The following is a 144179-nucleotide window of genomic DNA, read 5'->3' on the forward strand; positions in this document are numbered from 1 at the left end:
TAGGTTGATTCTCCTTGCACCCACCTCTACTCCCACTAGGAAAGTGCCTTTTAGGGGAAAGCGTGTGCTGTGAGACAGCATGAGATACAAAGCCTTCACTTTCCACAGATAGGAGGAAGACACATTTTACAGGTGACAAGTTTATATAATGCTTGGGAACATAAAACAATGTGCCAGGCATTCAAAGATCCCGGGGACAGAGTGATGAGTAGGACAGATAAGGGGCATCCTGGAACATCTGGCACATAGTAGGTGTTTAATAAACAGCTGCTGAATGAATCGATTCATTTTTGTCCATAGAAATCACAGCTGATGAACGAAAGACAACAGAAACATTCTAAAGATTCTTCTAGTGTTCTTGTATTACCAATTTCTGAGGAAAAGTACACAATTAGTGGATATGGATGTGGACACACTAAAGGTATCCGGTAACCAGGAAACTGAGAGAGTACTGACACGTATATACCTGTGCATGTTATCACTTTGTGCTATGGTTCTATGTTTCCAAACATTCCATAAAGGGTGTGTTTGCACCTGAATTTCTGATTTAGCTGTAAGATATAAAAATTCTACAGAGACAACTTGCTTTAGTTCTATCAGAAGTGACTTAAAAGCAATAATAGCATTCCAGTCATCCCTTGATGTTGGCATCCCTAGGATGAAAAGAACTATCTGGAAGTGAATTCCTATGAAAAAGGCAGAAGAAATGTGAATAGGACAGTATCTGTCCTGGGAAGTTCAGATTCAAAATGTGTTTCTTAAGGTAGGAACTATATGGGAATCCGTCCCAAAATAACATCTCCATTTGTTATAGAAGATAGAAAATGGTTTCATAGACTTTGTATAAATAGATCTTCAATATCTGATGGCTTTCTCTTACAAGGATAGCTTTTTATTAACTTTGCTCCCTGAGAACTGTGTTTTCTGAGCCACCAACTTTTTCCCCAGGCTTCATTAATTCTTTCTCCCCTTACCCCTCCCACTTTAGGTCGGACTAATGGATACACTGGAGAAATGAGTAACTGAGGCAAACATCTTTTATTTGTGGTTAGGCTGACATAGTTCCAAAAAGTAAACACAATCAATGAAACACCAACAAGTACCAGAGGAGGTACTCTGGCATCAGTAGAAGGCACTGAAAGCTTGACGTGGATCTTCATGTACAGATGCCTGTTCAATCCTGTCAAATGAATCCGCCATATTGGGAGTATGACAATTGGGAGGCCAGAGCAGGAAGAACCAAAGCCTCTTTTCCACTGGGTCAGGCAGCCAGGCTCCCCGGGGGGTACTGATCACAGATAACAGGAAGGTGACTGTGACGATAGCAAGGACAGCCATCCCAGCTCTGACAACGATGCTGATGTCACCACCAGTCTGACAGGATCTATAGACCCTTGGGGTGCTTCTCAAACATCTGCTCGTCCCCAATCCAGTCCTTGGACAGGCCACCACATCCACTTTCACAAAAATGAATCTAATGCATTCGGTCACCACCGAAAACACACCAGTTCTGGTTTTTGCTAATTTGGAAACCAGTAAAAAATACTATTGCATCATTTTGGAAATGAGTCCAAGCTAAGCTACAAGAAAATGTATTGTTAAAAAACACACATGGGTACTTTTAGTGGTATGGCTTTAAAACCCTGTGCTTGGCCATAAAAAGCCTTACAAGCAAAGTTAATGAATAGCAATTTTTTTTTTTTTTTTTAAAAGAGGAAAGTATTTTACTAGACCGAAATTAGTTTAAGACATATCAAAATCAAATTTTATGCAAATGCTCTCAGAAAAACTGAATTACATAATTAAAATGTTAACATACAGAGTACTTTTTACAAATTAATAATGAATGTGTTAAATTACTAGATACTAAAGATATGATTTGAAAACTAGAGCTGTTTCAAAATACTATATTCAAATCTCATTTTGTAAGAACCCAGGGAAATTACTAAATCACCATGGTGCCTTTCCACTAGGGTTCCACGGTACACTGGGGGGGGGGGGGGGGGGGGGTCTATTATGAGCCAGGAGAGAGTCGTTAAGTAACATTCAAAGAAAAATAAGAGTAAAACATCAGGTACAAATTAATTTAATTCACTTCCTGAGACTTCCACAGAGCTCACAGACTTGAATAAAGCCCGACAACGTTGTTTTTAAATATTGAGAACACTATTCTCTGGCGGAATCCAACACACTTTTGTGTTACAAGTAGGTCATAAAGATAGGGCTTCGGGGAGAAATAGAACAGAGATGAACCTCTAAAGAAAGAGAAAGCTCTAGCAGAAGACTTCTTATTCTCTTTTTATGAGGCACCAACAGAAAAACAGATAAAACATAACAACCCTGATTACAGACTACGGGGGACTTCGTATCTCGACTTTTATGATGTTTGATGAATATTTAATACAGCATTATTCCTACTGAATAACCAGAAAATAATTTTCATCATTAATAATATGGTTAAAAAGTTCACATCATGGTAATACCCATGTCAACGGATGTTGCCTCTTATATATATATATATATATATATATACACACACACACACACACACACACTGTAGAGTGGGTGTGTGTGTGTGTATGTATATATATATATATATATACACACACACAGTCATGTCTTGCCAGTCTCATGCCCATCTGACACTTTATAATGAAGAGAGAAAACAGGAAGGAGACTTCTGGTACCATTTATTTTTCTGTGACAGTAATAAAGCTGCTGTATCACAGCTTGAAAAATACACAGTAATCACTGTATATTACAATAACCGCATAATGCAAAAAGCAAGTGATTTTTCCCAGAAAAAAAAAATCTGTTTCCCCTACGACTCTGTTTCCTCCCCCCCCTTCAAAAAATACCATATACATAATTTCCACCTAAAGTCAGAGTCTCCCAATGCCATGTGGCACATGGAAGCAATGTGGTCACAGCTCGCAGGACGATGCCAGCCTCCACTCCGGTCTCGTAACCAAACTGTGCTCATAGGCCAGCACGCTTTATAACTCTTCCTTAAAGCCTTTCTGTGTCTCCTGCCTGGCTTTGTCTTCCTCACTGGGTGCCAACCACGTGAAATATACCTTTACCGGATCGATGTTCCAGTGTTTATGAAAAGATATGGGAATTTGGTGAGAAAGGTAGTCCCTAGGATAATCCACGGGCCGGGCCTGCGAGAAGAGGAACAGAGGTTTATGCTCTCTTAGCACCGAAAACAATTTTGCTTCAGAATAGCATTTGAATTCATGAAGTGACTGCTTTTCTTCAATATTTGATATTGGCTATGAGAATCTAAAAGCAAGCAAGAAAATCTTTTCCACCACCCTCCCTCTGACTCCAGGCTCCCTGCTTTTGTATCTCCGATTACTTAAATATTCCAAATGCACCACTTTTTGCTTCTGTGTTCCACAGACCTCTAGGAGATCCCTCAACCATGATAAATATAAAAAGCTTTCCTTGGTAAGTCATTTAAGTCACTATTATAACGTGAAAAAAAAAAAAAAAAAAAAGCAGAAAAACTGCTATTTCCCAGGCCTCTCGAAAGAAATTCTGGCTATATGTGGTGTGTGTGTGTGTGCTTGTGTGTGTGTGTGTGTGTGTGTGTGTGTGTGTGTGTGTGTGTGGTAGGGCAGGGTGAAGAGTTCTCAGGGTTCCCCTGGCCTGTCCACTGACCTGATGTGTAATTAGGCATAAGTCTCTCAGAGTAGGAAAATGTGGAGCTCATCAGGGAATCAGGGAGAAGGATAAAGTATCTCAATGCTCTCTTCCTATCTAGATGTCTCGTCTGACTGCAGAAATGTGAAGAGACACATTGAATAACTGGAAACAGTTTGCAAGAGAGCCAAAAAAACTTTTTGCATTGTCATCATTTCAATATCCTCTAGAACTTAACAAAATGATGTTTAGGCAGAATCAGACATAGCCTAGAATGACTGAGATTGAAGTAACCTAGCAGCTACGGAAGGAAACTGAAACCAGATACTATTTCGTTTTCTCTAAACAAAGTATGCACCTGCTCTCAAGGCTTGTTTACAGATTTATATCGCCCATCTGTGTTATACAGTCACTCACTGGGTTATCAATACTGAAACAGTCTTGGCTTTATTAAACCCAGATAGGATACACTTTTAAAATGTTTCATTTTTTTATTTTTGAGAGAGCACAGCAAGAGGGGTGGGGTAGAGGCTGCGGGGGGGGGGGGGGGGCGGGGGGGGCGGGGGGGGGGGCGGGCAGAGGATCTGAAGCAGGCTCTGCACTGACAGCAGAGAGTCTCATGCTGGGCTCCAACTCACGGACTGTGAGATCACGACCTGAGCCAAAGTCAGATACTCAACCAACTAAGCCACCCAGAGGTGCCCCTAAGATACATTTTAAAAACAAGTCTTCTCTAGGCTAAAATTTTATTATATTCTGCTTAAAATGCCTGATATGAATACTTAAATAAACTCTCTTAAATGGTTTACAGAATACCCTCATTAAATTTTATCTCATTCATTCAACCCTTGAGACAACCTTGTGAGATGATCAGGGATTTGTCACCAATTTATAGATGAGAAAACAGAGCTCACAGAGATTGTAACTTTCTTAGGGTAACATGACAAGCCAGGAACGGAACGGGGGAGCAGGTCCCTGGCTCAGATCCTAGTCCAGCATCCTCCCAGGGCAGTGTGGCTGGTCCTCATTCCATTGTGCCACAGGCTGGGCACATCAACAGTGCCTTTACTGCCCTGGCCTCCTTGGGAGGCTTTATCCAGGAATGGCACAAATATTCCACTCACGTGAGGGTTCAAACAATAGTATCTGCAAAGAAGCCTTCGAAATAATGTGAAGGGGGAGGGGCGCCTGGGTGGCTCAGTCGGTTGAGCGTCCGACTTCAGCTCAGGTCACGATCTCGCGGTCCGTGAGTTCGAGCCCCGCGTCGGGCTCTGGGCTGATGGCTCGGAGCCTGGAGCCTGCTTCCGATTCTGTGTCTCCCTCTCTCTCTGCCCCTCCCCCGTTCATGCTCTGTCTCTCTCTGTCTCAAAAATAAATAAACGTTAAAAAAAAACAAAATAATGTACGGGGAGAACTTCCATACCAGCCATTTATTGTGCTTTAAAAATTCTAAGTGCTCATGGTTTTAAAAATCTAAGAAGGAAATTTTAAAGGAAGAGGGAAAACAAAGACCAAATATACATACTGGAATAAAGTCTAACAGAGGTGAGAAAGTTTTGAATATTAGCTGAGGGGATTCATATATGATGTTTACTTGCAAGGCCTTCTGAGAGTTTACTGGCGTGGAAGAAAACTCAGGAAAAACATACTCTCAGTTCAATTCTCAGATAACTCCACAGTTGTTGATGGTCCCAGAAGAAAGAAAGAAAAACAGTGGAAACAACTCTTGGCTCGTTTTTCACATTTAAAAATGAACTGTTAGAGACACAAATGCATCTCATAGGAAAAAAAAATTAATCCATAATATCTTTCCCTGTATTCATGCAGATTCCAGAAGTGATTGCATTTGTATCTTAGGGGCCATGGCTACGAGTGAAGGGCTGGCTTACAAAGTTATTAGAATGGGCTAATCATTTCTGGAAAATGCAGTTATGAAAAACAACAAAACAAAACTAGAAAAGTGAAAAGAGGCATCTGCAACACCAAGAAGTCTAGATGGACTCTGAGAATCACATCTCGTTGCTCAAAATGCCAAAAGGAAGTACCAAACAGTCAGGGTCAGGAGTGTGGGAGGAGGCCTTAAGAACAGACATGGAACATGACGGGAAGCTGTGCACAGGGAGAGAGATGGCTTAAACTGCATGAGAAGGACAAACTTTGGGTGAAATCAAAATTTAATCTGTAAATATTAGAGCACACTGAACAGCAATAAATGGAGATTAAAATTGTATTTCTTCAGACAAACACATTTTTATGGCTATATTGACATATGATTTACATATCCTACAATTCATGCACAGTAACAGTAGCTTGAAAATTTTTAGTTAACGTCCATATTTAGGCAACCACAAATCCAGTTTTAGAAGGCTACAGTCATTCTCCCAAATTCCCTGGCATTCATTTTAAGTCAATCCTCACCCCTACTGGCAGCCGCAAGAAACCACTGATTTGCTTTTTCTTTATAGTACTGCCTTTTCTAGAAATTTCTTATCAGTGGAATCATATACCACGAATGTGTTGGGCCTGGCTTCCTTCACTTAGCACTGCTGCATGTATCATAGTTCATTACTTTTATTGTGAGCAATAGTACATTGAGTGGATATACCACACAACCACACAAACAACATGCAGTGATTATCACACAGCTTTCATGGGTCAGGAGTCTGGGCACAGCTTAGCTGGGACCTCTGCTTCATGGGCTGTCACAAGATTGTAATCAGGATGCCAGCCCAGGCTCTACGATCTCATCGGAAGCCTCGACTAGGAGAAGATCCACTCCCAAGCTCACTCTGGGGTTGCTAGTCACGTTCAGTTCCTTCTGGACTAGTGAACTGAGGGCTTCACTGCCACGCCCAGCCCCCTGCAGCTTGCTGCAACAAAACTTGCAAGCCAAGAAGGAAGTAGGGAGAGTCCACAAGAAAGTTGGAGGTCACAATCCCTTGTAACCGAATTACAGAAGAGACCCCCCATCACCTTTTCCATACGCAATGGGCCCACACGCCAGAGAGGGGAATACACGGCGTATGAATGCCAGCAGGAGGGGACCAGTGAGACTGTATGTCATAAATTGCCTACCACATATATGTTTAACTTTTTAAAGACCATCAAGACGTTTCCAAAATGAGTGTATTTTATATTCCCAGTAGAGGTCCAGCTTTTCCACAGCCCCACCAACACCGGGAAGAGTCTGTCGTTCGGCTTAGGGCCATTCTAGGCGATGTGATTTTAGTCTGCATTTCCCTCGTGACTAACAAGGTTGAGCATCTTTCCACGTGCTTATTAGCCATTCATGTATCTTCGTTAGTGAAATGTCTGTTCAATCACTGGCCCATCTTAAACTCAGCAGTTTATTTTCTTGTTGACTTGCAAAAGATGATTATATAATTCTGGATTCAAGTCCTTTACCAGATACGTAATTTAGAAACATTTCTCTCAGTTATGATTTTTTTTCTTTCTCTTCATGATATCTTTTAAAGAGCAAAGGTTGTTTTTTTTTAAGTTTCATAAAGTCCAATTTATGAATTTTTCCTTCTGTGGAGCATGCTTTCGATGCCATATATCCTTGCCTAAATTAGGGTCACAAAGAATTACCCCTACGTTTTTTCCCAGCAGTTTACAGTTTTAGCTCTTATATTTTGTACTGTGATACATTTGAGTTAATTTTTGCGTGAGGTATGAGGGAAAGTTCCAAGTTCATTTTTCGTGGGTGGAAATATCTAATTGGTCCAGCACGACTGGTTCCACGTCCCCACTGAAGTGCCTTGGCATCTTTGTGAAAAATTAGTTTACCATAAATGAGAGGGTTTATTTCTAGAATCTCTATCCTGTTCTTTGATATATTTTATATATATATATTTTTTTTTCATTGATATTTATATATATATATTCATTGATATTTATATATATATATTATATATAATTACATATAAAATATTTATACAACTTGTACCTTGTGTCATAGCTTTATAGTGAGTTATGAAATCGTTGAAGGGTAAATTCTCCAATTTTGATCTCCTTAAGAATTGTTCTGTATTTCCATATACATTTTAGGATCAGCTTGTCAATTTTTTACAAAAGAAGACTGCTATGATTTTGATATGGATCACACTGAATTTATAGACGAATTTGGGGAATGTGGGGCAATAAAATTTCCCTGAATTTCTGTGCTCCTGCAAAAAAGCCCCAAGAAACATCTCACAGTCCATTTGTCTAGTCAACTGCTCTGATCCCAAAGGAAAGTAAAACTTCCCTTATATTTTTTTTTAATTTTTTTTTACTGTTTATTTTTTATTTTTGAGACAGAGACAGAGCATGAACAGGAGAGGGGCAGAGAGATAGGAGACACAGAATCCGAAACGGGCTCCAGGCTCTGAGCTGTCAGCACAGAGCCCGACGTGGGGCTCAAACCCGCGAACTGTGAGATCATGACCTGAGCCGAAGTCGGACGCTCAACCGACTGAGCCACCCAGGCTCCCCAAAACTTCCCTTATCTCTTGAGAAGACCAACGGTTATATCCCTGAACTAGGTCTAGAGGGTAAGCCCCGAAGTGCCAGGAAAACCTGTACGCTTTCACTCTGGGATACATTTACATTTCAAGGACAAATGAGGTATTTGCACACCAAAATGCTGACGTAAAGGAAGGGTTCCTCTTTAGAAGCAGAGAAAACAATTTTTTCTTTGTAACTTGCCCGTGGGGTATCGGGCCACTCATGTGGGACAACTGAGCTGGCCCTTCGCGCAGTGCCCTGGAGGTGAAACTAGGTCAAAGAGGCAGTGGAGATGGGGTGGGGGTGGGCACAAGATAGGCTCTTATTTACTGTGACTTGTTTAATCTAAAAATCTCTCTCTGATCCAGAACACTTCATTTAGGCATTCAGAATAAGTTAATTTTAAGTAAGATGAAATAATAAAATTTAAGTATTAAAACATCAGCAGAGTAAATTGCCATCATACTAGGTATTGAGTCTTCCAATCCATAAATATGGTCTCTGTCTCTTCGCTTAACTAGATCTTAATTTTTCTCAGAATTTTGTTGTACAGTATACAATGTAACTTCCTCGAAGGTTTATGCCTGAGTATTTTTATTCATTTGGATGTTATTGTGAATGACATTGTTTTCTTCATTTTTGGATTTTTTGTTGCCAAAACAGTACAAATGCTTTTGTACATTGGCCTCGTAGCCTGCAACGTTGCTAAACTCATCTATTGGTTCTAGAAGTTTGGCCCCGCCTCCGCCCTCCACCGCCACCTTTGGTGGACAGGTGGATAGGGAGGCTTTTCCACATACAAGATCATATGGTCTATGGATACAGACAGTTTTACTTCCTCCCTTCCAATCTGTATCCTTACATGTATATTTTGCACCTTATTGCACTGGTTAGAACCTCTGAGTATAGTGCTGAATAAAAGCGGTGAGACAGACATCCCTGCCTTGTTCCCAGTTTTGGTACGTTATAGATTCACTTTATCAGATTGAGGCTTTCTCTTCTAGTTTGTTGAGAAGGCTTTCTTTTCTATTTGTTTTTCACTTTTCTATTTTTTTAATATGAAATTTATTATCAAATTGGTTTTCATACAACACCCAGTGCTCATCCCAACAGGTGCCCCCCTCAATGCCCTACACCCACTTTCCCCTCCCTCCCACCCCCCATCAACCCTCAGTCTATTCTCAGTTTTTAAGAGTCTCTTCTGGTTTTCCTCCCTCCCTCTCTAACTTTTTTTTTTCCCTTTCCCCTCCGCCATGGTCTTCTGGTAAGTTTCTCAGGATCCACATAAGAGTGAAAACATACGGTATCTGTCTTTCTCTGTATGACTTACTTCACTTAGCATCACACTCTCCAGTTCCATCCACGTTACTGCAAATGGCCAGATTTCATTCTTCTCATTGCCAAGTAGTATTCTATTGTGTATATAAACCACAATTTCTTTATCCATTCGTCAGTTGATGGACATTTAGGCTCTTTCCATAATTTGGCTATTGTTGAGAGTGCTGCTATAAACATTGGGGTACAAGTGCCCCTAAGCATCAGCACTCCTGTATCCCTTGGGTCAATTCCTAGCAGTGTTATTATTGGGTCATAGGGTAGATCTATTTTTAATTTTTTGAGGAACCTCCACACTGTTTTCCAGAGTGGCTGCACCAATTTGCATTCCCACCAACAGTGCAAGAGGGTTTCCATTTCTCCACATCCTCTCCAGCATCTATAGTCTCCTGATTTGTTCATTTTGGCCACTCTGACTGGCATGAGGTGATATCTGTGTGGTTTTGATTTGTATTCCCCTGATGAGGAGTGACATTGAGCATCTTTTCATGTGCTGTTGGCCATCTGGATGTCTTCTTTGGAAAAGTGTCTATTCACGTCTTCTGCCCATTTCTTCACTGGATTATTTGTTTTTTTGGGTGTGGATTTTGGTGAGGTCTTTATAGATTTTGGATACTAGCCCTTTGTCCGATATGTCATCTGCAAATATCTTTTCCCATTCCGTTGGTTGCCTTTTAGTTTTGTTGATTGTTTCCTTTGCAGTGGGGAGGGTTTTTATCTTCATGAGGTCCCAATAGTTCATTTTTGCTTTTAATTCCCTTGCCTTTGGAGATGTGTCAAGTAAGAAATTGCTGCAGCTGAGGTCAGAGAGGTTTTTGCCTGCTTTCTCCTCTAGAGTTTTGATGGTTTCCTGTCTCACATTCAGGTCCTTCATCCATTTTGAGTTTATTTTTGTGAATGGTGTAAGAAAGTGGTCTAGTTTTATTCTTCTGCCTGTTGCTGTCCAGTTCTCCCAGCACCATTTATTACAAAGACTGTCTTTTTTCCATTGGATATTCTTTCCTGCTTTGTCAAAGATTAGTTGGCCATACTTTTGTGGGTCCAGTTCTGGAGTCTCTATTCTATTCCATTGGTCTATGTGTCTGTTTTTTGTGCCAATACCATTCTGTCTTGATGATTACAGCTTTGTAGTAGAGGCTACAGTCTGGGATTGTGATGCCTCCTGCTTTGGTCTTCTTCTTCAATATTACTTTGGCTATTTGGGGTCTTTTGTGGTTCCATACAAATTTTAGGATTGCTTGTTCTAGCTTCGAGAAGAATGTTGCTGCAATTTTGATTGGGATTGCATTGAATGTGTAGATTGCTTTGGGTATTATTGACATTTTAACAATATTTATTCTTCCAATCCATGAGCATGGAATGTTTTTCCATTTCTTTGTATCTTCTTCAGTTTCCTTCATAAGCTTCCTATAGTTCTCAGCATACAGATCTTGTACATCTTTGGTTAGGTTTATTCCTAAGTATTTCATGATTCTTGGTGCAATTGTGAATGGGATCAGTTTCTTTATTTGTCTTTCTTTCTGTTGCTTCATTCTTAGTGTATAAGAATGCACCTGATTTCTGTACGTTAATTTTGTATCCTGTGACTTTGCTGAATTCATGTATCAGTTCTAGCAGACTTTTGGTGGAGTCTATCGGGTTTTCCATGTATCATATCAGGTCATCTGCAAAAAGTGAAAGCTTGACTTCATCTTTGCCAATTTGGATACCTTTGATTGCCTTGTGTTGTCTGATTGCTGATGCTGGCACTTCCAACACTATGGTAAACAACAGTGGTGAGAGTGGACACCCCTGTAGTATTCCTGACCTCAGGGGGAAAGCTTTCAGTTTTTCCCCATTGAGGATGATATTAGCTGTGGGCTTTTCATAAATGGCTTTTATGATGTTTAAGTACATTCCTTCTATCCCGACTTTCTCGAGGGTTTTTCTTAAGAAAGGATGCTGAATTTTGTCAAATGCTTTTTCTGCATCGATTGACAGGATCATATGGTCCTTATCTTTTCTTTTATTAGTGTGATGTATCACATTGATCGATTTACGAATATTGAACCAGCCCTGCATCCCAGGAATGAATCCCACTTGATCATGGTGAATAATTCTTTTTACATGCTGTTGAATTCGATTTGCTAGTATCTTGTTGAGAATTTTTGCATCCATATTCATCAGGGATATTGGCCTGTAGTTCTCTTTCTTTGCTGGGTCTCTGTCTGGTTTGGGAATCAAAGTAATGCTGGCTTCATAGGATGAGTCTGGAAGTTTTCCTTCCCTTTCTATTTTTTGGAACAGCTTGAGAAGGATAGGTATTATCTCTGCTTTAAATGTCTGGTAGAATTCCCCAGGGAAGCCATCTGGTCCTGGACTCTTATTTGTTGGGAGATTTTTGATAACCGATTCAATTTCTTCGCTGGGTATGGGTCTGTTCAAATTTTCTATTTCTTCCTGTTTGAGTTTTGGAAATGTGTGGGTGCTTAGGAATGTGTCCATTTCTTCCAGGTTGTCCAGTTTGTTGACATATAGTTTTTCATCGTATTCCCTAATAATTGCTTGTATTTATGAGGGATTCGTTGTAATAATTCCATTTTCATTCATGATTTTATCTGTTTGGGTCATCTCCTTTTTCTTTTTGAGAAGCCTGGCTAGAGGTTTATCAATTTTGTTTATTTTTTCAAAAAAAACCAACTGTTGGTTTCACTGATCTGCTCTACAGTTTTTTTAGATTCTATATTGTTTACTTCTGCTCTGATCTTTATTATTTCTCTTCTTCTGCTGGGTTTGGGATGTCTTTGCTGTTCTACTTCTGTTTCCTTTAGGTGTGCTGTTAGATTTTGTATTCGAGATTTTTCTTGTTTTTTGAGATAGGCTTGGATTGCAATGTATTTAATCATGAAGGGGTGTTAGATTTTGTCAAATATTTTTCGGTGTCTAATCAGAGGATCATGTGGCTTTTATTCATTATTCTATTCATATGGTATGTAAAAATAATTGATTTTGGATGGTAAACCAAGCTTTCATTCCTGTGGTAAATCCCACTGGGCCATGGCATATAATCCCATTTATATATTGCTGGATTCAGTTTGCTAATATTTTGTTAAGGATTTTTCTATCTATGCTCCAGAGTAATATTGGCTTGCCGTTTCTTTTTGTGATATACCATTTTAATCCCCTTGTTTATTTTTGGAGTGATCTTCTAAGTGCTTGCTCGAAGGATAACAATATGCATCTTTGACGTACTAGGTTAATATTGGCCTCATAAAATGAATCAGAAAGTATTCTCACTCCTTTAATTCCATCAATGTATGTAGGTTCAAATACTTTCTCTGTTTCTTTTTAAGCCAGTTTGGCTAATGAGTGTGATTCTAGAAATTTCTCCCCTTTCACTCAAATTGTCTAACTTGTTGGCACAATTTTGGTAGGGTTTGTAATGATGTCCCCTCTTTAATTCCTTTTGGTAATCTCTGTCTTCTTTTTCTCTTGGGCAACCTAGCTAAAGGTTTACCAAATCAGCTGATCTTTCCAATATAACTAATTTTTTCTGCTGTTTTTCTGTTGATTTTGCTCTAACCTTTAATATCTCTCCCCCCAAAACCAAGTCCACCCCCTCTGACAGCAAAGCTGCTGTTTTTTTCCAGCTAGGCCCATACTGGTCAAACCGTTCTTGCTCTCTCCAACCAAGGTGGGGTGCATGGGGAGGTGGAGGCTGAGGGGTCTTCAGGCAGAAAGGCCTCAGAAGGCCTCATATTCCGTTGGTCTTACTGAAGCCATCACAATTTTTCAGGAATGAATGCTTCCCACTGCTTTTGTTTGTTTGATTTCCAGAGTCCTGAAATGAGTATTTTGACAATTTTGCGCAGAGGTTTCACTGGCTGGCCACTGCATGCTGCCATACCCATTGGTGGCATATAATTTTAGAAGAACAAAAAACCATATGCTCTAGACCCTTTGTTTTTAATAAAAGGATATACTACATATTCCTTGAAGCCCCCTTCTAAGCCTATGATTTCACAATAAACTGACTAAAAAGAGAAGGAGAGTGGCCCAGGCTACTTTGTCTCTGAGACTATTTTCCTAAAGCCCACTCTATCTCTAACTCATCAGGAATCTTAGATTTTTATCTCTGTGCCTCCTATGTGTTTCTCAGTATGAACCAATGCACTGTTTCGATCAGTATTCAAGCATTATAAACGTGAAATAATTTCCAAATCATAGCAAACTCTCTAAAAGAGGCTTAAGAATTAGAAGATACAGTGGTATCTGTTGGGGAGGATAGGCTTTAAGCATATTTTACACTTTTGGAAAGATTTACCGTTTATTATGTGGATTAGAGAAATCAAGAGTCCTAAAGTCTGGGAAATGACAATTTTTTTTTATTTTTAATTATCTTCAAAGGATTTTTTGCTTAAGGATTATTTTCCTTCTTTCTTTTCTCTTTATCATTTTCTTTACTAGCATATTCCTCCCTTGGTGCTATAAAAACCCAAGACTGTCCTATTAACGGTGACAAATTATTCCCCTTAAACCAACAGTTTTAATTACCCTTCCTTTTCTAGAAGTGAAACACTATGACACGGGGTGAGAGAAAGAGCAAGAGAAAATAATTTGCTTCTCTAGGTCACCCCATAACACAATACATAGGCTTAAAATGGGTAAGGGCTCTCAAGGTTTTAAAAGATTGGAGAAGTACTGACTGGTACCAAGAAAGAGATTTCTCATACATTTCTTATTACGAAAGGTCTATTTCTATTCTCCATTGCGGTCCTCAAGGATGCCAAAATGGATTCTGCCTTTCTTGATAATGCAAACATTTTCTTTGCCTTGTTCAAGTTATTTCCTATAGTGCTATTTCTGTCATGTTCAATTTTCTATATTGGTATGATAGCATTTGCTATTGGTTACTAAATATGACAACATTTGTATTATTACACCATCAGAACATTCGCTGACCTGATTCCTGAAAAAAACAAAAAACAAAAAACAAAAAAAACTACCAAACATAATGCAGATTCCCTTCTCCCAACCCAAATTGCAGTATGGTGAAGCCACTATAGCACCAACTATCCTTGGCAAACATCATCGCAGACAACAAAAATATATACCCCCAGTATATATGCTTATTGAGATACTATGCTGAAGTGTAACAGAGTTTAGCCACTCAGCTTAAGAGCAATGAAAGGAGAAAGCCCAATAAAAAAGCAGCTGGTGGACAGCGTAAAACCTGAGGACAGGACAGATTTACATTCACTTGGTGGCATACACACAGCAGAAATATTAGGTCGTCCGTGCGTATTTCTAGATAGCATTTAATAATTTTAAATGCCACCAATGTTTTAACTCAAAAACAGAGGGGGAAAAAAGAGTAGCTTTTCCCTCGTTCTATATTCAAGGACACTGGTCAAACACCATTCTGTTTTCCAGAGCTTTCTGTTTTCCATTTTCCTGCCATAGATGGAACAGCATCAGCCCTCTGGACAGAGAGATCCGGAGCCCATCCACAGTTCTTAAGACTGTCTCCAAAAGAATATAGGAAGGGAATGAAGTAGGATCCTTAAGTGAGAAGAAAATCCCCCTCTCTCCCTCTGAGGTAGAAATAAAAATGTTGTTCTCACCTGATGGAAGAGAGGGCTGTGTGTCACAGGGATTCCCAACCCACTAAAGCACATTCCCAGGACCATATCATCGGGGGCATCATTGCTGTAGCAGCGACACTTACTGGCGAGAAGTCTCCTGATTGCTTCTCTGCTGAAGACCATTCTAGTGGGAAGCCAGAGCAGACAGAGAAAGGGGTTAGAGCAGCTCCTGGAGACCATTAATCTAAATAAAGAAATATAGTTGAGAGGCCACACTCTTAAAAAGACGCAGACCTCAGCAGTGTTTTATATCTAATAGTTGTTCTGGGGGAAATGTTTGGTGCTTTCTACAAAAGGAAATTTTACTTTGAAGAGGTGTTTACCTATCTAATAGGCAACTGTATGTCTTCATAGATTTCTTGAAAACAAACACTATACAATGGTTTTTTCTTAATATGCCATTGGAAATTAGAGTAGTTCTTTAGTTGGAACACTCTGAGTGAGATCAGTAACAAAATCCACCAACATTCCCAGCAAGTAGATGGGCCCAAGCACCTTACTCGTACAGGTGCTGACTGACAATAATATCAAATCTACCTGGAACAACCATGCATTGTCCAAGTGATTCCAAGTCTGCAGAAGCGTCCTTAAGGTGATTTTGAGAAAGAGAAGGAACAGAGAGAGAGAGAGAGAGAGATTTGCCCCAAATAGTGCCAGGATGCTACTTGACCCGGTACGTTGGGTGCTTTCCAGTGGAACTCATGCCCAGTCCTGCCTTTCTGTGCCCTCCTCAGATGTTGCGTAAGGCTAGAAACTGTAAAACAACATTTTCCAGTTTCCCTTGCCATCTAAGACCCGGCTCCAACCTGACAATGAGGGGCACAATCCTAAGGGGATGTGGGGGAGCCGGGGGCATCTGCTTCTGGCTCCGGCCAGCCCTGTGACGGACGCAGGTGTTGGTGGGCAGCTACAGGCTCCAGCAGAGCAGGCCCAGGGCAGCAGAGTGGTGATTGTGGTCCCACAGCAACAGCGGGGGGCCAGGCCCGGGACTGGCTCAGATGTAGTGTTGTGACCCAACAGCAGGGCCGGCCACAGCACCCCACAAGAACAGGCTCCAGAAGACAGCCTTTGCTTTGTTCCTTTAGCCTTTGGGGCAGTAGCAGCTTTCTGTAGTTACCAAGCTCTAGGTAAGGCCACCTCCTCTGTTTTCTCCCTCCAGCCCTTTCCAGCACATCTGTAACAAGTTCCTGCAATAAATCCTCCTCTTTTTAAAACATAGATTGGTCCCCAAATATAGGACCACCTGGTCCTACAGTAGTAATGAATTTTCTCATATTATGAATAATCCAATAGCTGATAGGGCTGAAGGGGCTAATATGGTTCACAAATTCATTCCCAAGAGGCAATGACTTCCTTGAAGGCAAAACTGTCTCAAACTTATCCATATATTCCCAGAGCCCAAACACAGGGCGTCGCACACAGTTAAGCATTCAGCAAAATCGGACGTGTCAAACAAGTGGGAACGAAGCTGCCTTTACAAAGACCTTTTTCCCAGGGAGGAGGGAGCTCTGTGGACCAGTCTAGTAGGAAGGAAAACAGGACAAAGACCTTGAAAACAATCCCTGATGCGAAACTCAGCTGGGCTCAGTCCAATGCAGCTTAACACCAGTGACCATGTGCTGGCAATGCAACGGCACACAGGACATTCTCTCTGCCCCGGCGAAGAGGCCAGAAGGCACGATGAGACAAGACCAGACAAGAGGAAAAAGCAGCTCTTTAATGAAGATGATACAAGGAAATCGGACTACACAACTAGAAGAAACAGTTCTGGGGGCGCCTGCGGGGCTCAGTCGGTTAAATGTCCAACTAGGGCTCAGGTCACGATCTCATGGTTTGTGAGTTTGAGCCCCGCGTCAGGCTCTGTGCTGACAGCTCAGAGCCTGGAACCTGTGTCTGTCTCTCTCTCTCTCTCTGCCTCTCCCCTGCTCATGCTCTGTCTCTCCCTCTCAAAAATGATTAAACATTTAAAAAGAAGAAGAAACGCAGTTCTGGGGCTCAGTCAGGTAAGCGTCAGACTCTTGATTTCAGCTCGGGTCACGATCTCACAAGTTTGTGAGTCGGAGCCCCACATGGGGCTCTGTGCTGACAGTGCAGAGCCTGCTTGGGATTCTCTCTAGTTCCCTCCCTTTCTGCCCCTCCCCTGCTCTCTTTCTCTCAAAATAAATAAACTTAAGAAACAAAAAAGAAGAAGACACACAGTTCTTGTGAACTGTACCAAAAGGAAAACTGTACATATAAAAACTCACCAGAAGTCCTCTTTCTCTCAGAGTCCAGTGCCCCCCAGTGACTGGGGTAGCATCTACATGCTAAGTCAATCTCCCGCTCACCTACCTGACCCCAGGAAAAGGGTCTATGTGAGGGAACATGCATCAGCTATAAACAAACACTTCCTTAAAACATCTATCTGATGCTATGTCAAAGGGAATTTCCTAAGTAAACTGCACTTGGCTTTGGACAATGCAGTGTTTGGGGGCCAGTCCCATGTCCAGGTTAAACTCTGATGATAACTTTTGACTCCCCCCAAAAGTTACCTACTAATAGCCTAGTATTGACCAGAACCCTTACTGATAACATGAACAATAAACACAGTGTATATGTGTTATACATTGTTTTCTTACAACAAAGTAAGCTATGGAAAAGAAAATGTCATTAAGAAAATCATAACGGGGTGCCTGGGTGGCTCAGTCGGTTGAGCCTCTGACTTCGGCTCAGGTCACGATCTCACGATTCGTGAGTTCGAGCCCCACGTCGGGCTCTGTGCTGATAGCTCAGAGCCTGGAGCCTGCTTCAGATTCTGTGTCTCCCTCTCTCTCTGTGCCCCTCCCCTGCTCGTGCTCGGTCTCTCTCTGTCTCAAAAATAAATAAAACATTTAAAAAAATTTAAAAAAAAGAAAATCATAAGGAAGAGAAAATACATTTATAGCACTGTACTGTATTTATCGGGAAAAAAAATCACATACAAGGGAACATGCCCAATTCAAACCCATATTGTTTAAAAGCCAATTGTACTTGTATCCCAATCCTAGCTATAATCGTGTGTATCTTAAACCCAATTTAAGTCAAAACACTTTATTTTTTTCTTTTCCCAGCATCTAGTAGAACGAGAAAGAAAAGGGAAACCCACTCTTTTCTCCTGGCCTACTCTCTGAAAAATCTGTATTAGTATTTTTTTTTCTATGTTTCCCTACTCACACAGAACAGTCTTACATTAATTAGTCATATAAAGTAAGTACACATGAGTCCTTAATTACACTTGTTTATTAGCATGCTGATGGGTTATTTCAAAAAGAAGTTGCCCCCCAAAATGGAAAACTACCAAACATATCATGGTATATCTGCTCTATCCTCCAACTTTTAAATATTAAAAAGATGTGATTTCTTTTCATATAGAGCATACCAATTTTAAGCATAAGGAAAACTGAAATGGGAGGCAAGGGCTTGCAGAAGGCCGTGCATGCAAATCAAGAGCACATACAGAAGATAAAGTGCATCAGAAACGTGCCCACCCCTCCTGCTCTTCTAGCAGACGGACGGGTCAGGGCTATCTCTGGGTAACACTGGCCCTCAGCCCCTTTCCAGTATGGCTGCCAAAGAGAATGGTGACATCCTGATCACAGCTTCCTACCCAAACAGAGGTAAGTATTTCAAAAAAGAAAATGGTTGCTTATTGAATAAACTGTCTCCAGATACCTGAATGTTCAAGGAGTAAGCAACAAAGTGAAAACCAGACACTTGGATTCAAAGAGTGCAAAGGTCTCATTTTGCAAATACACAATACCTCCACACCAATCACTGGAGTCCACACTCCTGATTCAGCTCTGCTTTGTGGGGCTTAACAGAGACAGTTGAAGGCAAGGGTTTTCACAGACTTACTGACTGTAAACCAATGAGAAAACAAGAAACGCTTTTCATACTACAACCATTTATATGTGTTGTGGGTGCACAAAACGAAAAACAAAATTTCACAAGACAATACCTGCCCTTACTACGTGTGATAGACTATGATATTTCAATTTTATTCTATTCCATTTTATATTACACTGTTTTTAAATGACGACTATGGTCCATTCATTGGTGTTTCAAGCCCTTAACTGATCCTGACTTGCTATTTAAGAAAAATCATGTTGGTTCTTAAGCTCGATCATCAGAAAGTCTACTGAGAAATCATTTAACATTCTGTCTGCAGCTTTTTTCAAAGGTTGATACGAGACAGTCTTGTGATGAATGCTTCTGTATCTTTGTAAAAGTACCATTAGAAACAGAGTATTATACCAGTCGTTAGTTATATAAAGATCAAGGCTCAGTGTTCATGCATTTGTTTACTCATTTATTCACTGTACCTTGTAAAAAATGAGTCCCTCTGCTAGGAAGTAAAGATATAATGAGAAATGAGACACAGGTGCTGCCTTCAAACAATTCATCATTTAGGTGGAAAACAGAAAGGTAAATAGGCAATTAAATGATAATGGGTTGCATAATATGCTATGAAAGTACATTTGAAAGGCATCAAACCCAGATTTGAGAGGCCAGACTAGGCCAAAGGCTTCCAGGAATAAATTATAGCTATATCATGTCCAAAGAAATGAGAAGGATGAGCCGGGGGACAAAGACAGAAAGCTGGGGAGGGGAAACAGTGCTGTGTGGAGACCAGCAGACGCCAGTCTGGGGGAAGAGGAAAGAAAAAAGGCCTCTGAGGACTTGAAATAAGTCCAGGAATTCTTTAAGATGACAGTGCAGGTGAAGGAGCCTAGAACAGCAAAACAGCATCTGCCAAGATCATGAGAGGCCAGGTAAGCCTTGACCAGGAATTTCGACTTTATCCTAAAGGTCACCGGAGGTTATAAAGGAGCGCAAAGACTTTCATTCTCATGGTAATGAAAAAAAAAAACTCCAAATAAAATTAAAATCACAGTAACCTATGGCACTGTTGCAGAGATGGGGGGTATGAAGCGCAGATGAACTCATTTCTAGAGACAGGAATCCTTCCCAGACAGATGGCAAGCTGGGGGGCAGGAGGCGGGGAGAAAAGACCAGCTAGAGACATTAGCCCCAAGTCAGTGGCCTCAGCAGCACCCACGGAGGCTGTGGACCCGGAAAACTGAAGGTGATTAAAACGAGGCCTAATCCCAGACCAGCCTGACTCCTGTCGGCATCTGAACGACCGTCTCCTAGTCTTAGATGCCAAAGGTAGGGAAGGGCTCGCGCTCTTGGGGAAGAATAAAAGCCAGAGAAGCATGTGAAGGCCTCTGAGCAGGAGGGCACCAGGATCAGATGTGGTTGTAGAAAGGTCTCTGTGGCTACAGGGTGGTCAACAGCAAGGAGTGGAGGAGATGGGGAGCCATGGCAGCAGCACGCACGTGGGAGATGGTGTGACCTAGATCAGAACTGGGGAGGTGGAGACAAGTGATATTTAGGACACAGAAATGACACGACTCGGTGACCGGGTCAGCTGCAAAGTCCTGGGGAACGAGGAAGAGAAAGGGCAAAGCAGACTCAGAGGTCTCTGGGGCAGGAACTCACTCATGCCACGTCTTCCCTGAGGGAACACCACTGGGAAAACACTAAAGCAGGGGCCAGGGTCAGAGGCAAGGTCAGGATGGCAGTGCTGGGTCTCATGTCCTGGGAATCACGCCAGTGGACAGGGCCTCCAGTGGGTGGATGTAGCAATCGGGAGGTCTGGGGAGAGTTGCAGGCTGGGGATAGAGCTTCGGGTGTTTTCAGCACAGCCACGGGGGTGGATAAAATCACCAAGGAGAATACAGAGTGAGAAGAGGACACCAGAAAAGATGCCCGGAGAACACAGCCACTGAAGGAACAGGAAGAAGGAACTGAGAAGGAATGATCAGAAAGGCAGGAACACACAACGACAGGACACTGTTCCGGAAAGCAAGAGAAAGGAGCATTTCAAGGAGTAAGCGGTCACCTTTGTCAAAGTCGGCTAAGAGGTCAAACAAGAGGAAGATCGGGAGTCCGCCCCTGGATTTGGCTACGTGGATGCTGCCAGAAACCTCGGCAAGACAGCTGAGGTGGGAAGCCAAGCGTGGCAGTCACACGGAAGTAGGAGCTGGAGAGCAGAGATCATGAGTCCTGGGTTCTTACGATGACTTGAAGGGGAAAAGAGGGAGGGTGCAGTGGCAGGAAGGAGTTTTAAGATGGCAAAACTGGAGGTGGTAGGAAGTCCACAGTAAGAAGGTAGACGCTGAACACGTTAAGAGTTAACAGTGCCGTCCTGGTGGTTACAGTGCCCGCCATGAGCCTGGGAAGGGGAGCGGTGACACCCATGCAGTGTAGATGCCAGTCTGGCACTGCCCTGTGAGCTCCTGTAGGGAAGGAACTGTGGCTTCCGTTTGCATCCCCAGTGCCTATGCCCACCAGGCTTGCGGAGTGAATGAGCAACCAGCTGGAGCAACGAAAGGCCACACTGGCTAGGTGAGGTCAAGTGCCATTTCAGGCTTCAAGGGCCAGTCTCAGAGATAACAGTGAAATCCAACAGGCAAAGAAGGAAACCAAATAGTGTTCTTGGCCATCACTTCTGTGTTAAAAGTATGTTAGCCCACATGTGCCACAAAATATAGAAACCCATATGCAAATAATAAGACCCCGTTCAAAGGCAGAAAGTTCTGACTCAAGGGATACCATACCCTGGTCCTTCACTGGCTTCACCACCTCACCCAGAAAACTAAATGCATTACTATAAAGCTTCAAATAGCTTGAGCCTTTTTTTTTTTTTTTTTAATTAAGAAGTCAACAGTCGTTGGCCTTTACCCTTTGGCGTCTTTTCCAAGGCCTACCTGGACCCCCATCTCCTGTTGCTAATGACCTCAGGTGGAAGCATGCCACTGCCCAACGAAGATCAGTACTCCTGCCCAGGCCCAGTAGATAGTCTTTATCACAAGGCGGGTTGAGCAGTGGCTGGGGTCATTTTTTCCATCTTGAATCCATTCAACATAATACCATTTCCTCCAGTATTACACAGTCCTAATACCCAAGCTGCCGCCCCTTATGCTCATGACTCACAGAGCTTTATAAACCAGTGCCAAGAATGTTGCCAAGCACATAGTGGACATTCAACAAATACCTGTTGAATGAATTTAAATCACTGTATTTCACAACGAGTTCAGATTCTCCCGAAATCGATCAATAGCAAAAACTGTGGAAATAATAGACTAACTGCCCAAGTGACGTAGCCATATAAATCAAATCAGAATCGTCCCCTGTAAGAGATCCGGCATAGGCAGATGCTTCATTTAAAAACACTGACTTTGGGGGCGCCTGGGTGGCTCAGTTGGTTAAGCGTCTGACTTCAGCTCAGGTCACGATCTCGCAGTCCGTGAGTTCGAGCCTCGCGTCGAGCTCTGGGCTGATGGCTCAGAGCCTGGAGCCTGCTTCCGATTCTGTGTCTCCCTCTCTCTCTGCCCCTCCCCCGTTCATGCTCTGTCTCTCTCTGTCTCAAAAATAAATAAACATTAAAAAAATAAAAAAATAAATAAAAACACTGACTTTGGGGGCACCTGGGTGGCTCAGTCAGTTGATCCGACTCTTGGTTTCGGCTCAGGTCATGACGTCACAGTTTGTGAATTCGAGCCCCATGTCAGTGCCTTGGGATTTCTCTCTCCCTGTCCCTGTCCCTCCCCGGCTTGCTCTCTCTCATTCTCTCTCTCAAAAAATAAATAAACATGAAAAACGTTAACTTTTCACTGTCATTTAAAATCTATAAATCCGACACAAATATCACTTAACTGCTTAAGTGATATTCTATACTACTCTTTTCCTAAATGTGATTTATTAGCAATAGATAATTTAAAAGTCTGGTGACTTATTTCTGTACTACTCTTTTCCTAAATGTGATTTATTAGCAATAGATCATTTAAAAGTCTAGTGACTTGTTTTCTGGAATAAAATCTATATCCAAATTTCTTTCTCATTAAAACAAGCAAAGCTAATTGTCTACCTAGAGGCAATCATTCCTCTAGGGAAATTTCTACCAAGTCCCTCAACATCCATTTATATTTCTCCAAGGGGTAAAATATTCTTTGTGGTGAACCGTTCTCGTATTTAGAACGGTTTACTTTCCTATTACAGTCACAGCTACCATTTACAGAGCACGTATGTATCAGGATTGGTCCCGCTGCCACATGCCCAGCCCTGGATCACAGAAACAGAAGTGAGTGCTGAGAGTATTTGCAGAAAGCTCTGTTCATAGTTACCCTCCTCCTCCCGTGACGTAGCTGTAGCCTCCAGTGCCCAGGCCGTAGCCGTAACGCTCTCCCAGAAACAGCGGTTCGCTGGAGTCATAACAGCTAAGCAAGTGCTGGAGCCTGGAGATGCTAAGATTCCAAAGAGAACATAAGCAATAATTACTTAACTCAAATGGGTTTCCACGGTAAAAAGTTGACGATTCTTACATCCCACCGGTCACGTTATATGCTACTGTACGGAAATCGCTTAGAGATGAAATTCAAGTGATTTACGGAAGAAATTCACTTAAAAAGAAGAAGAAAAAAATGGACACTGTAGATCCCTGGAAACAGAAGAGAAACTAAAAAACAAGGGGCTTACTCCCCGGTTTTAATAAGCCCCTGCCAGAACATGGCTGCCTCCCCTGGGTGGGTAGGGTGGCAGGTTAACGAAGTTGAGGTGGCCAGTGTACTGTTTAGCTCACGTCTACCAGTCCTGTTTCCCAGTGAGCGTGAACTCTCACATCTCTTCAGATGTACTTGGCATAGGAGCGCTGACAACACTGACTCCATCTTGGCCCTCCATCTTGTCCTTGCCTCTGGCGCACTGAATGCGCCACTTTAGATAATAGCAGAGAGCCTCTGCCCAGGTGGTGCCACTTTAGATAGCTACCCTGTGAGGGCACCCCCATGCCCCTAGCTCCATAAAACCTGGAGAGTGGCAGAGAATAGCTGCATATTACCGTCCTGGCTGATAGACTGACCATCAGTAAGTTTCCCTGAATAAAACCGTAAACAGCTTGGACTGGCTTGCTTCCTTTTTCAGCATTAAAGTGCCTTCTCAGTCTGGAGGATCCATTACTGACCCTCCTCCAGCTTCTAATACTTGGCGTAGCGGACAGGAGACTGAAAATGAAACAAGCCAGGGAGGGGTAAAGGGGGCGATGCCAGGAGAAGCCCACAGTCCACGCAGGGAAAGCCTGTGGTCCCTTGGGGGAAATCCCAAGCTTGCTAGCCAGGAGATTCGGCCAGGTCTCGTGAGCGTTTCAGACCGGCGTGTGAGTACAGAAACGCCCTAACCGACACGAGTCTGAAATGGTGGTGAAGCAAAAGGGCCAAGAAGGGGTGGCAGCTTGGGTCTTAGGACTGTGGAGGAGATGGTATTATGCTGAATGGATTTGAGATGAAAACGTGGCCTCAGCCACTGCTGAACCTGCCTGGTGATGAAAGATTATATACGGCAGGCGTGGTCGAGAACTGCAGGCACTTTGCTAAGCTGACTGATTGGATAAATGCTAGCATTAAGAAAACCTGGCCTAACAAGGAGGCTGTTCCCTCCCTTCTGTTGCAGCAGACCTCTGTGGAAGAACTAGGGACGAAGTGTGCTATTTACACGCATTTTGGTGGCCCAAATGAAGAATGACTTTCCTCTTGTATGAATGACCGTATCTCAGCCCCAGGAGCATGGTATGGGATTTTAGAGGTTGTTCTTGCCCCTGTGGCTAAATGGCCCATTGCTACGGTAGCTACTATGGTGGCAGACTTAAGTGAAATTCAGAGAATCCCTTATGAGGGAAATAGATTTAAAAAGAGGGAAAAACGATCCCACTGATGAGAAAATGGCAGAAAGGGGGCCTATCAAGATTTGTAAACAATGGTAGCAATACCGAATATTATCTGGGACCCCGAGAGAAAATATAGACAACCCAAGTTGGTCTTGCTGAGCCTCCAGAAGGCATCGCCTGATGGAAAGCAGTTTACTTCCTTGAAGGCAGGCTAAAAAAGCTGGGTGTGTTGCCCAGTGCCCCTCTGCTAATGGAAAAATTTCGGGGTGGACACAGACTATTCCTAGAAACTAAGGGTTAGGCCAGCGTTTCCCTCTAGTGCATGCAAGAGTGGACAACTGGAGGCCCCATTATTAACTATTTGTCTTTCACTAACCATCAGACTGTGCTAGCTCTAATATTCACTGGCTATATGCACATTTATCTATGGAAATGCCTCAAAATTTGGAGCGGGGGGAGAAATAAAGGCAAAAATGGTAGTAAAATAACTAGGCCTCGGGGGTATTAATGCCAGGTGTTAGTGGTGAATTGGATGTAAGTGCACATCCAGAAGGGTTTGGCTGGGGCTTGTGGTAACAATAAAATGGCAAATCAATTACGGTTATTTGCATAAGTTCAATAATAATATGTTCTTATAACAGGACACCACTGGAAACCTTGATTACCAAGGCTTTGACTGGAATGTCACATTTGAAAGAGACACGTATAGACTCAAATATGGCCAAACAGCCGTAAGGAACTAAGGTTGACTTTATAGAGCCAAGGAAATTCCTTGGGGAAAAAATGGCCTGCTACCTTGCTTACAGGTTCCTGAGAGCCCTACCGTGCAAGTCAGGAAGGTCACTTGGGGACCTCAAGAAGACAGGAATTAATTCAAATTAAAGGTATTGCAGGTGGGTCTGATGGCAAGTATTTGACTTGGCTTCTGGCCTCCAAAGGCTGTAAAAGGCTCAAACTGAAATTCCCTATGAGAAGTTCCAGAAAAGCAGACTTAAAAGAACCCAAATGGCCCATCACCATTCTTGTTGCACGCATGTAAATATTTAGGCCAAGTTTGTTAAAAGTGGACTTGTTTCACAAACAACTTAGTCTTAATTTGACTACCTTTGATAGAAATGAGGGTGATTTTAGAAAAAAATATTTCAGTAACACACTTTTATGGGTGTTAGATTCTATTTCTGGTTGAATGTTTATTGTTTACCTATAAAACCAGGGGCTAGATCCCGAATTCCTCTGGCTTCTGTGCATATGTGACTCACTTACTACCTGACTGCTTGCACTCTACAAACCTGACTTTGAAATCACATTGGCAGGACCACCTCCTGAAAAGAGACCACTGTTTGAATGGACCTAACTGACCTTGTTATAAAATGTAGAATGAGATGCTAAGACTATATACAAGACTTCCAAAACAGTGGTTACAAAGGATGGGAGCTCAGCTGAGCTCTAGGGAATATCTGCAGTGGGATGCAATGGCAACTTAATTCGTGAAATCCTGCTCTACACCCTTTTCCAGCAGGAAGCAGCTAGAGGGGTCGTTACCCCTACCCCTCAAGAATGAGGAATGGTTCAGGGCGCCTGGGTGGCCCAGTGGGTTAAGCATCTGACTCTTGACTTTGGCTCAGGCCACGATCTCACGGTTCATGGGATGGAGCCCTGAGTCAGGCTCTGCACTGACAGCATAGAGCCTGCTTAGGAGTCTTTCTGTCTCTCTCTGCCCGCCCCCCCCCCCCTTGCATGTGCACTCTCTCTCTCTCTCTCTTAAATACACATTAAAAAAAAAAAAAAAAAGAATGAGGAATGGTGAAAAACCAGGGGTGGTACTGGTTCAACGCGCGTTGCTATTTATACTGCTGCTGTGGCAGGGGGGTACAAGTCCCTTCCTGACATCTGGCTCTAAGGCCATTGTGAAAGAATGGCGGGCAAAGATGCAACGGGCTAAAAAGATGCCAGAGGTGGAATGTGGGAGTGCTAACAACATTGACTCCATCTGTGGGACGCCATCTTGCACAGGTGGCACCACTTTGGATAACTGACAGCTATCGGGTGCACAGATGGTGCCACTTAAGATAACTACCCATGACCTCCCCACCACGCCCCTCACTCCATAAGAGCTGGGGGAAGGTCCAGATAAAGGCTGGGAATAGGGGCGGAGATTAAGAGCATATTACCGCCTGAATCTTCTGTCCGTTGGCCCACCCGACTGCCTGTCGGTAAGTTACCCTGAAGAAAACACTGCGAACGGTATAGAACAGCTTTGCTTCATGTTTCGGTATTAATGTACCTTCCTGGTTTGGAGGATACATTATAAACCTCCGCCCCTTTCTAACACTTAGTACTTTTGAAATTTTAATGGCCCCCAAACAGAATTTTCGAGATACAAATGAGGTCCATGTCAGGCGCGTGGCTGGCAGGTGGGCAAATGGATTTTCTTAGACGTTCCAGGAAACCCTTCAATTATGGTGCACAACCACACATCTGTTTCCCCCGAGTAAGGCCACATAAGTTGTCTTTTTACGTCTACTTATGTATACCTTCTGGCACCTGTATTTCTTTGTCCTATGTCTACAAGATAGCTTTAAAAGGGCAGTGAGAATATTCAGGAGCTGGTCAGAGAAATGCCTGTAGCTATAGCTGCCATGAGGGTGAAGAAAAAGATTTCATAGGAAAATAAAATCTAGAAGTAACCTTTCAAAGGTGAGACAAAGGCTAATATTAAGAAGGGCTAGTTTTCCCATGTTTTAAGAACTCATACCGCTTACAAACGCCTTCTAAAGTCCTTCCACTATTTGTTCTAAACTAGAGCTTTCTGGGTCACACACCACCAAATCCTAGGTTCTCTCGTGATATTAATCAGTGTTCCCCCCAAAAAAGATGTTCCGTGATCAGTTTTGGATTAAAATTTTTTTTTAAATTTTTTTTTTCAACGTTTTTTATTTATTTTTGGGACAGAGAGAGACAGAGCATGAACGGGGGAGGGGCAGAGAGAGAGGGAGACACAGAATTGGAAACAGGCTCCAGGCTCCGAGCCATCAGCCCAGAGCCTGACGCGGGGCTCGAACTCACGGACCGCGAGATCGTGACCTGGCTGAAGTCGGACGCTTAACCGACTGCGCCACCCAGGCGCCCCTGGATTAAAATTTTTTAATTAGCTAAGTAAATTCCAATGTTTCTCAAGCCTGATGAGCATGGTGTATCTCCAAGAGGGAGATAGGATATCGAGGACTTCTCTACGTTATTGATCATAAATTCTTACAAAGAAGTATTTTTTTTTTAATTTTTTTTTTAATGTTTTTTATTTATTTTTGGGACAGAGAGAGACAGAGCATGAACGGGGGAGGGGCAGAGAGAGAGGGAGACACAGAATCGGAAACAGGCTCCAGGCTCTGAGCCATCAGCCCAGAGCCCGACGCGGGGCTCGAACTCACGGACCGCGAGATCGTGACCTGAAGTCGGAGGCTTAACCGACTGCGCCACCCAGGTGCCCCAAGAAGTATTAACATCTAGAACACTAGTGTTCTAGGATTTCACTTTTCTTCTTTTGGGGGACAGGTGGGGTCTTAAACCCAAGTGGAGATGCACAAAGTGGAAAGAAGGACATCGCTTCAATCCACACTCGTGCATCTTACACAAATACCCCAGCCAATAAACCTAAAGCTGAAAGCGAAGAAAACCAATTTAATGTATGAAAAAATTGCCTTAAAATGTGGTGCTAAGAGTTGACCAGTTTGCTGATCATGTTTATATGTGTCTGCAGGTCAAGGCCTCTGACAATACTGACAGTTTCTGAGTGGCCAGAAAACGTTATCCTTAAAACTATCCTGTTTTGGGCACACAAGGTAAACATTCTGGGCACCCAGTTTGGAATCCATCCTTAGGAAATCAGCTAATAACTCTGCGGAGAAAGGTAAGTAAATATGCAGATACCTAGTAAGACGCCATTTGGTTATAGAGAATTTATTCTTATAGCTCTCTAAGGAAACTGTGGCCTTTGGCTGGTAAAAGTTTGTGTTTAAAAAAAACAAAACACCAACAAAAAAACAAACAAAACTTGAAAGACCTCTAGGGAAAATTTATATCTACTTCTTGACCTAAGAAGAAACGTATTTCTCTTTCTCCTGCATATTATAAAAATACCAATTCAGTCCACAACTTGTAATTTCTTTGGTTAAAATAACTGGAATTTAACATCTCATCTGGGTTTCTTATTACCTCAACCCTTTCCCTACTCACAATATCATTTTAAAGCTGAGGAGTCATAAACGGAGTCTGACAACCCTCATATACTTTATTTTGCTAAAAACTGTAAATGTGGCTAAAACAGACAGATATCTAATTCTATCCAAATGGATTGGCTATTAATCCAGGAAAAGAACTTTATTCACAATCTGTTACCATTTCAGGCAATTCTGAGGCACAGAAATGAAGAAAAATAGTACAGCAACACTTTAGGTTACGTGCTATCAAATTTATATGAACACAGTGGCTGCATATAGACTTTAACAGCATAATACTGATTCTGCATATACTGGACACACAATACTACCAAAGTTTCAGGTGTACAACTTAGTGATTTGACAAGTTTATACATTATGTTATGCTCACCCCAAGTATTGCTACCATCTGTCCCATTACATTGCTGTTACATTTACTGTATTCCTCATGCTCTGTTTTTCATTCCCATGACTGACTCATTCCATAACTGGAGGTCTGTATCTCCCCTACCCTTCACACATTTTGCCCAGCGCCCCACTCTGGCAACCATCAGCTCTCTGTATTTATAGTTCTGATTCTACTTTTTATCTTTTTGCATTATGCTTATTAGTGGAATCATAAGTCAGCCTGAGAAAGACGAATACCTTATTTCACTTCATACCCTCTAGGTCCACCCATGTTGTCCTAATTGCAAGATAGATCTTTTTTTATGGCTGAGTAATATTCCACTATAGATATATACACCACATGTTTATCCATTCACCTATCGATGGACACTTGGGTTGCTTCCATGTCTGGGCTTTTGTAAATAATACTGTAATAAACATAGGGGTGCATATATCTTTTCAAATTAGTGTTTTCCTTTTTCCCGCATAAATACCCAATAATAGAATTATCAGATCATATGGTATTACTATTTTTAACTTTGTGAGGAACCTCCATACTGTTTTCCACAGTGGCTGCACCAGTTTGCATTTGCACCAGCAGGGCAAAAGGGTTCCTTTTTCTCTACATCTTTGTCAACACTTGTTTCTTGTGTTTGATTTTAGCCATTCTGACAGTTGTGCAATGATATCTCATTGTGGTTTTTATTTGAAGTGCCTTCAAAATTATTGATATTGAGCATCTTTTCATGTGTCTGTTGGCCACCTGTAGGTCGTCTTTGGAGAAATATCTATTCAGGTCCTCTGCCCATTTTTTATTTTTTTTTAATTTTTTAATGTTTTTATTTATATTTGAGAGAGAGAGACAGAGAGAGCAAGTAAAGGAGGGACAGAGAGAGCTGGAGACAGAATCCGAAGCAGGCTCCAGGCTCCGAGCTGTCAGCACAGAGCCCAACACAGGGCTAGGACACACAAGCTGTGAGATCATGACCTGAGCTGAAGTCGGATGCTTAACCGACTAAGCCACCCAGGCACTCCTCCTCTGCCCATTTTTTAACTGGATTTTTTTTTTTTTTTTTGGTGTTGAGTTGTAGGAGTTCTTTATATATTTTGGATATTAACCCCTTATTCGATATCATTTCCAAATATCTTCTCCTCCCATTAAGTAGGTTGTCTTTTTTCACCTCTTTGGTTAAGTTTATTTGTAGGTGTTTTATTTTTTTTTTGGTACAATTGTAAACGCTATGTTCTTAATTTCTGTGACTTTGTTGTTAGTGTATAGAAACACTACCGATTTCTGGGCATAAATTTTGAATCTTGCAACTTTAGTGAATTCATTTATTACCTCTAGTAGTTTTTTGGTGGAATCTTTAAGATTTTCAAGTATAGTATCATGTCATCTACAAATAGTGACAGTTAAACTTCTTCTTTACCAGTATGAATGCCTCTTATTTCTTGTTAGACTACCACGGCTAGGACTTCTAGTACTATGTTGAATATAGCGGTGAGAGAAGACCTCATTTTTTTTTGAGTAGACTCCACGCCCAGTGTGGAACCCAATGCAGAGTTTGAACTCATGACCTGAGATCAAGGGTCAAATGCTTAGCTGACTGAGCCACCCAGACACCCCATCTTTTTTCCAATCATAGGGGAAAAGTTCTGTTTTTCATCACTGAGGATGATCTTGGCTATCGGTTTTTCACATATGGACTTTATTATGTTTGGTTTAGTGGGAACACACCACTTTTGTTGAGAGTTTTTATCCTAAATGGATGTTGAATCTTGTCAAGTGCTTTTCACACATCTATTGAGATGATCATATGATTTTTATGCTTCATTTTGTTAGCTGCTATCCGATTTTTTGGAATCCAGATAATATTCCACTCTAACCTATTATGGCTTTTATTTTTTAACATTTTATTTGGAAAAACTTCAAGATTACAGAAGAATTCCAAGGGTAGTACAGTGGAAAGAACTCTTTTATATATCCTTTACCTAAATTAGCCAGTGGTTAGCTCTACCCCATTTGCTTTATCGTTCTCTCTCAATCTTTGTAGACAGATATTCATCTGTGTATATATACATGTAGGCATGTGTGTATACATGTGCATTATGTGTGTACGTGTGTGTGTATATATAGATAGATTTTCTCTTTTCTAAAGTATTTGGGAGTAAACCTCATACATTATGCCCCTTTCCCCCTAAGAACATGAAATACATCATTGTGTATTTCCTTAAAATGGGAAAAATTAAGAGTTCAAAAACTTTAACATTCATTCAGTAAATTTCTTAAAAAGTTAAAACATATAGCTACTATATGTCCCAGGCATTCCACTCATAGGTATTTAGCCAAGATAAATAAACAGGTATCTATACAAAGATATGTACACAAAGGTTCACAGCTGCCTTAATTAGAATTCCAAACCTGAAAACAAATGCTTTCATCTAAGCTACCACCCATATTCCAAGGTTATCACTTGACCCGGTGTTCATTGTGGCACATTTTCCCTCCAGTACAGGATGAACCCCAGGATCCCTTATTGCATTTATCATATCCCTTTATTCCCCCTTCATCTATAATAGTTATTCAGCTTCTCTTTGTCTTTCATGACACTGGTATTTTTAATAATAAATGCACCTCCCCTATTTTTAACAGAATGATCCTCATATTGGGTTTGTCTGGTGTTCCCTCATGACAAAGTCTAGCATATATGTTCCCAGTCACAGTATTATGTATGTCTGACACTGTGTCTGGCCCTTCTGTTCTTCACTGGTGATATTCCAGTCAAGTTGTTATCTCACTTCTCCACCGGACAGTTACTTTTTCCATTGCTATTTTTTTAACCCCAGTATAATTAATGTACAGTGTCCTATTAGTTTTAGGCATATGATATAGTGATGGAACAATCCTATACATTACTCAGTGCTTATCATCTGTTTCATCCATTCCCCTTCCCAATCCCACCAGTTTAGTTCTACCCAAACCACCAGTTTATATTCTAGATTTAAGAGTCTGGGGGTTTTGTCTATTTTTCTTTGTTCATTCTGTTTCTTAAATTCCACACAGGAGTGAAAGTATATGGTATTTGTCATTCTCTGATTTATTTCACTTAGCATTTTACCCTTTAGATCCATGCATGTTATTGCACATGGCAAGATTGCATTCTTTTTTATGGTTAATATTCCTGTGTGTGTGTGTGTGTGTGTGTGTGTGTACACACTACCTCTTTATCCATTCATTTATCAGTGGACACAATGGATACTGAGGTTGCTTTCATATTTGGGCTCTTGTAAATACTTTCAAGAAACACAGGAGTGCACATATGTATTTGAAATAATGTTTTCATATTCTTTGGGTAAAAAACCCAGTAGTGGAACTACTCGATCATATAGCAATTCTATTTTTAATTTTTTAAGGAACCTCCACAGTGTTATCCACAAAAGCTGCACCAGTTTGCACTCCCACCAACAGTGTATGATTGTTCCTTTTTTTCTAAATCATCACCAATACTTGTTGCTTCTTGTATGTTGGATTCTAGCCATTCTGACACATATAAGGTAATAACTCACTGTGGTTTTGATTTGCATGTCTCTGATTAGTGACATTGAACACCTTTTCAACGTGTCTGCTGGCCATCTGTCTTCTTTGGAGAAATGTCTGTTCATGTCTTCTGCCCAGTTTTTAACTGGATTACTTGTGGTTTTGGTTTTAAGTTGTAAAACTTCTCTACATGTTTTGGATACTACGCCTTTTTAGATACGTCATTTGCACATACCTTCCCCCATTCAGTAGGTTGTCTTTTCATTTTGTTGATTGTTCCTTTGCTAGGCAGAAGCTTTTAATTTTGATATAAAGTCGCCAATAGTTTGTTTGCTTTCGTCTCCCTTGCCTCAGGAGACCTATCTAGAAAAATGTTGCAATAGCCAATGTCATAAAAGTTACTACCTATGCTCTCTTCTAGGATTTTTATGGTTTCAGGTCTTTCATTTAGGCCTTTAATTTAGAGTTTATTTTTGTGTATGGCGTAAGACAGTGGTTCAGCTTCATTATTTTTGCATTATTTCATTATTAGCATTATTTTAACTGTTCAGTTTTCCTAGCATCGTTTTTTGAAGAGACTTTTTCCCATTGCATATTCTTGCCTTTGTTGTAGATTAATGGACCATATAATTGTGGGTTTCTTTCTGGGCTCTCTCATCTGTTGATCTTTGTGTCTATTTTTGTGCCAGTACCTTACAGGTTTTAATTGTTATGGCTTTGCAGTATATCTTAACCTGGGATTGTGATAGCTCTAGTTTCCTCTTAGGATTGCTTTGGCTATTAGGGGTATTTTGTGGTTCCATACAAATTTTAGGATTATTTGTTCTAGTTCTGTGAAAACTGCTGTTGGTATTTTGATAGGGATTGCACTGGATCTATAAATTGCTTTGAGTAGTATGGACCTTTAAATAATATTTGTTCCCCCAATCCCTGAGCATGTAATATCTTTCTATTTGTTTGTGTCCTCAATTTCTTTCATCAGTGGTTTATGGTTTTCAGAGTTCAGGTCTTTCACCTCTTTGGTTAAGTTCATTCCAAGGGGTTTGTTTTTTTGTTGTTGTTTTTGGTGCAATTATAAATGGCATTAATTTCTACTTCATCATTAATGTCTAGAAATGCAACTGATTTCTGTACATTGATTTTTGTAACCTGTGACCTCACTGAATTCATTTATCAGTTCTAGTAGTTTTTTCTTGGGAGTCTTAGGGTTTTCTATATAGGGTATTATGTCCTCTACATATAGTGGAAGTTCTACTTCTTCCTCACCAATATGAATGCCTTTTATTTCTTGTCTGATTTCTGTGGTTAGAACTTCCAGTACTATGTTAAATAAAAGTGGCAAGAGTAGACATCCTTGTCTTATTTCTGATCCTATAGGAAAAGCTGTTTTGCATCATTGAGTATGATGTTGTGGATTTTTCATATATGGCCTTTATTATGCTGAGATATGGTCCCTCTAAACCTATGTTGTTGAGGGTTTTTATCGTGAGTGGATGTTGTACTTTGTCAAATGGTTTTTCTGCATCTATTGAAATGATCATATGGTTTTTATCCTTTCCCTTAATGTGATATATCCTACCAATTTGCAAATACAAACCACTCTTGCATCCTGGGAATAAATCCCACTTGATCGTGGTGAATGATTTTAATGTATTGTTGGATTCAGTCTGCTAATATTTTATTGACAATTTTTGCATCTATGTTCATCAGGATATTGGCTTGTAGTTCTCCTTTTTTCTAGCATGTTTATCTGTTTTGGTATCAGGGTAATGCTGGCCTCATAGAATGAATTTGGAAGCTTTTCTTCCTCTTCTATTTTTTGGAATAGTTTGAGAAGAATAGGTGTTAACTTTTCTTTAAATGTTTGGTAGAATTCAGCATTTGGGTCTGGACTTTTGTTTGTTGGGATTCAATTTCCTTGCCGGTAATCACTTTGTTCAAATTTTCGATTTCTTTCCAATTCAGTTCTGGGAGGTTGTATGTTTCTAGGAATTTATTTCTTCTAGGTTGTTCAGCATGGCATATGGTTTTTCATAATAGTCTCTTATAATACTTTGTATTTCTATAGTCTGTTATTTCTCTTTCATTTTTGATTTTGAGTCTGATTTTTTGTTTGTTTCCATGTGTCTGGCTAAAGGTTTATCAATTTTATTCTTTTCAAAGAACCATCTCCTGGGTTTCATTGATAATCTGCTCTATGTTTTTAGTTTCTATTTTGTTAATTTCTGATCTAATTTTTATTATTTCCTTCTACCAATTTGGGGTTTAATTTTGCTTTTTCTTGCCCCTTTAGCTATAAGGTTAGATTGTTTGAGATTCTTCTTCTTGAGTTAGGCCAATATAGCTATAAATTTCCCTCTTAGAACAGCTTTTGTATGCATCCCAAAGATTTTGGACCACCATTTTCTTTTTTTTTTTTTAAATGTTTGTTTATTTTTGAGAGAGAGAGAGAGAGAGAGCACGAGTGGGGGAGGGACAGAGAAAAAGAGAGAGAGAGACAGAATCCGAAGCAGGCTCCAGGCTCTGAGCTGTCAGCACAGAACCTGACACAGGGCTTGAACTCATGGACTGAGATCATGACCTGAGCCAAAGTCGGATGCTTAACCAACCAAGCCACCCAGGTACCCCAACCATTTTCGTTTTCAATGGTCTCCATGTATATTTTTACTTTTTTTGTTGTTGTTAACCTGTTTATTGTTTAGTAGCATGTTATTTGACCTCCATGTATTTGTGTTCTTTCCAGATTTTGTTTTCTTGTGGTTGACTTCTAGTTTCATAGTGTTATGGTTGGAAAAGATGAATAGGATTAGAATCTTTGTGAACTTGTTGAGGCTTATTTTCTGGCCTAACGTGAGCTATCCTGGAGAATGTTCCATCTACACTTGGAGAATGCATATTCCACTGGTTTAGGATAGTATGTTGTAAATATATCAGTTCCATCTGGTCCATGTGTCATTCAAAGCCACTGATTACTTACTGACTTTCTGTTGGGATGGTCTACCCACTGATGTAAGTGGGGTGTTTAAGTCCTTATTATCATTGTATTGCTATCAATTACTTCCTTTGTTACTAGGTGTTTTATATATTTGAGTGCTCCCATGTTAGATGCATAACTATTGACAACTGTTACATCTTCTTGTTGGATTGTTCCCTTTATGATCATGTAGTATCCTTCTTGGTCTCTTGTTACAGTCCTTGTTTCAAAGTCTTTTTTTCTGACATAAATATTGCTACCATGGCTTTCTTTTCACTTCCATTTTCATGATAAATGCTTTTCCAGCCCTTCCCTATGAATCTGCATGTATCTTTAGGTCTGAAATGAGTCTCCTGTAGGCAGCAGATCAGTGGGTGTGTTTTTTTATCCATTCTGTCACCCTGTGTCTTTTGATTGGAGCATTTAGTCCATTTACATTCAAAGTAATTATTGATATATACTTCCTGCCATTTTGTTTTATAGTTGTTTTTGTAGTTCTTCTCTGTTCCTTTCTTGTACTCTTCTATCATTTTGCTAGCTTTCTTTAGTGATACACCTGGATTCCTTTTATTTTTTGCATATCCATTACTAATTTATTTGATTAGGTTTATGTATAACATTTTATGCATATAACAGTCTATATTGAGGGTCACTTAAGTTTGAACACATTCTAGAAGCACTAAATCTTTACTCCCCCCCTCCCCAATTTCAGGCCTATAGTATAATACTTAATATCCATTTTTGTTGTTGTTGTTAATCTCTTGACTTTTTCTTTTTAATATACACTTAATTTTACTACTTTTGTGTTTCCTACTTTTCTTACTCCTGCTTATGGTCTTTGCTTCCTACTCAGAATCCCCTTTAACACTTCTTATAGGGCTGGTTTAATGGTGATGAATTCATTTAACTTTTGTCTGGGAAACTCTTTATCTGTCCTTCTATTCTGAAAGATAGCCATGCTGGATAGAGTATTCTTGGCTGAAGGTTTGTTGTTGTTGTTTTCTTGTAACACTTTGCAGGCCAGAAGGGAGTGGCATGATATAGTCACTCTTTTCTCTTCCTCTTAAAATTCTCTTTTTTGCCATTTTAATTTCTACGTGTCTTGGTGTGGACCTCCTTGGGCTGACTTTGGGGGGGGCTCTCTGCACCTCTGGATTTGTTTCCTAGATTACGGAAGTTTTCAGCTATTCTTTCTTCAAATAAATTTTCTGCCCTCTTTACTCTCTTCTCCCTCTGGGATCCCTATAATGTGAATATTACACTTGATGGTGTCACTGAGCTACCTTCATTTATTTTATTATTTTTTCCTCTCTCCTCTTCAACTTGTTGGTTTCCGTTACTCTGTCCTCCAGGTTGCTGATCCATTCTTCTGCTTCCTCTAGTCTACTATTCCATTTAGTGTATTGTCACTTTGTTATTGAATTCTTCATCTCTGGTTCTTTGTTTTCTTTCTGTGGATGGTCTTGGTGGGCTCCTCCATTCTTTTCTCTAGTCCGGTGGATATATTTATGGCCATTACTTTAAATTCTCTAGGCATATTACTTATCTCCATTTTATTTAGCTCTCTTGCTAGGATTTTGTTCTTTGGTTTGGGAGATATTCCTGTGTCATTTTGTCTAACTCTCTGTGTCGATCTCTGTGTACTAGGAAATAGTTATATCTCCTGATCTTCAAAGTAGTTGCCTTATGAAGACTAGGTCCTGTGGCACCCTGTAGTGCAGTGCCCCTATTCAGCAGAACCTTGAACTTCAGGGCTGTCTCTTCTGTGTGTTGTATGCACCGTATTGTTGTGGCTGAGCTGCTTTTGCCTTCAGCCCAGTTGTCTGTTTGTTGTGGGCAGGGTTTGGTCCCTCAGTTGTTAATGGGCTAGTTAATGGGCTAGTTAATGGGCTGCCTTAGGCATGACTTGGGTCAGACCAGGGATTTGCCAGAGATGCAGTAGCACTGAGCTACAGGGCACTCTCCCTGTATCATCCCCTGGGAAGCTGTTGGTGGGTGGGGCCCACAGTCAGACCGTTTGTCTGTCCCCAGGCCACTGCTGGGACCACAGAACTGGTGTGTTTTTATCTTACCCTCTCCCAGGGGCGGGAGTCACCTTGGAGTGGTGCCGGCCCCCACTGGGGCTGCTCGCACACTTCCAGGCTTGTGGCACCACTTTGGATGGACTTACCGTGGGCTGGGTGGAGGGGGTGCGTCTACACTGCTAGCAAGGTCTACTCCAGTTTGCTATGGGAGGAGACCTGGTGCTGTTTTAGAGAACTCCTGCCAAGGCCTGGTTGGAGGGACAGTCTGCACAAAAGCACAGGGCTGGCAGATGGTTAGCAAACTACACAGAGAGTGTTAGCACTGTGCTGGTTTCTGCACACGTCCATGGGTCTAGGCTGGTGGGATGGGGGGCGGGGAGGGATATGGTGACTGCCAACTCTTTTGTTCTTAGAGAAGTCTCCTAAAGATCCCTGCCCCTCCAGCACACATCCTGAGATTAATAAATCTCTCTCTCCCAGGTGTTTTTCACACTGCTGCTTCTATGCTGTATCTCAGTGGGGCTGCTATGCTGTCTCTTAAGGGTGGGGACTCCAGCTCTCCCAGGGCTGAGCCTCTGAAATTTAAAGGGCCAGGTGTTAAGCCCCATTGACTGTAAAGACAGGCGATGTCAATCCCTTCTAGTCTTCAAAGCTAAGTGTTCTGGGGATTCATCTTCCCAGTGCAGGTAGTTTCATACTGGGGTGCCCAGGGTGGGGTCCGTTCCTCTCCCTTCTCCATGCTTGTAGTGGCCCTCCCATGGACAGCCCCATTGGTCAGCTTGGGTCCTGACTGCATCTCTGCCCTTCCGACCATTTTTGTTGTGGCCTCTTTATGTTTAGTGTGAAGATTCTGTTCTGTCAGCCGTTGGGTCCTTTTCTGGGTTATTTACATGGACGTGGGTGGTATCTAGGTGTATCCATGCGACAAGGTGAGCTGGGGGTCCTATGTCATCCGCACATCTTACGCTTTTCCATTGCTATTTCCGAGAGTCTCCGGGCAGACGCTTTAACACCAGCAAATATCCTGTCCTCATTAAAATGTACCCGTCGTTCAGCGTCAATTAATGATTGTTACTTTAATCTTTACTATGATGGTTACAAAGTGAGGGCTTTTCCCACCCCATCACGACCTCCACATTTACGAGTCACAACTCTTCATTATCCTGCAAGCAAGAGCCCACCTGCTAGGCATGGAATTGTGCCCACACCAAATTTGTATGTTGAAGCCAGAGCCCCCAGTGTGGTTATATTTGGAAATGGGACCTCTAAGGAGGTAATTAAAGTTAAATAAGGTCCTAAGGGTAGGACTCTGATCCAATAGAATTAATGTCCTTGTAAGAAGAGACGCTGGAGAGCTCTCTCTCCGTGGGGCACAAAGAAGAGGTCATGTGAGGACACAGAGACCCAAGAGAAGAGGCCTCAGACACCTACCTTGCCAGTATCTTGATCTTGGACCCTCCCCGCATCCACAACTGTGAGAAATAGATTTCTATTGTTTTAAGCTACCCAGCCTATGGTATTCTGTTATGGTGCCCACTCTAAGATACCATCTTTCTCCCCAATTTATTTTTACCTATTTACCTATTTTCTATTTCTTATAAGCATGAACTCATGGATTCCTAATTTTAATGGTTCATAATTTATTATTGTCCTTAATTATATGATGCTTATCCAAAATTTGGCCAATGGGAAACCACTCTAGCCTGCTTCTTTGTCCTCCTAAAACGCACTTTTCTTTTTATACCAGAAAGTAAGGGCGGGGGGTGAAGAATGTTCCAAATGTTCTTGCCTCAGCATTAGAATCCACACTTTCTCTGGGAAGGCCTGGTTCCTTTCAGTGGGGCAGACGGCACCACAGTGCCCCCTAGTTGGTCAGTGCTACTGGGATATCTGCTTCTAGTCTTCTTTTCTAGAAAGAACTAGGAAGCTCACATGTACACATACGTTAGAAATCATGGGTCTGACAAAACTTATGAGTTGTGAGAAATGTCTCCACTTGCAATCTCCTTTCATAGACCTCCTGACCTGCCTGATTCCATATCCATATTTTCTTTCTTGCACAATTTCCTTCTCGCACAACCCTAGGTTCCAACACCATTTGCTCAATCCTCCAGCGTACCTAAAATAACTGCAGAATTGCTTTACCACACCACTACAAAAATCAGACTAACTGCAAATTCAGGATTTGCCTGCCATTCCTCACCTCTTCCCACACGTAAGGTACGCTTATAAATATGGTCTTCCACTGTTACTTGCATCAGTCATAGTTTTCCTTCAGTGGGATTATGTTTTCATTCGAAACACAGTCGGGTCCATTTGTTTCAGCTTGCTCTCCGTCCTTACTGACTTTAATCCTGTCCTTACTGATTTATTTTCAAATTTGTAAAATATGAGCATGCTTTCCCAATCAACTAAAGTAAAAGATAAATTCAGTAGGGTCATACCCTCCCCTACTCCATCTATCCTCTTCTTCCACCCAGTCCTTTTAGAAACCAACCTCATGGTTCAACCATCCCTCATTTTGTTTATGGAAAGATAAGGAGACACAGGCATGTTTATTTCCCCTTTGTTCCTAAATATATTCTTGTGCACTTTGATTTCCAGGCGATAGATACCATTAAATGAGAAAAGCATTCAATACAATTTTTTCAAAGAAACAAAATTCTCATTCATTAATTTGGTCTTTTTCTCTACCTCATCATTTCCACATGTATCTTTCTTATTTCCCTCCATATGCTTTTTTGGGTTGGCTTTTTTATTCTTTTCTCGTTTTTTTTGAGTTGAGAATTGAATTTTTTTAATTCTCATTGGCTTGGCAGTTCTTTATCCATCCCTTTTACACTTTTGAAGGACTGTTTTATGTATGTCTTTTCTATAAAAGTATAGAGTTGGGGTTTGTTTTATGAACCAATCTGAAAGTTCTTAGGTGAGTTAAACCCATTCACATTTAGTGACACAACTCATAATATTTGGTCTCTACACTGAAATTACTTTGGGTTTGAATTATACATATACTATTTACTGTGTTTCTTTACTTTTTGCTTTAAAAAATATTCTTGGTGTTGGAAGTTTTCCCCCCATTATATTGTGTTTAACTTTTTATGCCTATTGTGTTTTTCCTATTTAATAGTATTAAGATCTGTCAGTTTTACACGGTATCCTTTGAATCCCATCTACTAGCTATACAATAAGCCATGATCTTATCCTACTTTCCTTTTTCTTTCCATTTTTTTAAAGTTACATACTTTCTACTTTGTCAAAACATATTATATTTATATACCATTCCCCTACCTATATACCTATTCCCCAACCCTGTTTTAACTTTACAGTTAAATATATGAAATATTCACCATCAGTCCTCTTGCCCAAATTTCATCTCTCTTGTCTGCATGAAGTTCTTTCTCTAATACATTCCCCACAAAGGATGCATGTGCACACTACTCATTTAGTTGGTGGACATTAAGAAATTTCCTACTGATACTGAAGAGCATCTTAGCTGTATATAAAATTTATGATTCACCATTTTTTGAGTTTAACATGTTCCTCTACTGTTTCCGATGCCAGGCTTACTTTCTTGCTCTTTCATCATTTTGCCACAAGACTCAGAGGACGTTATCAAAATCTATTGGATTTGTCAAGCTATGGGAAGAGGTGGATGATCCCAGGTCAATTTTCCATGGCACCCACCAGGTAGGCCCTTTTAATATATACATTAAGGTCCTCTTTTATTCTGGTAATTTAAGTGTTATTTCTATGTTTTATTTTCTTCAATCAGGAACTGCAATTATACAGGTGTTGGACTTCAGTACGTGTTCATTTTAACCACTTTTTTTCTCACCCTTTTAACTAACAGACCCCATTTTCATTTTCTAGAAGGCTTTCCTAGTTTTTATCCATGTCTCATTAAATTCTCATTTGAATTTGTTTACTTCTGGATATTTTGGTCATAACTTCAGAGATGAATTTGCCTTTTTCTTTCTTGCCTGAGTCTAAAATTCTAGTTTTGCTTTTTCCCTTTCTTGTCCTCTTCTTTTTTTTTTTTTTTTTTTTTTTTTTTTTTTTAAGTTTTTGAATTTTTGACCTCTCAGTCTTATAATTATTCAGCTTCATGACTTAGGAGAAGCCAGAAGAGTTCATGCAACTGAGGATGATTTGAGAGTCTCGCAAGGAAAAGGTGACAAGCTCAAACTAAAACATGTTTAAGACCTCACTAGGCAATTAGATATTATTGCTGGTAAAGATGAACAAAAAAAGAAACTCTAAATGAACATGTGGCAAAACATGACTGTACTGAGGACTGATGACACAAGTGAAGTAGAGATTTAACAAATGCTACACACGATGTTACTGAAAGAGTCCATTCTTGGAGGTGATTGTGCTCCATTTGGACACTCACAGTAGTGTCTGGGGTTCACGGATCTGGAATCAGTGTCTGGATCAGTTGGTTTATAGTTTTCATCAAATTTGAAAATCTTTCTTTAAATATTTGTCAGATGCCCCTTCTGGGGACTCCAAATTGCATACATACAAAGCCACCTGACGTTGTCCCACACCGCAGTGATGTTCTGTTCACTGGTTTTGAATTATTTATCTTTGTGTTTCCCGTGGACAGTTACCATCGCAATATCTACAAGTTCACCGATACGTTCTTCTCCAAGTTCTAATTAGCTGTTAATCTTATCCAATGGATTTTTCACCTCAGACAAAGTAGTTTTCATCTCTAGAAGTTCAGTTTGGTTATACCTTCCATGTCCCTTTTTGAATAAATGTAAGAGTTACTAAGCTGTAACTAACAGAACTTGTAGTTATAAATAACTAGTTAACACTGTCATTTCTGGGGTAATTTCAATCAACTGATTTTTCTCAGCATGGGTACGTTTTCCTGCTGCTTTCCATGTCTGGGAACTTTTGATTGAATGCCAAGCATTGTGATTCCTTGTTGGGTGATGGATATTTTGGTACTTCTCTAAATCTTGAGCTTTGTTCTTGGATGCAGACTAGTTACCTGGAAACAGTTTGGTCTTTTAAGATCTCTTAGGCAGGACTGAGGCAGTACTTAGCTATTTCCCACTATTAAAGCAAGATACTTCTATATCTATCTACTCTACCCAACACCCTATGAGTCCAGGGTCTCCCAGTCTGGCTGGTGGAAATAGGTACCCTACTCAGCCCTGTGTGAGTGTTGGGCGCCATCCCCTCTCATCATCTTGGCTGGTTCTCTCCCCAGCGTCCAGTAGTTTCCTCACATGTATGCACTGATCAATACTCAACTGAATATTTGAGGGGAGCCCCCACAGATCTCCAGTGTTCTTTCTGTGCAGCTCTCCCTCTCCAGTGCTCTGTCCTGCAAGCTAATGGGTCTCGGTCACCCCAGGCTCTCAGCATCATCTCTTCAACTCAAGGAGTTGGCCACGTTCCAACTGGGTTCCCTTCCCTCAGCAGCTATTTACATTCTCTTAAGGCAGTTAGCTGGGGCTGTCATAGAACTTACTTCATACATCTCATATGTCTCATGGGTTACTGTCCTTTGTTGCCTAATGTCCAGGGTCTTAAAACCCCTCGTTTCATATATTTTGTCCTTTTTGGGGCATTGTTTCAAACGTGAGGGTAAATCTAGTCCCTGTTACTCCATCTTGGCCAGAAGCAGAAGTACCCATCCTAGCTTCTGAATATATGTAGAATATAAAGCCACCCTAGGATGATGAGGGCTCCTTACCTTATTAACGTGTCATCATCCACAATGACTAACCATGCTATTTTGTCATGGCTGTGATTCAAAAATCTTTCCAAAATGGCAAATGTCTTTCCACAATGACCTAGGAAAGGCAAAAAGAGAACTTACAATGTAATATTTTCTTTAAAATACATATAGAACTCATTTTAAACATGTTTATAGTTTCAAGGTTTTAAAAGTAAAAGCTTAACTGCTGACATACACAGGAATAATTAGAAACTTAAAAAATTAGCTTTCTGTAATTTGCATAGGCCTCGTGAACCATTGTGGGAGCTTTAGAGATCATGAAGTCTAAGCCATGTACTTCACACATGGGAAATCAGGGGACCCAGAGACAGGAATAACACAAGGTCACTGAGCCGATCGGAGGCGGGGCCAGTTATCTCCACTCCAGACAAAGTTGTAAGCCTCATGTAAGCCTCATGTGGCAGGTTCTGCCCTAAAAGTACAGTGTGGACTAAGTTACAGTTCTTCAGATGCCAACAGACAAACGTCACTGCTTTAATGGAAAATGCTGGGGCCCAAGCTAAGAATAAAATGCTTGGGAAGAGAACTCAAATCAGTAAACAGCAATCTACCCCAGATTGCAACAAAATATTTGGTGACACAAGAGAGAACAAGCTAATGTTACCTAATAGTAAACCACTCAATGTGACCTTTGTTTTCATTTTTCTTAGTCGCTTAATGTATTTTTAACCGTTATTTGAAGGCCATCTCAAATTCCTTTTGGAGCAAGACAAAATAGGAATAGCAATAATAATGTCAGACTAAACACAAAAGAAGAAATCGAGTAAGAAATACACGAGTAAGTGAATATTAAAGGCAACCTAAATTGCAATCTAAAAAGCAAGCTTAACCAAAAAAAACCTCAGTCTAAAATCATTTTTCTGAAACAAAGCAACAGATAGACTCAGTAATATATGTAACCTTGTCAGAAGAATTGATAACTACAGGAATGGCTTATCTGATTCTACTCTGTGCATTATCAATCAAGGCATTATGAGAGACATGACCATGAAATAATCCAGATAAATTACTCTTTAGAACAAGAAAATCAACTTACTACTTCTTTTTCTACTCCTAAAAGGGTATGGGGAACCAGAAACTGAAGAAAAGAGTGTGACAGGAACACTAGATAAAAAGTGAGATGAACAAAGAGCATCTGCAGGTAAAGTGGCCAGCTTTCTACTTGCATTTTTTTGAAATAAAAAATGTTTTTAATTTGAAGCCAGAATCTGAAGAGAAAAACCGGTGCACTACCAATCATCACTAATTAAAATATTAACAAAATACATGAATATCACAGAGCTTACGCCACACAGAACCAGTGCAAAACGTGGGTAAACACTACGCGACAATTACACACAAAACGTGAGCTAGACCATAAGCTTCATGAGGACAGAAACCATCGGCTTCGTTCCTATTCTCCCAGCTTCTGGGGCTGGCAAATAGCAGGCATAGAACAATCCTGGCGGGTTAAGCTGCTAAATTCAATGCGGAGAAGCTTTGTGTGGAAAGATGATAAATTAACTGGGGACACTCCATTATGGTCACAATGAATTATGAAGGTATAAAAAAAAATCTGTTAAGTAATCCTAATTGTCATGTGCTCTGTATTGATATGGCCCAACAACTTCCAACCTTTCTTAGTACTTATAAAGCAGCTCCTAATCTGAGAGAATTGGTCCATATCCCTGGGCAAAGACGTTGGGAGGGAAGGAAGTGAAACTTATGTAAGGCAAAAATCATAGTAATTCTAAGATATTTCATTTTCATCCTAATTTACTCTCTTTCCAGAATGGACATTCTGAATAAGAGTACTGAGAATTAAGGACTCACCTCTATCTGTATTAGGAATCCCCAGATCTACCGTAGGAATAGAACTTTCTGCGTGATCACTGTAGTATTCAATGAGACTTGCCTGTCCTGCCCAGGTCTGCTTTACAATGGGGACTGAAATGAGAGGAGTGACAGTCACTGGCACAGTTACATAAGGAAGCTTAGAATCTCAGAAGGGCAGCATTACCACCTATAAAGGAAGAGAACCATTATTTGTTGTTCTTCAGGTATTCTAACGTGCTTGCTTTTCCCACCCTGAGAAATATCAGGTTGTTTGTCAAGGGCAGCAGGTGGATAGAACCCTCTTCTTGAGACATTTTTAGTGTACCTTAGAGCCCAATACTTCTCACTCCTGGTGACTCCACATTTCTCACGTCCATGTAATGATACATTTTCTAGTCTGATAATACTGTTGTGTTTAATTTTCCTCTTTTCCCCATAGGCTATTTCATTTACTATTCACAACTGGATTTTTAAAATGCTTCTCAGAGGGGCAGAGGGGTGAGGAATAAAATTACCTCTACGGGATGGGAATATTCTTTGTTTCTGGCTGAGATGCAAAGCTCTCTCCCTTACAATGAGGGTAGGAGGCTTCTCAAACTACACACTAACAGAACCACGCAATCCAATGGAGGGCACGACCCTACCACTGAGAGTCACTGCACTGAATAGCCAACAGGCTTGTGTTGCACTTTTGAAAAGTGCGGAAGAAGTAATATTGAGAACCACTACTGTATTTTTGACCTCTATCATTAACAGATAAATTTCTAATAAAATTTTTAAAAGAACACAGAAAACTTTCCAGGTTGTCTGTAATTCAGAGCGAACTTTAATCATCTCCTGTCTCCACCCTTGATGGAATTCTGCCTGATTATGTGACATTAATTCACTTGGCCCAATATATAAGTAATTATTTTCTTAGATACTTGTGTTTTAGTTACTGGCTGTGCATCTTTAAATTTTGAGAAGAGGTTTCTGTTTTTTTAATAGAAAAAAAATCATCATATCTAGATTTTAAACCCTGGTAATTTATTAAGACTCTCCACCGCAAAGAATTTAAATCTTCAGGTCAGTATTTTGAGACTTTTATCAGATCATTTCTCTTTTTCCTTTTTCCCAGCCCAAATAAAAACATATGCAAAAACTCCCAACGCAATGCCAAATCTAAGTGTCTGGCTATGCGTGTCAACAAACTCAAACTCAGACAGCCGTTGTATATAAAATACCAAAGCACGCCATTTTATTCATTATTCGCCAGCTTTTAAGAAAGACCTGTGAATTCTGGACATTTGTTATAACCTCTAAATTACCTATTGCAACCCACTAAATAACTTTTAGATCTTAAAATGTAATTCTTCTGCAATCAGAAAGGCAGAGATTTGTTCCTGTCAAAATAGACAACGATGCATAAATAATAGATAACATAATAATAGAGAAGATGCATAATAATAGATGCGGCTGCTTGGGTGGAGGGGGGCGGGTAGAAAAAAATCCTCTTCCGTTCTACTTTCAAGTTCCAGCACAATAAGAATCTTCACCTTGGCACTGCAGTGGCAGTTTGCATGTCACAAGCAGAGGACTTACCCCGGAAAAGGGCTCCCTGCAGCTTGCAGCCGCTAAATGTTCACGCTTGGGTAAAATGTCCTCCCTTGCATGACTCTGGAAGAAGCTGTGAGGAAAGGTCAAGAATTTTCCTCAGTCCCCAGCACTCAGTGCTGCAAGCTGTGCAAAGTCTGCTTTCACGGTCCTCAGCCTTTAGCCCTCGGCTCCTGTCTGCTCCAGTGGCTTTATTAAACAGCACAGGTGTTTCTTCTTGGCTGATTTAAAGGCTATTCAAATCAAGAGCGAGTCCTTTGCTGCACCCAACTACCTGCTTTCAGGTTTTGTTAGAAACTGCTGGAACAGAAATTTCACTGAAGGTAAGAATTACCTCACTCTCCAACACCTAGCACGGTGGCCGGGATGTAGCAGGTGCTCGATAAATAGTTGAATGAGGACTGAATTTTGTAGACGTTCCAACAAAAGGCTTAGGGCCATTTGTGGAACTAGTGTTAAAGGAAGGTTTCACTCAAAAAGGCAAGGCATCATTTGGCACAAGACTGTTGCCACCATTTTAACACAGTAAGGTGTTACGGTTCTATTATCCCTAAAGCATTCAACAATTGTTATCGCCTGTCCCCTGATCATTATAACTCCTGAGGCATTTGTCGTATCTGGTAAAGAATTTAAAACTAAGGCTAAGTCTCCTGCAACCGCAGGTAAAGCCTTTATTTTCAACTGGGGCTGATTCCGAATTACCTAAAACTTCTAAAATACTGCTCTATTCTAAAATATTGGGCATTGTTTGAATTCTAGGTTGAATTCGTTCTATTTATAAGATATTCTATTTTGAGGTGCTATATTCCTAAAGACGTTGAACTTAGAGAAAATAGTTGAATATAGTCACGTGATCCATTATCTCGTTTCCGATACAGAGAAGCCTGCTTTCTACCACCTAATAAAACACTAGTGAATGCCTCTTTCAAGAAGGTTTGCCACAAGATAACTTAAAATTGGAGCAAAGTAAAACTTTACTATTAAAAAAAACCCCACTGCACAGATGGCATAAATCTTCCACATGGCTTTACAGACTCGAAGCAGGAGGAGATGTGTCTCGCTACGAGGCACAGAACACACATTTTTACCCCCGGTGAATTTACTTGCAAAACTCCGATCCCGAGTGAAAAATGAACGAGACACTGAAACCCCGTGCGAGAACTACCACACAATCAAACGTGAAGGACTCCTGATTTTAGGAAATCTGCTAGTTTCAACGGACAAATGGACCTTTCTTCTCTGTATGCACGTCCATGACAAGACCCTGACTGCTCCTCTCTCCTCAGGGGAGGGCTAGAGACACACCCCCCAAGGGTGTGTTATCATTCTTGCTTTGAAAGAGGAGATACACGCAGAACTGAAAAGCAAGCCTCCCGGCTGCTCTCAAACAACAACATCTAAAACAGCCCAGAACCTCGCTATCTGTTCAACAGCCAGGGGGAGGGCCGGGGGAGGGGGAGGGCAGCACCTGACTCCCGTCCTCTCTTTCATAATTAATCGAATCACATCATTCGGCGCGGCGTAGCCTTCTGTCTGGCTGCATTTTCATTCAAGCCTCGTGTTTTAAATGAGCAGAGGGTACCGCAGTACCCGGAAGCCTCTCTACTCGCAACGGCCAGCTACCATACGCTCCTTTCGATAAGTTTGTTCAGACTCGCCTCTTCTAGACAAGATGACTGCAGTAAAGATAATAGGGTGGGTGGCTGTTTTGTGTTTTCTGGTCTGAAAGGAAAAAAGTTTATTTTGAGGTGCTCACGAAGCTGTGCAAAGGAACTAAAGGCTGAGCAAATAGCAATTTTACCTCTTTAATCAGAGGAGGCTGCAGGAGGAGAGCATCTCACGACCCACCACCTGATGAACAAAACAGTGGCTGCCACGAGACACTCAAGACACGCACAGGAACGGCAGGGCCAAATGGTGCAAAGAAAGTTCCTTGCGTTTTCTGACAGCTCACGTCACCCAGTGGAAACACACATAACCCAAGAGGAAGTGAACAAGCAGAATATTAAAACTCCAGAGACCTTTTCCTTGCTCAAACATAATTTTACAGGCTATGCCTAATTTGCTTTATATAATACTTTTAAAGTTTCTTTCAAACCCCACTAACTGCGTGCGTCTCAAGAGCGTGTTGCTATTTCGATGGTGTCAATATGTATTTCTTTCTTAAGCCAAAAGATAGAATATATTTTTTGCTGTGTCCTAAGAATGCTTTATTTCATTTAAATCAAAATCCAGGCACAAAGCAGTTACATAAACGTTGGTTTCACTGTTAGGCCAAAAAGGTACAAGATGTAAAATAATTTCTTTTTAATTTTGGGACTTGCCTTTATTATCCATTCTCCATTGAGAATATAAAAAATGAGTTCAGTGTATATTTCCCTTGCCTTGACTGGAGCCTTGAAGAGAAAGTTCCATCCCTCATCCTGGATGTGGCCAACGTTATAAGAAGCTGGGGTGGGGGGGCGTCGCTAGGGTCTGCTGCATCCAGGGGCAGGGCACCCACAAGTGAGAACCGGCCACCAGATACGTCACTAACAGTATAGCCGACTCTCAGCTTTCCAAAGATAAATACACAGTCTTATCTATGTTTTTCTTCCCCTTGTCGTTTGGCCTTTGTAACTTCACTGTTTCTACCACAAAGTGCACAGGGAAAGAAAAAAGAAAAAAACCCACCCCAGTCTATATATTCTGCTTTACTGTAGACTCTCATCCCTGTCTGAGCAGCTTGGTTTATCTTTGAGATCGTCTGTGGATTTCAGTTCCTGGCTATCCCCGTTGCTACTGAAAATAAAAAGCCTACTTTCCCACCTTCTGGCCAAGTCAAAAATGACCTTGGGCCTAGCAGAATGTCAAAATGAATATCAAATACTATTTATCAAGTGTTAAGACTGTAATACCTCCAAGGAGATTACACTATAGCTGTGCTCTGGCAGAAAGAATTTGGGATTTGGAGCCAGAAAACCCGAGTCCCAGCTCTCCTACTCAATAGTCTACAAGAACGTGGGCCAGTTGCGTCTTGTCCCACACTCTGATTTCTCTACGGTATCAAAGGAATAACAACATTAATTACCACATCATGTGGAATTGTCAATATGAACGCAGACGATAGAACATACGTAAAAAACACGTCAGAAAATGCAGAAGAGGTCAGCAGAAGCAGCTACTATGGTGTTCTCAATGTAACTAATACGATTACTGCATAATTCTCTGGACCCACTGGTGGCTAGACTAGCCGCCCAAAAGAAGGAAAGGAGCCCCGTGGCCTAGCAGGCTCACTTCCATCAGGCAATATGGACATCAAAGTCCCTAGAATCCTGCTGCCTTAGACCACCTTTTCAAACAAACATCCAAGTTTAAAGATGGCTTGCCACGGAAAGCCAACTGTGAAAGCCTCATGCAACCTTTTAAGTCTCAGGCTGCAGTGTCCTCGGATCCAAATTCATAGCAGCCAATCAACGCATCCAGCTTTAGGAGGTTTGGTTTCAACGCTCCTAACAGGCTTTGAAGACTTGTCATTTTTAAAGACCTTTGACTTGGGGCGCCTGGGTGGCGCAGTCGGTTAAGCGTCCGACTTCAGCCAGGTCACGATCTCGCGGTCCGTGAGTTCGAGCCCCGCGTCAGGCTCTGGGCTGATGGCTCGGAGCCTGGAGCCTGTTTCCGATTCTGTGTCTCCCTCTCTCTCTGCCCCTTCCCCGTTCATGCTCTGTCTCTCTCTGTCCCAAAAATAAATAAAAAACGTTAAAAAAAAAAAAAAAAAAAAAAAAAAAAAAAAAATAAAGACCTTTGACTTAAAATTCAAACATAAAAGCGTTTGACGGAGACCTGAAAAGATGACCTCAAGCTTATGCCAACAAGAAGGCAATAAACTAGATTATTCAAAACTATTAAGTTAGCACACTTTTTTTTTTCATTTCTGTAGAATATGAAAACTACAACAGGGATGGTCCCTAATTTTACTGCTTTACTGTCCGTTGAAAAATGTCTCAAAAGAGACTATGCCACCGTCCTTAACATCAATATTATGAAAGCAGTCACTACTCCCAAGTGCAGCTTCAAGATCAAATAATATCAATTTGAACATTTCTGCTGGCTTAAAAAAAATAAATAAACAAAGCAGTCGCCTCATTCATTTCCTTTGATAATTTTTTGTAAGATATGTCAAAAATTGTCCCCAAAAGCCCTTCCTGATTTTCAAAAAGGAAAAAGGGTATTAAATCTAGGTTAAATTTGTGAATCATGACAATGTTGACACTATGTTGATTTTTAATAGCCTTTAGGACTCCTTGCATAATGAGTGCATATATTAGGCCGATTTAATAGGACCTGGCACTTTATGTGGCTATTTTAGGTAAACACGAATGTTTATACTTATGTACTTTTAAGAAACTGTTCATCATAACCAGATTTTAATTAATGTCAATATCTTAAACAATACTTGAATTCCAAATAATAATATTCTTTTATTTGGGAAATGTTCCCCTTTAAAACATAATTTGTAAGAATCATATTATCAAATAAATTATATAAATGAACTTCCCCCATCGCTCCAATCCCATGAAAACGACAGCTGGTTTAGAAATCTCTTCTACATAAATATCACACTCTTCATGAAATCGACAGTCTTTTCATGGAAAAAAATTAAAATATATGCTAAAATTAGAAAATGCAAAAGACTGTCTAATTTTCAATTTCAGAAAAGTGCAGCTTGAAATAAGGCGAAAAAAGAAAAAAATTATGTCTACTTATATTTAGGGTGGGCTTTTTCTTTTACATTATCACCATAACTTAGTAGAATTCTGTAATGACACCAAAAACTTGAATAAAAACAACATTCGTCTGCATGCCAAGATTTCCTTAAGAAGGGACCACTGTGTATAAGCCACCTGCTGTCTTTTCCGTAACATAATCTTCTCGTGAGCACATACGTATCTTACTTTGAAAGTTCCAATGTGTGCATCCAACAGAAATGTAAAAAGAAGGATTAGTCTCCAAGAAAACATCCTTCACTGGCATTCTCTCACCTTGAAGTCCCCTCTAACATTCTTCGTACAGTTCATAGACGGTGCATGGACAAAATAGGACGTTGTTCTGCAAAATGGATTGTTATTCACACATTGTGTCCGAGATTACCACAGCTGAGATTTCCCATTTCCAATTTAAAACACTGCTCTGAACAGTATTCAGAAGGGCTAGGGACACTCATGTTTCAATACAAAACTATCCTTTCTAATTGATCTTGGTGACTGAAATGGTATGATGAGGAGTACTAATTAAATAACTGCTTTTCACTTCAATATATGTGTTCATTCTCCCTTTCTTGAGTTTGTATCTGGTCTGTACTTTTTTTTTAAAGGCAGCTTGGATTTTAAAAGTTCAATAAAAATGAATGACACAAAACCTACTTCTATCACCATGAAATTTCTTGCATGTTTTTACTGCGAAAAATATATCCTCTTTCTTCACTGGATGTCCCTAAAAGACAAGAAAACATACATGCACATATGAGTCTATGTTATATGAACATCCACATTCACACCCATGTCAGATATCACATGCTATGGAGGTGAAATTCACCGACGTCAAGGATATCAAACCTGTTTCCAGGGTTCAGTTTTAGGGAAAACCAGGAACTGTAGTTGAGCTGACAAGGCCTCTGACGTCAGCCAGACCTGGGCCCAAATCCCAGACTGCCCTCTACACACTGTGTCACCCAGACAACAGCCTTCAGCTCTCAACTCAGTCGGCTCATTTAGAAAATGGTCAGAATAGCTACCAGTCAAGCTGCTTTTATGACTCCATTTATTAAGCACATTATAGCTGCCCAATAAATGTTAGTCACCTTCCCTTTCCTCTTCCCAGCTGGTGAAGATTTTGACAAAGGGAGAGAAGCAGGAGGATGTGTTAGTGTAAAATAGGAGCTGACTCCCTTCTGTGGGCTGGTCTTACTTTGATGTTGGAAGTATTTTTATGGGCCCTGTATTATCCACCCAAGTCTAGGCTACAGCAACATCCTGTCCTCTGCCAAAGGCAGGACTACTTCAAACACTTGGGGGGGGGGGGGGGGGGAAGGGCAATAACAGAGCCCTGAGCTGGCCCAGCCCAAGCTGACCACTCAAATGAAAGGGAGCACACAGGCAGACTGTGGCCAGCCTACACTCAAGGCCAGGGACTGCTTCGTGGGGGTCTTCTGAGCCCTTTATTATCTCTCTTAGGCCTTTAATAATATTCAGCCATGACTCAAACATCATTTGAGGGTTTAGAGTGACATCTAAGCACAGCTTTGGCATGTCACTCAAGGCACTAGGAGGCTGACCCCACCAAATTACCTAAAAGAGCATTAAAGAACAAGCAAACATCATGTCTAGAAAGATAGGCTTTCCCCCTCAGGGACTGCACAAACATTACAGATTCTTCCCCATTACTGCAGTGTGTGTGTGTGTGTGTGTGTACCTATAAGTCATCTTTGAAAATGTAACACACAGACTTCCATATGACTGACTTGGGAAGAACAGACAACAATTGAGGATGATGCATATATTTTCCTTTATGAGGAAGAATTCAACAACCTAGTGAATTTCAGGGGTCTTCAGGCTCATCCTGGGGACTGAACCAAGGGTATGTCCATAACAAGTCAGTTCATTCTGAAAGTTCTGAACAGTCTCAGGTGAGATCAAATCAAGGTCTCCAGCCGAGAGGAGATGGGCTTGAGGAAAAGGCTTAGGTATTAACAGGAAATGTTGGAAATCACCCTTCTAGGAATATTCTAGCGGATATTCCAGTAGACACATGCTGTATCATCAAGAGAAATGACTCCAGGCGCACTAACTCGAAAGAGCCGTGGCAGGCAGTTCTGCACAAAGGCTCCGGAATGAGTCCGTGCGGTCACAGTTCCCACTCCCCCTCCCCAAGACGCGCTGCGTGACCTTGAACAAGTACTTCTCAGTACGTTTCTCTTCTCGTGCGTAAAACAGGGTAACAACAGTGCTTACCTTACAGGGCTGTTATTAGTAGAAACATGATATGTAGTTTTTACCTGGCACATAACAAATGTTGGGGTTTTTTCAATACACAGGTAAAGTGCTAGACAACATCACGCACAGCATGTAGATTTTCCTTTGATATGCAAGAAAGTCTTTCTTCTATTACTTACACAAAGTGGTAGGAAAGAATGGAATGTGGTAGCACAGTAGGCATTCACAGCATCTGTACAAAACTCAGGCACTGAAGTGAGGGGACGCCCATCCCCTTTGTCCCAGATGTAGAGGGCAATCTGTCAGGACAGGAGACAGCAATGAATGAAGGAACTCCGCGAACACCACGACTGTTAGCACGAAATCTCTCAAGGGAAAGCAGACCACCTCTTCTACAGAGCATTTAGACTGAACCATATCAATCCGTCAATATTCAACAGATTTCTTTTTTTTTACTTATAAAAATAGTAATCTCAGGTGGGCCAATCTAATCTTTTATTGACAGGAATCCATACTCTGACCACCAAACAATGCCAAAGTCGTCATACGCAACTGCAGGGAAGCTATTTTAGGGTCTGTGAAATACTGCCGTGAAAGATGAAAGAAAATATAACCGGGAGTCTGTTTTTCTACAGTATGGTAATTATATACCTTCACTAACCAACTTGTTGAAAACATCTAAAACTGTTGGATAAGGTATCTTCAAAATGATTTTAAATGGATTGCTAAATTGCCACAAAAGTATGGAACTTGTGAGGACAAACATGCAAAAGGAAGAGCTTGGGGATAAGGACAAGAAGGGTAATTTTCCTCAGTAGGTAGAGGACTCCGGTGATGCTGTTTCTGGTAGGAGTTAAAAAAATAAAGACTATGATGCAGCTAAGGTGGGAGGTATCTGAGAGCAAACCCCACTATAAAGCTAGGACTTTGGAGCTAGATGGAGGGGAAAAACCATTTCCAGATCTCCTTTGAGATCCTGTCATCAAATCCCAAGCTTCCTTAATTTGTGCCACCAGTGTGGGCCAAAACACTTCAAACAGTAATTTACAGCGGTCAGTAGAACCCTCTAGCAGCAGGAAAAGCAAATGCAAATGCTTCCCGGGGAACCCACACCCTTAACGTAGGACTCCAAGGATTACCACAGATACGGTTCCAAGCAAGACTGCTCAGAGGAAAATCATAAAAAGCACAAAGACATGAGCTGATGACCCAGAGCCAGGAGACAAACCTTAATCAGACCAAAAAGAGTGCAAGTCTTGGAATTATCAAACATAGATTACAAAATTACTGTGTTGAATATATTTTCATAAGGAAGTAAAAACTTTCACACGTCAGCAAAAAATGTGTTTAACGATCATATAAAATAAGCAAATTTGAAAAAGAAAGGACTAAAACTTTTAAAAATAAAAAAACAATTGAAAAGAAAGATGTAATGGTTAGGATAAGTAGTATATTAAACACAGGTGAATAAAAAAATTAGGGAATTAGGGGCACCTGGGTGGCTCAGTAAGTTAAGCATAGGCCTTTGGCTCGGGTCATGACCTCGCGGCTCGTGTGTTCGAACTTGGCATCGGGCTCTGTGCTGACGGTGCAGAGCCTGCTTGGGATTCTCTGTTTCTCTCCTCTCTGCCCCTACCCTGCTTGTGCTCTCTCTCTCAAAATAAATTTTAAAAAATTAAGGAACTAAAAGATTAAGGTCCCCAAATTATCTGAAATAGCACAGCAGAAACAGAGGGGGGGGGGGGGGGGAGGGGGAACATAAGACAAAAGTTCAGAGAGCTAGCCCAGATCCAGGAGGAGACAGCAGACAGAATGAGGATAAGAACACACTTGAAAAGACAATGGCTACGAATCTCCAAAATTACGTAAGGGTGAAAGAATCCCAAGCGAAATTTTTTTTTTTTTTTTTTAAGTCTACATCTAGACATCTCATAATGAAACTGCAGAACGCCAAAGACAAAGAAACAATCTTAAAAGCAGGCAAGACAAAGGCAGATTACCTACAAAGAAGCCACATGAGACTGATGTTTATTTCCCACAGCAATTGCCACAGCAATAACAGAAAAGCCAGAACATAGTGCAGTGACCCCACTGTGACGACAGAAAACGACAGACAACCTACGACGGCAAACACAAGGTAACTATGTTTCAAGAACAAAGCTGACATAAACGTTTCGTTCATTTGTTGTTAGGTAGGCTTCAAACCCAGCGTGGAGCCCAACGCAGGGCTTGAACTCACAACCCTGGGATCAAGACCTGAGCTGAGATCAAGAGTCAGATGCCAACTGAACCGCCCAGGTGCCCCAATGGAAGTGTTTTTAAGGGAAGAAAAATGAGAATTTATGACCTCACTATTAGAAATTCTGAAGGACATGCCTCAGCAAGAATAAAAATGATCCCAGCAAATACATAATTAAGCTCATACAAATGTTAACTATGTAAAGATAATATTTGAGGGGTTAAGAAGATGCTAGACAACAAAACGCATATAAATCGTGGGGGGGGATAATCAGAGTTCAATTATTCTAAGTCCCCTGAATTTTTTTTTAGGTGATCAATTAACTAGCCATTAAGAATGCATGTTAAAATATTTAAATGAAGGTACAGTAAGGCAAGGTAAGTACCAGTAAGGTACAGATACAGAGACTGAACTTCCAAAATAGCAGAGAAGGACAAAATGGGAAAAGAAACAACAAAAAACAGACATTTTAATTTTTTTAATGTTTATTTTTGAGAGAGAGAGCACAAGCAAGTGAAGGGCAGGGAGAGGGGGGGCACAGAGGATCTGAAGCAGGCTCTGTGCTGACAGCATAGAGCCCGACGCGGGGTTCGAACTCACGAACTGTGAGAACGTGACCTGAAGTCGGAAACAACTGACTGAGCCAGCCAGGTGCCCCAGAAAGTAAGGAAGTTTTTAAAATGAGCCAGATAAAATGAGGGGCAAGGGATAAAACGAAGTGTTGGGAATCAATTCAAATATAATGGTAATCATGTTCAGTGTAAATGTAAATTTGCTACCTGGTTTAAAGACAAAGACTGGCAAACTGGAAGAGAGGAAAAAGAAAAAAAGATATGTCCTTTTTAAGAAAAAGAAAAAGACATCTATGCTGAGCATAGAGCCTGCTTAACATTCTCTCTCTCTCCCTCTGCCCCTTTTCAGCTCACATGTGCACATGCTCTGTCTCTCTCAATCAATCAATAAGGACATAAAGGGGCTGTAAGAAAAAGATGAGAGAATTATGAACCACACACCAAAAGAAAGCTGGTAAAGAAATATTCATAACATTAAATACACATTTAATTCACATTAGGGCAAAGAGCATCACAAGAGATAAAGGTAAATTCGTAAGAAGACATAATGATTGTAAGCCTGTATGCATTGAGTTAACAGACTCTCAGAATATAAAAGGCAAAAGCTGGCAGTTACAAGAGGAGACACTGGCAAATCCACCATTATTATGGAAGATTTTCTCATTCCTCCCTTAATAAATGACAGATCAAGCAGAGAAAAGTAGAAAGAAGGAAAGGAGGAAGGAAGATTAACCTATTAGATTAAACCTACTTCTCCTTTAATCTAATAAAGAGAATATTACACCCCCCCCCAAATTATAGCATATACACCTTTTACTTCACTTACGAAAAGGAAACATGAACTAGGCCATAAAGCAAACCTAAAAATATTTCTATAGACCACAACAATACCACGTTAGAGATCAGTAACAAGACACAATAACAACACACACTGATATGTTGGGTCACAATGAACAATGTATTTTTTAAAGTGGGTCACAGTCAAAAAAAAAAAAAAAATAGTTAAAAGGCCTCTGACCTAGAGAAACACCTGCAGAGGATTGTCCTGACACACATCCAAAATGCTCATAGAAGTAATGATTATAGTAGCAGAAAAGTCATGGCAATCCAGAAGCCCACCACCAGGAGAATGGATAAGTAAACTGATAGAGTCATAGGAGAGACTACTGCAGGAAGTGAAAATAAGTTCAGTAGGGCTGTATGCAGCAACACGGATGAGTTTCAAGTCAGAACAATACTCATGGTGCAATTCTGTTTACACGAAGTCCAGAAGGATACAAAACTGCATGATATGGGGGCACCCGGGTGGCTCAGTCAGTTAAGCGCCCGACTTCAGCTCAGGTCACGATCTCCCAGTTCTTGAGTTCAAGCCCCGCATCAGGCCTTGTGCTGACAGCTCAGAGCCTGGAACCTGCTTGGGATTCTGGGTCTCCCTCTCTCTCTGCTCCTCCCTCTCTCACACTCCATCTCTCTCTCTCTCTCTCTCTCTCTCTCTCTCTCTCTCTCTCTCTCAAAAATAAACATTAAAAAAACTGCATAATATGTTATTCAGAGATACAGTCATATGATGAAAACTATGAAGAAAAGGAAGAGAGAATTCAAGAAAGTGTTTAACTAGTGAGAATGAAGGGGACACAGGAAAGCTGCATTCAGGTAGTCTCAAAGCGACTGATGATGGGCTAGCTCTTAAGCCAGGTGGTGGGCTTTTAGATATTGTGACTGATCTTCATACCTTTCACATGGGTTAGACATATCTGTGTGTACTTAATTTTTAATAGATTCCTGAACCTGGGTATCTATACCAAAGTTGACTTTTCATTAAAAATATCTAGGCAGGCCTGCACTTTCAATTAATCGTTCTTTCCTTTCTATGGGAGAGAAGAATGATTTTTTACATGTATGTTTCTCCTCAAATAGGCTATTTCATCACATTCCAACACCTGAGAAGGTAAGGTGCTGCGAGTGCCCTTATTTGCTCCTGGCAGCTTGCCAGTAGCACATGTCAAGGTTGACCCCACCGTCCCAAGTACAGATTCCTGCAGAGAGAAAGGTGGGGCCGTTTTAGGCAGTGAGATGCGCCTGTGAATGAAACCCACAAAGAAACCTTCTTAACAATGATTCAGGAATGATTCATGATGGGACCCCTGCATCTAGGACGACGGGTCACAGATGTCCACTAGATGCCAGGGGTGCTGGGGTCCATCCAGGCTGGCATGCCGCAGCTGCCTACTTAGGGCCAACTGCCTCAGTTCTGCCCCAGAGGGCCAAGGACAGGGACACGACCGAGGCATATGTACGACCAAAGCACCGAATAAGACCAAAGGTACTTTTGCGACATTTGTGCATGTTTTTAGAAATCCGCCTCTGCACTCATCCACCTAGCTTTAAAAAAAAAAAAAAAAAAAATCAAGAATCACAGATGCAACCTTTTCCACTGTTCCTTCTCCACCTACGTGATGAAAGTGAGTTTAAAGAGAAAGACCTAATTTGCTGGAGAAGAATTACCTTGGTGGGGAGAAAATGTATAAAAGCATTGGGAAGGGATGCGCTGGCAGGGAATCAAAAACACCTTTTATAGCAAAACACGTGAATTCTCAGTTGCTACAACTTGTAAAAAAGAAAACAAGACGTACCTCATGTTTTAAATCTATCGTGAAGTCGGATTTCAGGGATTCACTCCTTAGCCTCTTGGTAAGCCTAGAAAACAGATACAATTTGAGGCCGTTTTCTTTTTTGTAATCAGAAGAAGCATCGAACAAGAATAACACATTCTCGAGACCTTCTAATGTTTGAAAACAGATACAAGTACACACTGTAACATAAAGTTAAGAGTTTCACATTCCCTTGAGGCAAAGCACTTGTGGAAATGGAATTATTTGTTGACCAGGAAACCAACACAAGCCTTTTTGCAAATGGAACATTCATTGTTTCAACATCTGGCAAATAACGTAAAATACACTATAATAAACTAAATGCCTTAAAAACAAAGCCACAAAGTTTGGTGACTCCTGATAACCTTAACACCAAATACTGACAGAGAAAGAGAACAAAAAAGAAAAAAAAAACTTGCATGACAGAGAAACAAAAGTTGCTACTTTTCAGTCTCCTTCTTTTAATAACCCAAAGAAACTACAGTCTGTGGAGTTTTTAGGGGGGAGAGAGAATGTGGTTTCAGGAAAGAAGAAAAAAAAAAAAACCATTTCAAGTCCCTTTCTTGGTTAAAGGGTTAAAGAAATCTTCAGCAGTCCTTTCGGTGCAGGTGAGAGCACCACCGGTGCCCAGCTTCCCAGTACCGACCCAGCACTGTACCCCCCCACCCCTCCAGTGCACACCTGCCCACGCCTCTCCTGCTGAACATCTGCCTAGCACACCCACACCCAAACCTTACCTGGCAAACCTTTCTTCCAGATCAAACTCAAGGGCACTTTCTCTGCAGAACTTTGCCAGACTTGCCCACCAGCATAAGTGGAAACTTCCTTTGCTCCCAGAATAGGAAGGAAGCTCCATTACTTTGATCACATGTGTGACATCCTGTTGTGTATAAGTCCCCTTCTGTGCCACAGCTTCTTTGTATGGCCAGCACCGCCCGCCCACCATGCCTGGCCAAAAGGAGCACTCGGGGAGCTGCCTGAATGAATGAGGGCAAGATATGCTTTGATTCCAAGCTGGTGGGACGGAATTCCGTACGTAACCAGACCGCTGAAATACATACGGTTCTGTATTTGTGACAGGGCTAGAGACTAGACCATCAGTCTCAATTACAACCCCCCTAACACATATTTTAACTGGAGACAAATCATAGTGATTTTTAAAGGAAAAGTAGTAATAAGTGTCAAAACTCTTTACTGAGTTTTCAGCCTCATTGAGCCACAAAGATTTCTTTAAAAATTTACTTCTAATTCGAGGAAAGATAAAGAAGGACACAGGTTATAATTTATGTTTAGTATTAAAGCATTTGTCTCAGGGTGGATACTAATGCAGCTCGGCAGCAGATAGCTCCAAAAGCAGCCCACGGAATCTCGGTCACATTCCTGTGCAATTCCTGCCCACAGACTTGTCCATAGGAGTGGGTGAGGACACGTACAGAGACAGCATTCTCAGATATACTCCCGATAGACAGTGAGAGAAAAAATTCTGCCCTGGCCTGGGATCTTGTCCAGTCTAATTTGTGCTCAGTTCAAGCCAGTTTTTGACTTTGGAATCTGGACTCCTGCTAAGTGCCTCCAAACTCTGATCAGATCACCTTCATACCTGGGCTTACTGCCACAGGCAAGGGACACAGAATTGTGATAGGAACCAAATGGCATGTGACATCCATTGTTAGATGGCCATGCATGACAGGCCCCTTTTTACTAGACAATAAGTACCTCCGACTTGTTACCCTCAACATGCTCTCTACTGTTTTGGCTTTTCAAGTCTGTTTCTCATTCCATTCTTGAAAATCTGTATTTGGGGGAAATCTCAGAGAGGCAAAACTTGAAGGCCACTGATAGAATTTCTTTAAGATGAACACTGACTAATCTGAGGGTAAACAGATATATATACATTTTTTTTGTTTTTTTGCTTGTTTGTTTATTTATTTAGAGAGAAAGAGCACGAGCAGGGGAGGCGCAGAGAGAGAGGGCGAAGAGAGAATCCCCAGCAGGCTCCGCAATGACAAGATTATGACCTGAGCCAAAACCAAGAGCCGGACGCTCAACCTACTAAGCCACCCAGGCACCCTGTATACTGACATTCTGTGGCTACGTCCAGCAGCCCGTGGAGTCTACCATAACCTTAAGTGATGGTTACCTCAACATCACCAACTTCATGTCAATGAGTCGGTCTCGTGAGCCTAAGTCGGTCGGTCACCTTGAAAATATGGTCAAGTCCTAAAAGCGTGCAAGGCATTCACCTAACTTAAAAGGCAAGTCCTAAAATGGGAACTAGGTTTCACTTTTCTATACAAGACAGCACAAGGGTTTTCCAAACGCTAAGTGCAGTGACCAACAATACCAGGGAAAAAAAACAAGGGCAGAAATTCCAATTACTTTGATAAAATACTTCCTCATTAAATATTCAGTTCCTGGAAAATAGGACATTTGATATTCAGCTTGCCTATTTTTAGAAGGCATTAAGTCATGTCCCAATAATACAGCTCTAAAGACACAACCACCTAGACTTGAAATTTGCAACAGACAGAGGGCCTCTTCAACTTCAAGTTCCTAGCTGACTTTTACAGTCCCATTCGTGAGCTAGTCAAAAGAGCAAACTATTGAAGGAAATCTAGGTAAGTTTTACTGGTGGAAAAACAACAGAAGAAAACAGTAACAGTGTTCTGTAAAAACACCTATTTGAAAAGATCGTCTTATTGTAAATATCTCCAAAACTGCAAGTACTTTTTTATCGATGCTATTGTGAGAAGATCACACAGACGGATTACCAGGAAATGTTAGGCAGTGTTAATCCAAAACTCACTAACGTGGGATTACTAGGGCAAATGTTTTTGGTGGGAAATAGTCTATAAAAGTGTGTGTCGTAAAATGTTTTTAAGTAACCAGTTTTTCTGATGACTGGAGCAGGAGAAATACTTAAGCAACGGTTAACAGTTGCCCTACCTACCGAGTGGGCCATAAAGTCAAGAAAAGGAGACAAAAGGTGGAGGGGGGGGGGGGGTGCGACTTCAGTTAAGCGTCTGACTTCAGCTCAGACCATGATCTCATGGTTTGTGGGTTTGAGCCCCGTGTCAGGGTCTGTGCTGACAGCTCAGGGCCTAGAGCCTACTTCAGATTGTGCGTCTCCTTCTCCCTCTGCCTCTCCCCTGCTCTCTCTCTCTTTCTCTCTCAAAAATAAATAAACCTTAAAAATTAAAATTTAAAAAAAGGAGACTCCTGTAGCGGGCACTGTTGATTGCCTACACAATATAGGAGCTTCCTCTTCCTTCTTCCTAAGAGACTTCTCATTTTGATTAAATTATTGAGCCCTATAAATGGGCTCCAGGGTCAGAATTCGTTTGATCCCAACCGAAGCACTGAAATTCCCTGCAACCATTAATGGTCCAGGAGTTGGTACATGCCTAAAGTTGACCCCACCAACTGCGAGCAGACAAGATCCAACTAGAGACTGAAGATAAGCACTTACATTCCATGGTTAGAGAGCTTCTTCACTGCTGAACATAAGATATATATACAGAAAGCCCTCTTTGCCTTGAAAATCAACAAAGGGAACCAGATTTAGGATGAACTGATGATGTATGTGGTTTTAGGATGCTGTGTACTAAGCATGAGAGAGACAGAACCAGCGTCCTCAATAACAGGGCAGAACCCCTACATCGGCCAACATAGACCTCACCTTCCAGTTACAGTAACGATATCTTCTTAATCCAGCATGCTAACTAATACAGTTACTAATAACAGGGAGAAGCAGCACATTAGCTTTGGAACTGGGAGAAAACAACTGGGAAGATCCAATTTTGCAGCCAGTGGGGCTCGTTGATACTTTATGCCTCTTTCAGTTCTAAGAATAATACCGGGTTCTTAAAGAATGTATAGAATCTCCTATGAGAAAACCATTTCTAAATAGATCTTGGCCACAAGACAGTTGCTATGCTAGATGGGTTACATTATATTTTGTGTGATTACTTGCCTGCATCCCAAGAGAAAGGAAGTATGGTAGAAGACACCACTATGGCAGAGCCCACGTTTTTGTTTTGTTTTTGTTGGCAGGGGAAAGGGAGGGGAGGCACACCAAAGACCATGGATGTTAATTAACCACAAACACTGTGCAGCTTGTTGGCAATCGTCCAGCGTTGTAAAAGCAGACGACACGGAATGCAGAAGGCTGACTGGTGCCTTACTCCTCTATCATGCCAGAGTTACGGGGGAAGGGCTGGACATTTCCTGAACTTGAACAAAAGACCAGCCTTTTGGCCCCAATTCCCTTAGCCGCAGTTCCTTACATACCCCACTGCAGTGGGGCCCTCGGTACTCAGAGTAAGCTGCCACTTGCCCATAGATGTTTTCAGCGACTTCGTCAAGAGGACGAGAGAAGCACGTGCCCGTGGGACCACCTCCACAGAACACCAGGTCATCCATAACATAGTCTCCCCTTAATAAGACCAGTATCTTGGCTAGTGCAGAAACTGGAGCACCGGTTCGCAAAGGCCCTGGCAGTGAGTCAGTGGTGAGCATGAGGTAGTTATGAGCGTAAGCCAGAGCCAACAGAACCTGCCAGGGCTTTGGCTGCCTCTACATCTTATAAGCAGTGAAGCCGGACGGCAGAATTCACAGACCCAAGAGGTTTTGAAGAACAGGTTATGCTTTATTGCCTGCAGGGCAAGCAAGGAGTTGGGCTAAACGGTCCTTTAAGAGGATTCTAGGAGTCAAATATGGTGCACAACAGAGACTACTTTCACTCACGTGGTTTAAAAGTAAGTCAAAAGGGGGGCGCCTGGGTGGCGCAGTCGGTTAAGCGTCCGACTTCAGCCAGGTCACGATCTCGCGGTCCGTGAGTTCGAGCCCCGCATCAGGCTCTGGGCTGATGGCTCGAAGCCTGGAGCCTGTTTCCGATTCTGTGTCTCCCTCTCTCTCTGCCCCTCCCCCGTTCATGCTCTGTCTCTCTCTGTCCCAAAAATAAATAAAAAACGTTGGGAAAAAATTTAAAAAAAAAAAAAAAAAAAAAGTAAGTCAAAAGGAAAGCAATACTTGGGGCGCCTGGGTGGCTCAGTCGGTTAAGCGTCCGACTTCGGCTCGGCTCATGATCTCGCAGGTTGCAGGTTCAGGCCCCGCGTCGGGCTCTGTGCTGACAGCTCAGAGCCTGGAGCCTGCTTCAGATTCCGTGTCTGCCCCTTCCACGCTCATGCTCTCTCTCTCTCTCTCAATAATAAATAAACGTTAAAAGAAATTTAAAAATTTAAGAAAAAATAAAAAGGGAAAGCAGTACTTAACAGTTATTGATTACATCTAACTCAGGAAAAGGTGAAGTGCATTCCGCATCAAGGCACCACCAAGGTCCTGGCTAGATGGGCGAGGGAAAGAAAGTGAAACGATAAACTACCGGATTTGTTTCCCAGATGAGTGGCTTCCTGGATCGGAAGGGAGATATGAGGAGAGGGTTATACGGGCTTCAGAGAGATGGTTACAGCCCGGGCTTGCTGCCCAGGGTCACAGGTCTCTGGGTTTCTCTCCAGCCCTGGGAGAGGAGTGTGGCGTCTGCGCTCGGAACAGTGCACCGCACAGGACAGGGTCAGCTGTACTTGTCCCTCTCTCGGGGGACTTGGTCCTCCGGGAAACAGAAGACGACAGACTGACGAAGAGCTTCTGAGTCACAAGTCGGAGAAACCACAGCCACCAGAACCTCTGGAGAGAAGGCAGCCCCCGTAGTTCCAGGCTCTGAAGCCACAGGGTGAGGACAGACCCAGGGGAAGGCGACCGCCGGGGCGAAGAGTCCCGAAGGCCCAAGGAACGGCCGAGGGGCTGCGGTGTGCCACTCGTGGCTCAGGGAGCTGAACTGGGCCCAAACACAGGGCTGCAGGACATAGGAGAAGAGTGTCCTGGGGGCTCCCGCTCTTCGAGCGGCAGCAAACCCAAGCTGAATGAATTTGAGAATAAAGATGACCCTGGGCCGCTGAAACGCAATATTTTCCCCTCACCCCTGCAGAGAGCGCAGAGCAGAGCCAGGCCAACCAGTGCAGGGTGAGAAGGAAATGACAACTCTCTCTTCTCGTTGCCCCTCCCCTCCTGCCCAGGCCCTCCAAGAATGGGGCCGGGAAAACGTTATGAGCCCTCCTAGGCATGCCTGGCACAGGCTGGGGGCAGGGCGTCCTCGCCCGGGAGTCTCAGGACGGGTCTATGGGTCACACGTTTTAGTCGGAGATAACAGAATCCACTCTGGCCAGTTTGGGCACAAAGTGCACTTATTAATGCATATAGTTGGCTGAATTACTGGACAGTCTGAATAGAGAGGCTCTAGGCTGAGATCCCCAGAACAACCTCCAGATTTATACTCCAGAAATGGGTCGTCAAGGAGCTGGGGCCTCTGCCACCGTCAGGAAGTACCGTCTTGGCTGCCAGCCCCCAAAGGACTCCTCCTCTGTCATGACCTCTCAAGCCAAATGGACCACCAGGCACCGTCTCCTTCCCCATATGACTGAGTGCATCTGCCTAATGGAGGCCATCTCACTTGGCTGCTCTCTAGCAGCAAGGAAGGCTACACAACATGGAAGTTTCGTTGTTACTGTCCCTTTGCGGATTCTACATTGGGAAGGAGGGTCTTACATCGTTTAAAAAAAAAAAAAAAAAAAAAAACAAAACAATAAAACACTTTCCAATGTCAAGGGAGGAGTCACCAAGCGTTGGCCAGCCACAAATGAGAAGGTAGGACTACCGTGCCTACCCAGCCCACATCCACCACGGGCTCAAAAGGTTTCTGAGACTCTGAACCCTAAAAACAACATGCCCAACGTAAGAAATAACAGAAACCCTCCATCTTTGAAGATACAAAGGCCACAACCGCTTTACCAACTTTCTCTTCCCTAAAGAACAAAAAACACATAATAATTAATCTGAAGCATTCAAATTAAAAGCCTGTCAACAGTCATGGTTCTCCTGAATTACAACTTAATTATCTTTCCTTTTCACCTTGAAAAAAAGCATTATTGTGATTATACACACAAATATCTGGGCCCGAATAGCTATGGAGCCTCTGATTAAGTGTCCCTCTTGCCCGGCCCATGTTTAAACGTGTGTACCCACGCACATAATCTGTCATCAGCTCCCACCCCGGGCAATGTTACTGATTCATCTTCTTCCTGACAATCAAAATCACATCTGTAGCTAACCAGGTCCATTAATAATAGTAATAACCCCTCTGGGTGTAGAGTTCTCAGAGTACTTATGTGCCCTCCCTTGGTCCCACAATTTACTATTCACCTTATTTTGCAGGTGAGGAAGAGGAAATAAGGAAGGGGTGAGTCATCAGTCTGAGGGCACTAGTAAGTGACAGAGCAGAAGCAAGAACCTCAAGGTTCCTCAGGCTCCTGTTCCAGGTCCTCCCGCCCCACCACACACTGTCTCGGGCTGCAAAACTCACTTGGGATCCATCAGTTACAGGACTCAGTGAAACAGAAGTTGAATCGCGCACACACACACACACACACACACACACACACACACACACACAAAGTCTAGTAAATCCTTACTTGTTTACAAGTGGAATACTAAGAGCCCAGCCAGCAGCGAAGTCTGGATATTTAAAAACGGTAGGATTTTCAGAAAAGGCATAATGGTGAATTATTGTAGATTCTTCATCATGTAATGCTTTTCCTAAAAACCATTCCTGTCAAATAAAGATATAAAATGTCATTTTCTTAAAAAGCCATTTCGTATAGGACCAAAAACAAAGTCACGTCATTAATTTTAGCTAATTAAATCCTCTGGGCGATAGAGAATTAGCACAGATTATTACTTTCTAAAGCATTTTAACAAAAATGCAATACTCTATGATAAGCAAGATGGCATAATCTTTACAAAGAGAGTAGCTTAGTATATTAACAGGATCAACGAAATGGTATCTTTATGCCATAAACATGTAGAAGTGGTATTTTATAGAAAATTCCACATCAAAATACTATTAAGGCAAAGAAAACAGTGTTCCTTTATGCCATACTGAGGTCTGCAAAGGAGAATCTGAAAAATTCCTTCCAGAATCAGTGCCTATTTTATTCATTTATTCATTCAATTAACATTTAACATTTATTCCACATCACGTGAGAACGCAGCTTATGCAATAGTGGGGACACAGAAAATAAGTAAATAAAGCAGGTTCATTTGGTGACTGCGATGTGCTATGAAAACAGAGTACCCAGGGACTTCCCGGCAAAGAAAGGGAAACCTCTCATGAGCTAACATCTGAACTGAGAGTAAATAATACCAAAGGGCCAGCTATGCACAAATCCAGGGAAGAGCCATCAAGGCAGTTAATACACAGTCCCAAGGTGAGAAAAGCTTGATACCTTAGATAAAAAAGGAAGTCCAATGTGGCTGGAATACAGTGGGTATGGGGAAATATGGTATGAAAGACAAACTCAGGGGACAGCTGAGGGTGCATTTTAGACGCCCATGGAAAGCAACACAGACTTTACTCAAAGTGCGGTAGAAGACTTACACTTCTGGCCACAACAGAATAGCCTGGATCAGACCTGCTCTCCCACTGAGAGCAAGTATTAAAGCTGGAGAAAACAAACCAAATAATCACGGGCATCGGAAAACAAAGACAGAGAGTAGATGAAGAAAAATATCCGAGAAAGAAGGGAAGCCCATCCATGGGAACCCCATAGTCACTCCCTGCAAGGAATTTGCTGGTTCCCATAGCAGCCAATGGCACACAACAGAAGGCAGTAGCTGGGACCGTGCAGCCTGCTGGACTGAGACAGAGGTTGAGGCTGGAGGCTGCCAACAAGGTAGAGATTTAAGTGGATCCAGAGAAAGGAGTCCCAAATTCTGCATATGATTTCCCTTCAACTCCTAGGCTAAGAAAAAAAAGAAAAACAACAACAACAAAAAAACATAAACAAACAAAAACCAAGAGAAGAACCAAGTGGAAAGCAGCAGTAGAGGGCCTAACTGCTGACCAAAAGCTCAGGTGCAGGATCTGCTGGAAGAAAGGGATCTAGGAGTAAGGGCAGTCTGTAAATAGACCTACCTAAACACAGTCTACAACCCGGAAAAATATTGCTCGTATAGAAAGGAGTATCATCCACAGCCTCTTCAATTTTTCACATACGGTATCCAGCATTTAGGGGAAAACTACCACATGTGCCAAAAAAACAGCACCAGAACAAAAACAGAGAGAAATGAGATGCACAGATAAATCAAATTCTTCAGTTATCAAAAAATAAGTAGTATTCACATATTTAAGGAAATAGATGAAAAGATAAAGAATTTTACCAAAGAGCTAGAATAAGAAAAAAAGTCAAATGGAAATTCTAAAACTGAACACTGCAACTGAAATTAGGAATTCAGAGGATATTAGACATAAGAGAAGGTAGGATTAGTGACCTGGAAAATAAGTCAGTAAAAAAAATCCAGATTGGTGTATAAAAAAGAAAAAGAAAGGAGGACAATACAGAAAAGAGCATAAAAGCAATATGGGACAGAGTAAGAAGGTCTAAAACCCATGAAAAATTGGAAGACCAGAATAGGGGGGGTAATAGAATGAAACTGAGTCAACATTTGAAGGAATACAGCCTTAGAATCTTCTAAAACTAACAAGAGTCATCAAGCCGTAGATTCAAGAAGCCCCCTAAACACCAATAAAGATAAGTACAGAGGAGGCCACAGAAGCAGGTGGTCAAAAAAACCAAAGATACAGAAAATCTTAAAAGTAGCTTGAGGGGAAAAGGGTGGACACATTTCTTTTAAAGGAACTAAAACAAGGCATATGGTTGAATTTGTAAGAGAAACAACAGAATGTGAAAGACAATAGAACGTCTTTACAGTGAGAGAGGAAAATCACTGCCACCCTAAAATGCTGTATCAAGTGAAACCATCTCAGCTGGAGGTGGAGGCTTTTGAACAGGTGCGTGGTATGATCTGAATGAGAGGCGAGATTATCAGGATTATTAGGCTAGATTATTGAGATGCTAGCTTATTAGGATGGCAAGAGTAGAAACCAAGAGGCCAGTGAGGAGACCCTAATAATTGTCGAGGCAAGAGAGGATGATAGCCTGGACCAGAGAAGTAGTATTAAATATGGACAGAGGAGGAAAGAAAATGTATTCTGGAGGCAGACTCAATGGAATATGCCAACACGGGGTTGAGGGAAACAGAGGAATCAATCACGAGTCCTAGGTTTTTTTTTTACAGGAGCCACCTGGATGGACCATGATGCCATTTCTGAGGTGAGGGAGACTGAAGGTGGGAGAGGTTTAAAAGGGGCATTAAGAGTTCAGTTTTGCACATGTTGGATTTGAGATTCCGATGAGACAAGCGGAGGTATGAAGCAGGCAGTCTGACACAGGAGCAGGCCACGCATGGCTCACTCCCTTGGTTCCTTCATATGCTGTTCAAAAGTGACCTGATCAGCAAGGTATTCCCTGAACATCCCATACAGAATAGGTCAGCCCAACCCCATTCTATCCCGTATCGCTCTCATTCTGCTTTCTTCTTCTCCGCAGTTCTTATTACCACCTGACACGCTGTCTGCACTTTCGCTCCTTGCCCATCTCCCCTGCCACAAGCTTATTCCCCTCCTTGTGGACACGGAAGCTGTCCATTTTGCTCACTGCTGTATCCCCACCAGCATACCTAATGCGTAATAAGTGCTCACCAGTTTTTGTTAAATGAATGGAGCAAGCCCAAGAAAGCTTCAAAAGGCAACTACCCTATTAAAGAAGCGAAAGTAATTAAACCAAACATCCTAAGTCCTAAATGCTTTGCATATTTTCTCTATTTCAACCATCACCACCTCACTCTCGGCTCCTTATCAGAAAAATGAGAGCAGGAGGGACACGGTATTGTTTCTTCTGCTTACGGGTGTGTCCCCAGTACCTCCCAGGCTCTTGGTTTCAGTCAATTCAGCAACAGGTCCTAACTGAACACATGTAAGCCATCAACAAAACTGTGTGTGAAGGTTACAGAACTACATCATGAGCTTCTTCCTGATGCTTTATGGAGATTTTAAGTCATCACTGGGCAAGAGGGATAATTATAAGGCAAATGGCTTTAGCTTAAGATAGAAAATTCGTGATCCTTTTTTAAAAAATCAATACTATAGCACTTTATCAAACTGCTAAATGTTACCCAACGTGAAAATCATCACATTTAACCTACCCTGTCGATATAGCTTGTTTAAAGAAAATAAAACACTCCAGGAGATTTTCAGCACCTTTCTCACGAACCCTTCACTGTTATAATCTCCTGTTGCAAATACAATTTTATGCAGAACATGTTTCTATGTTTTAACTCCTAATGGCAGTGTCCAGCTATTATCTAGTATATAAGGTTGTTTTCCAATATTTGGAAAGGGAGGAGATACTGTAAACTAATTTAAGGGAAAAATTAATATGGAATCTGTTGGAAAGGGCACTTCCCCTATCCTTCTTAATGATTTTCTTAATAGCTTCATAATAAAGACAATTATAATCAAGATAAACTGTAAAAGAATAACTCAGAGAATGTTCTATAAGTATCAGAGAATTACTCTTTACCAGCACCCTGGTTTCACCTCTATTAAAAAAAATGTCAAGACATTTCAGCAAATGCATGCTCACATTAAAAGCATACGGCAGGGAAAAAAAGAAAAGAATCCAGCAAGACACAGAAATTTATAGAAATCACCTGGAAAGGCAATTTAACAAAGATTAATTACTTTAATAAAGATCAAAATTTCTCATTTAAAATATTGTATAACAGCATAAATTTGCATAAGAATGACAAAGATATGGAAGGGGAAAAGACATCAGAATCCAAAAAAAAAAAAAAAAAAGGCTGATGCTCTAACACACGACATAATTATTATTTTAATAGAGTTTATTTGTGTCACTAGCAAAGCCAGGTTGGCTTTATGGCTTTGTTTCTAAAATTTCAAATGGTAGGGGGAAAAAGCACACTGGTTTGAGCTAACTTAAACATTATGTAATCTTTATTTCCTAATGCTAGTTTCAAAAGAAATAAAGCATCCTAGATTTCTTTTTTAAAGGCTGAGTTCAGAAGAGAGGAGGAAAGCATCTCATTTTACCTCTGTTCTGTACTTGCTTTTCATGAACTTGCTTTGAACTTTTAAATTTATCCTTCCAATTTTCATTAAAAAGCACAGTGAGTCACCATCTTCTGCACAGAATTAGAGCTATGGATAATGGAAAAATAATCTCCAGGTGAAATGAACACTAGGAGGAGATTAAAACTCCTATATCCTAAAAAACATTTGGGAGTTTTTCTCGAGTCAGAAGGAAACACAGCAGCCTAACAAATGTTTTACACGCAACATGGCCAAAGTACATGGATGCTGGTTAGCATCATCTGAAAAGACGGGATGAGACGCATTCGTAATTCTCTTCTCCTTCGAACGATTTTTCTTTTTAACCCGACAACCTGCTCATTCAATTATGTCTGTATCTTCCCAGAAAGCAAAAGCACAAAAAGGTACCATAATGGACCCTTGCGGCTTTTAAAGAACATCGAAACCAGTGGTTCTGTTAAGGTAACAAACTTTCCGGTGTTTGAGAATGGTCACTGGTGCCCAACATCATTCGTCTACATCAACAAACCAAGCAGACACCCAAGAAGCCACTTTTCCTTCCCCACTCTCATTAAGCCTGATTTAGTTCGGGAGTGGGCACCACAAGAGGGGTGGGGCAGGCATCCAGTGGTACCCCAAGGGCCCACTTCTGTTTATTCCAAGTTTAAAGATTCCACGTGGTGATCAGGGTATAACCCGGGCTTCTCCAAGAGAACTGCAGACCTGAGGACTCTCGCCATGTCTCCAGGACATCCTCCTGAGACGCAACGTGGGCCATCAGGAAGGCGGCCATCACGGGGTTATTCAGCCATTCACAAATACTCACTGACCACCCATTACGTGTCAAATGCTCTGCTCAGTGCTAGCGACTTAGAAATAAACAAGATCCACTTGCTATGTCGTATCTGCCCAGAATAAAACAAAACCTGACAATATGAAAGATACGGATATGGAAAGCCACACTGAACTACTAACACAAGATGCCCCCGTTACCTCCAGACCTTCGCAACTTTTGTTCCCTCTGCTTAAAACACTCTCTTTCTCTCCTGTTAACTCTTACTCGTCCTACAGGACTCAGATTAAAGTTCACCTCCTGTCGTGACCCTTCCAGATTAGGCTGGATGCCCTGCTATATGCTTCTAACAGCACCCTAGGCTTCCCTGACTATAAGCCATCTCCCTTTTCATTGCTTCTTTAATGGCTTGTTTTCTCCCTGTCATTCTGTACCAGCCATGTCATCAGGATGTACATCTGTCCTAGCCCCTGCTGTCATGGTGCTTGACACACAGTTGGCAACCAAGAAATACTCCCATCTAAAATAATACGTGGTCATCGTTGGCAAAGAGAAATAAGCAATTTAAACTTATTTCTTAACTCTGGGTTATAGCTTTTTAACTCTCTGAAATTGCTAACACCTATAAATAGATTGGTTTCATTTAAAAAGGGTTCCTTATAAGTTCTATCCCTCTGAAAGCGACAGAAACCTCAAAGAGAAATGATTCAACACTGCTTCAAGACAGTCAACTGTTATTTCATTCTTTCTCATTTTAAACTAAGTGGTTTTATTAGATTGGCAAACCTCTTAAAATTAAATCTTCTCTTAAGCATTTCTTCCAATAGATAAATACTGGTATTGAAATCGTACTCACCTTGGATGGGTCATATCTTCTGAGTGTTTCTAAGAGTTCTGGAATTTGTATTCTTGTCTCTTCTTCACAGAAGAAAATCCATGATGAATTTCTGCTATACGTTACAGAAAAGCTGACAAAGAGAAATAGGTTATGGTAATCACTTCTATAAAATGAGTTTATAATAAAGTTTAAAACTGACAAGCAGGATGAAAGACATAAAATGGCAAGAAATCTAGATTTTTCCCCTGTATTTTCCTTCAATGTATAGTTTCAAAAGCCAGATACTAATAGTTTATCAAACAGCTAGAATTCTTAAATTCTCTCTGTAACCCCACCAGTCCAGAAGGGAGACAATTTTCAAATGTAACTATCAAATATATCAACATTTTATCTTTTAAGAAAGCAATATATTTAAAAATAGAAGCCATTCACGGTTAAAAGAATCAAGAAATCTGGGTAACGTAGTAGTCATAAAAAAACAGAGTTCAAATTCTCTTGACTCTGAGGAAAAACACACTCAATAAGAGGAGTGAACGTTCAGGTGGAAACGTCAAACTTCACACATTTCAAATTAAACATACTGTGGTAACAACGGAAGTATGGTCCATGCACCCTCCTGCTTAGACATCTGATGAAGAAGGAGGACTCTTGGAAGTTCCTGAAGAAACATTATCAAAGAGAAGAAATAAATAAAAGTACGATATGATCACTCTGATTAAAAAAAGAAAACACTCAATTTCTACATGCAGGTTATTTTTAGAGACCTGACATTTTACTCCCCTAACTACTTTCTTTTTTCTTCTCTTCAGGAGCTACTAGAAACGAAGGATGTTGGCTGGATCCACACAATCTCTTTGTCATCCAGGCATAAAACAGTGCAGAGGGCCTCGAAGAAGGGTCTCCACTGGTACCGGAGCTGACCTGAAATTTGCAGACTCGCAAAGGCGACCGGGAGGGAAGAGCCCAGAAGCAACCAGGCATAACGCAGAGGCACAGAAACAGATTTCACCGTGTAGACATCACAGGTAGCAGATGGAAAATAAAACCCTTCAGCTGAACAAAAGAGTATATATAATATCCCATTTATCTCATGGAAAAAAAAAAAATTTAAGTGCCCTAAAAAAAGCTAAAACACCATGGTAAGTAAGAGTTTGGGGTGTAAATCCTAGAAATATAATCCTTAAGTACTCAGTCAATGATAGTAATGATAGAATTTTAAAACTTACAAACATAGGAGGAACTAAGATTCAGAAATAAGACACAACTATGGTTAAATATGCATAAACACCAAGAGAGATTAATATGATTCAGGCTGTGAATGTCAGCTTTGAAGTAAAGCACTATTCAATATATTTCACGTTATCACAAGCCCAAAGTCAGCTATATAATACGCTTGAACACCACCCTCCCAACAAACTTTAGTATATTCTGTGTTTTATTCTATTTCCTGGTAACTGTTGCAAACAAAAGACTTATGTAGAAAAGAATTATTAAGAATAAATGCCTAAATATTGGAACTATTACAACACTAATGTAGATTCCACACCAGCCTTTAAGTTCATATAAAGAATGGTTTTCAATATAAATACCTGGAATTATCAAATAAAGCTTCACTTATTTTATGTAGTATTTATTTTAACTTTCATGTTCAAATATGAAATGCAAGAACAGTAATGAAAGGTTAAGTCAGACTAACAATATGGCATGTCAGAGAGAAAAAAACACCCGAAAGGCTGAATTAGCAGTTAATTACTCAGTAAAATTCAGGGCTTTCCTGCTGTTGATTATGAATTATGCAGTAGTTTCCAGTGACTTTTAAGAAATGGCTATATATGTATTATATATATTTATACCACATGTATATTCATAAGGGATTATATAAGAACAGAAATCATGTGTGAAGAGAACTAATATTATTAATAGTCGCATAAAACTTTCAAATAACTATGGCAGCATGTTAATACGAACCAGCCAGAAAAGAAACATAGCAAATACTTTAAAAGGCTTTATAAGAAAATAAGTAGCGAATGAGCTATTGTGTAACAACTGAAAGTGTAATAATAAAGACTTCGAAACAATGGAAACGTCTTTATGTTAAATGGAAAAACAGACATGATTCTAAATGCGTAAAATAAATTCACATATGAACAGAGACTAGGAAGGAACCAGAAAAATGAAAACATTTGTGTCAAGATGACCAAAGTATTACATCGATGCTTTTAAAATCCTTTAATGGAGTTAAAACACAGTTTAGTTTTAAAAATTTCTTGAGGAAAAATGAATACACCTCCAAATTCTTCCATACAAGTCCTATCCTTCCCGGTTATGGGAAATAATATAGGTGATGTCACCGGGTATCACAAAAAGGCTGTCAAAGGGCACCTTCCCGGCAAGGATGCAAAGACAGACTTATGAATAACCTCTGTCACAACAATAAAAGTGAAAAGGCAAAGTCTTAGCACAAAGGAGCTAAATTCTACTCTAAAATGAACTCTATGGATTACTAGTGGATTACACTAGCGAATTATAATCATCCCTGTCTCCATTCTTTTTTGTTTACTGAATCGTATGCCTGGGTTTCAGATCTGTTTCAGTCAGTGAACACAAAAACGGCAATCCAGCTTTCTGTACCCATCCCACCTCCAAATAGAAACATTCCAAAACCTAGGGGGCTATGTCGATACCTGTCTCCAAAGGTGTGTGAATGCCCTTGTCTCAAAAATATGTCTACCATAACATTCAGAAACCTGGTCTCAGCCACATGCAGAAGGATGAAACTAGACCACTTTCTCACACCACGCACAAAAATAAACTCAAAATGGATGAAGGACCTGAATGTGAGACAGGAAACCATCAAAACCCTAGAGGAGAAAGCCGGCAACAACTTCTTTGACCTCAGCCGCAGCAATCTCTTACTTGACACATCTCCAAAGGCAAGGGAATTAAAAGCAAAAACGAACTATTGGGACCTCATGAGGATAAAAAGCTTCTGCACTGCCAAGGAAACAATCAACAAAACTAAAAGACCACCAATGGAATGGGAAAAGATGTTTGCAGATGACATATCGGACAAAGGGCTAGTATCCAAAATCTATAAAGAACTCACCAAACTCCACACCAAAAAAACAAATAATCCAGTGAAGAAATGGGCAGAAGACGTGAATAGACACTTTTCCAAAGAAGACATCCAGATGGCCAACAGGCACATGAAAAGATGCTCAATGTCACTCCTCATCAGGGAAATACAAATCAAAACCACACAGATATCACCTCACGCCAGTCAGAGTGGCTAAAATGAACAAATCAGGAGACTATAGATGCTGGAGAGGATGTGGAGAAACGGGAACCCTCTTGCACTGTTGGTGGGAATGCAAACTCGTGCAGCTGCTCTGGAAAACACTGTGGAGGCTCCTCAAAAAATTAAAAATAGATCTACCCTATGACCCAGCAATAGCATTGCTAGGAATTTACCCAAGGGATACAGGAGTGCTGATGCATAGGGGCACTTGTACCCCAATGTTTATAGCAGCACTCTCAACAATAGCCAAATTATGGTAAGAGCCTAAATGTCCACCAACTGATGAATGGATAAAGAGATTGTGGTTTATATACACAATGGAATACTACTTGGCAATGAGAAAGAATGAAATCTGGCCATTTGCAGCAACGTGGATGGAACTGGAGGGTATTATGCTAAGTGAAATAAGTCATACAGAGAAAGACAGATACCATATATTTTCACTCATAGGTGGATCTTGAGAAACTTAACAGAAGACCATGGGGGAGGGGAAGGGGGGAAAAAAAAGTTACAGAGAGGGAGGGACGCAAACCATAAGAGACTCTTGGATACTGAGAACAAACTGAGGGTTGATGGGGGGTGGGGAAGGGGAGAGAAGGTGATGGGCACTGAGGAGGGCACTTGTTGGGGTGAGCACGGGGCGTTGTATGGAAACCAATTTGTCAATAAATTATATTAAAAAAAAAAAAAAAAGAAACCTGGTCTTACCTCTCGATTAACCCAAGACCATTTCAATTATAAACAAATCTTCATCCACTAACCCCCAAAAAGGCCCAAGAGCTTTTATTCTTGTTTTTTATACACACATATGTGTATATGTGTGTATCTATATACAACGTACATGCACATGTGTGTGTGTGTGTATATATATATATATATATATATATATATATATATACACACATATACATATATCCTGTGTGTGAATATGGATGCACACATGTTCACGTGTGTTAGCACTTCTAAGAAAAAATAATTTTTTTAAGAAAAAATAATTTAAAAGGTCACAATAAAATTTTCCACCAAATGATCTTCTCTCAGTTTTGACTACTCAGAATTGTAATAATTTATGCTCTATTTGTCTGTTACAAATAACACCACCACCAGATTTAGACCTCCTTACAGGTGCCATATCACCAGCTTACAGCACTTTCGTACACAATGCAAGTTTTTTAATATGTAACTGGGTGGATGACTACGAGAGTTTTCAAGTGAAATATCAAGGGGAAAGAAAATAAGAAAATGCTGCATCAGCAGAGCCATTTGGAATAAAAGCTACAGTAAAGGCGCCCACGCGTGCAGCACTGCCTGCCGTCAACCTAAAGGATGCCTGTTCACCAAACAATGCTACTATTTCAAACCTAAAAGGTAAGGCAAAATTGTGTCAATAATGAGACAATGAGGGGTGCCTGGCTGGCTCAGTCAGTGGAGCGTGCGACTCTTGATCTCAGGGCTGTAGGTTCAAGCCCCACGTTGGGTGTAGAGATTACTTCAAAATAACCTCTTTAATTAAAAAAAAAAAAAAATGAGATAATGCCATAAGAGAGGCAGGCATAAACGGGCTACAAACAGGGCCTACTGTGGGCAAATGACAGAAAAGGGAAAGAAAATGAAAAAACTGACCACAGTTCACCTAAACTGCTTATATCAACTCTACTCGTGTCATTGAACCCGTCTGCCATTGCTTCCAGCATCTACCGGTCCCCTAACCAGTGCTTTGAGGTCAGAAAGCCCACTGGACATGCCGTCAGTGCTTCCTTTGAACGCGTTTTGGATCAAGGCATATGTTCGCAGTTAAAGCCCCTAACATTTAAGAAGAGCAAACAAACACCTTCAAAACCAACGCTCCCATTCGTTCCCTGGCTCTGACACAAACCCATTGCCTTCGTTTGGCAAAGGGGTTCGATTCCACGGCTGAGCATCCTGACAGTGATCTGTGAATGGAGATGGCCCTTCATTCTTGATATGGAAGCAAAATCACGAAAATGTATGTCTAGAAACACGAATAGTATGAAAGAACCAACATTTAAACATGGACGAAAACAGCTCAATACTTTAACCATCATAAATAACTTCACCAGGCAAAGTTGGTCTTGAATCACTTTACTCTTCGAGCCTGTGTCTGGAAAGAATTCAACAAATTTAAGTTCATGCCACCAGCCTTTTCCCTTCTCTACGGACTGTTTCCCAATATTTGTAACTTGCCCCTACCTTAATTCAGAGTATAAACCTAGCAGAACAGGAGTTCATGGTCCAATTCGGTCTCAACATTCAGACCAAGTACTAAATCTGAAAGCAAAAGCCAAGGCTTTTGTTCAGTATTAGGCAATCGTTCTGAAAGACTGAATCCTGTTTTAAGACTGATTCCAGTTCAACTGCACTTCCAAATTCCAACTATTATATAGCCCTTAGGCACTGAACTGAGCTTTTAGACAAACACACGAATTATGATGAAAATTAACATCTGTTTATTGTTATGAGAAGGAGGTATATCTTATAGGATGCTGATAAAGGTGTATGATATGCTGGTTGGAACACATATCAGACAGATTTACTAGTCTTTAAAAATCCGGTATTCATTTATGAACCAGTAGATTATATGTGATGCTGTAATAACGTGTCTTCCAGGAACCTGAGCCTATATTTAAAAAACATATATATTTTTTTTCCAGGTACCTGTCTTAATCGCTATCTTTTCCTCACAAGAGAAAAATATTACCTCGTTATTTATAAAATTTATTTTTATTAACTCTTTACTTTGAAATACATTACTAAATACATTTTTATAGCTCAAATAAATCTGTGTTAACTAATCATTCATTCACGAAAGGCAGTACAGCTGAGTATTTAAGGACCTGATTTCTAGAGCCAAGGTACTTGCATCAGAGTTCTTGCTCTGGCTCCTCTGAGACGTGCAACCTTGAGCAACTTGTTTGCCCTGTCTGTGACTCTGTTATCTCATCGTTCGTGTGGGGACAGCCACGGTCCTGGGTACCAAGGAAGTTAATACATGCCACACATTTGGCACGTGCTGTGCACGTGATGGTTAATATAAGCATTGATTTGACAATATTTGTTGCACAACTACTATGTGCCAAGCACTGTTCTTTTTCTTTATTTATTTTGAGAGAGAGAGTGTGCTCAGGGAAAGTTGGCTGTGCTCACTGCTGCGCTGCCCAACTCTTGTCTCCATCTGGTACCCAGACCCTGGCCCCACGTATCGTATCGGAGATCTCACCAGTCCCTGCAACCCCACCTCTCTAAACATAAACTCACCCGTTAGCTCCCAGAGGGGCTCCCTTTTCCTTTTATTCCCTCTTTCCCGGACACCCGGTGAGACCCACGATTACCGGCCACCCTCAACGGGGGTCCCCCCCCGGGGTCCCCCCCCCCCCCGTTGCTGCAGGCAGGAGTCTAGCAAACTCTTCACTGTTTGTTCGAGGCTCAGGCTCAGTTCAAATGCCACAACAAAGCCTTCGCTGACATTTCCAGGCGGGGCCGGGGGCCTCCTTGCCGGTGTTCTGGGAGTGTGGTACCGTTACTGCTTCACAGGGCCACATGCAGCGTCTCCCCTACTAGAATGAGCCTCCGGGAGGTGGGGGTGGGGGGGGGGGCACAGGCCTGCCGTCTACACCGACTCACCCACAAGAGGCCACCCTGCTCGGCATCGCCCACCTCTAGCACCCCGTCCCCAAGCAGCACTTACCTTCTCTGCACACTTGCAGGTGCTGGCCCTTAACTTGGTCCCCACCGTACAGCTCTAGCCACTGTGTACCAACATCACTACCAAGTCAGTGAGCTCTAAAGCGACCGACTGTGGGCCCCTGGCTCCAGACTCAGTCCCGCGTGGCCACATCTGACTGGCCACACTCCATCACGGGCTGCCCTCCCCTGAGCTGGGGAGACCCAGCATCTGGCCTCTGATGTTCTTGCTGGGCCAAGCCCCCGGCTCCCACCGGATGCACACGGGACAGTGTTCTCCAAGACAGGGAAGGGGTTCAGATGCTACGCAGCCAAAAGGAGACAGATGCTCCCAACATGGCCTCCTCCACAGTGCTATGAATTCATAGCTGCTCAGGAACTGCCCCTGAGGCAATGGGAGTCTCACTGTCCTATTTTTTCCTGGGGCGTCTTGCCCAGGTCCTGGCTTAAAGTAAGTTTTCAATGAGGATTCAGTAAATGAACGGATGAATAAATTCTTACTCGACGGCAACGTCATAAAGTCTCCAGTTTAATAATTAATGTGATGTCTTACCACCTATCAGTTAGTACAAGAAATGAACCTTTAGTAGGTAATTAAGCATCCAGCCGCTCTCTCCTCAAAAGAGAACTTTAGTGGTAGCCAGTGACACTCCCAAAGCTAGCCTTTCAATGAAGGACCTCATGCTGTCTCCTGGGCAATAAAAACATTTCTAAAAGCAGGAAATGCAAAACTGTTGTACTCAAACTTCCTCACACTGATCTATGAGAGGTTTTGCTCTGGCTTTCCTGCCTTATCTCACGGAAATGAGGTTTTTCTAAACTAATGAACCAAAGAGACTAACTCTCCTCAAGAAAATAGTGACCTACAGGGGCACCTGGGTGGCTCAGTCGGTTGAGCGTCCGACTTCAGCTCAGGTCATGATCTCACGGTTTGTGGGTTCTAGAGCCGTGTCAGGCTCTGTGCTGACAGCTTGGAGCCTGGAGCCTGCTTCAGATTCTGTCTGTCTCTCTCTCTCTGCCCCTCCTCCACTCACGCTCTGTCTCTCTCTCCTTCGGAAATAAATAAACATTAAAAAAATTATTAAAAAAAAAAAAAAGAAAATAGTGACTTACAAAACTTTCCACGAACAAGGAAAAGATATCATGTATTCATTCAGGTTGAGATTCATCCAGGTTTTAAATAAAGTTTGTACGGTAAAAGAAGGCAATAAAATTAGAAGGGTCTGTTCTTTTCGAAAGCTATTTAGTTGGGGGTGGGGAGAGCAGAGAGGTTTCTAAGCAGCTGCTTCGGCTCCATTTGTCCCAAAGCAGAAAATATAACCCAGCATCTGCCAAATGTAATGTATACAGCTTCAACATTCCCCCACCCCACCCCCAGAAAAAACTCATAAGCATGTCCCACCTCTGAACTTTCTTTTCTGTATCTGCGGGTTGCCTTAAAAACAGAAAAATAACGTACCTGTACTTCTGCCCATATTTGTCTCTGCGAGAACTCGGGACTCCCCTGTCTCCTGCACTCACCCCTACAGGGGCTGACTTCCCCACTCCCCACTCAGAGTGGTTCCCCAACCAAGCACGACCCTTGCCCTGTGCTATGTGTGGCTGAGCTCACACTTCACAGTCTTCAAAGCAGTGTCTGAATCTTCGTTTTACTGGAACCTACTAAAAACGCCATGATGATGCTTTGTATTCTGTCCTTTATTGTTTCCAATCTAATCTTATTTTGGAAATTCCTTTGGAGAACAATACTGGTTTCTGTAACTTTAGGCAAGTGTTAACACCTAAGGCTTCTGAAGCTACTATAAAAATGATCATGGTCCAGGATCCCCTGGGTTTCCTGGATCCCAGGTCCCAGAAGGGAAAAGATGACTTTCAGAGGACCGCCTCTCCACCAAAACATAAACACAAGGTACTCCCAGAGTGTCTTCATCAGAGGCTAGGATATGTTCCCACTTCAAGTAACAAATGTGTGTGTGTGTGTGTGTGTGTGTGTGTGTGTGTGCGCGCGCGCGCGCGCACACCCACAAGTATTTTCACACAAATGTCCATTCAAAAAGGAAGTTTCTTAGGTTCAAAAAACAGAAGTCAAATCATAACACACACACAACACAGATGCTATGCACATAGTAGGCATTTAACAGGAAATACTGGTTTCGTCTCCCGATTAAGAGATTTCCTGATTAATTAACTTCCCGATTCACAGACTGTTGCACAGACTCTCCGTATGGGTTTCTGTCAGCCTCACCTCCACGTGGCTTTTTGACTGGGCACCTCTTTAAAGAGCCAATCTTTGGGTAACTTCACATTATCCTTCCATCTGTAATGCAGGGAGGAAAAAAAAAATCTAAGGAAAGAAAAGAGCACTTCTTCAAAGTCTGTACCCTCGTATCTACAGATCTGCATTTAGGAACCCCCTATTCAACCACATCCCCCTTCTCACTGACTTTATTTCCAATCTAAAAAGACCACTCGCTACACGTCCCCCTGTGAACACATCTTTACGCATCACCCAAACTGCTCCAAAAATCCCAGCTGCCACCTGGCATCTTAAAAGTAAGCCTTCCTGGGGCGCCAGCGAGGCTCAGTGGGTAAAGCGTCCCACGTTGGCTCAGGTCATGATCTCGTGGTGCAGGGGGAGGGAGCCTCACGTCGGGCTCTGCACTGACAGTGAGGAGCCTGCTTCAGAGTCTCTCTTTCTCCCTCTCTCTCTGCCCCTCCCCCACTCACGCTTTTTTTTCCCTCTCTCTCGCTCTCAAAATAAATACACTTTAAAAATAATAATACTAAAAGTAAGCCTTCCTGACAAGTTGTCTTTGTCTTCCAGTTCCAGCTTCCATGCTCTGCACGGACATCCCTCCGGCTCACTTTCCCCTTTCTCACTTTCCTCTCACGTGACTGGACACACCTTCCATCTTTGTCCCCTCAGGCTTCACGTGTACAAGGAAAACATTATTAACGTGTGCTTTTTACATACTGCTCTACGGCTTTGATGGCCTCAAACGGGCACCATCGTTCGAAAGGGCCCTGCGTATTGTCTAGAGATGTCCTGTTACATTCATAAGTACCCAATACAACCACAGATGTCCAATTAATAGTTGTCAGATATTTTTAAATGCTTATCTTGGACTTCTCTTACCTACTTAATGATACTGTCGTTTCTACCACGAAACAGGTACCATCTACCTCGTGAGTGCCGCAAAGAGCTAGCGTACCTTCTCGAACCCTTCACTCCGTGGCAATCAAGAATGGCACTCTGCTCAGAGACGAGCACTTGGTGAAGTCTGCAGTCTCAGCGATTAGGAGAAACACATAGCTATAAACCACAGAGCCATGATAAGCTGCATCGTAAGCGTCAACACTGGAGACGGGAATGATAACCCACGACGACTCGAATTATTTTAGCCGCAACCTCCCAAACAGCACTAAGTTTCAGACGGAAAGTCAGTTTAGGCTCCTGGTTTTATATTCACATTTAGATGCATGAAAAATGTTTGTGTTTTTAATAAGACCTCATTTTAGCCCCTTGAGGCAAAACAGGCACAGGTAATGACTTGCCAAAGCAAAGAGAACAGCTAGAAGCAGATGCATAATCACAGAAACCATTAAATTTTTGCACCTTAATTTTTGGCAGATTTTGCAGTCAAGTGCAACCTGACAAGAGTAATGAATAAACAGCAGTTCTAGACATCTGGTAGTGTGGGAGGAATAGATATTTTGGGCTATCAGATAAATATTCAAATGATAAAACTTACTGTTGATCCCTCCCTCGGCAAGCAACTTTTGTGAATGCTCATGGTGGGCAAATCTCTGGGGAACCTGAACACTGCACGGTCCAGATCCCAAGTGACACGAGGGCCCCAGACATGCTGTTCAGTTAGAGGCACGGCGCACGCCTGCCAAACCGTGGGACTGACCCCTCCACGAAGGAGCGAGCAAGCTCCCCATCACAGTGCTGGGGAGGTCCTGACAACCTCTGTCTTAGACTCTCCTTTTCTCCCCTCCCATGGCTGATGAATTAGCTGTCAATTCTTTCTCAAGAATATGTCAATTTCGAAGAACAAGTCCCAGATCAATTTTAAGCAGGGAACCATACCTGCCTCTTAAAGGGGCTTTGCCCCACCCCCCCGTGATTTGTGCATCTCAACATTTAATTCTCTGAATTTAACCTTATTGCTCAGTGTTCATGTAGTTCTAGATCAGGCGAGCTTGCCATTGCCCCAAGTATTGTCTGTAGACCCTATGTTAGCTGTCAACAAGTCTTTGGATCTTTAAAATTCAGCTTTTTTTTTTTTTTTCAACGTTTTTTATTTATTTTTGGGACAGAGAGAGACAGAGCATGAACGGGGGAGGGTCAGAGAGAGAGGGAGACACAGAATCGGAAACAGGCTCCAGGCTCCGAGCCATCAGCCCAGAGCCTGACGCGGGGCTCGAACTCACGGACAGCGAGATCGTGACCTGGCTGAAGTCGGACGCTTAACCGACTGCGCCACCCAGGCGCCCCTAAAATTCAGCTTTTAATCACATACGTGGCATAAAAAAAAAAAAAAACCCTATAAGGAGAAAAAATGAACCAATATCAGGTCCAGTTGCAGCCTCTAAAATCTTTCTGGCCATTTCAACTACGAAAAGGCTGGATCTTAGGAGCAAACTAAATCCAAGTGTTAAAAGTTTTGTCAAAACTACCTCAGTATTCGTAGCTGACTTCCATCCTAGGAAAGAGTTTCAGAATAAGAAAAATAGACTACCTTACAATTAAAGGGAAGCTTCTTTATTGCTTTAGTCTAGACTCCATTTATTATCACAGAAATCAAATGCTGGAAAAGAAGGGTTTGCTTAATGATGTTGCTTAATTACGGGTCTTTAAACGTAAAACCAACATTGCCACCTAGTGGCAATCGAAGGCACCTACTAAACATGTCTAAACTGCAAACTGTAAACGTAAAGGACAATAAAAATTAAGTATAAGCAAACTGAAACACAAGCATAAATTAAAGTGCTAGAAGAGGTATATACTTCAGTGAAATGGAACTGCTTTCTAAGCTTTAAAAGCTGAGAAAAACGTATCCGTGAAAATAACCGTTCCTAACACTGTCGGTGTGTGGCATTACGCTAGGTGCCGCAGGGGGAGACAAGAAGAGGTACAGTGGTCTTGCCTCCCTCCAGATTCTGAAGGCAGGACAGATGCCCAAGAGGAGAAAGGGCACTGCGGGGGAGCCCATGTGGAATACCAAAAGAGCACCCCAGAAAGTAGTGGATGAAAACAGCCGTCATGGTAGACCAAGGTTACCAGAGAAGACACAGAGGAGAGGCTGTCAAAGTAACAATAATAATATTCCGCCTTAAAAAGGAGGCAGGGGCACCTGGGGGGGCTCAGTCGGTCGAGCGCCTGACTCCTGATTTTGGCTCAGTTCGTGATCTCACAGTCGTGAGGTCAAGCCCCGAGTCGGGCTCTGCACCGAGCGTGGAGCCTGCAACTCAAAAGGGAGGAGGCCCTGTCACAGGCTACAACATGGATGAACCTCTTGACAACATTACCACATTAAGTACAATAAGCCGGTAAAAAAAAAAAAAAAAAAAAAGACAAATACTGTAAGATGCCACTTATAGGAGGTACATAGAGCAGTCAGATTCACAGAGACAAAGCGGAAGTAGGTGGTTGCCAAGAGGTGAGGGAAAAGGAAATGTACAATTGTTGTTTAACGGGTATGAAGTCTCCGTTGGAAAGACAAAAGTTCTGGAAGTTGGTTACACAACGTGAATGTACTTTACAGTACTTAAAAACGTTTGCGGGCAAATTTTATGGTTTTTTTTTTTCTTACCACAATGAAGAATAACAATAACAACAGCATCTGCGCCGGCAAAGCACTCTGGGTGTGGATGCCTCCCGAGGTAAGTGCGCAGGCAGGACAGGCGCACAAGACGAACCCAGTGAAATGGACGTTTTGAGACCCTCAATTACAAGCTCTGTCTTGGGAACAGGGTAGTATTGATCGCTGTTTGAAAGGCTATTCCTTCAGGTTCCCTGACATCAGACAACGCACCTTCTGTGTTTCACGCATTCCTTCTGTCTCCCCAGAAACTGCTCCCACTCTGCCAGGCCCCCAGATCCCGGTTTTTCCCAGGCTCCCACTGCTCCCCTGAAAGCAGCACCTTCGGGCTTTCAGCTACTACCTGGGTACGTTCCCGATTCCAAATCCACCACCTTCGGGTCAAAGGTTTCTCCTGAGTTTAAAGCGAACAAAATCCAGGCTCGGGCAGCTGACACCTCCACCTGAGACTTCATCTATAGCAACCGGAAGTCATCAGCACCCTGCAAACCTGCCAATCCCATCCTCCACCTCAGATGGTAGCCCCGTCCCTCCACACCAGACCTAGCGGGGCACTGGTCCTGACGCCTCCTGAGGCCTTCGCCCAAACTCCCCGGGTGTGGCTTCAAATCACCCCCGACTGCCCCCACTCCCCCCAGCTCCACTCCTCACCCCCGGCCCGGCACTTCCCAAACTGCCTGTGACAAAGCACCAGCAGCGGTCTACACCCCCATTTCGGGCCACGTTAGCTTGGATGGGTCCAAGGACCTTAGATTAGGCTCCTTGCCCCGGTCTTGGGTCTGCTCAGCTGCCTTCCTCACAACCACCAGAGTGACGGCTTTAAACCAGAGTGACGGCTTTAAACCTAATGGCTCTCCCTACCAGTCATGTTTGCCCCGGGGGGGTGCTTTTAGTAACAGTGACTGCGGGCTCCTCCCGAGTGTACTGCCAAGTCTTGGATCTCTAAGAAACACTTCTCAAATGCCCAGAGGGCATCCTGAGAGGTCCTGAGAAAGGTCTGGGTCCTTAACAGGACACACAGCTCCTCTGTGGTCAGGTCCCTACCTGACCTTCCAGGTTGGCACCCACACTGCCCACCTCCTGCACGACACGCTGCTGCCTTGACCTGGCTGTCGACAGAGAAAGCCTCCCGGCTCCCTCGCCCCCTCCTTAACCACACTAGTACCTAATTTTTCATTTACCTGTTTTTATCATGCTGTGGTAAGAACACTTAACACGGGCTCTGGGCTCTCACAACTCTTAAGCGTAGGACGGAGTACTGCCAGCTGTAGGCACGATGCTGGAATGCGAGTCCTTGATGTGTAAACAAAATCCTGACTTTAGCGGAGATGTCACTTTGTCTCTTCTTCCTTTTAGTGATTAGAGCTCCTTGAGTTCTGAGTGGATCCAAAGGCCACCGACTAGATATTACCCTTTCCAGCCTCAGTGTGCCATGTGATTATGTCCTACAACGGTATGCAGGGGAAATGATGTGTACAACTTCACGGTCACATCCCTAAAAGGAAACCGGTTGTCCTCCACACCCTGGAATGTGAATGTAGTGGGGGTAAACCAGTTCCAACCATGCCAGGGAGGACAAGACACCTCAGCCCCATGGGAAAATAAGAAAACAGAAGGAATCTGGAGCTGAGCTGCCCACCCCCAGGCCACCCACTAACTCAACCATTCGTGAGGGGAAGTGCATCTCCACCTTCCTTAAGTCATGGCCATGTTGTCTGTGTTAAAGCAGTCCAGTGAATTTTCTTCTTCTTTTCCACATGGTCCCTCAAAGACTCACTCACCCATGAGATCACATTTCCCTAGCCCCAACTCAGACTCAATTTCTTTTTACTCATTTCCCTACACTCTAGTTTCACTGGGAGAGGACACATAGCTATTTTAGTTAATAGGAGAGGGGTTTTGACCACTATCAATTTAAGAATTAACAAAAAAATGTTCAAATGGGTAACATAATCTACTTAAAGTAAGTTTTAATCTTAATTTGTTCAATTTCCTCTGGATTCGATTCAACTGCCATATGTTGACCTGCCCTCTAGGTTTAAGGTGCGACGGAGGAAGCAAAAGCCGAGTCACCCGGAGTAAATGGGGGAGACACAGAATCTAAACCACATGACTCTGCCTCTGTAAGAGGGAAGGTATTTCTGAGAGCAAGGACACCTACGGGCACGTAGGGATACACATGCTCTTAATTCATATATGAGTAAGCCACACATAACTCTGTCCTGATGTCATCACTGCTTCCACGATTTGGGGTAACTGCCAAGGCCCGACTGAGCAAAATTCCATTAACGCCTGCCTGGACCCAAGTGAGGGATTATTCAGGCTACCGATTCCCCATCCTCCCCGCCACGGCCTTGGCTTAGCAGCTCCACTAGTGCCTTTACCAGAGCGAACGGAAGACCAGTCGAGGTTGCCGCTCGTCTGCCTCTCTGATGAAATCAGACAAGGTTTAGTAGAAGACAATCTCCAAAAGTTGGGTTTCCAGACAAGGAAGAATTTTAAACACATCAAGCTGCTCCTAGAGCCAGTTACCAAAAAAAAAAAAAAAAAAAAAAAAAAAAAATCTGCTTTTGGCACGTAAGTCTTTGTCTCCCTCGAGAAGGTACAATGCTCCAAGTAGGGAAACAAAGGACCCGTCCTCACAAGGATGCTGGGAGGTTGGATGACTTGTATATGTAAAGCATTTAAAGATTAAGCACAACTAAACCTTATTCTCAGCAGCGTCTCTGCCTTGAATCCCATTAAGGCTGCTAATTTTTCCATTGATATTTCCAATCCTTTATTTATCCCAGCACCCACCAACAGAAAGAAAGCACATTTCCCGTCAAAGCGATGCCGAGAGAGCTGAGGGATGGCATTTATCTACAGACAAGCACTTCTGTCTTGAAGGCCATGGTAATGCAGTGTGGCGAGTAGGCTTGGAGGAATTTTTTTTTCTTTTTTTTTTTCTTTTTTTTTGCTCGGCTAAAGAAGAAAGCACCTCTGTGGGAAGAGAAGAAGGTAGGTCTTCCTTTACTCAACCTGCCAGCATTACTCATAACAGCTTTAGATTCAGTTCATGCCTATTTTAAATATTATTAAAATGTACCTGCATGGGTCCATCTTTCTCTTCTTAATCCTTCTTGGATATTACATTACAAATCAACTCAAAGGCTCAATTAATGATATCCAATTAAAAAAAGAGATTAAGAGACTCACGGAGGAAACATCACACTAAGGTTAATGAAAATGTTACTTCAACATGAAAATTGCCTTAGAACCTGGTACTAAAATTTTGAACATTAATTATCTCTGCTATTTTAAGCCCTGCTTTTAAAATGTTACTCCTTCCCCTTCTTTTTCTCATACTATATGGCAAAACCACAACAGTCCTACACAATTACATAAGTCTCTTAAATTTAACAAAATCAGAAAAATTTAGAAGATGATGCTTGGAGCATTAGGAATTAACTAGGGCATTTTAAACACCAGTCAATATAAAATAGGCAAAACAAGTCAGACGAGTTATTTTCATCTGAATGAAACTAATTCTCTACAGATGGGGTACTTTGGAAAACACAAATGTATCAACAAAGAAGTAAGGAGCAGACATCCCAGTCACTGCTACCTACCTGTGTAAGATTTGCCGCTTGCTTTAAGATGCTTTGTTTTAACTGTTCTGCTCTCTTTGCATGAAAAGAATTACTTTGACTCTGGATGACAAATACAATTCCTTTTAAATCTAGAACCAAAGGAAAAAACAAATTTTTTTTCAGGTATTTATTTTTCAGCAACCGAAATAAACTTAAAAACAAGGCAAGCCTTCAGGCTATAAACTCTTAGGGGGGAAAAATCGATTTAAATGTAATCACAGTGACAAAATCTCTTTTTACAATGATCTCTGAAACATCCTCCCTTAGAAGTGAGCAGGTTAAAAAAAAAAAAAAAAAAAAGAAGTGAGCAGGTAAATGAGTTCGCTGTCTTAGATCAAACCCGTGGTAACAAACCGTGAGTCCACACCTGCATCTGTCCAAAGAATGACTATGAACGTGAGAAAGTATGAGAATGTCTAGAACACTAGCCTCCCCAGCAGCTGAGAATCTTGTCTGCCACGAGCCTTCCAAAAATGTCCACATTATCCTCCATTGTACTGTTGCTGTTATGGGTTGAAGCGTGTCTCCCAAACCGCGTATGCTGGAGTCCTGATGCCCAGGACCTCAGAATGTGACCTTATTTGGACCCAGGTCTTCACAAAGGTAATCGAGGTAAAGTGAGGTCGTTAGCGGAGGTGCTCACCTGATCATATTTGGTGAAAAGAGAAAATGTAGACACAGACGCACGGAAGGAAGATGATACAAAGCCACAGGGAGAAGACAGCGATCTACAAGCCGAGGAGAAAGTTCCTCAGAACAAAGCAACCCCTGCCCGCCCCTTGATCGGAGACTTCTACCCTTCGAAACTGTGAGGCAGATTTCTGCTGTTTAAGCCACACAACTGGCGGTACCTCGATTCAGCAGCCCTCGCAGACGTACGCACTACCTCAAGAATATTCTGGATGACTCTTCAAGGTGACATTCACCAGTGGCTGCTCCTGTCCCATGAGCTCACAAGAGCTTGCAAATAAATACCTCAATAATCTCTACCCTGCTTCCCGAGGCACCTAGCCTGAATGAAGTGTTATCTCCAGGAAAACAGCCACAATTCCACAGCAGCAGGGTGTTAGCAAGAAGCGTGGCATAAAAGTCTGTCTCCAACTACACTGGAAATATTTGCCAGCCGTCTAGAGACTCACCTCAGGGCGGCCAACTTTCTTGCAACGGCTAGCAAAGTAGGAAACCTCGCACGCTAGGCCCACCTGACCGGGGACGACTATCGGAGGTCTTGCCAGTGAAGAGTGTTGCTCAGTCCCCACGGCGGAGAAGCACATGAGGTTCTGAGCTTGCAATAAAGCAACACATAGAAACGGCCATCGTGTGTTGGCAGAAGGCAGACTTCACGTAAACTGCTGCCTCCAGCCAGGTTTACAGCAACGAACGTGGTGACCTGACCCCCGCCATGTGCCTTTCCCTTTAACAGCTCGACTCAGGGACATAATCTGGTTTTAATTTTATTCCATTATATTTTATTGCTCTTCTGTTCAGTTCTATAGTTCCGCTCATTTATTCACTCACTCCGATATTCATACAACAAATAGCTCCACAATGAGCCATCTAGATCCTAAAAATAAGCCAAAATGCTCTTTGGTTAAGACTCAATAAAAAATTTAAAAAGGAAATGCTCAACAACCTACTGAATATGACCTAATTCTTTTCCTTTAGGAATTTATATACATATGAACATTCCACATACCTGCCTCTATTTCAAATCAGCTTCTTGGCTCTATAAATAGGACACACAGATAAGCCTTAAACGGGTGTCTTATATTTCAACTGAAATGTAATTTTCAATCTACTACATCTGAAACATTAATGTAAGTGACATATCAAAAAAGGGGTGATCAAGGCTTGCTTTTGTTAAAAATGGAATAAACTTCAGAGAATGATTTTTGCAAAATTTAATAGAGCTGAAGATGCACATTCCCAATGACCCAGAAACTCCACTCCTACTAATCATCCTTGAGAAACTTGCATATGTGTAAAAACAAGGATATAGGACAGGAGAGCTCACAGCAGGATGGTGTAAAAGGAAAATATCTGAGGCAACTCAAAACCCGCTAACAAGATACACAAATTAGAATACTATACAGCAATAAAAACTGCATCGATCCAAATGGATATTATAGATGAGTCGTATAGACTGAAAAAAAAAAAAAGCCACAAAGGCACAACTATATAAATCAATCGTCTGTGAAAAGATACACACAAACATATAGAAGATGGATATATACTATATGGATGCATATATATCATGTATGATGTAAAAATATAAAAGATTACATGAGAATGCTATAAACACCATATCAAGATAATAGTAAAAAAGCTTCAGCTGTGTTAGGAGTATTTTATTCCTTAAACTAGGTGGTAACTACCTAGATATCATTGTATTACTCTTTGTAGCTTCCTGTATGTTCACAATAATTCATAACAGAGGTTTTAAAAGAGCAAATCCATCTGCCACAACGTTAATCCTGCAGTAATCAACTCCTGCCATTTCTTCTACCAGATCAGCAAAACTCCCACTGTTCCCACAAAGACAACAGTTCCTCCATGGGGAGAAGAGGCTTTGCAAGAAGAAAAAAAGGGAGTTATTCCCCTCTGCTTATGCTCGAGTCGTGTGCTATGAGCTGTATTTGTTTTTTCTGCATCTAAGAAACCATCACCTTCCTTTTGCTCATGCCTTGATCACGCACGCTAGGTGCACTCACCCAGCAAACATCTCGAAGCCTGTGCTGAGTGCAAGGCTCTGGCACACAGAGGTGAGCAAGCACAGTCCCATCACATCCGGGCCTGAGTCTAGTGCAGAAGGCAGAAGGCAGCCATTCCAATATGGAGCCAAGTGCAAAACTGAGGGAGCACAGAGGGGGGACATGTGCAAGCAGAGCTCCTGGAAAGGGGCCTTTCCTGAGTTCCCTTTAAAATGCAGCAATTTTCAGAGCACCTGGGTGGCTCAGTCGGTTAACCATCCAACTTCAGCTCAAGTCATGATCTGACGGTTTCACGGGTTCAAGCCCCGTGTCAGGCTCTGTGCACTGACCGTCTGGAAACTGCTTGGGATATTCTCTCTCTCTCTCTCTCTCTCTCCCTCCCTCTCTCTCTCTCTCTCTCTCCCCCCCCCTCCCGCCCCCACTTGCACTCTTTCTCAAAATAAGAAAATAATTTCAAAAACTGTTTTTAAATTTAAAATAAATAAATAAAATGCAGCGATTTTCTGCAGACTCGGGCACAGAGGGTAGCAGACCAGTGGCAGAGAAGGAAGTGGGGTTATCACAGAGCCCACGGCCTGCCTTATCTCTGCAGCATCAGGAGTAGGCGAATCTGTCAAGCATTTCTGAGAAAAAGATGAAGGGAACAGTCCACGATAAAGTTAGAGAGGGAAGCTGGGTCTAGAGAGGAAGGCTGGCTCAGCCAGATCTGAGCACGAAGGACAAGTGCCACACTAAGAGGGTGGAGCTAGAGATTAGCAGCTTTCGAACTGGGGAAGGGCCACGGAGCCATCCGGGATCCCAGAGAAGAAGGGACAGGGACACTGTGTCCTGGGGATGCCCCAAGAAGGGATGGGAGGACCTTCCCGACAGAGGGGACAGCAAGGGGAATTACGGCCCTGAACACAGTAACGGGTATGGCTAGGAAGTCGGATGCACATGGGGCAGTTACTAGCGAGGAGACAAAAAAGTAAGGGTCTACCCAACCCAGTTCCTAAAGCCCTGTTAATAATGAATGACAGAAAATCAATGACACGCCATTCAGCCCCACCTCCATTCCAGGAAAAACAAGCAAACAAACAAACAAACAAACAGGCTAGCACAGTTAGGTGCTGAAAATCACTTGTACACTTAATTTACTGATGTTCTTTACAGCAGCTGCAAGAAATATTTTGCTGACAGAGATCCTAAGCCCCCCAAACTGGGTCACATTCTGGCTGAGTCCAGACCCCAGGGCCCACCTTGGCCGCCGTCTTCTCTGCCTGTGCTGCCCCCACTCTCTGACTCCTGAGCTCCCACTGCCCAGTCAGTGGAGCTAAGTAAGACAATCCTACTAGTTCCTCATCACTTCCCTTGAACTTCTCTGAACTCACTGCCATCTGCCATCAGCAAACACCGTCACAACTCAAGACGGACTGCCCTTGCTCTCCTCCGGGAAGGCAGAAGAAACGGGTTGCCCACTAAGTGCCTGACAATAATGAGGGGCATAGTGGTCTAGAAAGGAAGAAAAGGAAGTCAGTCAAGGCTAGGAAAGGACCGTTGCGGTTCTGAGACCAAGGGTGAGCTGCAGAGCATTAAGGAAAGGTGACAGAACCAAGGAGGTGGTCAGAGAAGATCCCTGAGGGAGAAACATTCTTCAAAGAAAAAGCAAACAAATGTTCTCTATTCTTCAGCTGCTGAGCACCTATCACGTGCCAACCACTCTACGAATCGCCAGTCTTTCCTGGTCAGACGTCATCTAGAAACACGGATTTCATCGTGACAGGAAATAGCGTGGGGTTCTTCTGATAAAAGCAAAAGCGCTAGAGACCTTAAATACACACGCACGCGCGCGCACACGCACACACACACGTGCAGAGCCACTCCAATTGTGTTTTACTTGGTGAGAACGACGTTCGCCCATGAATCTACTGACGAGGCAGTGAGCCCAAACAGAAAGCAGGCCTCCTTGCCCTGGGAGGAGGCCCTGGGAGTCGGCCGCGACTCTGATCCTTCTGGGAGGGCTGCTTTTGTAGGCCCCCCACCCGGGGCCTGCAGACCCATGTTAACCCTGTGGGCAAATAAGCCTCCTGGGTCTTGTTCGGACATGCTGATACCAAGGTACGTATCACTAGATTTGACCACTTGTCAGAGCAAGGATGTTGACTTACTTATCCAGGCAACTTCCCCTTGGCACTTTGAAGCCCATGTTCCAGACTAGCATCATTAGTTCATTTAATAACCATTTTCTATAAGGAGCCCTATCAGCTCCCATAGAGTAAACCAATGCCCCACCCACAAGGGTTGACAGCTGACAGAACATCTCCACGTGGGGAGGAGTGGCTGAGCCATACAGGGTGTCGTGATACAAAGAAGAAAAGGCAATGACCCAACGTCGCTCCTTAAATACGCAGTCTCAGAGCGGAAGTCTCTGACCCATGCCCCCGTGGTCCCCTGCATGCCCAGGCCCCAGTACAGGCCATCCTTCCCCTTCCACCCGGGGAGCCTCTCCTGCCATCTAGACCCTGCAGAGCCCAGCCCCACACAAGGCAGGCCTAGAGAGGAAAGTGTGCCCTTCCCCTCCTGTCCAAGGCCCACCTTGTAGGTCTCCATGGCCTACCCTGGGATGACTGACGTCGACAAAGTTCACACCCTTTCGGAAGAGACCCAACATGCAGACATCAGTCTTATGCTCTCACACTGAGGCATATTTCTCACAGCTGAAGAAGAAGAAGAAGAAGAAGAAGAAGAAGAAGAAGAAGAAGAAGAAGAAAGAAGAAGAAGGAGAAACTGATGTCGTGGTTACATTTTTGAAGATGCTTACAATATCCTGAAAGGGAGGACAAAATAGGGTGAACACGGGCCGGGATGGAAGTGTAGGGGTGTCCACAAAGTCACAAGTCGCTGCTTCTGCGCCAGGGTTCTCGGGATGGGTTTGACAGAAGTGATTGGCAAGCTAACCTGTAGGGGAAACAGTGTCTGCCCGTCAACAAGTGACTCTGGCTCCAGGCCGAGGTCAGAGGGCCTCTCACATCAGACACTGCGCCCTGCTCACCTCCGCGGCCCCCACAGCTGCCACCACGCATAGCCGTCTGCCCTCATTGGAAACTCACCAAATGGTGGCCAAGGACATCAAATCTAACATACGAGTTGTCGTTTCCAATACAAATCACGAGCCACTATGTCAATCTGAAAAGTGTTCTCCCCGTGTCTTCGGGAGAGACCAGAACATTTGCACAGCGATCTTCACCTCATAAATAAAATCAGAAGGAGAAATTCACTTCACTGAAATATAATTTATAAGAAACGTACCTGGGCACACACGCATAAGTTAAAAAAAAAAAAAAAAAGTCATTACTTACCTACGTCACTCTTCCTTGAGATACCACCTTTCTCCAAATTCTGTATTTTAGACAGAAGAGAAGAAGGTAAGTCAGGTTAAGTCTCGTCGTATACCATAGCTAGCAAAACACCAAATACATATGAACGGCATGCAGCAACATTTGGGGACGACGCGGACGACGAGAGCTTGACAATGCTCCCTAACGAAACAGACGAAAACTTAGGAGGGAGGGAACAGCAATGACGTACTTCTGCCTCCTGGTGGGAGCCTCCTACGGGGCTACCCCTTTCCTACGTGATTTTGGGCAAGTCACTGGGCCTCTCGCCTCCTGTATCAAATGGAGCTAACACTTAACTGGTTCCCACTGGTCTTGGGAGAGTTCACTTAAAACCCCGTAAAGTCAAAAGCATGGCAAACCGAACGGAGACCGTATCGATGCCGCGAGTGTGTGTTTCCCATGAAGAGGACCTCCACTAATTATGGTACTTATCATCTCATCTCGTGGGCTCAGACATACTGTCATCCAGAACATCACCGCCATGTTCTCTCCCACCTGAGGAGCAGCACCGGGGGCCTAAGCAAGGCCCCAGGAGGCATGAGTGCCTTTGGTCATGAGACTTCAGGAGCACGGAAGGGGCTTCTTAGAGCGGAGCTCTGGACATAGAAATCTGGACGTGAGCAAAGAAATACCTGTTCCCGATCCCGGGTAGATCAGGGGAGGGGTTCCTGAAAGATTTCTCTGGTGGGGCTCCTGGGTGGCTCAGTCGGTTAAGTGTCGGACTCTTGATTTCAGCTCAGGTCATGATCTCATGGCTCATGAAATGGAGCCCCACATCAGGCTCCACGCTGACGGCGGGGAGCATGCTTGGGATTCTTTCTCCCACTCTCTCTGCCCCTCCCCTGCTCCCCCAACACACACACACACACACACACACACACACACACACACACACACACTTTCTCTCTCTCTCTCTCTCAAATAAACATTAAAAAAAATATTTCTCTGACAAAGTGCAAAGCGTAAGCAGCTAAATCTGCCATTTTCCTTGTCTTCTCCAGCAGACAGGAAGGAATTTTCTCTCTAATTGCCCTTTTCTGCTTTCAACTGCCATTTGCTATAATTATAACAATTGGACAGCGGCAGACATCCTTCAATTTTCTTCACAGACTGCAACAAGAAACGTACTTGTAAGCCTTTGCCAACAAAACCGGGAACAGTTTAAAAGCCAAGATACAGCCACACAGAGAGGTATCCTCTCAAAACGCCAAAGGGACCATGACAAGAGACAGGGAGGAGAGAGAGCAAAACACAGGAGAGTGTCTACCTTTGGCAGCATTTCCTGAAATGATCTTTGTCTCAAGAATAGAAATACCACTGAGTGGAGAAGAACCCCATACTTATTATGGACTCATTTGTTATGCCTCGGGATCCAGTGACACGTCACTTAACCTTGATAAAATACAGACTTTTTGGGGGGAAAAAAACCCTAAAAAGTGCTGGAACACTTAAGCCATTTCTCTACCTGTGCTGAACCAAAGCCGGGTTATCATAAGCCAGCAGGTATAGACTCACTGCATCTTCCACACGCTCTAAATGCCACCGTTGGCCAGGACAACAGCCCGCCCTTGGAGAAGCAGCACCCGCCTTTCACCCTTAACCTGCTGCCCACCCCTCGGCCACACTGCCTGCTCCACAGCTTTGGCTGGCAGATGAGGATCACCGAAAATTCGAAAGTTTCAATCTAAAAGTAGCACTGGAGTGGGTAAAGAAAATATGGCGTAGACGCACCACGGAATATTATCCAGCTTTAGAAAGGAAGGGAGTTCCGTCACATGCTACAACACCAATGTACCTTGAGGACATCATGCTACGTGACATAAGCCAGACACAAAAAAGCCAAGTACTGTACGATTCCACTTATGGCGTAGTCCGATTCACAGAAACGGACAGTAGAAGGGTGGTTGCCAGGGGCCGGGGGAGGAGAACAGAGAGCTGTTTAATGGGGACGGTTTCAGTTTCGTGAGGTGAAAAGAGACCTGAAGGGCATTTGCACAAACACTATGAATACACTTCACGATACTCAGCTGTACACTTAGAGATGGTTAAGATCGTAACTTTTACGTTAGATGTATTTTGCCATAATTTTTAATGTTTATTTATTTACTTTTGAGAGAGACAGAAAGCAAGGGAGGGACAGAGAAAGGAGGAGAGAGACAGAATTCCAAGCAGGCCCCATGCTGTCAGTGCAGAGCCCAACTTGGGGCTCAATCACACGAACCATGAGAACAGGACCTGAACTGAAACCAAGAGTCAGACGCTTAACCGACTGAGCCACCCATGCCCCTACCATAATTTTTTAAAAAAGAGAGCATTAGAGATGATCCAATCCAATGCTCCCCTTTTAGAAATGAGACAACAGAGCCACAGAACCAGGATGAAAACCCAGGTCGGTCTTCTGAGTTCTTTCCAATGTTCATTTCTTACACCCACGTGATGATGCACACCCTGTCTTCCTCCAGAGGTGTTTCTTCAAGAAACATGCACCAGGAAGCCACTCTGGAAAACAGTGTGGAGGTTCCTCAAAAAATTAAAAATAGATCTACCCTATGACCCAGCAATAGCACTGCTAGGAATTTACCCAAGGGATACAGGAGTACTGATGCATAGGGGCACTTGTACCCCAATGTTTATAGCAGCACTCTCAACAATAGCCAAATTATGGAAAGAGCCTAAATTTCCATCAACTGATGAATGGATAAAGAAATTGTGGTTTCTATACACAATGGAGTACTACGTGGCAATGAGAAAGAATGAAATATGGCCCTTTGTAGCAACGTGGATGGAACTGGAGAGTGTTACGCTAAGTGAAATAAGCCATATAGAGAAAGACAGATATCATATGTTTTCACTCTTATGTGGATCCTGAGAAACTTAACGGAAACCCATGGGGGAGGGGAAGGGAAAAAAAAAAGAGGTTAGAGTGGGAGAGAGCCAAAGCATAAGAGACTCTTAAAAACTGAGAACAAACTGAGGGTTGATGGGGGGTGGGAGGGAGGGGAGGGTGGGTGATGGGCATTGAGGAGGGCACCTTTTGGGATGAGCGCTGGGTGTTGTATGGAAACCAATTTGACAATAAATTTCATATGTTGAAAAAAAAAAGAAACACGCACCAGGTGAAAGCACCATGACACTCACGACAAGAGTCACCTTTAACAATAAACTGAAAGATTAAAAAACAAAACAAAAAAACCCTGAACTCAGTATTTCCCAAATGAATAACTTAACGCTGGAAACCAACTGGACATCCCACCACATCTCTTTGTGAAATCAAAGAAAATCGACCAAAATGACACATCTTTCCATTTGCTATTAAACACCGCAGCTCCAACTGGCTGAAAACAATAGATCGGACGTGATTAACCATTTCGAATGGCTCAATTTGTAAACTGTAAGAAGAAAACATCCAAGAACGGTCGAATTAAGTGAACTGAATGGATCCAAAACGGTCTTGAGCAATTTCCCCTCTGAGAAAGAAAATTAGACTAAATGAACGAACTGACAGGACATTTAGAATTCTGTCTCCAGTTTCCCCTCCTGAAAAGCCTTAGCTCTTCCTAGGAAGAAACACGTGGTTCGTTTTAGTATCTCTGCTGCCCCACATTTCTTAACACTACCAATATCAGTCAAAATGGGTTCACTGTCAGAGTTTTAGAAGTCAACTGAATTGCTATTCAGATAGGAAAGGGATTTGTTACTAATGCACCTACCCCACAGACAGCTCCTACCCTAGCCGGGAAAAGACAAATCCAAGTTACCCCCTGACACAGGTTTTATTTGTTAAGTCACAATACGTTAGAACACTTGCAATCCACGCCCATAACGCCTAGTTTACAAATCCTTCGTGAAAAGACGATAAAACCTCCTCAAAATCCTTCACATCTATCGAATCTTTTCGGAAGAAAGGGAAGTAAAATGGCATCCTGTACCTGGTCACCACCAACCGCCACCCCCTTGGTCTTCTGAATAAATGAACTGATCAGGAGGTGCCCATCAGTGGACTCGGCCGGAAGCCGGTCCTGTGTTTGAATTCTGCCCCCACCACTTACTAGCTCAGGCCTCAGTTTCTCATCTGTAAAACAGGAATGGTAATTACAAGACCTGCAGCACAGGGTTGTGGGCGTTTCATTAGGTAATATACTGCTGAGCATGGCATCTGCCTGAAGAAAATGCTCAATAGTTGTCACCTAACTACTCTTTTCATCATCACCTTCATCTATTTCATGTGAAGTCAATAAAAGAAATCTCACTTGGGGCGCCTGGGTGGCTCAGTCGGTTAAGCGTCTGACTTCAGCTCAGGTCATGATCTCGCGGTCCGTGGGTTCGAGCCCCGCATTGGGCTCTGTGCTGACAGCTCAGAGCCTGGAGCCTGTTTCAGATTCTGTGTCTCCCTCTTTCTCTGACCCTCCCCTGTTCATGCTCTCTCTCTCTCTCGGTCTCAAAAATAAATAAATGTTAAAAAAAAAAAATTAAAAAAAAAAAGAAATCTCACTGATAAAAGCAGTAAGCCCTATGGTTCCTCTTCTTACTTTGATTTGTTTAGGTTCAGCTCAAAAAGCTGCGTAAAATATTTCTTGCTGTCACATCAGGTAGGGTCTGGCACTGTTTTAAGTGGTGGACACATACACACACACACACACACACACACACACACACACACACACCATCCCCCTCCTCCTCCTCCAAACAGCTTTTTGATATAGGTCTTACTGCCCCATCTTACAGATGAGGAAGCTGAGACACAGAGAGGGTCTCCACTGCGTATCAGTGTTGGAGAAGGGATGTGAACCACAGCGCTCAACTCTAACCCTACATCATACAGGACACAAACATCACAAGCCACCACAGGGCATAAGTGGGTGAAACTGTGGGTTGAAGCCGGGACAAGGCCGTGGTTGAGGCGGTACCGTGGCCTGGAGCACAAGCCTGGGTGGGCAGGCTCCCCTGAAAGCTGAGGGAGGTCAGAATCCGGGTCAATGCCAGGGACCAGGAATCCAAAAGAGGAGCCTGGGCCCAGAGGTCAGCTCCCGGGAGGTACAGCAGGGCACCGGCAGCACCCAGAATTTGGATGGCAAGCCACCTGATGCCAACCAGTGAGTCCGAACATCGTATGGGGCAGGCCCCCAGCCCTGAGTGGGGCTGCCTGCATTCTAGAGAGCCCTGTCTGCGGCCCTGACGAAAGCAAGCCGTGCGGTGAGGGGGTGATGGAAGGCAGCCGCCTCTGAGCAGCAAGGCAGGGCAGGTCCCCATCAATTCTGCAGATGGTGATAAACTCATGATCCCAAATGAACGTGGCTGTTGTGAAGAGCCTTCACTCCTATCTCCAGGTTCATCTACAGACTTTGGGTGACCTTGGACAAATTAATTCTTCTCTCCCAGTCTCGGGTATGGTCTACAGTAGACATTTTATCACTGCCTCTCCTCAGGGGATTAATGGCTTTTTTGGCTTCACAGCCTAAGCACAGATGGGGTTAATGACATTTTTCAAGGGCTTTAATACCTTTGGATGAAAAATGACACTACGATATAAGAGTTACCTTATTTTCTACCTATATTTATATACGTATTTAAGAAGAGGGATACATACATTTCCTCATTTGGAAACAGGAGTTAAAAACCTATATTTGAAAGTATATGCTAGAATTCTAAATTCATTACACAAAATTTTAATTCCCTAGTAATATTCCTTAGGTAGCACTTTAAGTTCATTACAAATGAGCTTGATTATTGCCACACACACACACACACACACACACACACACACACACGTTCTAATGCACACAGCTGTGTGCAGTGTGCAAGAATTCAAGGATTCAGGAAAATTAGATTCTGACTTCACCTTTGAGTTGCCACGTGACCTCAGTTAAATCACGTAACTTCTTTGAGGGTAAGTTTTCTCTGCTATACAGCATTCTGCGGTTTATTGCACTTTCCTCTATCATGCTTTGCAGACACTGTGTTGTTTTTTTTTTTGTTGTTTTGTTTTTTTTTTTTTTTTTTTACAAATTGAAGGTCTGTAGCAACCCTGCGTTGAGCATGTCTATTGGTACCATTTCTCCAAGAGTATTTGCTCACTTTGTGTCTCTGTGTCACATTTTGGTGATCCTCGCGATATTTCCATTTTTTTCATTATTATTACACTTCTTAGGATGATCTGTGATCAGTCATCTTTGGCGTCCCTATTGTAATGGTTTTGGGAAGCCAGGAACACCATGTAAATGGTGAACTTCAAGGATGAATGTTGTGCGTGTTCTGTTTCCCATCTCTCTCCCTCTTCTCTGGGCTCCCTGTTCCCTGAGACGCAACAATATTGAAATTAGGCCAGTTGAGTCACCCTACAGCGGCCTCCAAGTGCTCGAGTGAAAGGAAGAGCTTCATGCCTCTCTTAAGTCAAAAGCTAGAAATGATGAAGCTTCGTGAGAAACGCATGTTGAAAGCCGAGACAGGCTGAGATGAGAGCGAGGTCTCTTGTGCCGACCATTAGCCGTGCTGTGAGTGTGAAGGAAAAGTTCTTGAAGGACATTAAAAGTGCTACTCCAGTGAACACACAGGTGGCAAGAAAGAGAAACAGCCTCGCTGATGTGGAGAAAGTCTAAGTGATCTGGTTAGAAGATCAGACCCGCCACAGCATTCCCTTAAACCAAAGCCTAAACCGGAGCAAGGCCCTAACTCTCTTCAAATCTATGAGGGCTGAGAGAGGTGAGGAAGCCTCAGAGGAAAAGTGTGAGGCTAACAGAAGTGGGTTCATGAGGTTTGTGGAAAGAAGGCGTCTCCATAACATAAAAGTTCAAGGTGAAGCAGCAAGTGTTGGTGTAGAGGCTGCAGCAAGTTACCCAGGAGGTCTGGCTAAGAAAATTCAGGAAGGTGGCTACACTGCACAACAGGTTTTCAGTGTAGATGAAAGAGCCTTCTGTTGGCAGAAGATGCCATCGAGGACTTTCAGAGCTAGAGAGGGGAAGTCAATGCCTGGCTACAAAGCTTCAAAGGACAGGCTGACTCTCTTGTTAGGGGCCAGTGCAGCTGATACTTAAAGTTGAAGTCAATGCACATCGACCATTGCAAAAATCCTAGGGCCCTTAAGAATTATGCTAACCCTACTCTGTGCTCTATAAATGGAACAAGAAAGCCTGGAGGGCAGCACATCATTTACAGTAAGGTTTATTAAATATTCAAAGACCACTTTTGAGACCGCCTGCTCAGAAAAAAAAAAATTACTTTGGAAATATTACTGTTCAATGATAAGGCACCTGGTCACCCAAGAGCTCTGAGGTGACATACAATGAGATGAATGTTGCTTTCATGCCTGCTGACACAGCATTCATTCATTCGGCAGCCTATGAATCAGGGAGTCACTTTGACTCTCAAGTCTTCTTATTTAAGAAACACATTTCATGGCTAAAATCTTCAAGAAACAACAGGTGTTGGTGGGGATGTGGCGAAAGGGGAACCCTCGTGTACTGTTGGTGGGAATGCAAACTGGTACAGCCACTGTGTAAAACAGTATGGAGGTTCTTCAAAAAAATTGCCTTGTGATCCAGCAATCACACTACTGGGTATTTACCCAAAGAATACAAAAACACTAATTCAAAAGGATATGTGCACCCCTGGGTTTCTTGCAATATTGTTTACAAGAGCCAAATTATGGAAGCTGCCAAAGTGTCTAACATTAGATGAATGGATAAAGAAGATACACACACACACACACACACACACACACACACACACTCACACACACACAATGGAATATTATTCAGTCATAAAAATAATATCTTGTCATTTGCAACAACATGGATGGAGCTAGAAAGTATAATGCTAAGCAAAATAAGCTAGTCAGAGAAAGACAAATACCGTATGATTACATGCATATGTGGAATTTAAGAAATAAATGAACAAAGGAAAAAAGAGACAAAGCAAGACTCTTAACTATAGAGAATAGAGGGTTGCCATAGGGGGCGGGGGAGGTGAGTAAAACAGGCTGAGGGAATTAAGAGCACACTTATCTTGATGAACTCTAATACATGGAATTGTTGAATTGCCATACTATACACTTGAAACTAATACAACACTGTATATTAACTACACTAGAATTAAAATGTTTTCATTAAAAACAAAAAAAGAAAAAGAAACACATTCGTAAGGCTACGGTTCTCACAGTGATTCTCTGATGGATCTGAGAAAAGCAAATTGAAAACCTTCTGGAAAGGATTCAGCATTCTAGAGGCCATTCAGGACATTCATGATTCATGGGAAGAGGCCAAAATATCAACATGCACAGGCATTTGGAAGAAGTTGATTCCCACCCTCGGGATGACTTTGGGGGGTTCAGGACGTCAGTGGAGGCAGTCGCTGCGGATGTGGTGGAAACAGCGAGAGAACCAGAACTAGAAGCGGGGCCTGAACGTAGACGGCATTGCCGCGATCTCATGATAGGACGTGATCGGGTGAGGACTGCTTCTCGAGGCTAAGAATCGTGGTTTCTCGAGATGGACTCTGCTTCTGCTGAAGATGCTGTGAAGCTTATTGAAGCGACAAGGGATTTGGAATATTACACAAACTTGGTAGATAAAGCAGCAGCAGGATTTGAGAGGACTAACTCCAGTTTTGAAAGAAGTTCTACTGTAGATGAAATGCTATCAAACAGCATCACAGGCTACAGAGCAGTCGTTCGTGAAAGGAAGAGTCCATCAAGGAGGCAAAATTCACTGTCGTCTTAAGAAACTGCCCCGGCCACCCCAGCCTCCAGGAAGCCCACCCTGATCGGTCAGCAGCTATCAACATTGAGGCAAGACCCTCCACCAGCTAAAAGATTGCAAGTCACTGAAAGCACGGATGATGGTTAGCATTTTGTAGCAATAAAGTACTTTGCAACTGAGGTATGTATATTTTTTAGACATAATGCTATCACACACTTAACAGACAACAATATAGTTTAAATAGGACTTTTATTATGCACTGAAAACCAAAAAAATGCATTTAACTCTCTTTACTGCGGTGGAACCAAACCCACATCCTCCCTGAGGTGTGCCTGGACATGGGAATATCTCTTTTGCTTGGCAATAACAGGATCATTGAGAAGATCAAGTTTTAAGTGAAATGTCTGAAAATGTTTTATTAACCATAAAGGATCTTAAAACCAAAGGAAAGTATTATTATTGTTCCTGTGTAGGAAACCCACAGTATAGTTAGAAAAGACAACACTGTGTTGACAAAAGAAACATTCTATTAAAAAAAAAATGTTTTGGGGCGCCTGGGTGGCTCAGTTGGTTAAGCATCCGACTTCGGCTCAGGTCATGATCTCACAATTCATGGGTTTGAGCCCTGTGTCGGGCTCTGTGCTGACAGCTCAGACCCTGGAGCCTGCTTCAGATTCTGTGTCTCCCTCTCTCTCTGCCCCTCCCCTGCTCATGCTCTGTCTCAAGAATAAACAAACATTACAAAAAATAAAAATAAAAAATGCTGTTACTCTAATCGTGAGATAAAAAAAAAATGAAGTCGACTGAACCTTAGCGAATATGACAACTCACATTCTTCAAATATGGTTTCTCTTTCTCATCTGCTAAACTCATCTAGCGCAAAGCCGAAATGGTAAACTTTAGATGAGGTTCTTGAACGCAAACAATTGTGGGAAAGCAGCCGCTCAGATTTTTGGCTGAGTTTTATCCCATCTCCATCAAGTCCCGGGGTCTCGGTTCCTGGTCCCAACTGTGCAAAAAGCCTGGCAGTCACCTTCAGTACTGCCACACGGTGCCACCTACAAAGTGAGGGAGACTCAGGCTCTTGTGACCCCAGGGACAGCATACTACTTCTCTCTCTCAGACTGGGAAAATGCAGCCCAAGTTTAGATGTGGTCAGACTAGAGAAAACTAAGGCATCCCAGCAAGACTTCTATGATGTCTAAATCCATATCAAAATACTTTTTTTGAAACCTACTTGGTCTGCTGTAACTACTAAGGGATTTTTTTTTTAAAGCAAGCTTATCTAAAAAATAAGATAAAAAAAACAGAGAGGGAACAAACCATAAGAGACTCTTAACTGCAGAGAACAAACCGAGGGCTGCTGGAGGGATGTGGGGTGGGCGGATGGGCTAAATGGATGATGGGCATTAAGGCAGGCACTTGTTGGGATGAGCGCTGGGTGTTACATGTAAGTGATGAATCACTAAATTCTATTCCTGAAATTATTGTTACACTGTATGTTAACTAACTTGGATTTAAATTCAAAAAAATAAAATAAAAAATAAATAAAGCAAGTTTATCTGCAGGTTGCCACTAGAGATTAAAAGTCTGAGTGGACCAACATCTCATTAATTCGTAAAAAGAAACCTGAGAACTATCGTAAGATGAAATCATTACAGCTGCCATTAAAGAAAATATAAGTGAATCTCAGACAGGAAGAATAGATTTGATCATTAGAATTAGTACCTTAGATTGCTTGACCTCTTTCTTTGTATCTTCAGAAACCAAAGCAAAAGCTGGAAAAAAGAAAACATTTTTACATTAAGATCACCAGTTAAGATTCATTCTTGTATTTAACAGTCTCACTTAAACGGGGGGGGGGGGGGGGGGGGGGGGAAGGGTGCTTGAAGAAGACATTTTTTTGCTCATTTTTAAAACCAGCTGCATCTGCTGCAAACTAGTACCACTGGCCGCGTTCATCTCCGGACCTGAAATTATTCATCGGTGCACAGCCAACGTGCTTAGGCTACCAAGCTGAAGAAATAAACCTCAAAGGAATTGGAACCTGTGCACATACCACGTGTGTCTGTGGATATAAACTACGAAATTGATGTGTACAAAATACAACTTCTTAGCAACTCGACGGTGCCTTCCAAAGCAAAGGGGGATTCCTGAGAATCCAGCGGGAAGCAGTTCAACTCCCTCCTCGCACGATCACTGCCAGAGCCTGGCAGGCAACAGAGCTGAATCTGGGGCAAGCTTTCCGTCTCAGAGGCTCCCAGGCTGGAAGTGTGGTGCAGATAATGCTGCCTCACGCAGGGCCGTTCACAGAACCCACTAACGCAGTGGGGCCAAGACAGCGAGAGGAGCGAAGATCATTCCCTATTTGGAACGATGTAGGGTTTCAAGTTGGAGCCCACAGATAAAGGCATCCCTGTACCCTAGAGACACATCTAGGCTCCACATTTGGAACAACAACAACATGACAGTAACACTTTGAAAATATAAAGCAAAATAATAAACCCAACAGGCAGGCAGGTTAACTAGACAAAAATAATATGCTTTAATGTTATAGTGCACTTCCCCTGAGGAGCTAAGAGGAAAGCGTCTCCTAGAGTTTGCTTTCTCCAATTAGCATCCCCCGGAGAAAATGGGCAATGCCACAGAGCAGTAATGGACTCAAAGGGCCGGACGGCCGATTCCACGGAGCTGTAATGTGGTACAAGAAGCTTCGGTGGTAGGTCTCCTGGGGTAACAGAGGAGGCCCTCCTGAGAGGCGGGAGAAGACCTTTCCCATTCGGATGCCTCTGACCCCTCCCTACCCCCCACCCGCAGACATGCACTGCCTCAAGTCCTCTCCCATCAACATTTGCTCCAAGGAAATAACCTAAAACGTGTTCACACTAAGACGTAAAATGAACGTGGTTTAATCACTTCCATTTCCAAGATGGCATCTCAAAAGGCAGGGTGAGCCTGAACCGTAAGCCGAATGAACCTCTACATGTGAAATTTAGGTAACAGCAGATGTTATGGGAGGCCCCACTGAGACCACCTCATATAAATAATAAATCCCCAACACCACCCCTCCTTATGTTCCTCATTCTGCTTTATTCTTCTGCACAGCACTTACCACCACTGACGTAACACGTATTTATTTATTTATTTATTTATTTATTTATTTATTGCTCGCCTGACATATTCGTTTATTGTAAGCTCTGTGAAGGCAGGAAGGTGGTGCCCCACACCCAAAACACAGCCAGCACATAGGAGAAGGTCAACAAATATTGATCAAATGAATGAATGAGTGAATGCAAGTCTTTGCGATGGCCCTGGGATCACATCACTTACAGGCTGTCTACTCCTTACGCTAGGGAATATCCACCAGCAAAATGAAGGAATTTACTGTGTCCCCCCCCACAACCAATTTATTTTCACCAGGATCTGATCTACTTTTTCATTTTATACACACACACACACGCGCACACACACACACACACACACACACACACACACAGGCGGCAACCAAAAAACCCCAATCATTCATTAACTTCTAAAAAGAAAGATTTAAGCCCAAACACCATTTTAAATTCTGCTTCTGGGTATTTAATTCTTTGGTTTGGTCTTATTTTATTAACCTCCAAACTAGCATGCACAGTGAAAGCCCTCGAGAAGATATCAGAAATAGAATTATTAACGAACATCATGTAAGGAAGTCACAACATGTTAATACCACTTAGCACCACAGAATTGCAGGAAATAGAACATTCCAACAACTTGCAGGATGTAACAGCCGTGGTCAATCTAAGACTCGACTCTGAGTCCAAAATCCGTCCCTGCCGACTCCATCAATTCTTAATTCCAAGCACAGACAGTCAAAGCTCCCTGGGCTAGAATTCCCTCTTTTGTCAAGATAAAAAAAAAAAAAAAAAAACCTTCTCAGCTTAACACGTTCAGTGACTCATCTAATAAACAGGATTTAGTCTTACCTCACTTTTTTTGCAGGCCAGATGGCTATGTGAAAAGGAAGAGTATGTCAACACAAAAGTCCTTTAGAATGCAGACTCTATATTGAAGAAAACATGCCTTTATTTGGTATTGGTTCTGAAAGGTAAGAACACATCACCTTTCATAAGCCAGCAACTAATGTCATTTGAGTACGTTTAATGAAGGAATTACATGGAAGGAAGACATTCCCAATAAATCAAGTGAATTCTACAAATCCTCTTTGTCGTAATCTAGACAGCATACCTTTATTCAGGCGAGGCTTAACTGAAGTTAAGAGTAAACTAGATTTTAGTTCCCTCCAAAAATACAAAGGCCTGGAGTTAAGATATTCTTTAAAAAAAACACACACACACAAAACCATCATTGGTCCCTATGACATTCTGCTGTGAAATTTCCCCGATAGAAATAAATTATGTAATATTTAAAGCAGTAACATAAGGGCACGTGGCTGGCTCAGTAGAGCACGTGACTCGATCTTGGGGTTGTGAGTTCAAGTCCCACGCTGGGCACAGAGCTTACTTAAAAAAAATAAATAAATAAGTACAGCACTAACATAAGACATGCATCAGAGTCACTCTCAGGTATAAGAGCAAATCACAGGGCAAGATCATCCTCATTAAATGAATATAAGCAAGTGTCTTTTTGCCTTCTGGTTTTACCTTTATGTTTCCATAATCTAAACAAATCACCGGGGAACCAAATGCGTTCTGAAGGCACAGCATATGCTAGACCGCTAATAAATCCAATCTTAAAACAACGGATCCTTTCTAAAATTCCTGCCAACAAAATCCGGGCTTTCACGCTTCAAGCACATGAAGAAGGAGAAATGGTGAAATTTGAGAAGAAAAGTTAGAAAACCGGGCAAGTAAGGCAAGGATTTGCCTGTCACCTCCAACAACCCTAACAGGATACAGTCCCTACAGTGGGACTGTAACACTGGGAGCCAAAGGAGGGGGGAGGGGAGAGGGGAGCGGGGAGCGGGGAGGGAGGAAGGGATCTCCCCCTGCTCTGCCAAAGGGAGTGGCCGCGGGAGGCTGGATGTTGGCTGTTTGGTTTCATACTAATTTCCAGATTCAGCGGGGAAAAAATATTCTTGAAAGCTTGGCCTTAATGTGCAGTTCGAGAACTAATCCAAGGTAAATCACGCTCTTATATGCCAAACTGCTGTTTAAAAGTAATTTTCCCTTTTCTATTTTCAACATGAATTCCTGTGAATTGCTGCAGGGAACTATATTTAAAGTGCAAATCGGGACGGGCAATAGAAATAAGACCTTCCCGTGATAACTTTAAATAATTCAAGCCAACTAATGTGTTAGCACACCTATTCTGAGAGATAAATCAAGATTTTACAACTAACCTGGGACTAAGATTTATAGGCCAGCCTAAGCCCTGAAGTGCCGGAAAACTGGAGAGGAATTCATTGCAAGGCATTTAAGCAACACTAATCAACTATCTTATCTTGTTCCTGGTTGGGAGTCAGGGACCCCACGCCCCTGAAGGAAAGATGACTGCACCTCCTAACTCCGTTTTGTTCCTGTTCCCTGTACTGTCCTCCCAGACTCTCCCAAGAACGGCAATCACAGAAAACCGGATTAAACACAAAAACGAAAACAAAAAACACTAAGACGCGGGATCGAGTGAGATACTGCGTAAAGCGTTTAGTGTGCGGTTCCACGTGTTGCAAACTCAGCGGACGGGGCCATAAAGCTGCCGGTGGCACCACGCTTAGGGCCAGTCTGGGCGGCGTCTAGGCGGTGGGTGGTCGCGGCCCTACCCAGGAGCCTGGAGGGAGGGACTGAAACCGCGTGGCCCTCCCCGCCATCCGGGCCGAAGCCACAGCGCTCACGGGAAGCTTGCAGCTGGTGGCCCTGCGGGCTCAGGGTCTCACACGGGCTCTGCCCCACTTTTTCTTCCGCCGGGCTGTGGGAGGGAGCCGGCGGGGCTTCACTTTCTTTGCCGTGACCTACTTACAAAACGCTTCACCCAGGGCGGCTCCTCCCCCAGTGGCTCCAGCTTCCCGGAGCTTTCCAGGTTTAATTCCAGGTCCTCGAGAGGAGGCCTTAAGCTCCAGGGTACACAGCCCACAGCCAATTTACTTGGTTCCAATTACCTGCTTTGAAGATAATCCATGCCAGCAGAGGGGACAGAAACGATCGCACCCCAGCCCAGCAACAGGGGGGCAGGGCCTGCCTTTTCAGACCAATCTGCTGTCCCTGGGGGTCGTGGCCACACTGGGCCGCAGCGCCATCCGCCCACCTGGAGGCACCAGCGCCCAGCCTGAGGATGAAGGGCCCCAGGCACTCCCCATGGGCAGAGGACAGAACCAGCCCAGGCATGTGGCCAAAGATCAACGGTTTAACAAGCGTTATGTTTCCACAACGGGGCCTGGCACATGCCGAGTGCTTTGGGCCTTCGCAGCTCATTAGCAGTATGAATTCATATTTTCATTTGTTAAACAGAAAATCAGAGAGTGTATGACTGCCACACAATATGCCAGGAGCTGGGAAAGACGAATAAGCAGCTGCCCAAGGAGCTCATTTGAGAGAGGAGTCCCTCCGTCAACAGCCAAGCATACAAGTGTCCACTCCAATGGCTGTCGTTCTGACGGGAGTCCCCAAGGGAGCACCTGGGGTGGAGACAGAGGGCAGCTCACCCAAGGCAGGGCAGCAGAGGGAAGGGGAGGCTTAAAGGGAGGAAAGCACTGTTTAGGGCGAGCTCGACACAGTGCCTGAGGAAGTAAATTCCAGGCAGCAGAAATTTCAAATTACAAGAGCAAGGAGGCCTGGAAACAGGCTTCTGCATCAAAGCTTGGGTGACTGGGGCAGGGACACCCTGGGGGAGGGGGAGTGACTGGGGCAGGGACACCCTGGGGGAGGGGGGGTGACTGGGGCAGGGACACCTAGGGGGATGGGGGGTGACTGGGGCAGAGACACCCTGGGGGAGGGAAATACTAGGGCATGGCCACCCTGGGGGGGGGGGGGTGTGTGACTGGGGCAGGGACACCCTGGGGGAGGGGGGGTGACCGGGACAGGGACACCCTGGGGGAGAGGGGGGGTGACCGGGGCAGGGACACCCTGGGGGAGGGGGGGTGACCGGGGCAGGGACACCCTGGGGGAGGGGGGGGGTGACCGGGGCAGGGACACCCTGGGGGAGGGGGGGGTGACCGGGGCAGGGCCACCCTGGGGGAGGGGGGGGTGACCGGGGCAGGGCCACCCTGGGGGAGGGGGGGGTGACCGGGGCAGGGCCACCCTGGGGGAGGGGGGGGTGACCGGGGCAGGGCCACCCTGGGGGAGGGGGGGGTGACCGGGGCAGGGCCACCCTGGGGGAGGGGGAGGTGACCGGGGCAGGGCCACCCTGGGGGAGGGGGGGGTGACCGGGGCAGGGCCACCCTGGGGGAGGGGGGGGTGACCGGGGCAGGGCCACCCTGGGGGAGGGGGGGGTGACCGGGGCAGGGCCACCCTGGGGGAGGGGGGGGTGACCGGGGCAGGGACACCCTGGGGGAGGGGGGGGTGACCGGGGCAGGGACACCCTGGGGGAGGGGGGGGTGACCGGGGCAGGGACACCCTGGGGGGGGGGGGGTGACCGGGGCAGGGACACCCTGGGGGGGGGGGTGACCGGGGCAGGGACACCCTGGGGGAGGGGGGGGTGACCGGGACAGGGACACCCTGGGGGAGGGGGGGTGACCGGGACAGGGACACCCTGGGGGAGGGGGGGTGACCGGGGCAGGGACACCTAGGGGGATGGGGGGTGACTGGGGCAGGGACACCCTGGGGGAGGGGGGGTGACTGGGGCAGGGACACCTAGGGGGATGGGGGGTGACTGGGGCAGAGACACCCTGGGGGAGGGAAATACTAGGGCATGGCCACCCTGGGGGGGGGGGGGTGTGACCGGGGCAGGGACACCCTGGGGGAGGGGGGGTGACCGGGGCAGGGACACCCTGGGGGAGGGGGGGGTGACCGGGACAGGGACACCCTGGGGGGGGGGGTGACCGGGACAGGGACACCCTGGGGGGGGGGTGACCGGGACAGGGACACCTAGGGGGATGGGGGGTGACCGGGGCAGGGACACCCTGGGGGATGGGGGGTGACCGGGGCAGGGACACCCTGGGGGAGGGGGGTGACTGGGGCAGGGACACCCTGGGGGAGGGGGGGTGACTGGGGCAGGGACACCTAGGGGGATGGGGGGTGACTGGGGCAGAGACACCCTGGGGGAGGGAAATACTAGGGCATGGCCACCCTGGGGGGGGGGGGTGTGACTGGGGCAGGGACACCCTGGGGGAGGGGGGGTGACCGGGGCAGGGACACCCTGGGGGAGGGGGGGGATGACCGGGACAGGGACACCCTGGGGGAGGGGGGGATGACCGGGACAGGGACACCCTGGGGGAGGGGGGGGGTGACCGGGGCAGGGACACCCTGGGGGAGGGGGGGGTGACTGGGGCAGGGACACCTAGGGGGATGGAAGTGCTGGGGCAGGGACATCTGGGAGGGGGAGGGGCCATATCATTAAAGGGGTCAGCGTTAGGGAGTCTGCTTCTATCCTAAGTGCTATGAGAAGCTTCTAAGAAAGGCAGTGCCACACTGAAATGTGTGCCTTAGACAGGTTTCTGGAGGAACCTATTGGGTGGGCTGTGCGGGGACCAAAAAAAGGCACAGACGTGCCAGCTAAGAAGCTAATGGAGCAGGCAATGAGAGATACGATACGGGACAGAATTCAGACGAGGCAGCGTCTGGGCACAGCAGGTTGTGAGCAAAAGCAGGTGTTGGAGATATCGAAGCAGAATGCACAGGCTGAGACAGATCCTACCAATGGAATGGGTGGGGAAGGGAGAGTCCGGAGGGGTTGGTGAGTGAGAGAAAGGAGCGGAGGCGAGTCCGGGATTCGATTCGGATGGAGTGGCCGAGTCCACTGGGGTGCCATTCACAAGCTAGAGAATAAGGCAGGGAAGCAGATGTGTGGGAAAACAGTGCGGTTCCCAATATCCTGAGGCGCTGAGGACACTCTGTGATCTACCCAGCAGCGGCCCATAGCCAGGTGTGGAGCCGGGCACAGGGGTCAAGAGGAGAGGCACCGGCAGCATCCCCCCTGTACAAAGGAACCAAAGCCACAAGCCTGGATGGGAAAGACGGGAGCGAGGCAACGCCAACATTTCAGGGACAAAACTAAAGACGACAAAAAGGAATGGCCAGGCACAGAGGAGAAGCTAGACAGAAGGCAGTAGTTCAAGGATTTACAAGGTGTTCTTTTAAACTGTTCTCGCCTTAAAGTTTCAAAGCAAAAGGGAAAGAGCTTGCAGTGCAGGAGACTGGGGCTCCGGGCCCGGCTCCACTGTAAAGAATAGCACGGCACGCTGGTCAGAGCTACACAGAATCTAGACTCGCACCTCGAGGCATCCAGGCTCTGCCGCTTAGTAGCTAAGCAACACGGGGCCAGAGACTTGGCGTCTCGGAGCCCCTGCCTCCGTCCCTGTAAAAGGGAGGAAACTAAACAAGAATGAAAATAAGTCGGTGCATGTACAGGTTCAGGATATTACCTGACCTATGGGAAGAGCTATGGAGCCTTTTGCTCAGATGCCAAGTAGCAAACTCAGGAAAAGAGACACACAGCACTGGAGGATGCCAAGCACAATTCTGCAAGCAGACAGGTGCACAACACTCAGGGGCAGGGAACCCCTGTGCCCCCTTCCATGGGTTCTGCACCTCTTACAAGGTGATCAGCCAGTTGAGAGAAGTGATGGAGGAGGGGGCCTGGCACCCCCCGCCCCGAGTGTGGCAGTCGGCACAGAGGCGCGACAGTCCTCTTTTGAGCCACCACCTACCCCCATTCGACACTGCTCCATCTGAAACACATCTTCTGTTTTATCAAAGAAGTCAATGGGAAAATGGAGTTTGGGATACAAATTTTTCTTCCCTTGGCACCAAAGTTGGCCAAGGGCCAATATACTCTCTGTGCCAAAGGGTAAACATATTTATAGGAAGGACAGTTAACCAGAAGGGAAGAAAAGAGGAAGTAACTGTATATTTTAGGAAAGAAAAGATCATTTGCTTCTTTGATTCATATCTCATTTAAACAAATAATGTGAAAATCCATATGCCACTCAGGATGTGAAAATAAGAAAATTCCAATTCAGACAGAGTTTTGGGAGAGAGACTCAAAACACCACCCTCAAAAAGCATGTTTCACGGGCTGAGTCACAGGTAAGGGGCAGAAGGATCTCTGGTCATACCACCCAGTCCAGAATAAACTCAACCACCGAAAAATCAGCACCTCGTAGGATTCCTTCACATTGTAAGAGCAGTGGTGAACGGTTAACCGTGTGGCTAACTTACAGAAACACAACGTAAGCTTAAACGTGGGGTATCTTATTTTCGTAACACAAAAAGTTGAAGCCCTTCCTGTCTGTACCACTGAATCCATGGTACCTACAGTCTGAGAGGTTCTAACACCTTAGAAACTTGTCAATTGTCCAAAAGCCTTTGTTCTAACAATGCACTGCTCTAGTGTTTGAGACTCACACTCCCCACGCTACAGCCCCCCCCCCCACCCGCCCAGTAGCCCTTGGAAACCTGCCAAATGATGGCGGAACCAGAGAAAGACAGCTCAGTTTGAATTCTGGGGTTTCTGGTTCCTTTCCCAAGGAGAAGAAATACCTGACCAGGGCATACGGGCCTCGATTCCACGCTGCACTTTCTCCAAAGCAGCTCCTTATTTCATTTTAAAGACAAAGCAACTAGCCATCAACTTTACATGCTGCAGATACGCAATAAAGCCACCCAGTAAGAGTCCCCAGTTTGTACCTGGTCCTGGGGTGGGCCAGGCAGGGTTCCTGCACCCGCCAACACATACAACTTATCTGGGGCCTGGATAAAACTGCAAATCCAGAGGCCTCACCTCAGGTCTTCTGATATCAGAAAAATCTGGAGCCAGGACCCCATAAGCTGCATTTTAACAAAAAAGCCCTTCACAAAGGGAACTCTTCAAGACCCTGAGGTGATTGTCCTGTGTGAAGTCTGACACACTGGGGTGCACAGGTGGACAGACACCAAGGGATGGAAAGGGGCAATTTTTCCAACAGGCCTTGGCCACGTACCTTCCTTCACTCCCTTCACCTCATCAACGAAGCACAAGCTCCAGCATATCCGCCCTCAAGGATTTGGAGAAGATAAATTCAGCATGACATGTAAAGAGCCTTGGGCTTCTTACGGCAAGCAATGATGTAAACTAAAACACATCACCTTTTCAGATCATAAAATATTCTTTTAGGAGTGAAAAGAAGTCCTATCCCTAGGAGAAAAAGGCACTGCTATAATTGAGATACATTCAAATCTTATTTGATGATACTTTCACTCATTTTCTTTTCTTTTTTTTGGATAAGCCTGCAGCTTTACATCACACAGATAAAGACTATTTTCTTCCCCAGCTTCTACCAAATCTTGGATATCCACACATTTTGAGTAAAAGCTTAAATGGATTTATTTTACCAATTAAGACTCTCCTCTTTAAAAAAAAAAAAAAAAAAAAAAAATAGGGGCGCCTGGGTGGCTTGGTCGGTTAAGCATCCGACTTCGGCTCAGGTCATGATCTCACGGTCCGTGAGTTCCAGCCCCGCGTCGGGCTCTGTGCTGACAGCTCAGAGCCTGGAGCCTGTTTCAGATTCTGTGACTCCCTCTCTCTCTGCCCCTCCCCTGTTCATGCTCTGTCTCTCTCTGTCTCAAAAATAAATAAACGTTAAAAAAAATTTTTTTTAAAAAATAAATAAAAATTTAAAAAAATTTAAAAAAATTTAAAAAATGTGTATATGAATATGTGTATTATATATATTATATGTATATATTATATACATATAATGTATATATACATATAAACATTATATATATAATATACATTATATATATGTACATATTATATACATTATATGTATATTACATATATATTATGTATATTATATACATATATTATATACATATATAAAATATGTGTGTATGAATATGTATATTATATATGTTATATGTATATATTACATATATATTATATATAATATATACATATATGTATTATATACGTATATACATTATATATAATATACATATTATATATGTACATATTATATATGTACATATATAATATGTATATTACATATATATATTATGTATATTATATACATATATAAAATATGTGTGTATATGTATATTATATATATTACATGTATATATTACATATATAATATATACATATATGTATATATACATATATACATTATATATAATATATATATTATATATGTACATATTATATACATTATATATGTATATTACATATACATATATTATGTATATTATATCATATATATTATATATATATTCCAACTGCTGCCATATCTCTCCACAGCCAAGCTCTCCTATGAGCTCCAAACCCACAAATCTAACTGCCCACCTGACATGGAACCTGACTATCTCACATGCACCCCAAACTCAACTTGTCCAAACTAAACTCGTCATCCTCACCTCCCTCTAAAATTAAATTTTAGAAAAACGTCTGGGTACTTAATGCCACAGAATTGTACACTTATAAATGGTTAAGAGAAATTTCATGTTATTTAGCTACAATAAAAAGAAAAAAAACTGTTTAAATCTGGTCCTTCTCCATTAGCGCCTGTATCAGTAAACAGCACCAGGAGCCTCCCACAGCTCATGACAGAAACCTGATTCATGCGTGACCCCCGCCTTCCTCTCAGCCCACTGTACCCATCAATCGCCGTGTCTTAGAGAGTGTTAATCATCCCTCCCGTGGTTGATTCCAACAGCCTCCTCACTGGTCCCACACGTCCCCGCTGGCCGCCTCTTAATTCCTGTTCCATAGGAAAACCAGAGTGAGTTTCTCAAACTGCGAAGTTAAATCATGTCACTCTCCTAGGACAGCCCTTCAGTCACTTCCCACTGCTCTAAGGACAAAGTCCCAAGTCCTTACCCTCATCTGCAAGAGCCTGCATTGTGTGACCCCCTACTGATCTTCCCAGCCCCTCTCCCGATCTCTCTAGCCCTAGTCCTTTCTGCACTGTGTTTCTCTGGGCACCAAGCTCTTTCCCCTGCCATACGTACCCCCGTCCTTCATTTAACGGATTTCTGCTTCCCCTTCCAGTCTGAGCTCTGATGTCCCCTCCTCCAGGAAGCTCTCCTTGAGCCCCAACTCCAAGGTTCCCCAACCTGGCACCTGGCACCGTTGACACTAGACCGATCGCTGATTCTGGGCAGGGGGAGGTGGTCCCGGGCACTAGGATTGCTCAGCCACACCGCGAGCTCAGAGGCCAGTGACCCTAACCCTTCCTGCCAAATCATCCCTGTGACCACCAGAAAGTCTCTAGCCCTTGACAAGTGTTCTCCCAGGGGCAAGATCACCCTCTGTTGAGAAACAGGACTCCAAACTCCAGGCTAAAGACCCTCCTGAGACACGCGTTCCCACAGCACCCCGAACTCCTCTGCCACACTGAGCGCAGTGCAATTTGTTTCCGTATAATGTTCCTTCCCCTCGAGACTGCAAGTTCCACGGGGGGAAAGCAGACCAGATCTGTCTCCTTCCTGCGATATCCTCAGTGCCTGACATATGGAGATACTCGACAGTTTTTGAATAAACGAACAAAAATTTCGAGGACAGGTCTTTCTTTCAATACTGCTGTTGACATTTTCTAGTAGTGCAAATCAGCACCTACACCGAATCGGGTTTCTCTGGGAGTGGCCTTGTGAAGAGAGCTTTGAAATATGGAACCAAGGGCGACTCTCAATCAGTAATAGATCTGATGAACCTCTGACACTCCCTAGAATTTTTCCTTTGTTGGGAAAGATGGAATGAATGCTCCTGTACACTGTTCTTAAGCAAGAATCTGGCAACACCAAAGACGGATCACCCATATGTTACAAAGGGGCAAAATCTAGAACATTTGCAAATTCCCCATAAATAATCCCTTTGTGCCTAGAAATTATGCCTGATTTATAATGTTTCTAATGAAAAGAAAAACAAACCACCTGGCCCTTCCTGGTCCGAATGAGGTCAATTACCAGGACTTGCTCAAGTACTGGGCCTACAAGGCTTGCCTCAGAGCAAGTTAACAAAAGCTGACAGAAGGGTCAGGACAACTCTTCCCCACCCTGGCCATCCCACCTGAAACAGTTGCTCTCCACCCCCCCCTCCTCATATGCCCCCCAGTTAAAGAGCTTGACTATTGGCTCTAGGCAAATGCCCTTGGGTCAAGTCTGTGACCAAGGGGGCTGCACCAACTTGAGGCCCAGACTACCCATCCAGATGGGTAAAACCTGTATCAGTCATATCTGTTATAAGAAATAAGAGGGTTTAAAAATATATAAAAATGAAAATAACAATAAAAACACCTGGGATCAGGTCTGATTCTTGGTGTCCCAAAATGTCTAATTCACTGCAGTGAAAAGAATCTGATGCAAGAACTGGACCAGAATGAAAAATCATCCCTAACTTTGGCAGATGTTAAGAAATACAATCCTGAATCATAAAGAGGAGAAACAGGGATAAGAAAGATAAAAGTTAGGGGCGCCTGGGCGGCTCAGTCGGTTGAGTGTCCAACTCCCTGCTCATGCTCTGTCTCTCTCTCTCTCTCTCTCTCTCTCTCTCTCTCTCTGTCAAAAATAAACAAACATTTAAAAAAAAGAAAGATAAAAGTATCTTATTTTACCATTGGTTCAAATGAGCTTCTTCACAGATGTTATCGATTAGGATTAGGCTGGCTGCGTGTAATCGAAAACCCAAACAACTGAGGCTTCAAGAAGACAGGGGTTTATTTTTAATATCATGCCCAACAAGTCCGGAAATAAGTGACCCAGGACTGGCATGGTGTCCCACATCCATCTCGCACCCAGGTGGTGTTATCCTTTCTGCTCTACTGTCCTTACTACTCGCTTCTGTCTTCAAGGTCACCTCATGGTCACAAGATGGCCACCACGGCTCCAGCCATCAGATTTACAGACAATGGGAAGGAAGATGAAACAAAGGCAAAAAAAAAAAAAAAAAAAAATGCAACTTAAAAAAAGCCAGCATCCGAGCTGGGTCAGCCGCCATTACCAAGAGACCCACCCAAAAATCTCAATAGATAACTCAGTGGCTAACCCTGCTTTGCAAGGGCCACTGAGAAATGGGTTTTCGCCACACTGCCACTGCCGCCCCCGCCACCACATTCCTCCACCCTTTCCCTCACTCCCTGTATTATTAGTCAGCTAGAGCTGCCATAACAGAAACCACAGACTGGGTGGTTCGAACGGCAGAAATTTACTCCTCACAGTTCTGGAAGCTAGAAGTCCCAAATCAAGGTGCCAACGGGGTTGGTTTCTGCGGAGACCCCTTTCCCTGGCTTGTAGGTAGCAGTCTTCTTACGGTGTCCTTACATGGCCTTTTCTCTGTATGCATCCCTGGTGTCCCTTCCTCTTCCAAGAAGGATAAGGACGATAAGGACACAGGCCCTGTTGGATTTGGGCCCCACCCTTATGACATCTTTTAACCTTAATTATACTCCTTGAAGACCCTAGCTCCAAATGCAGTCAGGTGACACTCCTGATTATCTAACGGGCCTTCTTAGTCTGGAAAAGAAGGAACTAGGGGTTACTGGGTAAGCAGAGAGCAGTCTCTGCCACAATAGATCAGTCTGTTAAAACTGTAAGAAATGGCAAAGTTCTGGTATTTTATCTAGTCTATGCCTCCTGTTTTCTAGGAGAAAACAGAGCTCAAACTCACTAGAAGCCACACAGCGGCTGGCGCAGAGGTGTGAATAAATCTGATTCTAGAACTGGCACTGGACTTCAGAATTGAAGTTACAGTGAATTTGATCTGTATAATCATATGGATTTAAAATAAATTTTCTATATTGACTCTTCTCTGAAAACTCAAATGAATATGCTACAGTTTGTGGGAAAACTAAACTATATATACCCAGGCCAAACTTCTAAGGGGATATTTAGAGTATTTTTCACCCATCAGGATTGTTCACATGCGTCAGAACTCCTGTCATAATCTCTCGTTTTAGCAAGATTCCAAGATTCCTGATTTCGAGATTTACAGAGCGGGCACCGCATCTTTTCACGTCTTGGTGCTCCCCCAACGCCACCAAAGCAGAGCTCAATAAACTGAACCCGTGATTTACTTCAGACCTCGAAGAACACAGCTTCCTGTATTCTTGAAATCCATGAAAGCCAGTTCACAGAGCCAAATGTCTCCCAGGGACCTTTTAATAGGTTTTACGTCTTATTTATTGTGCTTATCTGACAACTTCGCAATGTTAATAGACATCTCTAAAAACGTGTTGACATTCTGGTTCATTCTGACTGTCCTTTAACGTACTATCAAGTTTGGGCAGTGCAGCTATTCCCTTAAGTGCAGTACAAAATAGATACGTGTAGCAATACATTTAAATGTGTTTCAGCCCATAGACTGAATATATTATATACAAATACTATATCCCCAGTACAGCATTATAAAGTGCAGTGCTATAAATAGAATGCCAATTTCGGCTACCACCCACCCCATTTGCTTAGGTGCAAAACTCCCAGGCAGCAAGCCAAGTGATGCAGCCAAGAGTCACCTAGTCAACCTCCCACCCCTCCAACCTCCCCTTCCCCCAGGGCTGCCCTGGCCGGCGATGCATTTTTCCACTGAAGCAGATCTCCAAGTTCAGTTGCTCACCACCGTCAATTACAGCTTTCTCTGCCCAAGGTGCCCGAATGCTTTTAATTGCATTGTTGCTTACTTAATCATGCATGTGAACAATTAATTAACAATTAATCTCACTCGATTTTCCCACACGTAGTGAGCACCTATAGAAATGCCGGGGGCGGGGACGCAAATAAGGCCCCTATTCGAAGAGTTTAAATCCAAATTAAAAAAACGTGCTGTAAAGGTTCCAGTGGGCTACCAAAAAGCAATGTGCAATAACGCTACGTCTTTTCCTAAGTTGCACCCTTCTGCCATTTCTAAAAATCTGAAATTACTGCCTTTTAACCGACTGGAAACCCAAAAGTCCGGGTTAGAGGACAAGAACCCTGAGAACACTGAAAAGGGAGCAATTCTTCCCCCAAGCTTTCAACCTTGAACGAGTCTCATCATAAACGTCCATTACGGTGATTTTTTTTTTTTTTTTTTTAACTTCTGCCCCATCCTTTTACGATACGGTGGAGAAAATACTCTTGCGAGGAGAACGGGAGGAAAAAAGGGAAGGGGCATTACGGCAGCAGCAGCCCCGACAAGCATTGTCTCCAGAAGTGTTCTCTGATTTTCCCCCATAGCGACCCAAGATTGGGGAGCGTCCCCACCGCCTCCCCCACGCCACGACCGCACACACTGAGGGCCCAGCCGGGCACCCCGATCCTCCCTTGCTGGCCCAGGACTCCGTAGAAGGGGCTGGTGCCAAGTTGGCGTCTCAGCCCGGGAGACCAGGGCACGGCCGGAAGACCCCGCGGACGTGGGGAGGACACCGTCCCTCGCCCCCGCCCGCGGGGCGCGGGGGTGCGCGACGAGCGAGCGGCCCGGACGCCGGGCCACCCGCTCGCCTCCAGCCGGCGGCGCCCGCGCGGGGCGAGCGGGGCAGGCGGGACGCGCGGGGCAGGCGGGACGCGGGCGGAAGGCAGGGGGGCGGGACCGCGGCCGCCGCTTCCCTCCTCTCAAAGTTTCTCGCAGTTGCACATTTACTCAGCGCTTCCTGTGGGGGTGAGCGCCTCGCCCTCCCGGCTCGGCCGGCCGCCAGCTCCCGGCGGAAGGAGGCGGGCAGACGCGAGCGGGGCCGGGGCGGCGGCGGGACCCAGCGAGCCGAAAGGGGCCGGGCGCGGCGCGCCCCGGGGTCCCGGAGAGCCGGGTCCCCCCCCCCCCCACCCGGACGCCGCGAGGGGGCGCTGCCGCCGGCGCGGCGGGGACGGGACGGCGGGACGCGGGCGCCCGCGGGGCAGGGCAGGGCTGGGCCGCCCGCCGCCTCCTCCCGCGCGCGGACGCGGGGCGCGGGCGGCAGCGCCCGGGAAGCCCACGCCTCTCCGGTGCGCGCCCGGGCCGCCCGCTACTTACCCAGGGAGCAGGTGAGGAGCGAGAGCAGCGCCGGGAGTGCGAGGCGGCGGCGGCCGCGGCCGGCGGGACGCAGCATCCCGGCGGCGGGGACCGTGCGCCCTGCTGGAGCGCGGGGACGGGAGACGCGCGGGGAGCGGAGCTGCGCCGCTACCGCTGCCGCCCCTGCCGCCGCGGCTGACCCTTCTCCGCCGGCTCCCCTCCTCCCTCCTCGGGCTCCGCCGCGCCGGCTCCGGTCGCGCCCTCTGGCGGCCGGCTTGGGGAGCGTCCCCGTGCCCGTTCCAGCGCCTGCCTCGCCCGCGGCTGTGCCCGGGGTCCCGCCACGCGGTGTGGGTAGAGGTGGCTGCACCTCCGCAGCGACCCTAGCTTCTGCTCCGTCCGGCCGTTAGTCTCCCCTCCTTTTCTCCCTCTTCTCCCTTACCTGGACCCCATCTTCTGCCTTCCTGTCCCCCCCCCCCCCCACTTCTCTGTCAACTCCCTTTCCGGGATCTCCAGGAGTAGGTCAGTAGTTCCCCTTCTCGCTCCCAAAGTGGGGGACGGGAGAAGTGGGGGGTGGGAGGACAGGAAGGAAAGGAGAAGGACTTTTTCCTCCCTGCTAACGTACCATCGGCCATTAAAAAAAAAAAAATCAATAATTCAACTCTTAATATTGTTGGCACCAGTGTTCTACTTTGATGAAGGTGTTTTTAATCAGCTCAACTAATTTACTTAATATCCCCCTTTAATGGGCTTTGGCCAAGAGCTTAGGCCTGGAATTTGGCTTTCAACAGAAGTTTGTGTAAATGTAATTTAATGTAAATGTCATTTTAAGCGGTTCACCATAATGGAAGAGGGAGGGTGTAGTTTTTTTCAAAACGTATGATAAAAATTGATATACAGAGAAGTGGAGTGACGCGTGTAAGCCTCATGTGGAGAGACCCTCTTGTCCCCATGGGACTGTTCAGGGGCTTCCCTCCCCAGCCAGGAGAGGTGGAAGCCCTGGCGAGGTCTGGCCCCCTTGTGCTGTGTGGTGGGCAGAGGAGGAAAGCAATAACCGAGGACTCTGAATCCCCTCTAATGGTTCTTCACTGCTTTGTGCCTCCCCCAAGCCTTGACTCCTTTCTCTCTCCTAGAAAGCATACAGGACCAAGTGCCCATCACCCACCTGAGATTAGACCATGACCTCCTGAAGCCTGTGTGGGTGTTTTCATTCATACCTCATGGTATTTGTTGGATGCCTACTCTGTGCCTGCAACGGTGCTAAGCACACCAGCACCTTCCACACGGACGGGCCATGTTCACCCACTCGCTAAACGTTAAATGAAGACCGGTGCCAGGTGGTGGGAATACAAGTAAGGTGTTAGGATGATAGCAAACCAGGTGCTGAATAAATGCTTGTTGTGTTGAGCCTTATAAAAGTGGAGACCATCGAGGGGCTTAGCCTTGAATGCGTTAGGATAATATTGTTGTTTGCCCAACGTGCAACACCTGCTGCCAGTGCTTTAACAAGGACGTCTAGAGACTGTGCGTTTTCTCTCTGGTTCGTACCGACTTCTTGAAACTGGAAGCTGAATACTTTGTGTGTCGTCCATTTTGCGTGAATGCAAATGGCGCGATCTTGTTATTCAGCCAGGGTTTGTGGCTACATGTCAATAACTATTTTTACAAAAAGAGACATGTAGGGGCGCCTGGGTGGCTCAGTCGGTTGAGCGTCTGACTTCAGCCCGGGTCACGATCTCGCGGTCCGTGAGTTCGAGCCCCGCGTCGGGCTCTGGGCTGATGGCTCAGAGCCTGGAGCCTGTTTCCGATTCTGTGTCTCCCTCTCTCTCTGCCCCTCCCCCATTCATGCTCTATCTCTCTCTGTCTCAAAAATAAATAAACGTTAAAAAAAAAAATTAAAAAAAAAAAAAAGAGACATGTAAGACTCCTTCCTTTCATTTTTTTTTTTTTTTTTTTTTTAGTGAAGCTTCTTTTCAAATTCATGGTTGACTGCCTCGATCCCTTTTACCTTCTAAAACCTGCCTGCCTGGTTAAAAGTTCTAGAAGGTTTCCAGCATCCAAAGCTGTTCAGCGTTCTTCCGAGAAAACATCCCGCCACATGTATTTGATATTGAGTATCAAAACAAGATGTGTTTAAAAAGAACAGAAGCCTGATAATTAAGCAGCTTACTTACCAGGTATGTGTTCAAATACCTACTCCACGTTTCGTAACAGGCAACTCTTTAAGTGCTCAATCAACGTTCTCGTCAAAATGCACCACGTGAGAGTATTTTGTGTGCGGGAACAAGGTGTGGGAAATGGAGCCCCAAAGACACCAGGGAGCACACTCTGTTTAAGTAACAAATCTGCCCCAGCGTTCTTCCGTTCCACAGTAGACATAGATAAATGGCACATTACAAAGCTCCATAACTCACATTTTAAAAAGGATTACCTTTCACTTACTCTGGTCATATGATAAATGGACTTCCTGGGAGTTCCCTCTCCCAAAAACAAGTTGAAAGTTAACTGAAACAAAATGTGCTCATGAGGACACTAACAGATACGTGGTTAGACACCCCTTGCCTCAGTGCCTCTTCTGCTATTTGAAACACCAACTGTAAGGGGACCACTCTCCATGCAAATGCGTAAATCTCGTAAACTCTAAGATTGTGATGTGAAAAAAGAGCCTGCCTTATCTCTGTCTTCCTGGGGGTCACGCATCTTAATTCCAGATGCCACCCCCATACTGACCCCTGAAAGTATGCCCCTCCCCTGTGCGGGAATGAAGCAAGGAGTCCCCTCTTTCTGGGGAGGAGTGCCTGTTACAACATAATTAAAACAGTCTGGTAATTTTTAAAAGAATTTTCTAAATTCCACAGAAGAATATAAAGACCTATGCATAAAACCATAGATAGCCAAATAATCTAATAAGCAAGCTCCAAACAGATGGTTTCTGAGCTTATACTAACTATAGACCCAGATGCCAGAATCCATTCATTTAACTGATAGTGAATGGTTTCTAGCCCACGTGTCCACTGCTAAGGCTTTGGATGCAAAGCATAAAACATGGCATTGAGCACAAACTCACAGTCCAGTTAGGGAGATAAAAATGTTCCTAAGTAATTTTTTTGCCCTGTGATAAATGCTACAGTACAGGTGGATGGAAACACTTTGGAACATACGGGGGGGACAAAATGGTGGCCATGGGAATCCATCAGTAAGGCCAAAGTGACTTGTGCAGGGTCTTAAAGGAGACCTAGGATCCTGGGCTGAGAAAAGGAGGAAAGGCGTCCCAGGCAGAGACACAACACGCACAAAGCAGATCAGTCTAAAGAAGTTTGGTGGGCTGTGAAGCGGCCATAGGGTGGCCCAGGCTTCGTGCCCAGCCCTCTCCCCGTCTGCTACCTCTCTCCCACGGCTTGCAAGTTCTCATAGCAGCAAAGACCAAGGGACAGATTCCAGCTCTCCGCTCTAGGGCCCTCTCACCTTCAGGAGAGCCGTTTTCTTCGCACACAGAGAAGTGGCCTTAGGAATTCTTTTCAAAAACCTAAAATCAAGCCTAGGGTCTGACAGTGGACTGGAATGTCCAAAACTGGATCTCTAGGACATAAGGTCATTGTAAATCAGACCCATGATGTAACCACCTGGCCAGTCATGCCAGTCGTCCCCGGAATCCGTGCACACCTGGTAACAGGAGAGCAATGCGTCACTTCACCTGATGCTTTAAGCTTTAGGGAAGCAAGAGAATCTTTATTCCCTGTGGGAGAAGTGTAAGACAGGAAGAAGAGACACACAGCAAGAAACTTCATGGTTCAGAGTAGATCCAGGGGCCACAACCTCCCCCTGCAGCAGGTGCTCAAGAGGAACACCCTGATAACACAAATAAGGGGGCCTCTCCAAAGCCCTAGAGGAGCTGGTCTCACTTTGCTTCCAAAGCTATTCAAAAGCCATAGGTGAAACCTATCAAGCCCGACTTTCAAACAAGACTTTTAGCCCAAGAGGCTTAACCGCAGGATTCTTAAACCAACAGCCCTGAACCAAGATCCAGGAAATAAAAGTTACGGTCTCAGCAGGCCCCCAGGACAAGCCCACCAATCCAAGGCTATTACCATTTGATTTTCTGTTCTTTTGAAGATACCGTGTGGTACAAACACTTCTCTGAAGGAAAAAAAAAAAAAAAAAAAAGCTACCTCCTAGAAACTTCTGAACAGAAGTAGATCATCTGCTTTTGTTCTTCTTTCTGGAATCACATATCCTCCAGTTTTCAGTAAGATTAGGGATTGCTCCTGATAGCTGTATCAACATGAGCAACGGGAAGTGTCTGCGTTTGAGTTTTTTTTAAGCAATTTAAGTATATTTTATCTCCTCTGTGATCCATTCTTTTTTTTTTCCTTGAAAGAGAGAGAGAGAGAGAGAGAGAGAGACAGAGTACGAGTGGGGGAGGGGCAGAGAGAGAGGGAGACAGAATCCACAAAGCAGGCTCCAGGTTCTGAGCTGTCTGCACAGAGCCCAACTTGGGGCTCGAACCCGTGAACCGCAAGATCATGACCTGAGCCAAAGTCGGACACAACCGACTGAGCCACCCAGGCACCCCTCTAGGATCCATTCTTAATAGTCAATGTATTTAAACTAAAATAATAATAATAATTCACCCATGTCTCCTATCCCCCACCCATTACCTCTGGAAACCGATCTGTTCTCTGCATCTATGAGCTTGTTTATTTTATATATATATATATATTTTTTAGTCTTTGCATATAAAAGAGATCATACAGTATTTGTCTTTGTCTGACTTACTCAAAGTCCATCCATGTTGTTGCAAATAGCAAGATGTTATTCCTTTGTGTGGCTGAATAATATTTTTTATTCTTTTTTCATTACCCATTCATCTATCAATGGACACAGGTTTTTTCCATAGCTTGGCTATTGTAAATAATGCTGCAATGAACATTGGGGTGCAGATACCTTTTCCAATTGGTTTTCGTTTCCTTTGGATAAATACCCAGAAGTAGAGTTGCTGAATCCTATGGTAGTTGTATTTTTACTTTTTTGAGGAACCCTTATACTGTTTTCCATAGTGGCTGTGCCAGCTTACATTCCCACCGACAGTGGGATCCACACTATTTCTAGACGACCGGATATTAAATGTAGAAAACGCTGAAGACTCCATCAGAAAGCTTAGAACTAATAAAAAAAATTCAGTAAAGTTGCAGGATATAAAATATGTCTACAAAAATCTGTTGGGTTTCTATATACTAATAATTAACCATCAGAAAGAGAAACAATCCCGTTTACAATTGCATCAAAAAGAATAAAATACCTAGTAATAAATGTAACCAAGGAGACACAACCCTATTTGTTAGAAATTACCAGAAATTAATGAAAGAAAATGAAGAAAACATAAATAAATAAATAAACAAACAAATAAATAATAGCTATGTGGTGCTTTTATTAAGACTTTTATTAAGAACAGAAGGTGTGGGTCATAAATGCACAGCAGCTTACATGAAATGTGTTGGTGTTTTGGGTGCTGTTGCCAATAAGTAGTCATTTCTTTTACAACAGCTGCTTTCAGGTGTAGGATCCTGGTTAATAAATTCAACAAAACGAACACAATTCTTTTTCACTTATCCATCAATAAACATGTCAGAGAGTAACGGCAGGTAGGAGGCCCCCACAGGACCTGCTGAGGTTGGGAAGAGAAACACGTTTCCTGGGGAGATCACAGTCTGGTGGAGAGGACCGAGATGCACATGAGTAGCCATGAGCTTGTGTAGAATATGGAAAGCACTCTAAGAAGCATCTGAACAAAGTATGACAAATGCAGGGAGAAGGTTAGCACATCCACCTGCGGGGCGGAAGAAGGTCTCGCACACGGGGAGTTGAACTGCAGGTTAAGTGTCAAAGGGGCTGTCTGCAGCGAGAGAAGGTGAGAAGGGCATTGCAACAGAGAGAACAGGGCGGGCAGTAACACGGAAGCTGGGAGCTACGAGTTCAAAGACTGAGGAGTTCAGTTTGGCCGGCACATAGGAAATATGAAGGAGAAGCCAGTTCGGGCTGCCTTGAGGAGGACGTTAAATGCCATGCTAAGGAGATTGACCTTCCGTTGAGTGTCGCAGGAAGGGCAGTGGAGAGATGGGAAAGGTGTTTCAGTGGTAATGACAAAACCCTCCACCATGACACCGTAGCGCCTGAGGCCTGTCTTGTGTCCTAAGTCTGCAACCGCTGTCAGAAAGCCCGGTACGTAATGTTCCCTGTTCATGTGTGTTGTGTCCTGATTTCATGAAAGGGCTATGCTGTGAAAAAATTAATTCAACGGTAACATTTTGGATGAATTGGCGAGAGGAAGCAAAGCAGAAAGAATGGTTAAAAAAAAAAAAATGAAACAGCACACCCGAAACTAATATAATTACTTTCAACTATGTGACTTCATTTAACCCTCACAAAAAATATACGTAAAAGGGCTATTCTTCTCGCTTTGCAGAGCGGTAAAGTGAATCTCAAGCAGGTCAAACCCCAACAGCCGGAACTGCCTTTGGTGGCAGTTTCTTTCCACAAAGTTGTGCTCTTTAACCAGGGTGGCAGCAGCAGGAAGAGAAAGGATCACTGTGAAGACGTGACAGAGGGCAGATCAACCATCCAGTTCTCGTGGGGGAACAGCTATTGGCTGGAGCGAAGAGACCACAGAAGGAGACGGACGGAGCAATGAACTAAAACAGAGATCGGCCAGAGGAGCGAATTGGTAGAGAAACAAACGGAAGTTCATCATTACTACCATTATTACTGAGAGCTGCACCCTCACAGAATCAACAGCCTAATAGTCATAGCTAATATTTAATAGACACGTATACACCAGGTACTCAGCCAAGGGCTTTACAGGCATTCCTTCCCGTTAAATAACATTTTGTTCAATTCTCAAGACGATTATTTCACGCAGCTCTCAAAACTTTCTGTGACAACACTAACATGTTATTTGCTTTTTTCTCTGTGTTGAATTTCCACCAATGGTGAAAAGCAGCACGGGTCAAAGTGCTATTGTGTTGGCTCGGCGCTAATCAAGGCAGTGGTAACGGCAACACAAAAGCCAAGTTACCGCGTAACGGAACAGTACGAATTACTAATCTTATTAAATGACGCCCTGAGTACATGCCTTTTTGATATTTTGTGTGGCGAAACTGAGGTGTGGCGTCAAAGGACTTCTATATATCAAACTCTGACATCCTCTCAAGAAAAAGCACTCGTGTGATCACTGAACCGGATGCTTGTTTTTTTCCCCCTGCACAACACCATTGTTAGTTGATAGACTGACAAACCATGGCTCTTCAACCTCGGGGACCGGGCACACATTTTCTCAAAAAGAAACAAAGTGAGCCTGTCACTCCCAGGAAAAAATAACGGATGGCATCCGTTGCCAACGAGAAAATTCAGGCTTTGACATGAAACTTGAATTTTGGAAAACTCGTGTCTGCTACCATGAGCCTAGTAGCCTCCCGATCCTTAAAGACTTTTCCATGAGATCAAAGGTGGTATTAAGAAATGTAATTTTCTTTCTGATATCCTATACTGACGCATGTCAATGTTGGGAAGACGTGCCTACTTCCGTGAGACAGTATTTTCCAAATGACTTGTGTATGATGTTACAAAATCATAAATGGGTTTTAGAAAGTGCTATTCAAAGTAAAAGACCAATGAGTTTTAACGTAACACAGTACAAAATTCACTGATATGGCTTCAGATTCCATGCTGCAACTAATGTTTGAGAAACTCCCAATTATCTCGAGTTTTGGTGTTTGAATGTCTGGGGCACCTGGGTGGCCCAGTCGGTTAAGCGTGTGACTTCAGCTCAGGTCATGATTTCATGGTTCATGAGTTCGAGCCCCGCATCAGGCTCCGGGCCGTGGAGCCTGCTTCGGATTCTCTCTCTCTCTCTCTCTCTCTCTCTCTCTCTCTCTCTCATTCTCTGCCCCTCCCTCATGTGCACACATGCTCTCTCTGTCTCTCAAAAAATAAATCAGTAAATAAATAAGCATATTAAGAATGCAATTAAATGGAAAGATTATTGGGGCACCCAAGTGGCTCAGTCAGTTAAGCACTCAATTCTTCATTTCAGCTCAAGTCAGGAACTCACATTTGGTGAGTTTGATTCCTGCCGGGCTCTGCACTGACAGCATGGAGGATGCTTGGGATTCTCTCTCTCTCCCTCTCACTGCCCCTCCCCTGCTTGTTCTCTCTCTCTCTTTCTCAAAATAAATAAATAAATTTTAAAATAAATAAATCACTTAAAATCCCTTCGTTTTCCAACTATGTATCTGTGAAGCTGGGTTTTCTTCACTTACTTCATCCAAAACAATGTGTCCCACCAGATAAAATAAATAAGCAAATATGTAAATAATCCACTCATCTTCAGACATCAAAGAATGTACAAAAATGTGAAATAATGACATTCTTCTTTTTATTTTTTTTTCTTTTGGAAAATATAGTTATTTATCACAAAAAAATGTATATGAACAGATGACGGGTTAAGTGTTGTTATTTTTTACCTATTAATATGTTTCACTTCCTTGCTCTTATATCTAAAATAGTACTTATAGATATGACCCACGTAAACAAAAGTTCTCCAGGGTCATTAATAATTTTTAAGACTACACAGGGGTCCTGAGACCAAAAAGGTTGCAAACTGCCAGGTCAGGACATACAACTTGTAAACGGGGTGCCAGTACTCAAACCAGGGGGTGACTCTAAAACCCTGTCTCTTACCCTGAATTGCTCGCTATTTGGTTTTAGATTTATTGCATTTGAAGTCCCAAATTTCCAAGGATCCCATTTTGGCTTTCAGTTACCTAATTAAACCTCTAATCATCAGGCACTTAAAATAAGCATCAGGTAGATGGGCCAAGTTACGTCGTGGTACCAAACAACCTGAAAACCTCACTGGCTTACAATTACAAAGGTCCTGCCAAGTCCACTACTGGCCCAGGTGACCCTCCAGGCCAGCTGTGCTCCATTGTCAGTGATCTCAAGCTGCCTGCCGTCTCAAATCAAGTTCTCCTTCAGGGTCATTGTTGCAGTACAGGCACCTACTGGAAAGCCACCCCCCCCCACACACACACACCCCAAGTCAAAGGCTTCCAGCAACAGTGAACAGACATCTCGGCTCAGGTTTCCCTGCAGGGTGGGGCAGGTGCTGTCCTCATGGCCGGAACAGAGTAGAGCTGGATGCTGTTGATTACTGTCCAGCATCAACACCCTGTGTGCCCCCCATCCTCCACCACCCCAGTGTCTGCTCTGAGGAGATGCTAGGGGGCATGAGCAAGGGTCAGTTTTCAGAATTTAGCCTCTGCCCTTCAGAAACTCACAATTTACTCTAGAAAGGAAAGATGAAGACTACACGTATGTCTCCGTAGCTGACCTGTGTACCGTTCTTGAGTTTTTATCGAGTAACCACGAAAATAATCGCTGAACAAGGCAGCTGGAGGAGGAGTCCAGATGAATCGAACAGTTTTGAGTGCTCTCCGGGAAAAAAGAAAGCTCTGGCTCGGGTGATCAAGGATAATTGCAGGGAGAAGGTAGGATTTGAATAGAGGTCATGAAATGAGGGAAGGATCCAAACTGGTAGAACTGGAAAAGGGGTGGGGGAGAAAAAGACATAAAGTTCAGTGAAATCAGAGACGTATTTGCAAGAGGGCCAAGAGACTAATGCGGTGGCAATGGTGGATAATGTCCGAAGATGTATTGGTAACATACAAAGACGGTACCAGCGGTGAGTAGACAGGAAGCTGTAGCAAGCCCAGGAGGGGGGCACTGGCCCCAGTGAGGGCTCAAGTCCCTGGGAAGAGAGGATAAAGCTGCCAAGGACCCAAGGAGGGAGGTCACAGGGCCCCGAGGACTTCTCATCCATCAACAAGGAAAACGTTAGGCTTAAAGATACAGACAACATTTATTTTAATCAAAAAAGCTAGAACCAAAATAGAGTCAAATATTTGTCTCTCTTTTTGCTAAAGATGTACTTCCTTTATAATTGCCCAACTTCTAGAACGATAAAATAGCTGTGGCATGATAATGCCATCCGCTAATGAAAATACAACTTTCAGAAATAGCATTTCAGCAGCGTTAAGTCAAGCGGATGTTGGAATATCTTGCTGAAATTAAATTGTCATGGCTTTCAGAGGTAGGCAGGTCCTCCGTTTTTGTGTTTTCCCGCTTTGTAACATCTACTGGCATCTACTTTTAGAGGGATATAAAATGGAAGAGAGGAAAGAAGGAAACGCCAGATCTTGAGGTGCGTGCGATGTCTGCTCAGGGGAGCTGTCCGGACTCACCGAGGCCCTCAGGGGTGAGCTGAGAGCGGGAAGAAACTCAAGAGGTAGAAACTCAAGTAGTAATGGAAGAGAAGGGATTACGAGGAGACACATTGCAGACATCAAATTTAAAGGACCTCTGAAAGATTGAAGTCAACACATTCTCCTTTCCGTGCTCCCTGCATGATAACATTTCTTAGTTCATTTAATGTTTGAGATAAAATCATAGAGTGTATAACGCTAGAACAGAGTAAGAAGTTGAAGCAAGATGGTTGAGGCCTTGAATGGCAGGCTTGCAAAAGTGTCCTTTCTCCAATAGTCAAGAGGAAACCATGGCGTTGTGGAGAGGCTGACGTTCGTGGAGGTAGCCCATGAAGAAGTCTCTGGTGGCAGATTCTAGGATACACCGGAGAGAGTACAGACAGATGGCAGTGAGGTAGGTTGAAGGCCATGGCAACAGTCCATGCATAAGTCAATAAAGAGCTGAACTAGAACCAGGACTGCAGAATTCGAATGGAACGTGAATGCAAGAGTTATCGTGAAGGATAAGTCAGAAAGATTCAGGATTAGCCAGAAGGAATGAAACATGATTCCGAAGTTTGGAAACCTCGCAGCTAAGTACCATGGTGAGATAAATGAGGGAAAAGAATGCATTGATTTAAAAGATTTCAGTTTTCTGGCAAGTTGTATTTGAGGCGAGGGTGGGCCGTCTAAAGAGAAATGTTCTGTAAGCAGATAGACGGGTGGACTGGAACCCAGAGAAGGGGGAGTGGCTGAAACACAGATTTGAAAGGATCCACAAAAGAATTGGAAGAAAAGAACAATCGCAGGAGCCAATAAGAAAAGAGGGTGAGTGGCAAACGGTAGGACCCTGAGCTAGGGACACCACCCTGGGGGCTGTTTTTTCCCATCTTGAGAGCAAACGGTGGGTGTCTTTTGCGACACCACCTTCCAGCTCTCTGACAACAGCTGGGTGTCCAACAGTCCCATTCCATTCTGACACCACCCGCCATCCACCTGTAGGTTAAAAGGCTCCCACAGACTGCCCCCACTTCAGATGCCAGTTGCAAGTACAGGGTCACCCTATTTCTGGCGGATAGGCCACAAATCTGGGGTTGCTACAGTCTCCTCCTCCCTTTCAATAATTTGATAGAACTCACAGAACCCAGAAAGGCACTTCACTTAGGTTTACCAGTCTCTTGTAAAGGATACAAATGAACAACCAGCTGAAGAGGTGAGGTACAAAAGGATGCCAAGCACGGAGCTTCTGTCCTCGTGGAGCTGGGGCGCCCTGCCCCCCCCCCCCCCAGCACATGGATGTATTCACTCACTCGGAAGCATTCCAAATACCATCATTCGGGGGCTTAACGGGGGTTTCATCTCGCAGGCATGATTGATTAAATCACTGGCCATTTGGTGATTAACTTGATCTCCAGCCTCTAGCCTCAATCTCTTTTCTCCCCAGAGGATGGGCTGAGAGGTAGAGGGGAGAGGCAGTGAGGATTGGGGCTTCTAATCAAGGCTTGATCTTTCTGGCAACCAGACTTCTGTCCTGAAGCCGTCTAGGGGATCCCTAAGAAACACCTCAACAAAAGAAACTGCTGTCATTCTTATCAGGAAATCCCAAGGGTTTTAGGACCTCTGTGCCGGGAACCAAGGAAAACCGAGTCGCTTTGCTACATTTGGGAAATTCCTCGTCTTACTGTAGGCAGAGCCTGATCAGTCTCCCAGCCTTCATTGCTGCTAGGAAGCAGGGGCCACACCTAGACTCCGCCCATCAGACACCCCAGGCTGCAGGGTACACTCTGCGGTGAACCATGGCATCGGCGACAGGTCCTGCCGGTGTTGGTGCCACCAACAGTGTGAGCAGCAGCATCTGGGGCTGGCGGCACATTTGATGGGTCAATCTCCGGCACGACCGGGGGGCTTATTCTTGGCTTCCTGGCCTCCAAGCCTGGTCCCCTGCCCCTCCCTCATGTTCATCCGCCAACCCTTCAGATTATTTGAGCTAGCCAATAACCTTTCTGTCCCCTTTCTTCTGAAGTCCGCCAGAGTGACTTCTGTAGCTTGCGGTTATGACCCATGACTAACACAAAACGTTGCGAACAATGTCAAGCATGGCAGATTATTGCATTTAATTTCATGATTTGGTTATTTGAGATTTTCAGACAGATATCTAGTCATGGGAATAGAGTAGCGTTAAGAGGAGAAAAAAGAGTGAGTTCAAAGATCATACTTAACCTGACCACACGTCTAAGATCGATGTTGTGCTAACCAACAATATCCACTTGGTTATAAAATTCTGGAGAAATCATTACCGTCCAGGTGTTGAAAGTCTGAGACCTCGTCTTGCGTTTTAGGTGTCAGGTGAGGCCGGAGAGGGTTTCGATTCTTCGTCCTTCTCCCACCAACAGAGGGAGACCCACTGTTAGCATCAGAGCCAAGAAGAGAATCGCACAGATTGATAGAATGGGGCAGTAGAATAGTGGGAGTATCCTTCTCTTCCCTCCCTACCTCTCCTTCCTGTGGGGTAAAACAGGTTCACGAACTTGGCATCCTCAGTCCTTCACACTCTAGCCTCGACCTTTCTACCATCAGCTCTATAGCTGTCTTCCCTCACGTGTCCCACCATAGATGTAGGACTCTCTAGGACCACACTGCGTTCGTAAAAGTGACACGTTCTTTCACACATAGGAGAAAACACCGCAATATTTTCCTTCTGACTAAGATGGTTCCCCCCACGTTCCTGCCTGGCAAAACCATAGGCTTTTCCTGTATGATTCAGATCGAATATTGCTTCTTCGGTGAAGTTGTCCTGCCACACCTCAGATCAAATGGTTTCTGTTTCTGTTCTCCTTTAGCACTGCTCTCTAAACAATTGATTATGCCCTGTATCGACCTGTATCTATAAATTACAAGGGTGTCACTATACCAATTATATATATCTAAAAGCACATAAAAACAGAAAAATTTAAAGTATGAGATAAAAAAACATCAAATCAAATTTGACTATTTTTTCTTGTCCCTACCCCCACCCCCAGCACAGGGTGCCCCTCCTTTGTACATAACTCTATCATGTTGATAGCATTTATTGCATTCTATTGTAATTCTATGTCAATACCCCGTTGAATTAGCCTTTGTATCTGCACATAAACTAGGTGCTTATATACAGCTGTTGAATTAGCCTAATAACATTAGAAATCATTTTTTATAAATAGTTTCAAGTTCCCATAATTTCTCAGTGATGACAGATTGAAGAAATTGCTATGTTGACTGAGTTATCCCAACAACGGCAGTTTAAAGTCAGGTGAATCGCTTTCCTTCATTTAAACTGCCCTGATCTTGTGCTCAGTTAGATTTTCTTTCTGTCAGTCCTGGATTTATGCTTTAGAGCCCCAATAAATGACAATCCGATCCCAGATCTGGAGATATTAAAAATTCCAGATCTGGGTTTGTTTTCGAAATGAAGTATTTGGACACTGCCGTCACAGCTAGGACTGGGTCATTAATCTGCAAATATGAAAGTCTCCCCAAACAAGCCAAAAGCCCATTATTCATGCAACACTTGAGGCAAAGAAAAAAGTCAAATAGGAATATACTTTAAATAGCCACAATTCCCATTTCTGAAAATTCTATTCATTTTGGGCATTCAAGGCTCGGTGCTTTTTCTTATGAGAATTATCTGACTGTGAAATACTTGCTAAAAAAATAGAATCTTTAAAGAATACTATTATGTTGTGGTCCTCTACAACGTTCATTCTACTTGCTTAAATTACATGCTGATGGCTGAGCTATGTAGGCAACATACTAATGTGTTAATAATTAAATGAGTGCTATGAGGAAAGCCAGCAAACTCCTGCCTGATAGGAAGGTGGCTCAGTGAGTGCGTGTTGACTCCACATGATGTTCTATGGTTTCATTTCCCAGCATCCTTCCAATAACCATCTCTGTTCCAAAATAGCCCTTAAAAAAAACAAAACTCATTTGAAATAGGTCTATACAGAGTCTTGACTGAGCACTTACTCTTTATTTTGTTTCTGTGTACATCTCCCTCAAGACAACATTAAATTTCTGCTAAGGGCTATTTGGAAACAATAATATGGCAATAAGCTGTTGGCAACTGCTTTTATTTGGGACACCCTACAGATAAGAGATTGAGAGTAGGTTTAAAATTAAAGGAGTTGTTTGGTGTTTGAGTTGGTGTTTGGGATAATAAACCACGCACTCCTCCTTTCCTCTGGGGATTTATTCCTAACTGTCCCACACTGGAGAAATAGTAGCCAAAGTACTGCTTAAACAAGAATCCCATTGTGGGGCTATCATGAAGCTGGGTGCATGTGGCCCAGGCAATCAAATGGGAAGGATTGATATACTCCCTCGGGAGCAAAGTTCTGTGGAGGCAAAACGTCGAAGAGGAAGTTCCTTTTGTCCATCCTGACCTTAAGACCAGTAACACAACTCACTTGCAAAGCATAGGCCGGAGGATGCCTTGAATTCCAGTCAACCAGATCAACACGTCTTCATTCTTTTGAAGTTCTAATAAAGTAGAGTTGGGGGACTCGTGGGTGGCTCAGTCGGTTAAGCATCTGACTCTTGGATTTCGGCTCAGGTCATGATCTCATGGTTGTGAGGTCAAGCCCCACATTGGGCTCTGCCCTGGCAGTGCAGAAGCTGCTTGGGATTCTCTCTATTTCCCTCTCTCTCTGCCCTCCTCCCCCCCTCTCTCATGCTCTCTTTCTCTCTCTCTCAAACAAAAAATAAAAAAAAAAAATAGAGTTGAGTATAACAATAAATGTGGGTTACCATCTGCTATGGGGAAGGAGGCCTAGTATGATGAGAAGGTCTGAAAATTCCTCTTCTCCAATAATGATAATATTCAGTTCTATGATTTGCTGGTGTTTTCTAAATTTCATGGGTTTGAAGTTAAGTATCTGTTGAGTTATGCCATATTATGCTGCAGTAACAAATGACCCCAAACTCTCAGAGGCTTACATAATAAAGATTTATTTTTCCCTCACTCTACACGCCTATCAAAGGTCAGCTGTACCTCTGCTCTATGTCATTTTGACCCTGGGACCCAAGGTGATAGAACAGCTTTTGCCTGGGACATTGGCAGTTGCCGTAGCAGAAGAGGAAAAAATATGGCAAACTATACATCACTTATGCTCACATTTCATTGGGCAAAGTAAGTTGCACAGCCACATATGAGGGAGGGGTTGTGTCATCCTTCCGAGGAAAGGTCACCACAAGTGGGCCACTGAATATGATTAAACTATATTACAATTAATGTGTGTTGTTACATTCCTATGTTTTATATTGACCCCAGGGAACTTTAGAAAAGTGAGACACAAAGGAGATCTAGAAATGGAGAAATACAACTATGGACGCATTCCAGCCCCAGTTACGGTTTATTGTCAAATACTCTAAAAAAAAAAAAAAAAGGCTTATTTTTGCTTACAATATATGTCTATGTCAGGGGCCTCTGATCTGTGGTGTTCTACGGTGTCCACACCCAGAGACACGGGCCTCCGCCCCTTCATCTGCAACATGGTGGACCCATGGCAGGGAAAGAGAACATAATAATTTGCATACTTTGTCTTAAAGACTTTCACCAAGAGGTAACACATGACACTTCTACTCCCATTCTGTTGACCAAAGTAGATCACATGGCCATGCCCAAATGTAAAGGGAAAGCACTATCCCATGATGTGCTTGGAGGGAGGAGAACCAAACCACAGTGCAACCACCCAACGACTACCACAGAATATATTGAAGATGGCCTAGGCTGAGCAATTGAGTAAGAATCCAGAATCCACCAACCCTCTGTGACTGCTCTGGCCGGATTGGACAGAATAGAGGGGAATGAAAAAAAGTACATCTTCTGTCTGTCTCTTCAACTTTAATTTCTTCATGGGGAGAAATAAAAGAGTTAAAGTTTCATACATTGATGCAAATGTTGAGTTATTTTATATACTAGCATTGTATTATCTGGGCTGGGTTCCTATCTGAGCTCACTATATAAACCTGCCAGACAAACTTAGTTGGCCATGGAAATAAATTATGGATGACTCTCAACCTATTATAGAGTATGACCCTGGATAGAACAACATCTCACCTTGATCCAGTTTAGAGGAAAGTGGGAGCCACCTCATAAAGGCCTGAGGGGCTCAAATACTCACATTTGGGGGGATTTTCAGAAAAGATAGGATAATTCCAGGAAGGGGCCAGAGTAAAGTTCTCCATTAGGCACAGCAGGCATAGGGTCTGGGGTCAAAAACCTTTCAGCATATTCTTTTAATATCAGAAGAAAAAAAGAACTTTCATGCTGAAGAAAATGTTTTCACATATAATATTGATATAGTCATCTTTTTACCAATGCTTTAGTAAACTATACTTTTTATTTTATTATGGGGCAAGGGGCTTATGAAGACAAAAGTGCCTAAGACCCATGAACTCCGGATTCTCCCCCAACCTTCTCTCTGGAGAACAATAGAAATATGGTCGACTCAGCCTGATCATTGAATACGTTGGGATTAATAAGCCAAGAACTCAAATGAGGAACTTCTGGCCTCGAGGGGGAAAATATGGCCTCCCCTGCTCCCCATCCCAGGGCACATCATATAGAAGAGTGCTAAAAAGGATGTTCAAGGTCTACATAATAATTTGGGGATCAAGACATGGTGGAGATTTGCTGGATGACAGAGTGTGATGTGGAAAGTATTACAATGCTAAGCCAGAGAATAAAGTCTACTTCTGGATTCTTCTCTTTCCAAGTCTTGTCATATGTCTGGCCTGGGGTTGTTCCCCAATGTGGTTCTTCATTCTCTCTACAGGGGGTGGGAGTGAGCTAGTCCACAAGTTCTAGCCTATGCTTTGAGGCCAAGTTATTATTTCTCAGGATTGCTCATCCTTGGTGCACTTTTGTCCTTAGTATCAGCCACCTCACCATTATCTCCCATCTGCACCATAAGGACGTCCAAACTGGAGGCCATGTTTCCACCCTTGCCCTCTGTAGTGCAGACCTGTGTTACACATAGTGGTAACCACAAGCCATGTATTCAATGGCTACTAAGCCCTTGAAATGTGACTCTGCTGAATTAAGAGGTGCTGTAAGAGTAAAATATATACCAGATTTCAAAGATTTAATATTTTTTAAAAGACGTACATACTATCTTAATAATAATTTTATATTGATACGTTATACTATTAATACTATTAATAATTTAGACATCAGGTTAAGTTAAATATACTAAAATTACTTTCACTTGTTTCTTTTTACTTTTTAACGTGGCAGCGAGAAAATTTTAAAAAATCATTTATGACTCATTTTTGCGACTCATATTGTATTTCTATCAGACAACGTTGCTCTAGAATGTTGCAGCACCTAGAGTGATCCTTTGGGAATCATGAATATCATGTTTCTCCTCTACTCAAAACCCTCCAAAGCTTTTTGCATTTCACTCAGAGGCAAATAACAGATCTCATTGTGAGCGATAAGGTCTTATGTCATCATAGATGATCCCAGTGACCTCTCTGACCCCCTCTCCTACCACTTTTGCCTTTGCAACTCCGTTTAGGACACACTGGTCTTCTTGCTACTTGGTACACATGCTAACCATGCTTCTATCCCAGGGCCTTTGCATCTGTTTTTCCCTCTGCTTAGAATCCCTTTCTCCAGATATTTGTATGTCATTCCCTCACTTCCTTCAGGTCTGTGCTTTTATCACCCCGTTTTAAGGAGAAATGTGCATGCGTGCACATACACACACACACACACACACACACATACACAGTCCCCTGAACCACCTGTTCCCTCCTTATTCTGTTTAAGTTTTCCTCACTGCTTACCATAAGCCATCATTTTGTCTTTTTTTTTCTGTCTCCCTCTGTTAGAAAGTAAGATCCATGAGGGCAAGGCTTTTTGTGTGTTATTTACTGCTAAAGACCAAGTGCCTAGAACAGTGCCTGGCACGTAGTAGATACTTAAAGAATCAATGTTGAATGGATGAATATCGAGCAGTAAATGTGTGGGGATCCGTGGGGGAAAGCTCAGGATGACCCTGAGGTTTGCCACTAGCCACGTAAAAGGATCTCCTTCACCACCGGTAGATTTCTACAACAGGGTTTGAAGCAAAAATCTAACAATAATGGTATCGTCTCTGCCTGACTTTGTTCTCTGTAGAAACTCAAGGACAGGACAGGACCTAGGGATACTAGGTGCCATCCAAATGTCATCAACCCTAACACAGCCACAAAAAAATCTCTCATACGTGTGGGTGTGTGTCCTTTTTTCCTTTCCTTTTCCTTTAAACACAACTAAAACAGAATACAGTGTTTTTTTAAGGTTTATCTATTTTTCAGAGAGAGAGCGCAAGCAGGGAGGGGCAGAGAGAGAGGGGGACAGAGGATCTGAAGCAGGCTCCTTGCCGACATCAGTGAGCCTGATACAGACCTCGAACTCAGGAACTGTGAAACCATGACCTGAGCAGAAGTCACTCAACCAACTGAGCCACCCAGGCGCCCCCATAATACGGTATTTTAAAATTATTAGACAAAATGAAAAGGAAGCTAAGAAATCCAAATAGCATAAAACCAATTACTGTAGGGCTTGGGCTGTGATCCTACAATAACTACAGTCAAGTCACAGACTGATTAAATTTTCAAGGGCAAGGCCTGGCTTCCTCTGGTTTCGGCTTTCATCTGTCTCCAGATCATATGTGCTCTGGGTGTTACCTCATGTCCCCATTACCTAGTACACTCCTGAACATTGCCCTCAATTCAGGGAGACCCTGGAACACTGACTTCGTGCCACAAATCCTTGTTTGCCAGAAACCTCACTTCATAGTTTATGGTTTCTCTAAAACACAGTTAATCCCCAGTTCTTCCAGTCAGCCCCCTCCCCTGCCCTCACTGGCTCTGAGATACACTTCTCTGGGCTGTTCTCACCCCTACTGGACTCCAGGGAACCTTCCTGGCAAGATTTAGCCACTTGGTCTCAATTAACAGGGACCCTCTGTGCCCCTTCCCCAGGGGAGGTTAGGATCTGCTCTGTGTGAGATCAGACGGGAGTACAGCCCCGCCTACACTCCGGAAGCTTCACCCCATCCCATCCCCACAAATTGCTCAGCACCAGCGATATTAACTGTGCCTCTAACAGGATGAACACGACTCCATTCTCTGGGACTGGCCTGGTAGGGATTTTGTGCCTTAGGCGGCGCTTGAAGAGAAGGGAAGGAATTACTCAGGAGCCCTTTGGTCTATTTCCTCGTGTTGCCTGCACCCACACCCACTACCTCTATCACCCAAGCCTGCCAGCCAGTGCTGGCCCCACACCCCGCGCCTCCTCCCCCTGCACTTTCCCACCCCTTTGTACCAAGCGAGGACTTCCGTATTTAACACCTGGCTCCACCAGTTACCAGCTGTCCTTTGGGAAATCACTGAATCCAGCAGAGTTGTACTTGCATTTGTAAAATGAGGATGAAATAGAAGGTACCTGTCTCAGAGGGGCCCTGGAAGCTTCTCTGGAAAACACGTGTGCCCCCCGCCCCTGGCTCCCCTCTCCTGAGCTGTAAGTACCATGTCAACCCGGAGTTTCAGGGCCTGACTTCATCCCCATCACAGAAGAAAAGGAACACATAGCAGAGCTCAGCCGAGAGACGGATGTACAAAGACAGAGCAAGTCCTGATAAGCTCACTGGAGGCCCTGGATATGGCCAAGCCTGAAGTGGAGATGGGGTGAGATATGCACCCCGAGACTTCCAAGTTACATGCATCACCAAATTCCCGTTTTTAGTTTTAGCTTGTTGGCTGGTTGGATCCGCATTGCCCGCAAAAGCTCAAACTAAAATACTCCTTTTCTATGCCGTGGCTCTTCACTTAGGCAGCTTCGTGTAAGATTTTCATGAGCCTCTGGCTCCCCTGGGTGGCAAAGAGAATAAATTCACATTTCTAGGATTCCTACTTTCTACACGGGCATTTTCATTTCTACAATTTATTCACACTTTGACGCCCCTAGTCTCAGATGTATTGGGGTTTGCTCTTAGCCCACAGGTGCTTTGCCAGAGAATTCCTTTTCGTGATCCACCCACTCACCTCGCTGTGGTGGTGCTGTGTCTGAAGTGAGCCAGTCGAAGCCCCTCACTGGTCCTATTTGGGGTAGCCACTGGGTTTGGATCAGATGTGTAGTGAATGACCCCAGTCAGGGGAGCAGAGGGTCACCCTCCTCCAGAAGCAGTCGGGACCCAAAGCAGCACTTTGGTATTATTACGGGTTTCACCAACCAATTGTGTGAACCAGCCCAGGTTCTAGCATGTTCTAAAAAGCCCCGGCCTTGTGAATTGGCCTCATCCAAATCACTCTGAATGAGGAAAGTGTAGAATTGAAAAAAGAAACAAGCTGATAGCCATTGTCATCATGCAATTTGTAAAGGCGTATTTAAACACACAAAGGTTCGGCCATATGGATTTTATTTTATCACGATCAATTTCCTGGATAGCCATTGCTATTACAAACATCAACGAGGTCCTTGGAACCCTTCCTGACCTTTTCGTACCCACGCACCATCTGGAAACACATCTTTAGTACGTACCACTCTGTTGTGCTTATGTTTTTTACATAATTGTCGCTCGTTCCTCACTGCGACCCTGGCAGTTCAGAAATACTAACCTGCTTGTCCCCACAGGTGTCATTCACCTTCTGTGTATTTGCATACCCTGGGAGAGAAACAGAGTACCCTTCTCCCAGCCGCCTCACCTCGGCTCAGGTGTATCTACCTTATCGCCCCATTCCATGCCCTTGGCCCAAGTCTGCTTCTGCTTCTATGCACAGTGCTGTCGTTACAGTGATTGCATCGGATAATTGAAGCGTGGTCTTTATCTTTTTTTTTTTTTTCTTTAAAAAGTGCTTCCTAGCACAGGGCTTCGCCCAAGGTTTATTAAATGAATATATGAACTAGAAGGATAGAAGAAGACAAAATGGCGTTTGTTGAGGACCCGCTGGCCAGATGCCCTATGGCACTGGGGTAAGAAGGTAACAAGCGAGCATAGATAAATGGCCTGGAGACATACCTAGCACAAAGTGCACATGCATATTGAGTGAATGATGGCAGATTCACATTCTGAAGAGGAAAGCTGAGGCTCCGAGAGCTTCAGCTACTTCCTGAAGTCACAGAGTTACACTGAGAGAGCTAAGATTTGAATAAAGCTCTGTCTGGTCCCCAAGCCCTGGCCTCCCCGTAGCCTTCCATTTAACACCTCACCGCAGCAGGCAGGCAATTTTTTTTCTGTTGATCGTGATCTTCCAAATCAACGGTAACACTTTTACATAACGACTTTCCATGGGAAGAATTCCACAAATAGTTGGTGGTT

General features: G+C 43.5%; 1 protein-coding gene and 2 long non-coding RNA genes across 3 annotated transcripts; 1 reads left to right on the top strand and 2 right to left on the bottom strand.

The window, feature by feature from the left end:
- Positions 1-1019: 1019 nt before the first annotated feature.
- Positions 1020-110850, bottom strand: B3GLCT (beta 3-glucosyltransferase). The gene is made up of 15 exons (XM_078435753.2): positions 110610-110850; positions 106241-106290; positions 95781-95820; positions 89711-89820; positions 73853-73929; positions 73290-73401; positions 67103-67239; positions 59559-59622; positions 54294-54413; positions 52546-52615; positions 45548-45661; positions 43691-43790; positions 23303-23422; positions 15075-15219; positions 1020-3164 (listed from the first exon to the last, which is right to left on the bottom strand). Exons 1-15 carry the CDS (start codon positions 110833-110835, stop codon positions 2997-2999), a joined length of 1653 nt encoding a protein of 550 aa, XP_078291879.1. The 5' UTR covers positions 110836-110850; the 3' UTR covers positions 1020-2996.
- Positions 45668-52536, bottom strand: LOC144614099 (uncharacterized). The gene is made up of 3 exons (XR_013551658.2): positions 50925-52536; positions 48945-50669; positions 45668-48865 (listed from the first exon to the last, which is right to left on the bottom strand). It is a non-coding gene; the product is annotated as an uncharacterized LOC144614099 (long non-coding RNA).
- Positions 110851-122205: 11355 nt separating the features above from the next.
- On the top strand, positions 122206-127290 carry LOC144613978 (uncharacterized). The gene is made up of 2 exons (XR_013551572.2): positions 122206-122571; positions 124498-127290. It is a non-coding gene; the product is annotated as an uncharacterized LOC144613978 (long non-coding RNA).
- Positions 127291-144179: the final 16889 nt, after the last annotated feature.

Source organism: Panthera onca, chromosome A1 (genome assembly GCF_046562875.1).
Source record: "Panthera onca isolate mPanOnc1 chromosome A1, mPanOnc1 haplotype 2, whole genome shotgun sequence".
Lineage (NCBI taxonomy): Eukaryota > Metazoa > Chordata > Mammalia > Carnivora > Felidae > Panthera > Panthera onca.

Coding starts and splice junctions, on each gene's coding strand:
- B3GLCT (XM_078435753.2), bottom strand. CDS start 110,835: ATGCCTGGGCTGGTTCTGTCCTCTGCCCATGGGGAGTGCCTGGGGCCC. Junction 89,821..95,780: donor CTCAAGGAAGAGTGACGTAG/GTAAGTAATGAC, acceptor CTTTGGTTCTAG/ATTTAAAAGGAATTGTATTT. Junction 67,240..73,289: donor GAAGATATGACCCATCCAAG/GTGAGTACGATT, acceptor TTTATTTGACAG/GAATGGTTTTTAGGAAAAGC.